Source organism: Podarcis bocagei (genome assembly GCF_964188305.1).
Source record: "Podarcis bocagei genome assembly, chromosome: W".
In the NCBI taxonomy this organism is placed as follows: domain Eukaryota; kingdom Metazoa; phylum Chordata; class Lepidosauria; order Squamata; family Lacertidae; genus Podarcis; species Podarcis bocagei.
The window spans coordinates 62,805,088-62,949,266 of NC_138131.1; positions in this window are offsets into that span (position 1 = coordinate 62,805,088).

The window sequence follows — 144,179 nt, forward strand, 5'->3', positions numbered from 1 at the left end:
GACCTAAGCAAAAGGGTGTTTTGGGTGCCATCTACATAAAAAAAAGATGATAAAGCTCTGATTGGGTTTATTTCATAGAATCATAGAGTTGGAAGAGACCACAAGGTCCATCGAGTCCAACCCCCTGCCAAGCATATTTCAAATTGGTGTTTTGTGGGTTAGAAAGCACGTTCACTCAAAAATCGCAGAGTGACATTTTTGTTATCAGCCCAAATCAAGCATAGGTGTTTTGTTTCCATTTCAATAGAAGGAGGACAAATAAGCTTGGATTGTTCTTTCGGTGGTCATTCACCCTGATCCTAACCCTAACCCTAACCCTAACCAAAATAAAAAAATTCCTTCCAGTAGCACCTTAAAGACCAACTAAGTTAGTTCTTGGTATGAGCTTTCGTGTGCATGCACACTTCTTCAGATACACGAAAGCTCATACCAAGAACTAACTTAGTTGGTCTTTAAGGTGCTACTGGAAGGAATTTTTTTATTTTGACTATGGCAGACCAACACGGCTACCTATCTACTACCCTAACCCTAACCCTAACCCTAACCCTAACCCTAACCCTAACCCTAACCCTAACGCTAACGCTAACCCTAACCCCAACCCTAACCCCAACCCCAACCCTAAACCTAACCCTAACCAAAGTTTAATAAGCCTAAACAAAGCCAAACAGGTTGTTTTGTGTTACAGCTACATAGAAAGAAAAATCTTGGTTTTCACTTATTTCAAATCGTTTTCTTTGGTGTTAATGCACATTGACCCAGAAATCGCAAAGTGTGTGTAATGAAACCAAAATAACACAACACTGTTGTCAGGGGCTCAGGAACAGAGGTACAGTGGAGAGAGGAAATGGAGAGCGAAGGGGAAGAATCTGAGGGCAGCGTAGGGGAGTATGACAGCGACCCGAGAGATTTCATGAGCCTCTCCAGCGAATCAGAAGATTCCCAGAAGGAGGCACCGATGGTCAGGGCAAGGGGGGGTCCCAGGGGGAACACACCAGAAACAAGGGGCCAGCGGGGACTCCCAAAGCAGCAGCGGGAGATCAGGACCAGCTTCCCAACCAGAGCGTAGTGGGGGGGAAGAGTCTCAGGTGTCAGGACCAGCGTCTCCTCCAGCAGGGAGAGAAGATGAGTCAGGGCTGACCACGCCTCTATCGGAGAGTGGGGGAATGGAGGGGAGGTCAGGTCCAGCTAGCCTCCCAGAAGGGGGAAGCAGTGACAGGAGCAGTGTAACGGTCAGGAGGAAGGTTGCCGGCTGGGCGCGAGCGCCAAGTTCGAATGTACAGGCGCGGGGGACAGCAGAAAACCCGGATTGGGAGGCAGGTCCTAAAGCCCGCCGGAGACAGGGGGAAGACTCAGGGGACTCAGCGTCAGATGAGTCTAGGAAGGGCGAGACCCCAGCTGACAGGCGGAGCCAGAGGAGGAAAGAGCAAAGGACGAGGTGGAGCAAGGCTAGAGTCTTAAACTGGTGTCTGGGGGGAGGAGATTCAGACGGAGCTTCGACGGTCTAGAGTTTCAGACGTAGAGCTGCGCGCTACGGTTGTGAAGGTGAAACTGAACTTCAATAAAGACTTTTGTATATAACAACGAACTGGCGTTGGTCCTTTGTGAGCTGGGACCTCGGGCAGCTCTGAAAACCGTCTTTTTGTTTCAATATGCGTTGAAAGAAGACGAATAAGCTTTGATTGGGCTTATTACAATTTGCATGGTGTTTTTTGGGTGTGCACCGGAATCACCACCGACCTAAGCCAAAGGGTGTTTTGGGTGCCATCTACATAAAAAAAAAGATGATAAAGCTCTGATTGGTTTTATTTCAAATTGGTGTTTTGGGGATTAGAAAGCACGTTCACTCAAAAATAGCAGAGTGACATTTTTGTTATCAGCCCAAATCAAGCATAAGTGTTTCGGTTCTATGTCAATAGAAGGAGGACGAATAAACTTGGATTGTTCTTTCGTGGTCATTCACCCGAACCCTAACCCTAACCCTAACCCTAACCCTAACCTTAACCTTAACCTTAACCTTAACCTTAACCTTAACCTTAACCTTAACCTTAACCTTAACCTCAACCTCAACCTCAACCTCAACCTCAACCTCAACCTCAACCTTAACCTTAACCTTAACCTTAACCTTAACCTTAACCTTGTTGGGAAACTGCCAGGGAGATAACGTCCATCATGGCCCCCAAGCCGGAGTTCTGGACGACCATCGGCCTCCCGTAGTCACGCAGATCCAACAGTTAGGGGCACAAAGCCTTAGAAATTCCTAGCCACATTCCAGGGCTTGGTGCACCCTCTTTCAGCAGAAAGCACAGTCAAAAGCTTGCACCGCAGAAGAGCAGAAGAGCATATTTACAGACTTTATTAGCGTTTAACAGAACAAAAGAAAACGTGACCGTTCTGTGTCAGCATCTCTGGCCGACTGGCAAAAACGAAAGGAAACAACAGCAGACATAAACATCCTGTGACTAGGACATGCGCAGACTCTGTGACTTACAAAGCCTGCTCCCTTTTAAGGTGGAACGGAAATATCCTAACATCCTCCCCCTTTCCGTGTAACCTGTAGTACCTGTGGTTCAACCCAATTGCAACCTTTGTACATAAACCTTAAGTTGTTCTCTGTTAACAACCTTCGACAACAGATCAGCAGGAATTTCATTTCCTGGCATGTAGGACACCAGAATCAGTCCTTTCTGAATACACTCTCTTGCACGATGTAGCTTAATCTGCAAGTACTTGGTTCTTTGCTTGCAACTCTCGGAGTTCAGCAAAGCCAAACAAGATCTATTGTCTTGATACACTTGTACAGGACATTTCACAGACACCCTGATGTCCTTAAACAGTTGCATCAACCATTCACAATCCATGAGTGAAAATGACAGAGCATTGAGTTCTGCTTCACAGGAACTTAGGCTCACTGTTGTCTGCTTCTTGCACAACCAGTCAAACAGGCAGTGGTTGTACATGTAGCATACTCCAGAAGTGTTTGTACCATCTGTGGTGTCACTTCCAAAACTTGCATCAGCGAAGATTTCAAGACCTCCAGTCTTCTGACTGGTGAACCTCAGCCTGTAGTGCATAGTCCCTTTCAAATAGCGGGCTATGCGCTTCAGAGCTTTCCAATCCTGAACCGTAGGATTGTTGGCATGTCTGCTAAGCAGATTACAGCTTACAGCTATGTCAGGTCTTGAACATCTGGCAATGAAATTCAGCTTGCCTAGAATGCATCTGTATAGCGTTGTGTCAGAAAACGCTTCAGCAGTACTGTCTACCTGGTAACCTGTCACCATCGGTGTGTCTGCTGGGTTTGCATCAACCAAATTCAACCTGGTTAACACATCAGCAATTTTCTGTGTTTGGTGTACCAGAAAATTACCTGCTTGGTCCTTCTCCACCTGCAGAGAAAGATAGTTGGATACCTCACCAAGATCCTTCATGTCAAAGTGCTCCTTCAGCTGAGCTAGGGTGCTTTGGTAAAAAGCCTGATTCTTCCAAAACATCAGAAGATCATCAACAAAACATAAACAATACAGTTTGTTTTGCCCCTCCTCCTTGACAAACACAAATGGATCAGCTTTGCCCTGGTGAAAACCTAGAGAAAGCAATGTCTCAGTGAGTTTTGTGTTCCAACACCTGGCACTCTGCTTGAGACCATATAAGGATTTCCGCAGTTTACAGACCATTCCCTTCTGTATCTGCATCCCATCAGGTGGAAGCATGAACAGCTCCTCCCCCAAAATCCCGTACAAAAAAGCTGTATTAATGTCGTGGTGGGTAACATGCAGTTTCTCCTCCGCAGCGACCTTGAGCATCAGCCGAATGCTCTCATATTTGACTGTGGGTGAGTAGGTCTCGTGGTAATCCTGTCCTGGTACCTGTGAAAAACCTCTGGCAACCAATCTGGCTTTGTGTCTGACTACCTTGCCATTCTGGTCTGTCTTGGCCTTGAAGACCCATTTGCTGCCAACCAGTCTCATTCCTGGGACTACCGGTACCAGTTCCCAAGTTTGGTTCCTGTTCAAGGAATCAACTTCAGCCTTCATGGCATTAAGCCAAGGCTCAGCATCTTTAGAGGTTAACTCCTGAACCTCTTTGAAGCTTGAAGGTTCCCATACCTTCTCTGAGCTACTAAGAACAGCAGTTGCTGTCTTAGCAAACTCATCAGCATACCTCTTTGGAGGTCTGCCCTTGGTCGCGCTTTCAGATCTGCGTACTAGACGCAAGTCTTCTGGACTCATCTCCTCCTTCTTAGGAGAAAAATGACCAATGGTGAACAGTGGTTCTTCCAGTTCATTGTCAGACGCATCAGATGGTCTGACTGAGGCCTGTGCGCTCTTGTAGTCTGCTGTGTCATCACTGTCACTGACACCAGCAGCAGCAGCAGCGCCGCCCACTGAACTGGAATCCGAACTCTGATCATCATCATCCTCATCCTCATCCTCATCATCATCAGCAGCAGCTTCAGCTTTAGCTGCTTGCTTGACATCACTTTCATCCTCCTCTGGGTAACTCTGGAAAATTCCCACATTTTCCCCCCACTTAGGATTGTACTCAACACTCCTTGTGAACTTAATGGACTGAGAGTTAGTCATCCATACCCTGTATGCACCTTTTTCGTACCCCATGAACAAACCATGTGCCCCACGCTTCCCAAGCTTGTTGGTTTGTTGTGTGCGTACCCACATGTCAGAACCAAATATTTTCATGTGTTTGGTGTTGGGTTTCTTGCCAAACATCTTCTCATAGGGGGTACAACCAATGGGTGATGACAATCTGCGATTAAAAGAATAAACAAAATTCCCCAAAGCCTCCCCCCAAAACTTGTCAGGGAGATTGGCATCATGCAACAAGGTTTTGATTCCTTGCAGCAATGTTTGATTTGCTCTCTCCGCAAGCCCATTCATCCATGGCGATCTGGGCGTTGACATGTCATGCTGGATTCCCTTCTCAGTCAGGAAAGCTTCAAACTGCTGAGAAGTAAACTCCCCGCCCCGATCAGTAAACAAACAAGAAATACGTTTATCGTGCACATTTTCCAACCAAGCACAGAATTCCTTAAACTTCGGAAACGCTTGTGATTTCTGTTCGAGCAAATACACATGAATGTACCTGGAAAAAGAATCAATTAGAATCATGAAGTACCTTGCTCCTCCTAAAGAGGGCGCAAGTGGCCCAACCAGGTCCGCATGCACTAGCTGGTAGGGTTTGGAAGCCTGCCTGCTAGACTCCTTGCCTTTTGGAGCAACCTTCACCTTGTTCTCTGCACTTGATACACATTTCATGTGAAATTTACAGGGTTTGATGTTCAAACCCTCAACCACCTCTGGCATCTTGGCCAGTGCCTTCCAAGAGAGGTGACAAAACCTTCGATGCGCATCATGAATGCAACCTGCATGAAGAACTTTGTTAGTTTGTGCAACACAACAAGAATCAGCATTAGATACAACAACAGTGTCGTCATAAGTTATATGGAACAAACCATCCATAAACTTTGCATGCAAATAGTCCTCTTTGCCTTTACTGATGACACAGACGCTCCTCTTGAAGGAAATCTGAAAACCACGCCCAGTAAGCTGTGGGACGCTCAACAAGTTGCTTGCAGCTCCTGGAACAAAAAGTACATTACTGATGGTAGTGTGCAGACTTGCAAGTTTCACAGTCCCTTCTCCTGCAATTTGCAACGTCCTTCCATCAGCCAGGTGGATCTCACCTTCCTGAGGCTTGAAGGAGATAAAGAGATGCCGATCCTTCGAGATGTGGCGGGTACAGCCTGAATCAACAACAAAGCTGCCTTTGACTGTTGGAGCAGTCTTTACAGCAAGCAAACCCTTGTTTTGTACCGGTGTGGGCTTTTGCAGCTTGCCCCCCTGCTGCTCCTGGCCAGCTGACGTGCCTTTAGCCTTTGGTGAAGCTGTGCCAGCAAGCAAAACCTTGCTTTCCACTGGCGTGGGCTTTTGCAGCTTGCCCCCCTGCTTCTGGTCAGCAGACGTGCCTTTAGCCTTTGGTGAAGCTGTGCCAGCAAGCAAAACCTTGCTTTCCACTGGCGTGGGCTTTTCACCCTCCCTCTGCTCCTGGCCATCTGCAGACGTCTGACTTTGTTTACCTTTGCCTTTCCGGCCTCTGCAAAGGCGATGACCTTGGTTCTCACGAGAACCAGAGCTCTCAGCTGCCGACTCCTTGGCTCCCCCTGGAGGCTGGTATGCTGCCTGGGATGACGTAACGGCCAGCTCCCCCTGCAGCTTGCAACCGGTGCCCTCAGCATCCCTGCATTCACTCGCATTCTGGGAAACAGCTAGGACCTCCGATGCAGTCAAACTCTGGGCTGGGATTATTGGGTTGTGAGCTTTTTTCAAAGCATTCCACATTCCACATGCAGTGGTGTTGCCAGCCAGCGTCTTAATTTCCTCAAGAGATACGGATAGGACTATTACGTCTATCGCTTTCGAATCATGCGATTTCCATCTCTCTGTCAGAGGAACCGGAGGGGGCTCAGAAACGACATGCCACACCCCAAACTGACGCAGCAAACTCTCACACCATTTTGCCCAGGTTTCATAATTCTGCCCATCCAACTTAGGGCATTCAGCATTTGCCTTTGGGCACTGAGTGGCCTCTGAAGCTTCAAAAGCGTGGAAAAACTCCATTCCAGCTTTTACAATTAGCCGTGAGTCTATTTTAACTCGAGAGACTCCTTATCTTGGCAGCCATTAATCACGAAGCCTTTTTGGCTCAGCTCCCAGGCCAATTAATCTGCCGGAGATCAAAGACTCCTTGCGAGGTAAACAGAAAAACCAAAAGCCTCCCTCATTTCTTTCGCTTTTCCCACCGTACCTCTTAAACGCAGTCTGTTGCAGCTTTACTCTCCTGTAGGTGCCATGAATCTGGGCCCGAAACCTTGTTGTTGGGAAACTGCCAGGGAGATAACGTCCATCATGGCCCCCAAGCCGGAGTTCTGGACGACCATCGGCCTCCCGTAGTCACGCAGATCCAACAGTTAGGGGCACAAAGCCTTAGAAATTCCTAGCCACATTCCAGGGCTTGGTGCACCCTCTTTCAGCAGAAAGCACAGTCAAAAGCTTGCACCGCAGAAGAGCAGAAGAGCATATTTACAGACTTTATTAGCGTTTAACAAAACAAAAGAAAACGTGACCGTTCTGTGTCAGCATCTCTGGCCGACTGGCAAAAACGAAAGGAAACAACAGCAGACATAAACATCCTGTGACTAGGACATGCGCAGACTCTGTGACTTACAAAGCCTGCTCCCTTTTAAGGTGGAACGGAAATATCCTAACAAACCTTAACCTTAACCTTAACCCTAACCCTAACCCTAACCCTAACCCTAACCCTAACCCTAACCCTAACCCTAACCGTAAGTGTCAGAGCTGCCCGAGGTCCCAGCTCACAAAGGACCAACGCCGGTTCGTTGTTATATACAAAAGTCTTTATTGAAGTTCAGTTTTGCTTTCACAACCGCAGCGCACAGCTCTACGTCTGAAACTCTAGACCACTGAAGCTCCGTCTGAATCTCAGCAGTTGAAGAAGGAGCAAAAAAGGTTTTCTTGTGTGTGTGTGTGTTTCTTTGTGGCTGATTAGCTGTTCTCCCTGTGCAAAGGTCAGAGGGGACAGGGTTTCTGTTGAGGCAGGGGATTAGCTGTGGGAGGAGCTTATCAGACCTAGCAGGGCAGCAGTTGAAGAAGGAGCAAAAAAGGTTTTCTTGTGTGTGTGTGTGTGTGTGTGTGTGTGTGTGTGTGTTTCTTTGTGGCTGATTAGCTTTTAGATTTAGGGGAGCTAGTCTCAAACGTTTGTTGGGGGAGACCTAGGTTGTTTTTTTTCTTGTGGGGGGAGTTATTTGTCCTGTGTTCACGCTTTTTATGATGGAGGACCGCTGTAGCCACCCCCAACGACACGTTCTCAGGATGGAGGGGGAGGGAACAGCTGCAGTCGCCTGCAGTTCCTGCACAATGTTTGCCATCTTGCCAAAGGTTGCAGGCAGCTTTACCTGCAGCAATTGCATGTTGATTGCCCTCTTAAAAGACAAAGTCCAGCAACTGGAGGAACGTGTAGCTACGCTCCAAAGAATTAGAGAGCTGGAGCTCTTCTTGGAAGCAACAGAGCACACCGTCTCCACCAAGGAGGAGACAGGGGACTCCCCTGAGAAGGAGGCTAGTTCACCAACACAGGAGCCAGATATATGGAGAAACGTGACTCAAAGAAGTAGGAGGCCCAGGGTTCGCTCTGATTGTTTAGAAATACACAATCGCTTTGAGGTCCTCTCCCCTAGCATGGAAGACGAAGAGCAGACTCCATTTGAGGATCTCTCCCTCATTACAGTCGATCAGGTATATGAAGACGAGCAGCAAAGTCAGTCCTCAGGGAATGTGCAGGCGACCTTGGAACGGACAGCTCACGGAAGAACCCCGACCAAACCCAAGAGGAGGCGTGTAGTGGTGATAGGGGATTCCCTACTGAGGGGAACAGAAGCAGTGATCTGTGGGCCTGACAAGATGTCACGGGAACTGTGCTGTCTCCCCGGGGCTAAGATCCAAGATGTAACTGAACGACTGCAAGGAATCATAAAACCCACTGACAAATACCCCTTCCTCTTGGTTCATGTGGGAACCAATGACACTGCAAGCAATAGCCTCCAGAAGATCAAAAGAGACTACGAGGCTCTCGGCAGGAAATTGAAGCAACTAAATGCTCAAATTGTCATTTCATCTGTCCTCCCAGTTAAAAGACGTGGCCCAGGGAGAGAGGGAAAAATAGTGGAAGTGAACAGCTGGCTTCGTAAATGGTGTAAACAGGAACGGTTTGGATTCTTAGATCACAGACTGCAGTTTCTTGAAGATGGACTTCTGGCAAGCGATGGGCTGCACCTCACAACGGTTGGGAGAAATGTTTTTGCCAAAAATCTCAGAAACCTCATCAGGAGGGCTTTAAACTGACTAATGTGGGGGAGGGAGACAGTGCTCCTGAAGGTAGAAGTCTATCAATTGATAAAGATGATCATCCAAATGTCATAGACCAAATGGAGCAAACAGCACGCAGACCTAGTGGTGGGAGGAAAAAATCCTTAAATAAGAGACACGGGGGAATGATTAATGGGCTTCAATGTCTGTACACTAATGCGCAAAGCATGGGAAATAAACAAGATGAGCTTGAGCTCTTGGTACAGCAAACTACATATGACATAATAGGCATCACTGAAACCTGGTGGGATAAGTCCCACGATTGGAATGTAATAATGGGGGGATACAATCTATTTCAGAGAAACAGACTAGACAAGAAAGGAGGAGGAGTGGCGTTATATGTCAGGGATGTGTATACCTGTGAAGAGATCCAAGATTTAGAACCTCAAAGCCAAAGTGAGAGCATTTGGGTCAAAATTAAGGGAGAGAAGAATAACAGGGACCTCATTGTGGGAGTTTACTATAGATCCCCAAGCCAAACGGAGGACATAGATGATGCCTTCCTGGAACAGATGGCCAAGCATGCAAAAGGAAGGGAGATAGTAGTAATGGGGGACTTCAATTACCCGGATATTTGTTGGATGTCAAACTCAGCCAAGAGCATAAGGTCAACAGATTCCTCACTGGCCTTGCAGACAACTTCATTGTCCAGAAAGTGGGAGAAGCAACAAGAGGAACAGCCATTTTAGATCTGGTCCTAACCAATGTTGATGACCTGGTTAGTGGGGTAGAAGTGGAAGGATCATTAGGCGCGAGTGATCATGCTCTTCTGAAGTTTACTATACAGCGGAAAGGAGCAGCCAAGCATACTAGGACTCAATTTCTTGACTTTAAGAAAGCCGACTTCATAAAACTTAGGGAAGTGCTGGGTGAGATCCCATGGACAGTAATACTAAAAGGAAAGGGAGTTCATGATGGCTGGGAGTTTGTTAAGAGGGAGATAGTAAAAGCACAACGTCAGGCAATACCAATGAGACGGAAACATGGAAGGTGCCTAAAGAAGCCAGGGTGGCTATCTAAAGAACTTTTAACTGAGTTAAGATTAAAAAAGGATGTGTACAAAAAATGGAAAAGGGGGGAAACCACCAAAGAGGAATTCAAACAAATAGCCAGCACGTGTAGACACAAAGTCAGAAAAGCTAAATCACAGAATGAACTCAAGCTGGCTAGAGAGGTTAAAAGCAACAAAAAAGGCTTTTATGGGTATGTTCGTAGCAAAAGGAAGAACAAAGAAACAGTGGGGTCACTCAGAGGAGAAGATGGTGAAATGCAAACAGGGGACACAGAAAGGGCTGAACTCCTCAATGCCTTCTTTGCCTCAGTCTTCTCCGATAAAGAAAACAATGCCCGACCTGAAGAATTTGGAGCAAATGATTCAGCAAAGGAAACACAGCCCAGAATAACTAAGGAGATAGTACAAGAATACTTGGCTAGTTTAGATGTATTCAAGTCTCCAGGGCCAGATGAACTGCATCCAAGAGTATTAAAAGAACTGGCAGATGTGATCTCAGAACCACTGGCAGTCATCTTTGAGAATTCCTGGAGAACAGGCGAAGTCCCGGCAGACTGGAGGGGGGCAAATGTTGTCCCTATTTTCAAAAAGGGGGAAAGAGAGGACCCAAATAATTACCGCCCAGTCAGTCTGACATCAATACCAGGGAAGATTCTGGAGCAGATCATTAAGCAAACAGTCTGTGAGCACCTAGAAAGGAATGCTGTGATCACCAATAGTCAGCATGGATTTCTGAAAAATAAGTCATGTCAGACTAACCTGATCTCGTTTTTTGACAGAATTACAAGCCTGGTAGATGAAGGGAACGCAGTGGATGTAGCCTACCTTGATTTCAGCAAGGCATTTGACAAGGTGCCCCATGATATTCTTGTAAAGAAGCTGGTAAAATGCGGTCTTGACTGTGCTACCACTCAGTGGATTTGTAACTGGCTGACTGACCGAACCCAAAAAGTGCTCATCAATGGTTCCTCTTCATCCTGGAGAAGAGTGACTAGTGGGGTGCCACAGGGTTCTGTCTTGGGCCTGGTCTTATTCAACATCTTTATCAACGACTTGGATGATGGACTCAAGGGCATCCTGATCAAATTTGCAGATGACACCAAACTGGGAGGGGTGGCTAACACCCCAGAGGACAGGATCACACTTCAAAACGACCTTGGCAGATTAGAGAACTGGGCCAAAACAAACAAGATGAATTTTAACAGGGAGAAATGTAAAGTATTGCACTTGGGCAAAAAAAATGAGAGGCACAAATACAAGATGGGTGACGCCTGGCTTGAGAGCAGTACATGTGAAAAGGATCTAGGAGTCTTGGTTGACCACAAACTTGACATGAGCCAACAGTGTAACGCGGCAGCTAAAAAAGCCAATGCAGTTCTGGGCTGCATCAATAGGAGTATAGCATCTAGATCAAGGGAAGTAATAGTGCCACTGTATTCTGCTCTGGTCAGACCTCACCTGGAGTACTGTGTCCAGTTCTGGGCACCACAATTCAAGAAGGACACTGACAAACTGGAACGTGTCCAGAGGAGGGCAACCAAAATGGTCAAAGGCCTGGAAACGATGCCTTATGAGGAACGGCTAAGGGAGCTGGGCATGTTTAGCCTGGAGAAGAGGAGGTTAAGGGGTGATATGATAGCCATGTTCAAATATATAAAAGGATGTCACATAGAGGAGGGAGAAAGGTTGTTTTCTGCTGCTCCAGAGAAGCGGACACGGAGCAATGGATCCAAACTACAAGAAAGAAGATTCCACCTAAACATTAGGAAGAACTTCCTGACAGTAAGAGCTGTTCGACAGTGGAATTTGCTGCCAAGGAGTGTGGTGGAGTCTCCTACTTTGGAGGTCTTTAAGCAGAGGCTTGACAACCATATGTCAGGAGTGCTCTGATGGTGTTTCCTGCTTGGCAGGGGGTTGGACTTGATGGCCCTTGTGGTCTCTTCCAACTCTATGATTCTATGATTCTATGATTTATTCGTCCTCCTTCTATTGAAATGGAAACAAAACACCTATGCTTGATTTGGGCTGATAACAAAAATGTCACTCTGCGATTTTTGAGTGAACGTGCTTTCTAACCCCCAAAACACCAATTTGAAATAAACCCCCAAAACACCAATTTGAAATAAACCCAATCAGAGCTGTTTGGCTTTTTTTTACCTTATTGATAAAGCTCTGATTGGGCTAATTTCAAATCCAAGATTCTTCTTTCTATGTAGCTGGAACCCAAAACAACCTGTTTGGCTTTGTTTAGGATTATTACACTTCTCTTTGCTAGGGTTGGGGTTATGCTTAGGGTTAGGGTTACTGTTTTTGTTAGGGTTAGGGTTAAGGTTAAGGTTAAGGTTAGGGTTCGGGTACTGGTTCGGTTTCGGGTACGGGTACGGGTTCAGGTTTGGGTTTGGGTTTGGGTGAATTACCACCGAAAAAACAATCCAAGTTTATTCGTTCTCCTTCAATTGAGATAGAACCGAAACACCTATGGTTGATTTCGGCTGATAATAAACATGTCACTCTGCGCTTTTTCAGTGAATGTGCATTCTAACCCCAAAAACACCACAAAAAAAATCACAAAAATACAAAGCTAAAAGAGGATTGGAACAAATTTATGGTTTATTTTGAAGGTAATTTTAAAAACTTACCAAATACAGCAGGTCTGTTTTAAAACTTCCGATGTGCAAATTAAAAATAATATACCAGCGGTAAAAATGAAACTATTGAAAGTATATACCCGAAATCAGTAGGGAAGGAAGTCGTTGTTTTTATGTTCTTTGTTGTAGTTTTTTGTCTCCCCTCTTTTTTACTTTACTTGATTTTTTTTTCTTTTCTCACTTTTTCTTTTTTTCTTTTTAGTATGAATGTATTTGTTTTTTCTGTTGTGTGTATAAAAGGAATTCAATAAAAAGAATTTAAAAAAACAAAAAACAAACTCCCAGCCATCATGAACTCCCTTTCCTTTTAGTATTGCTGTCCATGGGATCTCACCCAGCACTTCCCTAAGTTTTATGAAGTCGGCTTTCTTAAAGTCAAGAAATTGAGTCCTAGTATGCTTGGCTGCTCCTTTCCGCTGTATAGTAAACTTCAGAAGAGCATGATCACTCGCGCCTAATGATCCTTCCACATCTACCCCACTAACCAGGTCATCAACATTGGTTAGGACCAGATCTAAAATGGCTGTTCCTCTTGTTGCTTCTCCCACTTTCTGGACAATGAAGTTGTCTGCAAGGCCAGTGAGGAATCTGTTTGACCTTATGCTCTTGGCTGAGTTTGACGTCCAACAAATATCCGGGTAATTGAAGTCCCCCATTACTACTATCTCCCTTCCTTTTGCATGCTTGGCCATCTGTTCCAGGAAGGCATCATCTATGTCCTCCGTTTGGCTTGGGGATCTATAGTAAACTCCCACAATGAGGTCTCTGTTATTCTTCTCTCCCTTAATTTTGACCCAAATGCTCTCACTTTGGCTTTGAGGATCTAAATCTTGGATCTCTTCACAGGTATACACATCCCTGACATATAACGCCACCCCTCCTCCTTTCTTGTCTGGTCTGTTTCTCTGAAATAGATTGTATCCCCCCATTATTACATTCCAATCGTGGGACTTATCCCACCAGGTTTCAGTGATACCTATTATGTCATATTTAGTTTGCTGTACCAAGAGCTCAAGCTCATCTTGTTTATTTCCCATGCTTTGCGCATTAGTGTACAGACATTGAAGTCCATTAATCATTCCCCCGTGTCTCTTATTTAAGGATTTTTTCCTCCCACCACAAGGTCCGCGTGCTGTTTGCTCCATTTGGTCTATGACATTCGGATGATCATCTTCATTAATTGATAGACTCCTACCTTCAGGAGCACTGTCTCCCTCCCCCACATTAGTCAGTTTAAAGCCCTCCTGATGAGGTTTCTGAGATTTTTGGCAAAAACATTTCTCCCAACCGTTGTGAGGTGCAGCCCATCACTTGCCAGAAGTCCATCCTCAAGAAACTGCAGTCCGTGATCTAAGAATCCAAACCGTTCCTGTTTACACCATTTGCGAAGCCAGCTGTTCACTTCCACTATTTTCCCCTCTCTCCCTGGGCCACGTCGTTCAACAGGGAGGACAGATGAGATGACAATTTGTGCATTTAGTTGCTTCAATTTCCTGCCGAGAGCCTCGTAGTCTCTTTTGATCTTCTGGAGGCTATTGCTTGCAGTGTCATTGGTTCCCACATGAACCAAGAGGAAGGGGTATTTGTCAGTGGGTTTTATGATTCCTTGCAGTCGTTCAGTTACATCTTGAATCTTAGCCCCGGGGAGACAGCACACTTCCCGAGACATCTTGTCAGGCCCACAGATCACTGCTTCTGTTCCCCTCAGTAGGGAATCCCCTATCACCACTACACGCCTCCTCTTGGGGTTGGTCGGGGTTCTTCCGTGAGCTGTCCGTTCCAAGGTCGCCTGCACATTCCCTGAGGACTGACTTTGCTGCTCGTCTTCATATACCTGATCGACTGTAATGAGGGAGAGATCCTCAAATGGAGTCTGCTCTTCGTCTTCCATGCTAGGGGAGAGGACCTCAAAGCGATTGTGTGTTTCTAAACAATTAGAGTGAACCCTGGGCCTCCTACTTCTTTGAGTCACGTTTCTCCATGTATCTGGCTCCTGTGTTTGTGAACTAGCCTCCTTCTCAGGGGAGTCCCCTGTCTCTTCCTTGGTGGGGACGGTGTGCTCTGTTGCTTCCAAGAAGAGCTCCAGCTCTCTAATTCTTTGGAGCATAGCTACACGTTCCTCCAGTTGCTGGACTTTGTCTTTTAAGAGGGCAATCAACATGCAATTGCTGCAGGTAAAGCTGCCTGCAACCGTTGGCAAGATGGCAAACATTGCGCTGGAATCGCAGGCGACTGCAGCTGTTCCCTCCCCTTCCATCTTGAGATCGTGTTGTTGGGGGTGGCTACAGAGGTCCTCCATCATAAAAAGCTTGAAGACAGGACAAATAACTTCCCCCAGGAAAAAAAAACCTAGGTCTCCCCCAACAAACGTTTGAGACTAAATCTAAAAGATTTAAAATCTAAATCTAAAAGATGGGTATAACTGCGCGCGCCGCTAGAAACCCTGCCCCCTCTGACCTTTACACAGGGAAAACAGCTAATCAGCCACAAAGAAACACACACACACAAGAAAACCCTTTTTGCTCCTTCTTCAACTGCTGCCCTGCAAACTCTGATAAGCTCCTCCCACAGCTAATCCCCTGCCTCAACAGAAACCCTGCCCCCTCTGACCTTTACACAGGGAAAACAGCTAATCAGCCACAAAGAAACACACACACACACACACAAGAAAACCCTTTTTGCTCCTTCTTCAACTGCTGCCCTGCAAACTCAGTTCTTCGCGGATTTCGACTTCCGGATAGAATACATCCCGGGAGACAACAACATCATGGCACTATCCAGGAAACCGCAGTATCTCGAGGAAGCGGCACCGGTGGCGGCCAAACACATTTTCGCACCGAAAGCGTGGGCATGCACTTCAGCCACCGTGGACCTGGACGCAGTGCGTCGCGCGCTGCAGACGGATGCCTTCGCACAATCCAAGATGGAGGAGGTGCGAAGCGGCACAGCGAAGGACGACGAGTTCCAGATACGCGACGGACTGCTCACCCTCAAAGGGGCTCTCTACGTGCCTGGGGACAACCTCCGAGATAAAGTCCTGCAGCAGTTACACGACGCGCCCAGTGCTGGGCACTTCGGCAAGGACAAGATGGCGGAATTGGTGGCCAGAGACTTTTGGTGGCCCCAGATGAGGGGAGAAGTCGCGGATTACGTCTCTAGGTGTGACACATGCCAAAGGGCCAAACCAGTGCACAGGAAGCCGGCGGGACTGCTGGAACCGCTACAGACGCCGCTCGAACCGTGGGGGAGGGTGGCCCTGGACTTTGTCACAGATCTGCCCAGTTCGCGAGGCAAAACAGCGGTACTCGTGGTCGTAGACCTGTTCACCAAGATGGCGCACTTCATTCCTTGCGCGAAGGTGGCCACAGCGGAACAGACCGCCAAGCTGTTGATAGACCACGTGTTCAAAGTTCACGGCTTACCGCGGTCCATCCTGTCCGACCGGGGTCGCCAATTCGTCTCGAGCTTCTGGCAGAAGCTGCTGGGTATCCTGAACGTCAAGATCAACTTAGCTTCGGCACGACACCCGCAGACCAACGGACAAGCGGAGAGGGTCAACGCCATCATGCAGCAGTACCTGCGATGCTACGCGAATCAACAGCCCTCGACCTGGGTGGACTACCTACCGCTGGCCGAGTTCGCCTACAACAACACGAAGCACGGGTCTACAGGGGTGACACCGTTCTTCGCCAACAATGGGCGGCATCCCAGAACCTTCCCGGGGTTAGAGACGAAGGGGGAGGGGGAGCCACGGGGAGCAGAGCACTTGGCAGCAGAGTTACAGGAGGTCCATGAGCAACTCCGAAGGACCTTGGAACTAGCAAAACACGCCTACAAAGTGCAGGCAGACAGGCACAGGAGAGTCGGGGAAGACATCCAGGTGGGGGACTGGGTCTGGTTAGCGGCCCAGGCAGTGCCGGCCAGAACGTTAGCTAAGAAGAAGCTCAAACACAAGCAGCTAGGGCCTTAGCAAGTCGAGGCACAAATCAACCCAGTGGCCTTCCGGTTGACACTCCCGGAGGGTTCCAGAATGCACCCAGTATTTCATAGGTCAGTCCTCACACCCTACAAGGAACCCCACAGGTTTCAGGCGCCAGGGACCGCACCTCGCCCACTTAGAAAGTCGCCAACGGGGGAGGGGTCACCGAGGGCGGCGCCACTCAACGAGGTCACGGAGATTTTAGACTCGAGATGGGGGGAAGAGGGAGTTGAATATCTCCTCGCCAGGGAAGGTACCCCGGCCAGCGCCAACAGGTGGGTGCTGGACTATGCCTTGGAGGAGCACTACCTCAAAGACGAGTTCCATGCACTCTTCCCGCACAGACCTATGCCGGCAGATTATTTCGACGACTGGCTTTTCACACCCACACTTTCAGCCAGCACGTTCCAGGGGTTCTCATCCACTGAGGAAACGGCGCAAGACACAAGCTCCCCGGAGGGATCACTCTCGGGGTCTGCCATGGATCGCTCTTATTGGTGGGACACTCAACCGGAGGTGGGGTGGAGCAGGGAACTGCTAAGGGGGCCCTGGCACACAGCATCACCCAAGGTAACAGGGGGAGAGACGGACATGGACGTGTTGGGGGAGGACCTTGGGTTCGAACACGAATGCAGAGAGATGGAAGCAGAGGAGATCGACGTCAACGAGCCCATTACGGGCTGGCTGGATCCAACTGGTCAGCCGCACGCCAGGGGGAAGGAACTGTATCCCGCACTCACCCCCACAGCACTGGAGCACCCGGAACCCGCCCCAGAAGAGGGGGAGGGGGGAAGGGGGGCTTCGAGGGGGGGATGGATGTCAGGGGCTCAGGAGCAGAGGTACAGGGGAGAGAGGAGATGGAGAGCGAAGGGGAAGGATCTGAGGGCAGCGTAGGGGAGTACGGCAGTGACCTGAGAGATTCCATGAGCTTCTCCAGCGTATCAGAAGATTCCCAGAAGGAGGCGCCGATGGTCAGGGCAAGGGGGGTCCCAGGGGAGACACACCAGAAACAAGGGGCCAGCGGGGACTCCCAAAGCAGCAGCTGGAGATCAGGACCAGCTTCCCCACCAGAGCATAGTGGGGGGGAAGAGTCCCAGGTGTCAGGGGCAGCGTCTCCTCCAGCAGGGAGAGAAGAAGAGTCGGGACTGACCACGCCTCCGTCAGAGAGTGGGGGAACGGAGGGGAGGTCAGGCCCAGCTGGCCTCCCCGAAGGGGGAAGCAGTGACAGGAGCAGTGTAACGGTCAGGAGGAGGGTTGCCGGATGGGCTCGCGCGCCAAGTTCGAATGTACAGGCGCGCGGGACAGCAGAAAACCCGGATGGGGAACAAGGTCCTAAAGCCCGTCGGAGGCAGGGGGAAGACTCAGGGGACTCAGCGTCAGAAGAGTCTAGGAAGGGCGAGACCCCAGCTGACAGGCGGACCCAGAGGAGGAAAGAGCAAAGGAAGAGGTGGAGCAAGGCTAGGGTCTTAAACTGGTGTCTGGGGGGAGGAGACTCAGACGGAGCTTCAGTGGTCTAGAGTTTCAGACGTAGAGCTGCGCGCTGCTGATGTGAAAGACAAACTGAACTTCAATAAAGACTTTTGTATATAACAACGGACTGGCGTTGGTCCTTTGTGAGCTGGGACCTTGGGCAGCTCTGACAATATGTGTTTTGGTTCCATCTCAATAGAAAGAGGACGAATAAGCTTGGATTGTTCTTTCTGTGGTCATTCACCCCGACCCTAACCCTAACCCTAACCCTAACCCTAACCCTAACCCTAACCCTAACCCTAACCCTAACCTTAACCCTGTCCCTAGCAAAGCGAAGTGTAATAAGCCTAAATAAAGCCAAGCAGGTTGTTTTGTGTTCCAGCTACATAGAAAGAAGAATATTGGAATTTATCTAGAATGTATAACTTGTTGTTGAAATGGAGTACACAGGATGAAACAGTTAAATCGGCTATGATTAAGTGGGCACAGGACGTTGGGCATAACATCATGTCAGCTGACTGGGAATGGTTATGGAACACCGGTATTAAATTTACGGCATGTAATGCCTTAAAGGAAAACATTATGAAAATGGTTTATAGGTGGTACATGACTCCAGTCAAGCTGGCAAAAATTTATCATTTGCCCGATAACAAATGTTGGAAATGTAAAGAGACTGAAGGTACCTTCTACCACCTTTGGTGGACATGCCCGAAGATTAAGGCCTTCTGGGAAATGATCTATAATGAAATGAAAAAGGTACTTAAATGTACTTTCCCTAAAAAACCAGAGGCCTTTCTCTTGGGCATTGTCGGCCAATTGGTGTCAAAGAAGGATAGAACTTTCTTTATGTATGCGACAACAGCAGCAAGAATACTCATCGCAAAGTATTGGAAGACACAAGATTTACCCACTCTGGAAGAATGGCAGATGAAAGTGATGGACTATATGACATTGGCCGAGATGACAGGCAGAATCCGTGACCAACGAAAAGAGACGGTGGAAGAAGAATGGTTTAAATTTAAAAGCTATCTTAAGGACTATTATAAACTTAATGAACATTAAAGTGTTGTGGTTTTCAGAAACAAAGGGATACAGTGATACAAGGTCGGAATATAGAGAGGATCAAAGATGACAGAGGTTGGAAAGTAATAATTGGGAGTTGCTACAAAACTGTGGACATTGGGATGCAGAAAGGGGGGGTATGGGGAAGTCCAAGAAAAGAAGTTTATGAAAATATGTTATGAAATTATACGTGTATGTTTGTTTTTTTAAGTGTTTGTTTGTTTTTAAAAATTTTGTAAAATCAATAAAAATTTTATTAAAAAAAAAAAAAGAAGAAGAATATTGGACTTCACTTATTTCAAGTCGTGTTCTTTGGTGTTAATGCACATTGACCCAGAAATCGCAAAGTGTGTGTAATGAAACCAAAATAACACAACACCGTCTTTTTGCTTCCATATGCGTAGAAAGAAGACGAATAAGCTTTGATTGGTCTTATTTCAATTCGAATGGGTTAACCCCAACCCCAATCCTAACCCTAACCCTAACCCTAACCCAAACCCAAACCCAAACCCTTTTTTTTCTTTTTTCAAACATAATTTTTATTAATTTACACCAAAACAAAACAAAAATAAAATTCTGCCTCTTATTATCACAAATTACTTGCACCGGAATTTCCCCCGACCTAAGCAAAAAGGGGTTTTGTTTTCCACCTACATAAAAAGAAGATGATAAAGCCCTGGGACACGACCAGGTGCCCAATTTCCCCATTACTTTTTATATCAGTCCTGGAGGTTTTGCTAAATATGATTAGGGATGACCAGCAGGTTAAAGGTGTACAGGTCGGAGCAAAACATTATAGGTTAAGGGCCTTTGCAGATGATTTGGTACTTACTTTACAAGAGCCAGATACTAGTACAAAGAGGGTGTTGGAGATAATTCAAGAATTTGGTCAGGTGGCCGGATTCAAACTGAACAAACAAAAGACTAAAGTTTTAGAGAAAAATTAAACAGGTATGGAGAGGGAGAAATTCCAGAATGAAACAGGTTTGACAGTGGTTAAGAAGGTGAAATACCTAGGGGTTCATCTGACATCTAAAAATCTGAATTTGTATAAAGACAATTATGAAAAATGTTGGTCAGAAATCAAAAAAGATCTAGAAATATGGTCAAATTTGAAACTGTCAATGTTAGGCCGAATTGCAGTTATTAAGATGAATGTATTGCCTAGAATGTTATTTTTGTTTCAAACTTTGCAGGTTCTTGACAAGATGGACTGTTTCAAGAGGTGGCAGAAAGACATTTCGAAATTTGTCTGGCAGGGCAAAAAGCCCAGAATAAAATTTAAAATATTGACAGATGTAAAAGAAAGAGGGGGATTTGCCCTGCCGGACTTAAAATTGTACTGTGAAGCAGCAGCGTTTTGCTGGCTGAAAGAGTGGATGCTCCTCGAGAATACAGATATCTTGGATTTAGAAGGTTTCAATAATGCATTTGGTTGGCATGCATACTTATTGTGATGGGATGATGAGCTGCTTGTGCGTAAAAATCGTAGTCCCTCAGAGTTTGTTCAAGTCCACAAACCTCTGTCTGTGATGGAGCCCCTCAGACATGGCTGCTCTAGTCACTTGCAGATTCCGACAGTGGTTGCTTTCGGAATCGCTTCCAGCATAAAAGCTCCTTAACGGAAACACGTCTTCTGGACTCGCGGCGTGACAGTTTCCGGCGAGGAGTGGGTCTCCCTATGGGAGGTTCAGAAACCTCCCCACTGTTCTCGCTGGATGTGTCCCTGAGCCCTCCCTCTTGCTCGCTTTCCCTCAGAGACCCACCTCTCCCCCTGCTGGTCCCTGCTTCAGCTGCTGGGTCTCTCCCAGCCTCCGTGAGCCCTTCCACCACCTGTCCCTCCGATGGCAGTTCCCTGACATCCACCTCCCCTCCAGGACCCCCTTCACCCCCTCCAGTTCCCTCTCCTCTGGGCGGTGAGGAGGTAAAACCCCTAAAAGAGTCCTCTTCATCTTCAGACGTCTCGAACATTTCCCTCCATCGGTCGCCGTTCCGGGTCGCTGAATCCTCCTCCTCCTCGGAATCTGTGAACCCCTCCAACTCCTCTTCCTCATCTGTGGTAGCAAAGTATTCCCTCCGGAACCTCGCTACAGGCTGAGGTTTACGTGGGAACCTCTGATGAAAAGTTTCTATTAAGACCTCGTCATTGACATCCTCTGCCATGACCCAGGTGTTTTCCGACTCCGGTTCCCCTTCCCACATTACCAAATACTCCACTTGATCTCCCCTCCACCTGGAATCGAGGATCTCCGCCACATGGTTGCTGTGTTCCCTTTCCTCCATTGCTGGTCCCCGGGTGAACCTCCCTTCTCTGTCCCCTTTATACGGTGACAGCAACGACCTGTGGAAAACTGGGTGCAGCTTCATGTGGTTCGGTAACCGGAGTCTGAAAGCCACTGGGTTGACCTGTTGCGTGACTTCAAATGGGCCCAATCTTTTGGGTCTTAACTTCTTACAACCCCCTTTGAATGGTAACCCTTGGGTTGACAGCCACACCTGGTCCCCCACCCTAATGGTTTCACCTTCCCTTCTGTTTTTGTCTGCCTGCCTCTTATACTCCTCCTTGGCCCTGTCTAAGTTAAGTTGGAGCTGACGATGGATCGCTTCCATTTCTTCTACGAACTGTTCAGCAGCCGGGACGCTCCATCTCTCCCCTTCCCCCCCTGGGAAAGCCCTGGGATGGCACCCGTAATTAGCCAAAAAGGGGCTCATCCCTGTGGACACGTTCTCCGCATTGTTGTAGGCAAATTCCGCCAACGCCAGCTTCTCCACCCAATCATTCTCTCTGTCATTGACATAACACCTCAGATATTGCTGGAGGATGCCATTGGCTCTTTCCGCCTGCCCGTTGGTTTCAGGATGCCGGGCAGTCGAAAAATTGACCTCTACATGCAGTAAGCTCATGAGCTTCCTCCAGAACCTGGAAGTAAATTGTTTCCCTCGGTCTGAAACCACCCTCAAGGGGGCGCCATGCAACCTAAACACATTTTCTACAAACAATTTAGCTGTTTCTTCTGCCGTGACAGCATGTGAGCAGGCTATAAAGTGGGCCATTTTGGTTAACAGGTCTACCACAACCATGATGGCTGTTTTCCCTCTGGACTTTGGCAGATCAGTCATGAAATCTATTGCCACTGCTTCCCATGGTCTTTCAGGTGTGGGTAGCGGTTCTAATAACCCTGCCGGCGCCCGCCTCTCCCCTTTGGCTCGCTGGCATTGGTCACAACCTCTCACATACTCCCGCACATCTTCCCTGACCTTGGGCCACCAAAATTCCCTGGTAACCAGCCACATGGTTTTGTGTTGCCCAAAATGCCCCGCTGTGGGGCTATCGTGCAGCTGCTTGAGTACCTTCCCCCTCAACTCTCCTTCAGGTATATATAACGCTCCCTTGTAATACAACGCCCCGTTTCTCTCCTCAAAACCTCCGGGTTTATCTCCCTCCCTCCTGAGACCCCTGAGTTTGTCCTGGGCGTATTCATCATTCTCCGTTCCCTCTACCAGTTCTCTTTGCCCCACCAATGCCCACACACACACACAGCGGTCCTCTGGAATGACATGTCTTTCTTCGGGTGCTCCCTCCCCCTCCAAATATTCAGGTTTGCGTGAGAGAGTGTCCGCCCTAATGTTCTCTGGGCCTGGCACGTAACAAATCTCAAAGTTAAATTTGGAGAACTCCTGGGCCCATCTCACTAGCCGTTGGTTGAGCACTCGGGCCGTTCTCCAATACTCTAGGTTCTTGTGGTCAGTGCACACTTGCACCTTATGTTGTGCGCCAATTAGCAGGTGCCTCCATCTCCGGAAAGCCTCATGAATGGCAAGTAGTTCTCGGTCGTACACCATGTAGTTCCTCTCGGATTTGTTCAGCTTTCGCGAAAAAAAAGCACATGGTCTCCACTCTGACTCCTCCTTCCCTGGCTGCAGAAGCACCGCCCCTATAGCTCTGTCTGATGCGTCAGTTTCGACTCTCATCTTTTTTTGTAAATCCACATGCAGAAGTTGTTCTTCAGAGGCGAAGGCCCTTTTTAGTTCCTCAAATGCTCGCTCCGCCTCCTCAGTCCAAACGAATTTCTTCTTACTGCTGAGACAGTCCGTAATGGGCGCCGTCAGGTGAGCAAAGTTTCGGATGAACTTACGATAAAAGTTCCCAAACCCTAGGAACCTCTGCACATCCTTCTTTGTTTTGGGTGTTTTCCATTCCAGCACTGCCTGGACCTTGCCGGGATCCATGGCCAATCCCTTGTCTGACAGGCGGTACCCCAGGAATTTCACCTCCTTGGTATGAAACTGACACTTCTCCAGTTTCACCCACAGCCGGTTGGCTTGCAGCCTGCTCAACACTTCTCTGACGTCTCTCACATGCTGCTCCTCATTCTCAGAATACACCAACACGTCATCTAGGAAGGCCACACAATTCTTGTAAAGCAAAGGCCCCAGTACGTGGTTCATAAACGATTGGAAGCACGCCGAGCCTGCTTGTAGACCGAAGGGCATAACTAAATATTCAAATGCCCCCAAAGGGGTGAACATGGTGGTTTTCCATTCATCCCCTTTCCTTATACGTATCAGGTTGTACGCCCCCCTTAGGTCCAGCTTTGTAAAAATCTCTCCCTTCCGCACCCTGGTCAAAATGTCGTCAATCCTGGGCATAGGGAAGGCCACTGGTTCTGACACTGCGTTTAAAGCCCTGAAGTCACACACAAGCCTCGGCTTGTCCGTGTTTTTTTTATCCACAAAAAACACTGGGCTACCTCCCACCGCTCTGGACTCTCTGATGAAACCTCTCTTCAGGTTCTTGTCAATGAACTCTCTTAGCTCCTGCATCTCTCTGTCTGACATGGCGTACAACTTGCCTACAGGGAGCTGTGCCCCAGGGAGTAAATTGATTTGACAGTCAAAGGGTCTATGCGGGGGTAGTTGGTCAGCTTCCCTTTCGCTGAACACGTCGCTGAGATCTGCGTATTGTCGTGGTACCTTCACTTTCTCCGTTACTTCCGTCCCTGCTAGGGTGGCTTGGGCCCCTGCTGAACCCTTTCCCTCTTTGCAGTGTTCTAAGCAATGTGCTGAACCAAAGGAAACCACTCTCTGATGCCAGCCCACCAGCGGATCATGTAACGCTAGCCAGCTCATCCCCAAAATAATAGGAGCCCCTCCCAAGCTGGCCACATTAAACGCTATCAGTTCTGTGTGCCTTGCCACCTTCGTTATCATTGGGACGGTCTGCAAGCTGACTTCTCCTCCCAACAGCTCCCTGCCATCGATCGTGGTCACCTGCAGGGGGTTGCTTAAAGGGATCGTCTGTATCTGGTGTTCAGCTGCAAACTCTTTGCTCATGAAATTGCAGGAGCTGCCTGAGTCCAACAGCGCCTTTATCTTTAGAGGGTGTCCGTTTTGCAGCTCTAGCGACACTTCTATCACTAGGGCAGGTTTAGGAGGTTCTGGCGTGGGCACTTTCACTGCTCTTTGGCCTGGCTGCTGTGTCCCGACGGTGGCAGCCAGGCATTGGCTTTTACTTGCTCCGGTATTTCCTCCTCTCTCCCCTCAACAGCTCCCACCATCCCTTGCCATTCCTTCCTCTGGGGGCAGACTCTGGCAAAGTGACCTGGCTGTTGGCAGAGATAGCATTTCCGGGCGCCTTTCCCCTCCTTCTTTCCCCCCTCACTGGGCTTTGAAACTGCGAGCGCGCGCGCTGTTCCGATTTCCATCGGCTCTGCCGGCGGGAAAGTTGGCTCTGGAATGTCTGGAATGCGGAACTCCTTCCAACGTTCCCCCTTCCCTTCCCGCCTCTCCAAGGCTCTCGCCTCCTGGCGCGCTCCTATGGTCAGCGCAGATTTGGTCAGCTGATCCATAGAATCCGCCCTAGGACCCCGGGAAAGTTCGTCTTTCACAGCCGAAGCAAGCCCTTCTTCAAATAGCATTTGAATGGGTTCCGCCGATAAGTCCCACCCCAATCTGTGAACCAGCATGGTGAACGCAGTCCAGTACTCACGGACAGATCAGCTCCCCTGTTTGCAAGCCATTAGCTGTCTGCGCACCACTCCCTGCTCAATATCGCTGGAAAACATCAGATCCATGGCACGAAAGAACTTCATTGTGTCCTTTAGGACGTCATTTTTCGTTGCCATCAGGGGTCTAACCCAGTCTCTCGCCCCCTTCTCAAGATGCCCAATCACGAAAGCCACTCGCGATTCCTCATCAGGGAATTCATCAAACTGCACATTGAGGGCATATTGCATCTCTGTCCTAAAGGCATGGTAGTCCTTGGGGTCCCCCCCAAACTTCTGCACCAATCCTGGTACCTTTCTGGTGCACTGGGTGGCTTTCCCCTTTATGTCTGCATCCTGAGCCCTTCTCTCCTCAAGCCTCGCCGTCTGCAGCGCTAGCTGGATCTCCAACGCCCGGTACCTTTCCTCCAGGCTTGGACCCGCTCCAACTCCTGCTTCTCCGGTTCCGGCTGGGTCGCTCATGATGCCTTCTCCTGCACAAACTGCTTACAGAGACTGTCGGAATGCTGTGATGGGATGATGAGCTGCTTGTGCGTAAAAATCGTAGTCCCTCAAAGTTTGTTCAAGTCCACAAACCTCTGTCTATGACGGAGCCCCTCAGACATGGCTGCTCTAGTCACTTGCAGATTCCGACAGTGGTTGCTTTCGGAATCGCTTCCAGCATAAAAGCTCCTTAACGGAAACACGTCTTCTGGACTCGCGGCGTGACAGTTTCCGGCGAGGAGTGGGTCTCCCTATGGGAGGTTCAGAAACCTCCCCACTGTTCTCGCTGGACGTGTCCCTGAGCCCTCCCTCTTGCTCGCTTTCCCTCAGAGACCCACCTCTCCCCCTGCTGGTTCCTGCTTCAGCTGCTGGGTCTCTCCCAGCCTCCGTGAGCCCTTCCACCACCTGTTCCTCCGATAGCAGTTCCCTGACACTTATGGTATGATAAAATTAAAGTGCATAGGGCTTTTAAAAACCATATTGTCAGAAAAGCATTATCTAATGTCTGGATAAGATATAAAGACTTACTGGAAAACAAAACCCCTAGATGGTTGTCACCCTTGGAGGCTAAGGCATTGAAAAAGCTCAATATGGAGGCCGAATGGCCAAAGTATTGGGAAATCTTGGAACAAGACGGAGATAAATTGAAGTTACAGAGTCATGAGAAATTGAAACCCAAAGTACGAGATTGGCTCCATTATTATCAAATAATGGAGGTGTACAAACAAGATAGGAAAATTGGCTTCCAGGTGGAGAAATCAAAATTAGAAACTGAATTGTTAGAACCCAATACTAAGAACTTGTCAAGAATGTATAATTTGCTGCTGAAATGGAATACACAAGATGAAACAGTTAAATCAGCTATGATTAAGTGGGCACAGGACATTGGCCATAATATTATGTTTGCTGACTGGGAATGGTTGTGGAACACTGGGATAAAATTTACGGCATGTAATGCTTTAAAGGAAAATGTCAGAGCTGCTTCAAGATCCTAGCTCACAGAGGATCACGCTAGCCAGCGGTCATTAAGTAAAAGTCTTTATTGAATTACAGTTTCCATTCCCACGCTGCTGTCTGCAACTCTACGTCTACTAGCTAGATCGGCGAGGCTCCGTCTGAGTCTCCGCCCCGTGCGCACCAACTTAATATCCTAGCCTTGCTCCACCTTTTCCTCCTGACTGTCCTCCTCTGGGTCCCTCTACCCCCTGGGGCTTCTTCCTTCCGGGATTCTTCTGACGCTGACCCGGACCCTTCTGCCTCCTTGCGCCGGGCTTTAGGACCTGGTTCCCTTTCGGGGCTGCTCACTGCGCCGCCTTCCTCTGCATTTGAACTTGGCGCGCGCGCCCAACCTTCCACTTTCCTCTTAACCGTTTCTTCGCTCCCCGATGGAGGTGTGGCCACTCCTGACTCCTGCCCTCCCTCCTGTGGTGAGCTGCCAGCGCTTCCCCCCTGGCTCCTTTCCTCTTCCCTGCTTCCTGGCGGTGACGCTGGTCCCGATTCCCAGCTGCTTCCCCCTGAGTCTCCTCTGGCTCTATCTTCCTGGGGTGCCTCCCTAGACTCCCCCCTTGCCCTGGCCACTGGTGCTCCTTTCTGTGAATCCTCTGATTCACTGGAAAGACTGGGAGATCTCGGGTCGTCGTCATCACTCATCCTTTCCTCTGTCTCCTCCCCTTCGCTCTCTGTTTCCTCCCTTGCCCGTGCCTCTGCACCTAAACCCCTGACATCCATCCCCCCCTCGAAGCCCCCCAGTCCCCCCTCCCCTCCTTCCGGTGCTGGAGCTGGGGGCTGCTGTTGCAAAGGGACGAACGTCGGATATCGGTCGCTTCCCGTGGCAGGCCTCCATCGGAACTCTTCCGGGTCTTCCTCTCTGCTCTCGTTGACGACAGTCACCTCCTCTTCCATCTCTGTGCCGCCGTGCTCGAAACCAGGGTCGTCACCGAAAATGTCCATGTCCGTCTCTCCCGCACTTCCTCCAGGCGGCGTTGCGCGGCCGGAACAGTCCAGCCACTTCCTGCGGAACTGCTCCTCCGGCCTATCGTCCCACCAATACGAGGGTTCTGAGACAGATCCCGAGGGTGACCCCTCCGGGGAACGGACGTCTCGTGTTGGTTCCTCGTCCGAGTCGAACCCCCTGAACGTGCTGTCCGAAAGCGTGGGCGTGAAAAGCCAGTCGTCGAAAAAGTCTGCTGGCATAGGTCTATGTGGGAAGAGGGCATGAAACTCGTCCTTGAGCAGAGGTTCGTCTAAAGCGTAGCCCGGCACCCAGCTGTTCGCACTGGCCGGGGTGCCCTCCCTGGCGAGAAAGTATTCTACTCCCTCTTCCCCCCATCTGGAGTCCAAAATCTCCGTGACTTCGTTGATGCGCTCCTCCTGTGCCACTCCCGCGTGCCCCGTTCCTTCTCTGAGTGGACTCGGCGCCGTTCTGGGTTCCTGGAACCTGTGCGGTGCCTTGTAGGGAGTGAGCACCGATCTGTGGAACACCGGATGCATCCTGGAACCCTCCGGAAGCGCCAGCCTGAAAGCCACCGGGTTGACCTGCTCTTCGACTTGGTATGGCCCCAGTTGTTTATGCCCTAGTTTCTTCTTGGCCAACGACCTGGCCGGCACTGCGTGGGCTGCTAACCAGACCCAGTCTCCCACGTGGAGCTCTTCGCCAACCCTTCTGTGTTTGTCCGCTTGTACCTTGTATGCGTGTTTAGCCAGCTCCAGGTGGCGCCGCAGCTGATCGTGGACTTCCTGCAGCTCCGACGCGAACGCATCTGCTGACTGCGGCTCCCCTTCTCCCCTGTATTCCAGTCCCGGGAAGGTTCTAGGGTGCCGCCCGTTGTTGGCGAAGAACGGCGTGACGCCCGTGGATACGTGCTTCGTGTTGTTGTAGGCAAACTCTGCAAGCGGCAGGTAATCCACCCACGTCGCAGGCTGTTGGTTTGCATAACATCTCAGGTACTGCTGCATGATGGCATTGGCTCGCTCCGCTTGCCCGTTGGTCTGCGGGTGTCTCGCCGACGCCAGGTTGATCTTGACGTTCAGGAAGCCCATCAGCTTCTGCCAGAAATTCGAGATGAATTGCCGCCCGCGGTCGGACAGAATAGACCGTGGCAGACCGTGAACCTTGAACACGTGGTCTATGAACAGTTTGGCGGTTTGCTCTGCCGTGGCCACCTTAGCACACGGAATGAAATGCGCCATCTTGGAGAACAGGTCCACAACCACCAACACTGCCGTCTTGCCCCTTGAGCTGGGCAGATCCGTGACAAAGTCCAGAGCCACCCTTTCCCAAGGTTCGACCGGAGTTTGCAGCGGCTCCAACAGTCCAGCCGGCGGTTTGTGCACCGGCTTTGCCCTCTGGCAGGTGTCACACCTCGCCACGTAGTCTGCGACCTCCCCTCTCATTCCAGGCCACCAGAAATCCCTGGCTACTAATTCCACCGTCTTCTCCTTGCCAAAGTGCCCGGCCGTGGGTGCGTCGTGCAGCTGCTGTAGCACCTTGGCTCGAAGTTCGTCACCCGGCACGTAGATGGCCCCTTTACGGATGAGCAATCCATCTCGTAGCTGGAAACCGTCGGCCGCTGCCTTGCCCCCTCGCACCTCTGCCATCTTCGTTTGTGCGAAGGAGTCCCCCTGCAACGCTCGCCGCACCGCCTCTAGGTCCACGGTCGCCGCGGCGCACGCCCACACTGTCGGTGCAAAGATGTGCATGGCGGCCGCTGGTGTTGCGTCCTCCAGATACTGTGGCTTGCGGGAGAGAGCGTCTGCCATGATGTTGGTGTCCCCCGGGACATACTCTATTCGGAAGTCGAAGTCCGCAAAGAACTCAGCCCAACGTATCTGCCTCTGGTTAAGGAACTGTGCCGTGCGCCAGTGTTCCAGATTCTTGTGGTCCGTGCAAACCTGCACCGTGTGCTTGGCGCCGATCAGAAAGTGCCTCCACGCCTTGAACGCTGCATGAATGGCCAGCAACTCCCTGTCCCATATGGTGTAGTTCTGCTCGGACTTGCTGAGCTTCCTGGAGTAAAACGCTCCCGGCCGCCACACGCCCTGCGGGTCCTTCTGCAGCAGGACCGCCCCCACTGCTCTGTCCGAAGCGTCTGTCTCCACCCTCATCGGCCTGCTGGGGTTGACATGAAGCAACTGCTCTTCCGACGCGAAGAGACGCTTGAGGGCCTGAAAGGACTGCTCCGCCTGCTCTGTCCAGATGAACTTCTTTTTCTTGGAGCTAAGGGTGTCAGTGATGGCCGCCGTCTGCATCGCGAAGCCCTTGATAAACTTGCGATAGAAGTTCGCAAAGCCGACAAACCGTTGGACCTCCTTCCGGTTGCGTGGGCTTTTCCAATCCAACACTGCTCGAACCTTGGCGCTGTCCATGGCGAGCCCCTTGTCAGACAGCTTGTAGCCCAGAAAATCCACCTCCGGCACGTCAAATTGGCACTTCTCCAGCTTGGCGTAGAGCCTGTGTTGCTTTAGCCTGCCCAGCACTTCCTTGACGTGCTTGTCATGTTCTTGCTGCGACTCCGAAAAGATCAGGATGTCATCCAAGAAACAGACGCACGTCTTGTAGAGAAGTCCCGCCAACACGTGATGCATAAATGCTTGAAAAACGTGAGCGCCATTTTGCAGTCCAAAAGGCATAACTCTGTATTCGTAGGTACCCAGTGGCGTGAACATGGCTGTCTTCCACTCATCACCCTCCCGCATGCGAATGAGGTTGTACGCCCCCCGCAGGTCCAACTTGGTGAACACCTTTCCCTTCCGTACCTTCGCCAGGAGGTCGTCGATGCGGGGCATGGGGAAGTCCGACGGCTTGGTCACACTGTTCAAAATCCTGTAATCCACTACGAGTCTTTTTTGGGGCGTGTCTCGCTTCTTAACAAAGAATACGGGACTGCCCCCCGCTGCCTTAGACTCCCGGATGAAACCGCGCTCCAAATTATGATCGATGAAGTCTTTGAGTTCCTGCAGTTCGTCCTCAGACATGGAATACAGCTTCCCTTTAGGCAGCGCCGCCCCCGGCAGCAGGTCAATTTTGCAGTCATATGGTCTGTGAGGGGGTAGCCTGTCCGCCTCCTTCTCGCAGAAAACTTCCAGAAATTCTGCGTACTTGTGGGGAATCGCTTGCAGCGTGCCTAGCAGCAGCTGTGACTCCTCTTCCTCTCCTTCCTGCCTGGGTACGATGCAGTGTTCGGCACAAAAGGAAGAGCCGAAGACCAGCTGCCTCTGGAACCAAGCCATCGTTGGGCTGTGCTTGTCCAGCCAACTCATGCCCAATACAATGGGCGTGTCAGACAGTTGAGTGACGTTGAAGCTGATGACTTCCCTGTGATTCCCAAGTCGCATCACCATTGGTGGCGTCTGCTTCACCACTTGCCCCCCTAGCAGCTCCCTGCCATCCACCGTGACAACCTGCAGGGGCAGTGTGGCCGGCAGCAACTGCACAGCGTGCCTGTCGACAAATTCCTGCCCTATAAAGTCCGCGTTGCTGCCGGAGTCGATGGTGATGGGCACGTCCATGGTGATTCCATTGGGCAGCTGGAGAGATGCTGTGAGCCTCACTACTGGTTTGGGCGGGAGGGGGTTCACTGGCTGTAAAATTTCTGGGGACTGCGTCACTAACACGTCTGGCTGGGCCCCAGTGCCTCTTCCTCCAGCCAGACATCGTCGTTTCCCTGCTGTGGTCCTCCCTGCTGCGTTGCTGCAGTCACCATTGCTGAGGCTGCAGTAAGCTTGTGGGGCCTCTGGGGACACTCTTTCGCCATATGCCCTGGCTGCTCACAGACGTAACACTTCCTGGTCCCTCTAGGAGGCTTCGCCTTCACTGCTGCCGGTGCTAGGGCTCTGGTTGCTGACTGAGCCCTTGCACCTCCAACCTCCATAGGTTCGGCTCCTCCTCCTGGCGGAGGCGTGGATTGCGCCCGCGCTGCTTCTCTGGGAAAGAAGGAGGGGCCCCCGGCTGGTTCGCGCCCTCCACGTCCTTCGTCCTTGCTCCACGGACGTCCTTCCAGCCTCACCCCCACTGCGAGTGCCCTCTGAACGACCTCCTGGGTGGTTCGGGGTCTCTCCCCCCTCGCTATCTCATCTTTAATCGAGTTGTGCAGTCCCTCCCAAAAGAGGTCTCTTACAGGAGCCGAATCTCTGTCCCATTCCAGGGCGCTGACCAAGGCGAAAAAGCGGGCATGATACTGTCTGACGCTGGCCCTCCCTTGTCTCAGCCCATGCACCTCCTTCCGTGCAAGATCAATGTCAATACTTGATAAGAAACACCCATCCATCGCTTTAATAAAGGCATCCGCATTCTGGAGCGCCGGATCGTTATCTCTCCATAAATTGCGCAACCATGCTTTCGCCTCCCCATGCAGATGGGACATGATGAACCCCACTCTCTCCTGTTCATCTCTAAAGTCTTTATGCAACAGTTGCAGTGCGCACAGTACGTCGGCTCTAAAGTTGGGATACTGTTGCAGGTTCCCATCGAAGTGAGAGAGTAGCCCGCCTGTCCGTCTCGCCAACCCAATTCCCTCCTGCCGGGGTGTTTGCTTTGCCAGTACGTCTAACCTGACCTGGAGATCCCTGCAGGCGGCAGCTGCCTCGTCCTCTCTCTTCCTGGATGCGAGAACCTCGGCGTTCAGTTGTGCCACTGCTTTTCTGAGGTCCTCTATCTGCTGCTCAGCCGTCATGTCTCCTGCCGTTCGTGAGCTCGCTAGTGGGCGCCTGTTTCTCTCCCCTCCTCGAGGCTGCAGATGCCCACAATTTAAGAGACGGAGCCTACTGTCAGAGCTGCTTCAAGATCCTAGCTCACAGAGGATCACGCTAGCCAGCGGTCATTAAGTAAAAGTCTTTATTGAATTACAGTTTCCATTCCCACGCTGCTGTCTGCAACTCTACGTCTACTAGCTAGATCGGCGAGGCTCCGTCTGAGTCTCCGCCCCGTGCGCACCAACTTAATATCCTAGCCTTGCTCCACCTTTTCCTCCTGACTGTCCTCCTCTGGGTCCCTCTACCCCCTGGGGCTTCTTCCTTCCGGGATTCTTCTGACGCTGACCCGGACCCTTCTGCCTCCTTGCGCCGGGCTTTAGGACCTGGTTCCCTTTCGGGGCTGCTCACTGCGCCGCCTTCCTCTGCATTTGAACTTGGCGCGCGCGCCCAACCTTCCACTTTCCTCTTAACCGTTTCTTCGCTCCCCGATGGAGGTGTGGCCACTCCTGACTCCTGCCCTCCCTCCTGTGGTGAGCTGCCAGCGCTTCCCCCCTGGCTCCTTTCCTCTTCCCTGCTTCCTGGCGGTGACGCTGGTCCCGATTCCCAGCTGCTTCCCCCTGAGTCTCCTCTGGCTCTATCTTCCTGGGGTGCCTCCCTAGACTCCCCCCTTGCCCTGGCCACTGGTGCTCCTTTCTGTGAATCCTCTGATTCACTGGAAAGACTGGGAGATCTCGGGTTGTCGTCATCACTCATCCTTTCCTCTGTCTCCTCCCCTTCGCTCTCTGTTTCCTCCCTTGCCCGTGCCTCTGCACCTAAACCCCTGACAGAAAATATTATGAAAATGATCTATAGGTGGTACATGACCCCAGTCAAGCTAGCAAAGATTTATCATTTGCCTGATAACAAGTGCTGGAAATGTAAAGAAACTGAAGGTACTTTCTACCACCTTTGGTGGACGTGCCCAAAGATTAAGGCCTTCTGGGAAATGATATATAATGAAATGAAAAAAGTACTTAAATGTACATTTCCTAAGAAACCAGAGGCCTTTCTCTTGGGCATTGTCGGCCAATTGGTGTTAAAGAAAGATAGAATTTTCTTTATGTATGCTACAACAGCAGCAAGAATACTTATCACAAAGTATTGGAAGACACAAGATCTACCCACCTTGGAAGAATGGCAGATGAAAGTGATGGACTACATGACATTGGCTGAGATGACCGGCAGAATCCGTGATCGGAGGAAAGAGACGGCGGAAGAGGATTGGAAGAAACTATTATAAAATTGATGAATGCTAAAATGTTGAGGTGTTGAGAAAGAAAAAGGGATTACAGTGACATAAGAATAAGTTGAAGAAAAGACTATGAGGACATATATTTGATAAAATTATTTAGAAGCTGCTGAAATAATCTTGGAAATTGGGATGCAGAAAGGGGAGGTATGGGGGAGTCTGAGAAATGAGGGTAATGAAAAAAAGGTTATGAAATTATACATGTTTGTTTGTCTTTTTATTTGTTTGTATTGTTTAAAAAATGCTGTAAAACCAATAAAAAATTTATTAAAAAAAACCAGAAATCGCAAAGTGTGTGTAATGAGACCAAAATAACACAACACCGTCTTTTTGCTTCCATATGTGTAGAAAGAAGACGAATAAGCTTTGATTGGACTTATTTCAATTCGCATGGTGTTTTTTGGGTGTGCACCAGAATCACCTGCAACCAAAGCAAAAAGGTGTTTTGGGTTCCATCAACATAAAAAGAACATGATAAAGCTCTGATTGGGCTTATTTCAAATTGGTGTTTTTGGGGTTAGAATGCACATTCAACCAAAAATCGCAGAGTGACATGTTTGTTATTGAACTGTGTGCTAACCTTGCTTGCCTAATCGCCGCTTGCTTATGCTGCTACCTCCGCTTTTTTTAAAAAAAGAATACTCTGCTTGCATTCAGAATATGTTCCTAACGCCACACCTAAAATGGCCGCCCGTGCCTCCACAAATGTCCCTTCCCAAGATGGCGACCGTGGTCTCTTCCCCTCACCTCAACAACACTACTACCACGCGTGCCCACAAAGATGGCGCCGGTTCTCTGCCCTTAACAAAGCCCTTAACAGAAATGGAAGCCTCAGCTTCAAAACCCACCTTAGTGGAGGCGGGCGGATGCCAAAGCAACCCAGCAAACCAATCCCGTGAGAAAAGGCAAGCGAGCGGAGTTGGAAAGCAGAAACGCGAGCAAAATGCAATGTGAACCCGGGGGGCTGAAAACAGTGGGGGGGGGGTTAGAAGGAGACGCGGACCTAGCGCTAAGAGGGAGAAAAGCAGGAGAACAGCTAAGAGAGGCAGTCAGCCGGTAAACCTAAGAAAGCAACAAACAACCACACACGCAAACAAAACAGAAAACTGAAGGGGGAAAACCAGGAAACCCGAGAGCACAGCAGGGAAGACAAGAAAACAAACCACCGGCAAGTACTCCCGCGATCCAGCAAGAAGGGAGGAGCGGAAGGTGGCTGGGCGCTCCGCTCCGTGTACTTTACCCCTCCTGCTCTCCGGCTTCAACAAGACGCTCCCTGCGTTGCCTGATCGTCGGTGTTCCAGCGGCTGCACTGATCCTCCTACGACTCCCAAACTACGACTCCCAAACTACGACTCCCAAACTAAGGCAAGTGAAAAAACCGCTCAGCTGGAAAGGGGCAAAGAGGGCGGTCCCCGGGCGTGCCTAGCCTTAAATAGGCTAGGCCACGCCTCCCCGGTCCGCCGATTGGCGGGCCGGGTCGCCGACACGCCCGGGGATTCCTTAATCTCGCGGGGGCAAAGGCCAGCCCCCGCGTGGGATGTGGGAGGGATTTCTGCCCGCAACCCCCTCTCCTCCCAGGTCGGAAATGGCTTTGTTATCAGCCCAAATCAAGCATAGGTGTTTTGGTTCCATCTCAATAGAAAGAGGACGAATAAACTTGGATTGTTCTTTCGGTGGTCATTCACGCTAACCCTAACCCTAACTCAAAGCCTAATCCTAACCCTAACCCTAACCCTAACCCTAACCCTAACCCTAACCCTAACCCTAACCCTAACCCTAACCCCAACCCCAACCCCAACCCCAACCCCAACCCCAACCCCAACCCTAACCCTAACCCTAACCCCAACCCTAAAAAAATAATTTGGTGTTCATAACCCTGACCCTAACCCTAACCCTAACCCAAACCCAAACCCAAACCTTAACCCTAACCCTAACCCTAACCCTAACCCTAACCCTAACCCTATGCCTAAGCCTAATCCTAATCCTAAACCTAAACCTAAACCTAAGCCTAAGCCTAAGCCTAAGGCTAAGCCTAAGCCTAAGCCTAAGCCTAAGCCTAAGCCTAAGCCTAAGCCTAAGCCTAAACCTAAGCCTAAGCCTAAGCCTAAGCCTAAGCCTAAGCCTAAACCTAAACCTAAACCTAAACCTAAGCCTAAACCTAAACCTAAGCCTAAGCCTAAGCCTAAGCCTAAACCTAAACCTAAGCCTAACCGTAACCCTAACCCTAACCCTAACCCTAACCCTAACCCTAACCCCAATCCTAACCCTAACCCTAACCCTAACCCTAACCCTAACCCTAACCCTCACCCTCACACTAACCCTAACCCTAACCCTTATCCTAACCCTAACCCTAACCCTAACCCTAACCCTAACCGTAACCCTAACCCTCACCTTAACCTTAATCTTAACCCTAACCCTAGCACAGCGAAATGTAATTAAGCCTAAACAAAGCCAAACAGGTTGTTTTGTGTTCCAGCTACATAGAAAGAAGAATATTGGATTTCGCTTATTTCAAGTCGTGTTCTTTGGTGTTAATGTACACTGACTCAGAAATCGCAAAGTGTGTGTAATGAAACGAAAATAGCGCAACACCGTCTTTTTGCATCCATATGCGTAGAGAGAAGCCGAATACGCTTTGATTGGTCTTATTTCAATTCGAATGGGTTAACCCCAACCCCAATCCTAACCCGAAACCCTAACCCTAACCCTAACCCTAACCCAAACCCAAACCCCAACCCCAACCCCAACCCCAACCCCAACCCTTTTTTTTCTTTTTTCAAACATAATTTTTATTAATTTACACCAAAACAAAACAAAAATAAAATTCTGCCTCCTATTATCACAAATTACTTTCTTTAGGACTTCCTTCAGCTTCTCCACAAATCATCCGTAGTCATTTTTTATTTTTTTTAATAAAATATTTTATTCAATTTTCAAACATAGAATAGAGAATCACATAGCAAACATACCAACAAACAATATAGAAAAGAGAAGAAAAGAAAGGGGAAAAAAAGAAAAACACAACTATTCATAATATTTTTATATAACTAACTGGACTTCCTCGCATCTCCCTACCCTGCATTCTCTATAATAAAAATACCAGCAAATTATTACCTTGTTTCAATTCTTATTTTATACCTCTCAAATATTATACTTCTAATCTTAAAGTAATTTTTGACAATTAGTTGAAACTTAAGTTAAACATAATATTATTTTAAGTTTCGACCTTTTCTTGCATATCACTTAATTTTCTAAATCTTTCAGATGAGTTGCTGGAGCCATGCTTTTCTGAATCATGCAATTTCTTAACATTCATACAATTTATATTGTTTTTGTAAATAGTCTTTAAACTTTTTCCAATCCTCTTCCATTGTTTCTTCTCCCAAATCTCGGATTCTGCCAGTCATTTCGGCCTGTTCCATATAGTCCATCAGTTGCGTCTGCCACTCTTCCAGTGTGGGCAAATCTTGTGTCTTCCAATATTTTGCAATAAGTATTCTTGCTGCTGTAGTTGCATACATAAAAAAAATTCTGTCCTTCTTTAACACTTTCTGGCCGACAATGCCCAAGAGGAAGGCCTCTGGTTTCTTAGTGAAGGTATACTTAAATACCTTTTTTAACTCATTGTAGATCATTTCCCAGAAGGCCTTCACTTTCGGGCAAGTCCACCAGAGGTGAAAGAATGTCCCTTCAGCCTCCTTGCATTTCCAACATTTATTATCAGACAAATGATATATCTTAGCAAGCTTGACTGGGGTCATGTACCACCTATATATCATTTTCCTTCAGGGCATTACATGTCGTGAATTTCATACCGGTGGTCCATAACCTTTCCCAGTCTTCAAACATAATGTTGTACCCAATATCCTGAGCCCATTTTATCATGGCTGATTTAACTGTCTCGTCCTGAGTGTTCCATTTAAGCAGCAAGTTATACATTCTTGAAAGTACCTTGGTCTTTGGTTCTAACAATTCTGTTTCTAATTTCGATTTTTCCACCTGGAATCCTATTTTTTTGTCCAAATTAAAGACCTCTTGAATTTGAGCGTAATGTAACCAATCTCGCACCTTATTCTTCAGTTTCTCCAAACTCTGCAACCTCCAGTTGTCTCCGATTTTTTCCATTATTTCCCAATATTTCGGCCAACCGGCCTCCATATTGAGTCTTTTCCGGGCCTTAGCCTCCATTGGTGATAACCATCTTGGGGTCTTATTTTCTAATAAGTCTTTGTACTTTGTCCAGACAATAAATATTGCTTTCCTGACAATATGGTTTTTGAATCCTTTGTGAACCTTTACCTTGTCGTACCACAAATATGCATGCCATCCAAAAGCATTATTGAACCCTTCCAGATCTAGGACATCAGTGTTATCTAAATGTAACCAATCCTTCATCCAGCAGAAAGCTGCAGCTTCATAATATAACCTTAGGTCCGGCAGGGCAAATCCCCCTCTTTCCTTTGCATCAGTTAGAATTTTAAATTTTATTCTGGGCTTTTTGCCCTGCCAGACAAACTTAGAAATGTCTTTCTGCCACTTTCCAAAACATTCCACTCTGTCCACAATCTGTAGGGTTTGAAACAAAAATAACATCTTTGGCAATACATTCATCTTTATAGCTGCAATTCGACCCAACAAGGAAAGTTTCAATCTTGACCAAATTTCTAAGTCCTTTTTAATTTCTGACCAACATTTTTCATAGTTATCTTTAAATAAGTTCAGATTTTTCGCAGTCAAGTTAACCCCTAGGTATTTCACTTTTTAAACCACATTTAAGTCTGTCTCTTTCTGAAACCTTTCTGATTCCAAAGGTGTCAAATTTTTCTCCAAAACCTTAGTTTTTTGCTTGTTCAATTTGAATCCCGCCACCCGACCAAACTCATGAATCAATTCCAAAACTCTTTTCGTACTAGATTCCGGCTCCTGTAATGTTAAAACCAGGTCATCTGCAAAAGCTTTAAGTTTATACTGTTTCACTCCGACCTGTATTCCTTCCACCAACCGCTCCTCCCTAATCATGTTCAAAAGCACCTCCAGGACTGAGATGAATAACAAAGGGGATATAGGGCAACCTTGTCGTGTTCCTTTTTCAATTTTAAACTCTTCTGTCACCACATTATTAACTATCAATTTAGCTTTTTGTTCTGAATAGATTGCCTCTATCCCATTTTCGAACCCCCGTCCCACTCCCATCCCTTTAAGATTTTTCTTCATAAACTTCCAAGATATATTGTCGAAGGCCTTCTCCGCATCTATAAAAATTAACACTGCTTTAGCATTCATATTTGTTTGCAAAAGCTCCAAAATGTCAATAATGTCCCTAGTATTGTCAGATAAATGTCTACCTGGGAGAAAGCCTGCCTGGTCCTTATGAATTACTTCATTCAAGACTTTTTTAAATCTACCTGCCAAAATATCTGCAAAAATTTTGTAATCCACATTTAGGAGTGAGATGGGACGGTAGTTCTTGAGTTGAGTCTTTTCAGTTTCCAGTTTGGGAATCAATGTGATGTATGCTTCTTTCCACGATTCCGGTGCCTTCTTCCCCTCCATAATCTGATTACAAACCTCCATTAATGGTTGTATCAAATAGTCTTTCAATGTCTTGTAGTACTTGGAGGTAAGTCCATCAGGCCCTGGAGATTTGCCTAATTGCATGTTCTGAATGGCACCTTCAATTTCTTGTTGTGTTATTTTGTAATTCAGGATTGTTCTCTTGTCCTGGGGTAATTTTGGTAGTCCATTAATTTTTAAGAATCGGTCTATCTCAGTCTCTTTTTGCGGCCCTTGCGTGTAAAGTTGTTGATGTTGGTTTCTGCTCTCTTCACTGTGCAGCGAAGTGCTTGTCACAAGACAATGTTTACATTCCACAGTCAGAGTACTGTTGGGTTTTCCCACGGGAATGGGAGACTGGATGTGACGTACACTGGTTTCCTGTTTTTCACTGTTCTCTCGGTGTTCTTTTGTTCCGAGGAGAAGGACGGTTGCTTCTCTGCTCCCGCAGAGGCAAGATGCATGTTTGTAATTTCTCAACATTGAACTGTAAATAAAGCAAGTTAAGCATGTGGCACGTACTGCTCATCATTCCGCTGTGTAAAGGACTCTGCAAATACAACATTTTTGGTTCCGGGCCCAGAAAGACGCAATCAAACTGAAGAATGGAGACTCCAGAAGCCGAGTCGGAATGCCGGCAGAGGGACAGAGAAACGGATCGGCGTTATCTGCTCTGCGCGTCAAGTTTGATTGATGAGAAGGTATGTGCTCATGCTCCGGGCAGCCTGCCAGCTCCTAGGTTATGGTTTTATGGCTGGACTTTGAACTTTTAAAGCCGTTTTGCCGCGATACAGGCAAAGGCTCTAAGGCACAAGCTCACAGGCTTGGGAGGCTTGAAAACCAAAAGTACCTTTACAAGCGCTTTTGGAAGCAGCTGTACACAGACACAGCTTGTTTAAAGCAGCAATGATGGCTAATGCAAAGCTGGCTGATGCTTTTGGGATTCCTAAGCTCAATAAGAAAAACTATACGGACTGGGTACTCTATGCAGAGGCAATTCTGCGGAAAGAAGGTCTGTTTAATGTTATTACCGACAACCCCCCAGCTCCAATTACAGCTGAATGGGCTACTAAGGATTCCAAAGCAAGGGGAACACTTACATTGATAGTATCCCCAGAAGAGCTCTGTCTGTTGCGTGGAAAGACCACAGCCAGAGAAATTTGGGACACTTTAAGAGAGGCTCACTTGAGGACAGAAGCTGGTTCCTCAATGTACTACTATGCCAAGCTGCATGGTATGGCTCTTGCTGAAGGTGGAGATGTGCGTACACACCTGATGGAGATGCAAAATCTGAGACATGAGCTGCAACAGAGAGGACTCACCTTTCCAGAGGCTGTGTATTCCTTCATGATAATACATTCTTTGGGTCCACGTTGGGAGTCCGTTGCCACTCAGATTGCTGTTCAGCCAACTGCTCAGCTCACAGTAGCCTATGTTACTGCCGTGATCCAGAATGAAGCTGATCGCCGGGGTGCTAGCTGCATGGGAAAGGGGGAGTCTTCACAGATGTCATCCCTGAGTGCAGTGGAACCACCAGAGGGCGCCAAAGCTTTGAAGGCAGTGAAATGCTACTTGTGTGGATGTCTAGGCCATATGAAGAGGGAATGCAGATATCCCAGGGCCAAGACAGAGCAGCGCAGCGGAAGTTCATCGCGTGGAAAAGGCCAAAGCAAAGGCAAAGGTCCGGTCTCCAGGACAACGCAGCACAAGGCAATGGTCTCACGCTTCACTCCAAACGTCGCAAAGGTCCAGAAGACGTCTAGATCTTTCTTCGTTGTTGATTCAGCAGCTACCCACCACATGTGCAACGATAAGCGACTGTTCGTGTCTTTTACACCGCAGGAAGGTGCGATTCACCAGGCGGATGACCACACGATCCCCAGTCAAGGCTACGGAACTGTTGTTCTTCACAGTTTGGACTTATCGATACAAGATGTGCTTTACGTACCAGATGCAACACACAATCTACTCAGTGTTATGCAGCTGAATGAACGGAACATTGACGTTTCCTTCAAGAACAAGAAATGCACCATCACAAAGAAAGACGATTATGTATTGCATGCTGAATGCGTTGATCATTTGTTTGTTTTGTATTATGATGATGTTGTGCAGAATGAGACTTGTTGCATTGCAGGTTCTAACAAAAGTTTGCATGCAGGATGTATTCACGATTTTCACAGGAAATTTGGTCATTTGCATTTTGAGGCAGTATCTAAAATGCCTGCCTTGGTTGAAGGTATGACTATTAAACCCTGCAAGTACCACATGAAGTGCAAGGCATGCGCAGCAAACAAAGTGAAAATGGCTGCGAAAGGTAAGGTGTCTAGTAGGCAAGCTACAGAACCATACCAGGTTGTTCATGCTGATTTAGTTGGTCCACTATCACCCTCTTTGGGTGGAAATAGGTACTTCATGGTTCTCATTGATGCATTTTCCAGGTATATTTATGTGTACCATCTCAAGCAGAAATCAGAGGCTTTTCCAAGGTTCAAGGAATTCTGTGCTTGGTTGGAAAATGTGCATGGTAAGAAGATAAAGACTCTTTTCACTGATCGCGGGGGAGAATTCACTTCTCAGCAGTTTGAAGCTTTTCTGACTGAGAAAGGAATTCAACACGATTTGTCCAGTCCTCGCTCGCCATGGCAGAATGGACTTTGCGAAAGGGCAAATCAGACATTGCTTCAAGGGTTAAAAACCTTGCTGCATGATGCCAATCTTCCAGAGAGTTATTGGGCCAAATCTCTCTCGTGTTTTGTTTACAGTTACAATCACAGGTTATCTTCAGCGATTGGTTGTACCCCCTAGGAGAAGATGTTTGGCAAGAAACCATACATCAAACACATGAAAATTTTTGGTTCGGACATGTGGGTTCACTCGCCACAAAGCTCCAAGTTAGGCAAGCGTGGATTGCATGGTATCTTTCTAGGTTATCAGAAAGGTTCTTACAGAATAATGATGACTGACTCCAAGAGTGCTCTGATGGTGTTTCCTGCTTGGCAGGGGGTTGGACTCGATGGCCCTTGTGGTCTCTTCCAACTCTATGATTCTATGATTCTATGACAATTAAGCTCACAAGTAGTGTTGAGTACAATGCCAAGTGGGGGGGAGAATGTGGGAATTTTCCAATGTTATCCTGATGACAGTGATGAAACTGAGGATAAGCAACAGCAAAAGCAGCCGCAACAACCCACACCCACAGATAAAAGTTCTGATTCTGAGTCTGAAACTGAATCGGATAATTCAGAGGATTTCAAGAGTGCGAAAGCCTCTATGCGACCCTCTGAAAGCTCTGATCAAGAATTGGAAGAACCATTGTTCACAATAGGCCACTTTTCTCCTAAGAAGGAAGAGGAAAGTGTTGAAGACCAAAGGCTGATTCGCAGGTCACAAAGAGCCACAAAAGGCAGACCTCCAAAGAGATTTGCTGATGAATTTGCTAAGACAGCAGTAGCAGCTGTTAAAAGCTCCAAGAAGGTATTTGAACCTTCAAGTTTCCAAGAAATCCAGGATTTGGATTCTAAGGAAGCTGAGCCATGGTTAAATGCCATGAAGGCTGAGCTTGATTCCTTAGAAAGGAACAAAACATGGGAGCTAGTTCCAGTAGTTCCAGGAATGAAACTGCTTGGAAGCAAATGGGTCTTCAAAACGAAGACAGATCAAAATGGCAAGATAGTCAGACACAAAGCCAGATTGGTAGCCAGAGGTTTTGCACAGGAACCAGGTGAAGACTATCACGAGACCTACTCACCCACTGTGAGGTATGAGAGCATTAGGCTTATGCTCAAGCTAGCTGCAGAGGAGAATCTACACATTAGTCACCACGATGTGAATACAGCATTTTTGTACGGCTCTCTAGGTGAATCACTTTATATGCTTCCACCTGATGGCGTACAGGTAAAACAGGGATTTGTTTGTGCTCTAAAGAAGTCCCTTTATGGTCTCAAACAAAGTGCACGGTGTTGGCACACAAAACTCACTGAAGCATTGTTTTCTCTAGGTTTTCAACAAGGGAAAGCTGATCCATGTGTATTTGTCAAAGAGGAGGGGCAAAAGAAGCGGTATTGTTTGTTTTATGTTGATGATATTTTATTCTTTTGGAAAGATGTCACAATGTACAATAACGCCCTAGCTCAAATGAAAGAGCACTTTGACATGAAAGATCTTGGTGAGGTAAACAACTACCTATCTCTGGAAATAGAGAGAGATCAAAGTGGTAACATTCTAGTACACCAGTCACGGAAAATTGCTGATGTGTTAGACAAACTGAACCTGATGGATGCTAACCCTGTAGACACACCGATGACAACAGGTTATCAGGTAGAAGACACTGAAGAAGCATTTTCTGACACTACACTGTACAGAAGTGTGCTAGGCAAGCTAAACTTCATTGCCAGATAGAATCATAGAATCATAGAATCATAGAGTTGGAAGAGACCACAAGGGCCATCGAGTCCAACCCCCTGCCAAGCAGGAAACACCATCAGAGCACTCCTGACATATGGTTGTCAAGCCTCTGCTTAAAGACCTCCAAAGTAGGAGACTCCACCACACTCCTTGGCAGCAAATTCCACTGTCAAACAGCTCTTACTGTCAGGAAGTTCTTCCTAATGTTTAGGTGGAATCTTCTTTCTTGTAGTTTGGATCCATTGCTCCGTGTCCGCTTCTCTGGAGCAGCAGAAAACAACCTTTCTCCCTCCTCTATGTGACATCCTTTTATATATTTGAACATGGCTATCATATCACCCCTTAACCTCCTCTTCTCCAGGCTAAACATGCCCAGCTCCCTTAGCCGTTCCTCATAAGGCATCGTTTCCAGGCCTTTGACCATTTTGGTTGCCCTCCTCTGGACACGTTCCAGTTTGTCAGTGTCCTTCTTGAACTGTGGTGCCCAGAACTGGACACAGTACTCCAGGTGAGGTCTGACCAGAGCAGAATACAGTGGCCCTATTACTTCCCTTGATCTAGATGCTATACTCCTATTGATGCAGCCCAGAATTGCATTGGCTTTTTTAGCTGCCGCGTTACACTGTTGGCTCATGTCAAGTTTGTGGTCAACCAAGACTCCTAGATCCTTTTCACATGTACTGCTCTCAAGCCAGGCGTCACCCATCTTGTATTTGTGCCTCTCATTTTTTTTGCCCAAGTGCAATACTTTACATTTCTCCCTGTTAAAATTCATCTTGTTTGTTTTTGCCCAGTTCTCTAATCTGTCAAGGTCGTTTTGAAGTGTGATCCTGTCCTCTGGGGTGTTAGCCACCCCTCCCAGTTTGGTGTCATCTGCAAATTTGATCAGGATGCCCTTGATGTTCAAGACCTGACATTGCTGTTAGCTGTAATTTGCTAAGCAGACAAGTTAACAATCCCACTGTTAAGGATTGGAAAGCTCTGAAACGCTTAGCACGCTATTTGAAAGGCACTATGCATTACAGACTGAGATTTAATAATCAGAAGTCTGGTGGTCTTGAGATTTTTGCAGATGCAAGTTTTGGAAGTGACACTACAGACAGGAAAAGTATGTCTGGAGTTTGCTACATGTACAATCAGGGTCTATTTGATTGGTCATGCAAGAAGCAAACAACAATTAGCTTAAGTACTTGTGAAGCTGAATTGAATGCACTGTCTTATTCACTTAAGGATTGTGAATGGTTGTTACAATTGTACAAAGACATGAAAATTCCTGTCAAATGTCCAATCCAGGTTTACCAGGACAACAAAGCATGTTTGGCTTTGCTGAATTTGGAAGGTTGTAAGCAAAGCACGAAGCACTTGCAATTGAAGTTGCATCATGCTAGGGAACATATTCAGAAGGGACTCGTAACGGTGTCCTATATGCCAGGTAATGAAATTCCTGCTGATGTATTGTCCAAGATTGCATCAAGGGATCAACACTGTACCTATGTACAGAAGTTGGGTTTGTACTGATATTGTACGAACACGCTGCCCAGTGATGTTCACAGAAAGGGGGAGGATGTTGGTTTCTGCTCTCTTCACTGTGCAGCAAAGTGCTTGTCACAAGACAATGTTTACATTCCACAGTCAGAGTACTGTTGGGTTTTCCCACGGGAATGGGAGACTGGATGTGACGTACACTGGTTTCCTGTTTTTCACTGTTCTCTCGGTGTTCTTTTGTTCCGAGGAGAAGGACGGTTGCTTCTCTGCTCCTGCAGAGGCAAGATGAATGTTTGTAATTTCTCAACATTGAACTGTAAATAAAGCAAGTTAAGCATGTGGCACGTACTGCTCATCATTCCGCTGAGTACAGGACTCTGCAAATACAACAGTTTAAAGTATCTCTGGAAGCATTTTCTAATTTCCTCAGGGTTCTGGATGTTTCTCCCTTCATTCTCTAAGTTTGTAACCGTATTCAGTTTTTGTCTCTTTTTCAACTGCCATGCTAGCAGTTTCCCACATTTATTTGCTGATTCAAATGACCTTTGTTTCATTAATTTAATTTTCCACTCAACTTCTTGATTTATCAATTTAGCATATTGTGCTTGGTGGAATTTGATTTCTCTCAGAACCTCCTGTGATTTTGGTTTTGATCTTAATTTTTTCTCAGCATCTCTTATCTTCTCCAAGATCTTATCCTTTTTCCCATTCCAAAGTCTTTTCTTTATCGTATTCTGTTGTATCAGAAACCCCCTCATAACAGCTTTGCTTGCATCCCAGATTACTCTTTTTTCCACTGTAGTATTCAAATTTATTTCAAAATAGTCTTTTAGAGTCTTGTGGGCCTTCTTCACAATCTCCTGATCTCTTAACAAGGTGTCATTCATTTTCCATCTGAAGGAACCGATTGGAATTAGTCTCATTTCCATTTTCATAGCGTTATGGTCGGAGCAGGTTTTTGGGCAGATTTCCACTTTTCTAGTCTTAGGTGCCAGTCCTCTAGTTATCCATATTTGGTCAATTCTTGTCCATGTCAGATGTGCTTCAGAAAAGAATGTTCCTTCTTTTCCTAGGGGGTTCTTTGTCCTCCAGATGTCAATCAAGTCCAAATTGTCAGTTAGCTCAAAAAAAGTTTTAGGTAGTCTGCCGTCTTTTGTCAAATTTTGATTTTGTGACTTATCCATGTTTGTAGAGACCACCCCATTCATATCTCCCATCATAATGATGTTGGTATAGTCCAGATAGTCCAGCATTGTCTCATGCAGCTTCCTATAAAATTCTGATTTCCCCTCATTCGGTGCATAGATTCCTAATATTAAATTTTTTTCTCCTTGAGTCTGTATCTCGATTGCCAAGATTCTTCCTTGCTCATCTTTAAATAAGAATTTTGGTGACAGGCTCTCCTTTGCATAAATCACCACTCCTCTTTTCTTGACTCTGTCCGATGAAATAAATTCTTGGCCTAGTCTTTTATTAATTAGCACTTTTCTATGGAGCCTAGTCACATGCGTTTCCTGCAAGCAAATAATGTCCAACTGTTCTTTTTTCAATACATGAAATATTCTTCTTCTTTTTTCCGGGGAATTCCCACCATTAATATTCCAGCTAAGGAGCTGCAGAGACATCCTGGATCAGTCTGCTATTCCTTTGGTGGTGGCGTCTCTTTCTTTTGATCCTCTGGTCCCAAAGGTGCAGGAGCAGGTACAGGTACAGGTGGAGGTGGTGGCCAAGACCCAGGTCCTGCTATTCCTTTCTGAAGGTCCTCTCCGTGGTCGTTCAAAAACTTGTCTTGATCTTCTGCTGTTTCAATTTTTATTTTCTTTCCTTTAAAGCTAAAGGATAGTCCTTGAGGAAATTCCCACCTAAAGGGAATTGAATTACCTTTCAGTAATCTTGTTAATTCTGTATATATAGATCTAAGGTCCAAGAGTTGCTTCGGAATATCCTTGTAAATTTCTGCTCTAATGCCTTGAATAACCAGTGATTTTTCAAAATGAAGGCTTAATATTTTATCTCTCTCTTGCTTGGATCTCAAAATAATCAAACAGTCTCTGGATCTATCTTTCTTCACCAATCTTCCCAGTCTGAAAGCACTTACGATTTTAAAGTCCTTGTCTTCTCCAATAGCCCAAAACTTAGCTTCCTCAGCTAATTTACGGTTTTCTGCAGTTACTTCCTGTAAATTCCCAATTGCTTGTGTATGTTGAGCAACTTGTTCAGTCAATTTACTGATACTGGCTGTAGCATGATCAATTTTGGCTGAATGCTCGTCTGCTTTCTTATTTAAACTTTCCAATTGTTCTAAAATTGTTCTAAAACAGCTGCAGATCCTCCTGTAGCCATATCTTCTAATGATGTCTGCTCGGTTTCTCCTTCATGTATCTCTAAAACAGCTGGGACAGATGATCTGCGTGGCTGAGAAGTCAAAGTTGTTTGCACTAAATGTTTAGCTTTCGCTTTAGCCAATCTTGTTTTGCCCGTACCACTCATTCCAGTCCTGTCTACGTGCCAAGGTCAAGCTGTGTAAAGTCCCATGGGAATCACAATTCCAGAGAGTAAACAACAAAGCAGTAGAGAATAAAAACAAAAAGCAGGTCTCAGACAGCTGTAAGTCCAAAATCCTCTAGGGGGAGTGTAACGATGCCTCAGAAAAGAAAATAGAGTTGTTCCGCCATTAAAATCCAAACAGTTTTAAACCGCAATGAAAGGATCCTTCAGCTCCCTTTTAGCATGCAGAGCTTTCCCAAAATTGAAACAAAGTCTCTAAAGAGGTGCGAGAAGCAGTTTTCCCATTTGTATCCAGACTATAACGCTCCAATGTAACACTTTCAGTAGTTAAACAGTCTCAGCAGTTTGACAGTTCTTTTTTAAACTGGCAGCCCGTGAATTTGGGCTTCTCCGTCATTTATAAATCCACAAAAGGGGGAGGAAAGTCCAGTCCAAAGCCAACAAAAGTAGAACAAAAGTTAACTCTCTTAATCTCTTAGAAACCAGTTCAAATGTTGCACAAAAGTCCAAACTTCTAAAGTCACTTTAAAAAGATTCCAGCTTGTCAAATTCTTTGCTTTAATTCTTTAAGCACTGCAGGGAGACGGACTTCCTGGTTGCGTCTCCTGCTTTCACCAAATTTAGTCACTTTAGTCCCGAAATTCTTAAATTCCCCTTACTCACGGGTTTGTAGTTTTGAATCAAATGTTCCAGGAAAAAAGGTCGGCGCTCATCGGCAGCAGCTGCACGGCTTCACTTCTGCAGAAAGAGCGATGAACTCACAGCACCGCGCCAGCCCTTCCACGTTCCGGAGCCCCTTACGGGGTTCCTTCTTCGTTTTGGGGGGCGCTTCTGGTGCCCGCCGAGTCCCACGGCCACAGGCTCACTCTACCTGTGGTTTTTCTTTATGGGTCTCCGCTTCGCCGTAGCGGACGACCCTTTTCCGCGGAGCTCCCCTTCACAGCGCAAAGGGGACCGCCATTACCGTTTTGCGCCGCCTCCAGAAGTCCATCCGTAGTCATTTTTTAAATTACGCATTTCATAATTTATATTGACATTATTTGACTCCTTACTTCCATTTCTCTTTAGACAATACTCCTACATTTTTCACAGTGCTCTTTTAAACCCCACTAGCATTATCTGTCCTTCACTTATATTTTCCAGATGTTCCACAAATTTCCCCCAGTCCTCAATGAACCTCTGGTCTCTTAAGTATCTAATTTTTCCCGTCAATCTATCCAACTCCGCGTAATCTAACAGTTTCATTCTCCATTCCTCAACTGTCGGTATTTTCTGTTGTTTCCAGTTTTGGGCCAGGAGGACTCTTGTTGCAGTCGTTGCATATTGAAACAATTTACAATCGTTACTCTTTATCTCCCTTCCTAATATTCCTAACAGGAAGGCCTCGGGTTTTTTTTTTCAAATGTATACCTTAAAATTTTCTTCATTTCATTATATACACTTTCCCAAAAACCTTTTACCTTTTTGCATTCCCACCACATGTGGTAGAAAGACCCCTCTTTTTCCCTGCATTTCCAGCATTTATTACAAGTTTTTTACATTTTTGCCAATTTTGCAGGGGTTATATACCATCGGTAAAACATCTTCATTATATTCTCCTTCAGCGTCATACAAGCCGTAAATTTTAGGTTTTTTTCCAAAATTTTTCCCACTCTCCAAAATGTATATTATGTCCGATGTCCCTGGCCCAATGTATCATGACCGACTTTACTTCCTCATCTATCAGATTCCACTCTAGCAGCAAATTGTACATTTTGGATAAAGTTTTATAATCGCTATTTATTATTTCAATCTGGAATTTGGAGTCTTTATCAGCATATCCTCTGTCTTTAATATCTTTCCTGAACATTTCATTTATTTGAAAACAATGTAGCCAATCAAACACATTTTCTTTAACCTGTTCGTACGGTTTCATTTTCCATTTCCCCCCTTCTTTGAATAACAATTGATCGTAAGTAATCCAGTTGCCTCTCATATTGTTCTTCTTGACGCTCATAACTTCTAGTGGGGATAGCCAGTGTGGAACTTTAGGTTCTAATAAATATCTATTCCTTTCCCACACTTCAATCAGGGGACCTCTAAAGATGTGGCTTTCGAAACCCTTATGGATTTTCTTCTTCTCATGCCATAAGTACGCATGCCACCCAAACCTGTTCTCGAATCCCTCCAGGTCTAACAGTTCCTTCTTTTCCAATTTTATCCATGCTTTCAACCAGCAAAGGCACGAAGCCTCATAATATAGTTTCAAATCTGGCAGGGCAAAACCTCCTCTTTCTTTTGCGTCTGTTAAAAGCTTAAACTGAATTCTCGGCCTTTTGCCCTGCCAGATATATTTTGAGATTTCTCTTTGCCATTCTTTGAATATCTTAGTTCCCTTAATTACAGGGATAGTCTGAAATAAAAACAACATTTTTGGGAGCACATTCATCTTAATTGTAGATATCCTACCCCAAAATGACAGTTTCAACTTTCCCCACACCTCGAGGTCCTTTCTTATTCCTTTCCATGCCGGCTCGTAGTTATTCTTGAATAAATCTATATTTTTCGGGGTTATCCATATTCCTAAATATTTCACCTTTTTGACCACCTCTATCTCTGTTTGTTGTTGCACTTCTTCAATTACACTTAAGTCTGTATTCTTTGTCATTATTCTTGGACTTTGTTGGTCAGCCGCGATCCCCGCTAATTGATTTGTGATCCTCAATTAGCGATTTATGGCCGCCCGGCACACTTCCGCTCCGCAGCTCTCAGTCACGCCTCAGCAGAGTTTAACACAGCGGTGTAAAACTGTCAAGTATCTTGGCTCAGCTTCCAGACAAACACACACAGAGTACAGGTTTGTCTATTTACAGTTGTTTATTCCAACAAATCTCCGGAAAAACCAGGACTGCTTGCAGCCATTATAAGACTGCTCCTTCCCCCTCACAGCATAGAGTGAGAATGGCAAACTCCTCCCAATCTCCTCCCAGCTTCGAAAACTGACATCAGAATGGTGTGGCATCATGGGAACAACTTAACCTGTTAAGTTCCAGACCCAACACCCCCCTTTGCCGCACATTCTGACAAGACCCTTTTGAGTTCAACACCTTCCCCTTTGCCTTGTGCCCCTTCCCGGCATCTTTCCCAGGCACCTGTTGAACCCCTTCAACACTCCCAGAATCACACTGTGCGAATCTTGCCCACGCACTTGTTGCCTGGTATCTTTCAGGTGGAATGCCCTTTGTTGTGCGACTAGACCTTCTGGGCATAAACTCAGATGTTACCTCTGACTCACTGCCACCAGGAACTGTGTCCTCAGCATCACGGGATTCCCCCTCTGATTTAAAGCGTTTACGAATCCTCTCCATTACACTCACAGGAGAACTGGGCTCGCTTTTGGGTGTTCTCCTAACATCTTGCGGAGAAACTACCGATACCTCCTCCTGTTCCTGACTTTGGTCAGTGACCTGATCGTCATCATCAGACTCAGCCTCTCCTTCCTCCCCCTCAGAATTTTCCTGTTCTGAATCAGAAAGACATTCTGAGAGCACATCACGCATGACAGCAGTTTGTGACTTTTTATCCTGCTCATAGAACTCAGCGTGTGTACTGATCAGTAACTTACTCTGATCACCTGATGGAAATGCGAACCTCCATGCACGTGCTTCTGGCTCATACCCGCAGAATATCATTTTCCGGAACTTGGATCCATCTGGCCCCTGCAAAGCAGCAGGTACTGACACAGATGCACGTGACCCAAACATACGCAAAAAATGAATCTGGGGTTTCCTGCCATGCAACAACCCAAACGGTGTGTCACCTACCATTGAATTGTAGGTACGATTCCAGGTGAAGCTCACATACCTGATTGCCTCCAGCCAAAACCTTGGAGGTAACCCAGAATCTTTCAGCAACACCTGTGCAGCCTGGACCAGAGCCTCACATCGGAGCTCTGACACTCCTCTCTGATTGGGTGAAGTCACTGTGTGACGTATCCCTTTCTTGCGAAAGAACTTCTGCAAAGCAGAACCTGTTGACTGGGCTCCTCTGTCACTTGTGACAGCTTGCACTCTGGTGGAAAACCTTTGTTCCACCTCCTCAATCCAACTTTTGATCAGCTGTGCTGCATCATCCTTGGATTTGAGACCGTGAGTCCAGGTGTTCTGCGTAAAATCTTCCTGCATTGTCAGCAGATACCTGGCCCCTCCCAGACTTGGTTCCTTTACAGGACCCCACAAATCCACGTGGACCAGTTCAAAAGGTTTTGTTGTTACCCTCTCTACTTTTGGATAACTGCATCCTTTTACCTTTGCCAGTTTGCAAGTTTTACAATTCACAGCATATCCACATTCTGAGATCTTACAACCTTTGGAAACCTCCGGCAGCACCTGTAGTTCTTCTAGAGAACCATGAGCTGTTCGTGCATGCCAAGCATGGACACATGAATCATGATTGGGAATTGTAGCACGCAGTGCTTGTGCTTTCTCAACCTTCCCATCACCCTCCAGAGACGTTTTAAGAATGAAGAGATCATTCTGCCCCTTTTTAACCTTGGCAAGCATCCTCCCTCCTTTGGAGATTGTGCAGACATCATCCTGAAAACAAACCTTAAATCCCTTTTTCAGTAAATAAGGCACAGATAAAAGACAGTGGTGCATCCCAGGAACAGTACAACACTCCAACGTCTCCTGTAAAATAGAAAAATGCACATTTACAGCATTAGTCACATTTCTTTTCTGTCCATTTGCAAAGAGAACAGTCTTCCCAGCCGGAATTGCCTTGCAATTCCACCTCTCGACAGCAGGTGTCTCTGGAATCAAATTGCAATTAGCTGCAGAGTCAATAACAAAACTAAGCTCTGAGCTTGTCCCACCGCCTTGCTCAAACAAAGCAAGACTGGCCGTGAGTTGATACGTCTCTTCCTGGCACCTGGCACGTCCACCAGCCTCAGTCCCACGCCTGGTTGTTTTTCCAGACCGGTTGCCATGGAAACCCGACTGGTTCCCATGAGAAGTGTCCTTGAAACCTTCCTGTGCAGCTGCCCTCGCTCTGCTCCGGTGGGGGCAATCTCGACGCAGATGTCCCGCTGCAATACACACGTAGCAACGACGAGTGGAAAAACACTGCCCGGGGCTCTTTTCAGCTGGCTTGGCCCTCCTTCTTCCGGAAAAGCACTTCTTGCCAGATCCGCCCCCCCTGAACGCCACTCCAGCAGGCACAGTGGAAAACTTTTCAAACTTGCCTTTGGAATTTGCCGCCCCCCGACTTGCTCACTAGCACTCCTTGAGGCTAAATCATCAGGAACAGGGGCTCCAGCCATCTCTAGGCTTCCAGCTTCCATCTGCCCTTGGCCCTCTGCTGAGTCTTCACACAGACGTTTCAGCACTCGCCAAGCCTCACACGCAGATTCAATGCTTTCCAGGTGATGTTGCAAATTAGCATGAACACCTGCTCTCAACATGCAGATCTCAGCTCTCATAGCTTTCTCCCTCTGCATTTTCTCCTCCAGAGAAACAGATCGCGACTTTCCTGCATCTCTGTCATCTCTGTCCACCAGCAGTTCCACTGGCTCTCTCTGGGAAATGTCCCAAACTTCCGTGGCCAAAAACCACGCTCTCACCCTTCTTGCCCAGGTATCCCACGCTTGGGCGGTGAGTTCCTCAAGCTGTTCAAACGGAGCTTGAAACACCTCCTGGCCATCTGCCATGTTCTCCCGTTCTCCCAAGGGGCTCCAAGCTGTACTTACAAAATCACCAGCTCCTCTGGCTTCTGTCCCTGGAGAAACGATGCCTTGCTGCTCTCAGCTCTCAGCAACACAGGCAAATCTCTGCGTCTTTCAGCTTGCTTGCTTGCTTGCCTCCGCCTCCTGCCGTGCTTCTCTGCTCGACACCGCAGATTTCAAAGCTCCCGGCAGCCTCCCGTGACAGTTTTACGATCGGTGATTAAGGTTAAACATAACCTCTTGGACTTTGTTGGTCAGCCGCGATCCCCGCTAATTGATTTGTGATCCTCAATTAGCGATTTATGGCCGCCCGGCACACTTCCGCTCCGCAGCTCTCAGTCACGCCTCAGCAGAGTTTAACACAGCGGTGTAAAACTGTCAAGTATCTTGGCTCAGCTTCCAGACAAACACACACAGAGTACAGGTTTGTCTATTTACAGTTGTTTATTCCAACAAATCTCCGGAAAAACCAGGACTGCTTGCAGCCATTATAAGACTGCTCCTTTCCCCTCACAGCATAGAGTGAGAATGGCAAACTCCTCCCAATCTCCTCCCAGCTTCGAAAACTGACGTCAGAATGGTGTGGCATCATGGGAACAACTTAACCTGTTAAGTTCCAGACCCAACAATTATTTTAGTCTTTTTCTTATTTAATTTGAAGCCTGCCACTTTACCAAATTGTTCGAATTCTTCCAGTACCTCATTTATTGAACTCGTCGGGTCTTCTATCGTTATTACCAAATCATCTGCGAACGCTTTGACTTTATATTCATTTTGGCCAATTGTTATTCCTTTTATCTTCTTATTTTGTCTTATTGAATTCAGGAGGACTTCCAACACCGTTATAAACAACAATGGGGAAAGTGGGCATCCCTGTCTTGTTCCTTTTGCTATCTTTATTTCTTCTGATACCACATTGTTTATAATCAGTTTTGCTTTTTGTTCTGTGTAAATTGCCTTTACTCCGTTGAAAAATTCTTTACCAACCTCCATATATTCCAGATGCTTTAACATAAAGTCCCAAATTATATTGTCGAATGCCTTCTCTGCATCCACGAACATCATTATAGCTTGCTTCTCACTCCTGGCAGACAGATATTCTACTATATTATGTTTCTTATATTATCTTTCATTTACCTGCCAGGTAAGAAGCCCGCTTGATCCCCGTGGATGCTTTCTAACAATATGTTTTTCATTCTTTTCGCCAGAATTCCTGCAAAAAATTTATAATCTATATTTAATAGTGAGATCGGCCTATAATTTTTAACTTGCAATAAATCTGAGTCCTGTTTCGGAATTAATGTAATAAATGCATCTTTCCATGTTTCTGGTATTTCTCTTTCTTTTAAGATGTTATTCATTACTTCTTTCAATGGTGTCATCAATGCGAATTTCATTTCTTTGTAGTAGTTAGCGGTGAATCCGTCTGGACCTGGAGCTTTCCCCCTTTTTAATTCTTTTATTACTTCTTTTATTTCTTCTATCTCTATTGGGGTATTCAGTTGTTCTTTTTTATCTATCGGAATCGTCTGCATCTTTTTTTCTTTCAGAAATCTTTCTATTTTCCTCAAGTTGTTTTTCTCTCTGTTTTTATATAATCCTCTGTAATAATCCAAGAAACCCTTCCTTATTTCCTTAGGGTTAGTTATCTCTTCTCCATCCACTACAATTTTATTTATTGTGTTTTGTTCCTTTCTTTTTTTGATTTGCCATGCCAGCAATTTTCCTGATTTGTTTGCAAATTCAAAACTTCTTTGTCTTAGTTTTTTAATATTCCATTCCACTTCTCTGTTTATTATCATTGCAAACTGGGATTGCAAAGCTTTAATGTTTTCTTTTATTCTCTTATTAGGTTTTTTAACTAATTTTTGCTCATTGTCCATTATCTGCTTCAAAATATCTTTTTTCCCTTTTTCTCTACCCTTATTTTTAATGACATTCTGCTGGATGAAAAAACCTCTCATCACTGCCTTGCTTGCATCCCAAACCACTTTTATTTTTGTACCTTTATTCAAATTATCCATAAACTATTCCGTCAACCTTTTTTGTGCTTTTTCAACAATTTCTTGGTCGTCTAAAAGGTAGTCTTTCATTCTCCACCTAAAAGTTCTTTCTTCCAAACCTTTTAGTTTCATTTTTATTGGGTTGTGATCAGAGATCATTTTGGCTTGGATTTCTACCCGAAGAGTTCTTGGCGTTAATTCATTCGAAATCCAAATCTGATCTATTCTGGACATTGACTGGTTCGGCTCAGAGTAATAAGTGAACTGTTTTTCCAGTGGGTGTCTAAGTCTCCAGATATCTATCAAATTACAATTTTTAACCAATGAAAAAAAAGTTCTAGGTAACTTCCCTTCCTTACTTCTTCCATCTCTGAGTCTATCCATTTCCAATGACACCACTGCATTCATATCTCCCAATATTATAATTTTCTGATCTACATATTCAGATAGTTTTTCTTCCAGAATTTTGTAAAACTCAGACTTATTACCATTTGGTGCATAGATCCCGACTATAATTAGATTTTCTCCCTGCCATTTGATTTGGACCGCTATTATCCTTCCTTCTTCATCTTTAAAAATTTGTTGAGCTTCAATTTGGTTTTTGACATAGATGACCACTCCTCTTTTTTATCTTTATCTGAGGATATAAACTCATTTCCTAATCTTTTATTAATCAATATTCTTTTGTGTCTTCTTGCTACGTGTGTCTCTTGTAGGCAAATAATGTCCAGGTTTTCTTTTTTTAAGATTTGTTCAATTTTATTCCTTTTTTTCCTCATTCATCTCATTAATGTTCCAGTTCCAAATTTTTAACGCCATGGTGATTTAAATTTAAATAGATTTGTTTCTCCTTTTATAATTTAGCTGTTTCTTCTTCCTCCTGTTCCTCTTCTTCTCCTGATGTCTTTCTTGTTTCTTCCCCTGAGTCTGCGCCTCCTGCTGCCTCTTCTCCTTTATCTTCTTCTTTTTCTGATCTCAGTTCTTTATATTTTCTCAGGAATTTTCCAGTTTCTTCTAGGCTTATCAGTCTATGCCTCTTGCTTCTGTAAATGAATGAAATACCTTCCGGGAACTCCCATTTGAATTCTATGTTATTTTTCTTCAGCGTCTGCACCAATGCTTTATACGGCTCTCTGCGTCTCAGTAATCTAATTGGTATGTCTTTAAAGATTATTATGTAGTTCCCATTAATGCTCAGTCTTTTTTCTCTATTTTTTTGCAGAATCATATTTCTCATTTCCCTTTCTTTAAATGTGATCAAGCAGTCTCCTACAAATTTTTTTACTCTAGTTGTTTTTACACGTAGTCTAAATGCAGATTGTACCTGTCAGGGCTGCCACCCAGTCCCAGCTCACATAGGACCACGTTAGCCAGCGTTCACGTTAAAAGAGTCTTTATTAGATTACAGGTTCCATTTCCAAACTGCAATGTGCAGCCCTACTTCTTCTAGGTCAGACCGGCGAAGACCCGTCTGAGTCTCCGCCTCTAGCACACCAGTTTAATACCCTAGCCCTGCTCCACCTCCTGCGCCTTTCCTTCCGTCTCTGGGTCCTTCTGCCCCCCGGGGTCTCTTCTTTCCTACTCTCTTCTGACGCGGACCCCCCTGACCCTTCCGCCTCCTTGCGGCGGGCTTTGGGACCTGGCTCACTCTCTGGGCTGCTTACTGTGCCAGCTTCCGCTACATTTGAACTTGGCGCGCGCGCCCAACTCCCTACCTTCCTCTTGATCGTTTCGTCGCTCCCCGAGGTGGGCGTGACTACTCCTGACTCATGCCCTCCCTCCTTCTGAAAGCTCCGGAAACCGATATCTGGTCCCCTTTCTCCCCGCTGCTCCCGGCTGGGCACGTGGGTCCCAATCTCCAACTGCTGCTCTCTGATCCCTCTCTGGACCCTTCTTCCTGGGGTGTCCCCCTGCTTTCCCCCCTTGCTCTGACCGCTGGCGCTCCCTTCTGGGAATCCTCGGACTCACTTTACAGGCTCGGTGATCTCGGGTCGTCATCCCCACTCATCTTTCCTTCGTATTCCTCCCCCTCGCTCTCTGTCTCCTCCCTTCTCTGCGTCTCTGCTCCTGAACCCCTGACATCCATCCCCCCCTCGAAGCCCCCCCTTCCCCCCTCCCCGCTTTCAAGGGTGGTTGCTGGGTGCTCCATCATCACGGGAGTGAATGCCGGATACAGTTCGCTCCTCGTCGCTGGCCGCCAACTGAAGACCTCCGAGTCTTCCTCCTCGCATTCGTCAACGGTGAGCTGCTCCGCCTCCATTTCAGTGCCGCCGTGCTCGAAACCAAGATCCTCCCCGCACACGTCCATGTCAGTCTCTGCGTCGGTCGCTTGACCTGGCATCTCCAGCCACCTCCGGCGCCACTGCTCCTCTGGCCGATCGTCCCACCAATACGAGGTGTCGGACGCCGAACCCTCCGGTGACCCCTCTGGGGAACGTGTGCCCTGTGCGGGCTCCCCGTCCGAGTCGAATCCATGGAACGTGCTGGAGGAAAGTGTGGGCGTGAACAACCAGTCGTCGAAGAAGCCTGCTGGCATGGGTCTGTGTGGGAAAAGGGCATGAAACTCGTCCTTGAGCAGGGGTTCCTCCAAAGCGTAGTCTGGCACCCAGCTATTAGCACTGGCCCGGGTGCCCTCTCTGGCTAGGAGGTATTCTACTCCGTCTTCCCCCCATCTGGAGTCCAAAATCTCCGTGACTTCGTTGATGGGGTCCTGCTGCGGCAATCTCCCCGCCTCCGTCCGCTCCTGAGACGGACTCGGTGCCGTTCCTGGTTCCTGGAACCTGTGAGGTGCCCTGTAGGGAGTGAGCACCGACCTGTGGAACACCGGATGCATCCTGGAACCCTCCGGTAGCACCAGCCTGAAAGCAACTGGGTTGATCTGCGCTTCGACTTGGTATGGACCGAGTTGCTTGTGCCCCAACTTCCTCTTGGCTAACGATCTGGTCGGCACTGCGTGGGCTGCCAACCAGACCCAGTCTCCCACTCGGATCTCTTCGCCAACCCGCCTGTGCTTGTCAGCTTGCACCTTGTATGCATGCTTCGCTAGCTCCAGCTGCCGTCGAAGTTGATCGTGGACCTCCTGCAACTCAGACGCGAAAGCGTCCGCCGTCTGGGGTTCCCCTTCCCCCACTCTGTCCAGTCCCGGGAAGGTTCTGGGATTCCTCCCATTGTTGGCGAAGAACGGCGTCACCCCCGTGGACACGTGCTTCGTGTTGTTGTAGGCGAACTCGGCGAGCGGCAGGTAATCCACCCACGTCGCAGGCTGTTGATTGGCATAGCATCTCAGGTACTGCTGCATGATGGCATTGACCCTCTCCGCTTGCCCGTTGGTCTGCGGGTGTCTCGCTGATGTCAGGTTGATCTTGACGTTCAGGAAGCCCATCAGCTTCTGCCAGAAATTCGAGATGAACTGGCGGCCGCGGTCAGACAGTATAGACCGCGGCAGCCCGTGCACTTTGAACACGTGATCTATGAACAGTTTGGCTGTTTGTTCTGCCGTGGCCACCTTCGCACACGGTATGAAATGTGCCATCTTGGTGAACAAGTCCACCACCACTAGTACAGCTGTCTTGCCCCTCGAGCTGGGTAGATCCGTGACAAAGTCCAGGGCCACCCTCTCCCACGGTTCAAACGGCGTTTGCAGCGGTTCCAGTAGTCCCGCCGGCGGTTTGTGCACTGGTTTGGCCCTCTGGCAGGTGTCGCACCTCGCGACGTAGTCCGCGACTTCCCCTCTCAGTCTGGGCCACCAAAAGTCCCTTGCGACTAATTCCACCGTTTTTTCTGTGCCAAAGTGCCCGGCCGTGGGTGCGTCGTGCAACTGCTGCAGTACCTTGGCGCGAAGTTCGTCTCCCGGCACGTAGATGGCCCCTTTACGTAAGAGCAAGCCGTCTCGTATCTGGAACTCGTCGCTCTTCGCCGTGCCCTTGTGCACCTCGGCCATCTTCGCCTGCGCGAATGAGTCGTCCTGCAACGCCCGCCGCACCGCATCCAGGTCTACTGTGGCTGAAGCGCACGCCCACGCTGTTGGCGCGAAGATGTGCATGGCTGCCGCTGGCGTAACCTCTTCGAGGTATTGCGGTTTTCGGGACAGTGCATCCGCCATGATGTTGGTGTCGCCTGGGACGTACTCTATTCGGAAATCGAAGTCAGCAAAGAACTCCGCCCAACGTATCTGCCTCTGGTTCAGGAACTTCGCCGTGCGCCAGTGCTCCAGATTCTTGTGGTCCGTGCAGACCTGCACCGTGTGCTTGGCGCCGATCAGGAAGTGCCTCCACGCCTTGAAAGCTGCATGAATGGCAAGCAACTCCCTGTCCCAGATGGTGTAGTTCTGCTCCGACTTGCTGAGCTTTCTGGAGTAGAACGCTCCCGGCCTCCAGACCCCCTGTGGGTCCCTCTGCAGCAGGACCGCTCCCACTGCTCTATCGGACGCGTCTGTCTCTACCCGCATCGGTCTGCTGGGGTCGATATGCAGCAGTTGCTCCTCCGACGCGAAGAGACGCTTGAGTGCCTGAAAGGACTGCTCCGCCTGCTCCGTCCAGATGAATTTCTTTTTCTTGGAGCTTAGCGTGTCCGTAATAGCCGCCGTCTGCATCGCGAACCCCTTGATAAACTTGCGATAGAAGTTGGCGAAGCCCACAAACCGCTGGACCTCCTTCCGGTTGCGCGGGCTCTTCCAATCCAACACCGCGCGAACCTTGGCGCTGTCCATGGCTAGCCCCTTGTCCGACAACTTGTAGCCCAAGAAATCCACCTCATTCGTGTCGAACTGGCACTTCTCCAGTTTGGCGTACAGTCTATGCTGCTGCAGCCTCTGCAGCACCTCCCGAACGTCTTGGTCATGTGCTTGCTGCGATTCGGAGAATATCAGGATGTCATCCAGAAAGCAGACGCACTTCTTGTAGAGGAGTCCCGCCAACACATGATGCATGAAAGCTTGAAAACAGTGAGAACCGTTTTGCAATCCAAACGGCATCACTCTGTATTCGTAGGTGCCCAGAGGCGTGAACATGGCTGTCTTCCACTCATCGCCCTCCCTCATGCGGATGAGATTGTACGCCCCTCGCAGGTCCAACTTGGTGAACACGCGTCCCTTGCGCACCGTCGCCAGTAGGTCGTCAATCCTGGGCATGGGGAAATCAGAGGGCTTGGTCATCTTGTTCAAGAGGCGAAAATCCACCACAAGTCTTTTTTGGGGCGTGTCCTTCTTCTTCACGAAGAAAACAGGACTGCCCCCTACTGCCTTGGACTCCCGGATGAAACCGCGCTCCAAATTGTGATCTATGAACTGTTTGAGTTCCTGTAGTTCGTCCTCAGACATGGAATACAGCTTCCCTTTCGGTAGCGTCGCCCCTGGTAGGAGGTCAATCTTGCAGTCATATTGCCTGTGCGGTGGTAGCTTGTCTGCCTCCTTCTCGCAGAAGACTTCCAGAAAGTCTGCGTATTTGTGGGGGACTGCTTGCAACGTTCCCAACTGCAGCTGTGATTCCTCCTCCTCTCCCTCCTGTCTGGGCAGGATGCAGTGTTCTGCGCAGTAAGAGGAGCCGAAGATCAGCTGTCGCTGGTACCAAGCCAGTGTCGGACTGTGCCTGTCCAGCCAACTCATGCCCAACACAATGGGTGTGTCCGACAGTCGGGTGACATTAAAACTGATGACTTCCCTGTGGTTACCAAGTCGCATCACCATTGGCGGCGTCTGCTTCACCACCTGCCCCCCCAGCAACTCTCTGCCATCCACTGTGACGACTTGCAGGGGCAGAGTGGCAGGCAGTAGCTGTATAGCGTGCTGCTCCACAAAATCCTGCGCTATAAAGTCTGCGTTGCTTCCCGAATCCACAGAAAGCGGCACTTCGATAGTGACGCCATCGGGTAGCTGGAGAGATGCGGTGAGCTGCACTACTGGTTTGGGTGGGAGGGGGTCCGTTGGTTGCAAGATCGCTGGGGACTGCTTCACTGATGCGTCTGGCTGGGCCCCAGTGCCTCTGTCTCCAGCCAGACATCGTCGTTTCCCTGCTGGGGTTCGCTGTGCTGCGTGGCCGCTTTCACCGTTGCGGAGCCTGCAGTGTGCCTGGAGCTCCTCTGGGGACACTCTTTCGCCAAGTGTTGTGAGCTGTCGCATATATAACACTTCCGGTTCCCTCTAGGAGGTTTAGTCTTGACTGCTGCCGGTGCAGGGGCTCTGGTAGCTGACTGAGCCCTGGCGCCTCCCACCTCCATAGGTTCCACTCCCCCTCCTGGCGGAGGTGTGGATTGCGCACGCGCAGCTTCCCTGGGAACGAAAGAGAAACTTCTCGCTGCTTCGCGCCCTCCACGTCCTTCGTCTCTGCACCATGGACGTTCTTCCAGCCTCACCCCCACAGTCAGCGCCCTTTGGACCACCTCCTGCGTGCTCCGGGGCCTCTCCCCCCTCGCAATTTCGTCTTTAACAGCACTGCTCAGACCCTCCCAGAACAGGTCTCTGACTGGGGGCGAATCCCGGTCCCATTCCAAGGCACTGACCAGCGCAAAAAAGCGGGCGTGATACTGCCTTACGCTCGCCTTCCCTTGTCTCAGTCCATGAATCTCCCGTCGGGCAAGATCCACGTCAATGGTAGATAAAAAGCACGCATCCATCGCTTTGATAAAGGCATCTGCACTCTGAAGCGCCGGATCTTTATCCCTCCACAAATTGCGTAGCCACGCTTTAGCATCCCCATGCAAATGGGATAGTATAAACCCCACTTTCTCTTCCTCATCTCTAAAGTCTTTTGCCAGCAGTTGCAGTGCGCACATTACGTCTGCTCGAAAATTGGGGTACTGTTGTAAATTCCCATCGAAGTGAGCCACAAGCCCCCCTGCTCTCCGTGCCAACCCAACCCCCTCCGGTCTGGGTCCTGGTTGCCCTTGCTTAACCAATGCTTCAAACCTGGCGTGGAGATCTCTGTAGGCGGCCGCCGCATCCTCCTCCCTTTTCTTGGATGCCTGTACCTCTGCGTTCAATTGTGTCACTGCCTGTTGCAGCGCTGAAATTTTCTCTGCTTCCGTCATCTCTGCCAACCGTTGTGAGCTTGCTCCCAAACACCAATTTCCTCCTCTCGCTGCTTCTGCCTCCGCTGCGAGGTATCAGGTGTCCGAAGCTATTATGAGACGGGTCTTACTGTCAGGGCTGCCACCCAGTCCCAGCTCACATAGGACCACGTTAGCCAGCGTTCACGTTAAAAGAGTCTTTATTAGATTACAGGTTCCATTTCCAAACTGCAATGTGCAGCCCTACTTCTTCTAGGTCAGACCGGCGAAGACCCGTCTGAGTCTCCGCCTCTAGCACACCAGTTTAATACCCTAGCCTTGCTCCACCTCCTGCGCCTTTCCTTCCGTCTCTGGGTCCTTCTGCCCCCCGGGGTCTCTTCTTTCCTACTCTCTTCTGACGCGGACCCCCCTGACCCTTCCGCCTCCTTGCGGCGGGCTTTGGGACCTGGCTCACTCTCTGGGCTGCTTACTGCGCCAGCTTCCGCTACATTTGAACTTGGCGCGCGCGCCCAACTCCCTACCTTCCTCTTGATCGTTTCGTCGCTCCCCGAGGTGGGCGTGACTACTCCTGACTCATGCCCTCCCTCCTTCTGAAAGCCTCCGGAACCCGATATCTGGTCCCCTTTCTCCCCGCTGCTCCCGGCTGGGCACGTGGGTCCCGATCTCCAACTGCTGCTCTCTGATCCCTCTCTGGACCCTTCTTCCTGGGGTGTCCCCCTGCTTTCCCCCCTTGCTCTGACCGCTGGCGCTCCCTTCTGGGAATCCTCGGACTCACTGGACAGGCTCGGTGATCTCGGGTCGTCATCCCCACTCATCTTTCCTTCGTATTCCTCCCCCTCGCTCTCTGTCTCCTCCCTTCTCTGCGTCTCTGCTCCTGAACCCCTGACAGTACCGATCTTGCCATTTCTTCTACTGGTAATTTCATCCATTGAGCTAATTCTGTTATCAATTTCTCTTTAATGTTTTCACCTTGTGATTCTGGGACTGCTCTAAGTCTCAAATTAACTTCCCTCTGCCTTAGTTCATTCATGGCTATTACGTCCTTCATTTCTTCTTGCGCTTTACTCAGTTCCATCATCTCCACTTTAATCCTATCTTCTTCACGTTTCACATCTTTCATTTCTAATCTCGTCTTTTTCAATCCCTCTTCCACGGATTGTGTTCTTCTAAATACTTCCTTTATTTGCCCTTTCAGTTCATTAACTGTTTCGTCCATTTTTTTATCCATTTTCCCAATCTTATTATCTACTTGTTCTAATTTTACTTCTAATTTTTTTCACTTTGTTTAATTTCCGCAAACATTCTTAATATATCTGCTTTGAAGTCTATTTCTTGCTTGGATCCTTTTCTTTCTGTTGGTGTCCCCCCCTCCATCCTCTTTGTTGGATTCGACATTATATCTTATTTAACCCAAAACCCTCTATTACGTACCAAAATATTTTTATATCTCAATTTCTAAATTATAATTTGTAACCCCTCAACCAAAATGCCAAGTACGTTTACAAAATTTTACACAATCCCCAAATAATACCAATATAACCCCAAAATATATTCCAGCAACCAAGCAGGGTCTGTTCCTGTTCCTCTTCTTGCCTCCACTCAGGCTAATCCACTTAGTTACCCAGTCTGCTTCTTCCTTTTGGCTTTAGTTATCAATTTTCAGTTTGATTTTCAATTTTATAGTCTCTTCAGATTCCTAACTTCAAATATTAGCACTTTAATCCTAATAATAAAAAAGTAATCAAAAAGGAAAGGGAATATATATTATCGAACCCAAAGAGGGGGAGAAGGACTATATTATAACATCCAAAGTCTGTCTGTCTTGGTATCCGAGAGCACCCTTTAATTAAAGTCCGTAAAATTGGAAGAAGAAGAAAAAACAAATTGCAATATTTTATTCTATCCGCTAGGTGTCCTCCGTTGTTATGGCATAATTCGGAAGTGAAGAAAAGGGAATTGAGGAAATGAATCAGTACTTTAGTGTCTTTTAAATATTACTATATTCCAATTCCAGTAATAACATAAGCAGGATTAACAAACAAAAAACAAAAATAAGTTAATTCAACCAAAGCCACCAAAATGCGTTGTTGATTACTACGCTTCAAGTTCTTTAATGGCGTCGGAACCTTCTCTTCCTTTTCACTGTCCTTTGTTCTTTAAAAGTGAAAGTGGAGAACAGTTCCTTCTTCTCTCCCCCCCCCTCAGTTCATCGAGTACTTCCAGTTTTCAAAGCGATACTTTCTGTTCCCTATTTTAGTTCTAACCAGTTCTTGATATTAAGTATCCTCTTTCCACAGGATACTTTTGATGTAAAAATCATGCAGGGAAACAAACAATAGAATCATAGAATCATAGAATCATAGAGTTGGAAGAGACCACAAGGGCAATCAAGTCCAACCCCCTGCCAAGCAGGAAACACCATCAGAGCACTCCTGACATATGGTTGTCAAGCCTCTGCTTAAAGACCTCCAAAGTAGGAGACTCCACCACACTAGACCGCCGAAGCTCCGTCTGAGTCCCCTCCCCCCAGACACCAGTTTAAGACCCTAGCCTTGCTCCACCTCTTCCTTTGCTCTTTCATCCTCTGGCTCCGCCTGTCAGCTGGGGTCCCACTCTTCCGAGACTCATCTGACGCTGAGTCCCCTGAGTCTTCCCCCTGCCTCCGGCGGGCTTTAGGACCTGGTTCCCAATCCGGGTTTTCTGCTGTCCCACGTGCCTCTACATTTGAACTTGGCGCGCGCGCCCAGCCGGCAACCTTCCTCCTGACCGTTTCACTGCTCCTGTCACTGCTTCCCCCTTCGGGGAGGCTAGCTGGACCTGACCTCCCCTCCGTTCCCCCACTCTCCGATGGAGGTGTGGTCAGCCCAGACTCATCTTCTCCTCCTGCTGGAGGAGACGCTGGCCCTGACACATGGGACTCTTCCCCCCCACTCTGCTCTGGTGGGGAAGCTGGTCCTGATTTCCAGCTGCTGCTTTGGGAGTCCCCGCTGGCCCCTTGTTTCTGGTGTGTCTCCCCTGGGACCCCCCTTGCCCTGACCATCGGCGCCTCCTTCTGGGAATCTTCTGATTCGCTGGAGAAGCTCATGGAATCTCTTGGGTCACTGTCGTACTCCCCTACGCTGCCCTCAGATTCTTCCCCTTCGCTCTCCATTTCCTCTCTCCCCTGTACCTCTGCTCCTGAGCCCCTGACAGGTGTTAATGCACATTGACCTAGAAATCGCAAAGTGTGTGTAATGAAACCAAAATAACACAATACCGTCTTTCGCTTCCATATGCGTAGAAAGAAGACGCATAAGCTTTGATTGGTATTATTTCAATTTGCATGGTGTTTTTTGGGTGTGCACCAGAATCACCCCCAACGAAAGCAAAAAAAATTTTTGGGTTCCATCTTCATAAAAAGAAGATGATAAAGCTCTGATTGGGTTATTTCAAATTGGTGGTTTTTTGGTTAGAATGCACATTCACCCAAAAATTGCAGTGACATCAGCCTAAATCAAGCTAGGTGTTTTGGTTCCACCTCAATAGAAAGAGGACAAATAAGCTTGGATTCACCCTGACCCTAACCCTAACCCTAACCCTAACCCTAACCCTAACCCTAACCCTAACCTTAACCCTAACCCTAGCAAAGCGATGTGTAATAAGCCTAAACAAAGCCAAACAGGTTGTTTTGTGTTCCAGCTACATAGAAAGAAGAATCTTGGATTTCACTTACTTCAAGTCGTGTTCTTTGGTGTTAATGCACATTGACCCAGAAATCGCGAAGTGTGTGTAATGAAACGAAAATAACGCAACACCGTTTTTCCGCTTCCATATGTGTAGAAAGAAGCCGAATAAGCTTTCATTGAATCATAGAATCATAGAGTTGGAAGAGACCACAAGGGCCATCGAGTCCAACCCCCTGCCAAGCAGGAAACACCATCAGAGCACTCCTGACATATGGTTGTCAAGCCTCTGCTTAAAGACCTCCAAAGAAGGAGACTCCACCACACTCCTTGGCAGCAAATTCCACTGTCGAACAGCTCTTACTGTCAGGAAGTTCTTCCTAATGTTTAGGTGGAATCTTCTTTCTTGAAGTTTGGATCCATTGCTCCGTGTCCGCTTCTCTGGAGCAGCAGAAAACAACCTTTCTCCCTCCTCTATGTGACATCCTTTTATATATTTGAACATGGCTATCATATCACCCCTTAACCTCCTCTTCTCCAGGCTAAACATGCCCAGCTCACTTAGCAGTTCCTCATAAGGCATCGTTTCCAGGACTTTGACCATTTTGGTTGCCCTCCTCTGGAAACGTTCCAGTTTGTGAGTGTCCTTCTTGAATTGTGGTGCCCAGAACTGGACACAGTACTCCAGGTGAGGTCTGACCAGAGCAGAATACAGTGGCACTATTACTTCCCTTGATCTAGATGCTATACTCCTATTGATGCAGCCCAGAATTGCATTGGCTTTTTTAGCTGCCGCGTCACACTGTTGGCTCATGTCAAGTTTGTTGTCAACTCGGAGGACAGATGAGATGACAATTTGTGCATTTAGTTGCTTCAATTTCCTGCCGAGAGCCTCGTAGTCTCTTTCGATCTTCTGGAAGCTATTGCTTGCAGTGTCATTGGTTCCCACATGAACCAAGAGGAAGGGGTATTTGTCAGTGGGTTTTATGATTCCTTGCAGTCGTTCAGTTACATCTTGGATCTTAGCCCCGGGGAGACAGCACAGTTCCCGTGACATCTTGTCAGGCCCACAGATCACTGCTTCTGTTCCCTCAGTAGGGAACCCCCTATCACCACTACACGCCTCCTCTTGGGTTTGGTCGGGGTTCTTCCGTGAGCTGTCCGTTCCAAGGTCGCCTGCACATTCCCTGAGGACTGACTTTGCTTCTCATCTTCATATACCTGATCGACTGTAATGAGGGAGAGATCCTCAAATGGAGTCTGCTCTTCGTCTTCCATGCTAGGGGAGAGTACCTCAAAGCGATTGTGTATTTCTAAACAATCAGAGCGAACCCTGGGCCTCCTTCTTCTTTGAGTCATATTTCTCCATATATCTGGCTCCTGTGTTGGTGAACTAGCCTCCTTCTCAGGGGAGTCCCCTGTCTCCTCCTTGGTGGAGACGGTGTGCTCTGTTGCTTCCAAGAAGAGCTCCAGCTCTCTAATTCTTTGGAGCGTAGCTACACGTTCCTCCAGTTGCTGGACTTTGTCTTTTAAGAGGGCAATCAACATGCAATTGCTGCAGGTAAAGCTGCCTGCAACCTTTGGCAAGATGGCAAACATTGTGCAGGAACTGCAGGCGACTGCAGCTGTTCCCTCCCCCTCCATCTTGAGAATGTGTCGTTGGGGGTGGCTACAGCGGTCCTCCATCATAAAAAGCGTGAAGACAGGACAAATAACAACTAATCAGCCACAAAGAAACACACACAAACAAGAAAACGCTTTTTGCTCCTTCAACTGCTGCCCTGCTAGCTCTGATAAGCTCCTCCCACAGCTAATCACCTGCCTCAACAGAAACCCTGCCCCCTCTGACCTTTGCACAGGGAGAACAGTTAATCAGCCACAAAGAAAGACACACACACAAGAAAACCCTTTTTACTCCTTCTTCAACTGCTGCCCTGCTAGGTCTGATAAGCTCCTCCCACAGCTAATCACCTGCCTCAACAGAAACCCTGCCCCCTCTGACCTTTGCACAGGGAGAACAGCTAATCAGCCACAAAGAAACACACACACACAAACACGAAAACCCTTTTTGCTCCTTCTTCAACTGCAGCCCTGCTAGCTCTGATAAGCTCCTCCCACAGCTAATCACCTGCCTCAACAGAAACCCTGCCCCCTGTGACCTTCGCAAAGCTAGAACAGCTAGTCAGCCACAAAGAAACACACATACACACACAAACACACACACGAAAACCCTTTTTGCTCCTTCTTCAACTGCTGCCCTGCTAGCTCTGATAAGCTCCTCCCACAGCTAATCCCCTGCCTCAACAGAAACCCTGCCCCCTCTGACCTTTGCACAGGGAGAACAGCTAATCAGCCACATAGAAACACACATACACAAGTAAACCCTTTTTGCTCCTTCTTTAACTGCTGCCCTGCTAGCTCTGATAAGCTCCATCCACAGCTAATCACCTGCCTCAACAGAAACCCTGCCCCCTCTGATCTTTGCACTTGGAGAACAGCTAGTCAGCCACAAAGAAACACACACACACAAGAAAACGTTTTTTGCTCCTTCTTCAACTGCTGCCCTGCAAGCTCTGATAAGCTCCATCCACAGCTAATCACCTGCCTCAACAGAAACCCTGCCCCCTCTGACCTTTGCACAGGTAGAACAGCTAGTCAGCCACAAAGAAACACACACACACACAAGAAAACCCTTTTTGCTCCTTCGTCAACTGCTGCCCTGCTAGATCTGATAAGCTCCTCCCACAGCTAATCACCTGCCTCAACAGAAACCCTGCCCCCTCTGACCTTTGCACAGGGAGAACAGCTAATCAGCCACAAAGAAACACACAGACACAAGAAAACCCTTTTTGCTCTTTCTTCAACTGCTGCACTGCTAGCTCTAATAAGCTCCTCCCAGAGCTAATCACCTGCCTCAACAGAAAACCCTTCCCCCTCTGACCTTTGCACTGGGAGAACAGCCACAAAGAAACACACACACACACACACACACACACACACACACACACACACACGAAAACCCTTTTTGCTCCTTCTTCAACTGCTGCCCTGCTAGCTCTGATAAGCTCCTCCCACAGCTAATCACCTGCGTCAACAAAAACCCTGCCCCCTCTGACCTTTGCACAGGGAGAACAGCTAGTCAGCCACAAAGAAACACACACACACACACACGAAAACCCTTTTTGCTCCTTCTTCAACTGCTGCCCTGCTAGCTCTGATAAGCTCCTCCCACAGCTAATCACCTGCCTCAACAGAAACCCTGCCCCCTCTGACCTTTGCACAGGGAGAACAGCTAATCAGTCACAAAGAAACACACACACACACACACACACACACACACAAGAAAACCCTTTTTGCTCCTTCTTCAACTGCTGCCCTGCTAGCTCTGATAAGCTCCTCCCACAGCTAATCACCTGCCTCAACAGAAACCCTGCCCCCTCTGACCTTTGCACTGGGAGAACAGCCACAAAGAAACACACACACACACACACGAAAACCCTTTTTGCTCCTTCGTCAACTGCTGCCCTGCTAGATCTGAAAAGCTCATACCACAGCTAATCACCTGCCTCAACAGAAACCCTGCCCCCTCTGACCTTTGCACAGGGAGAACAGCTAATCAGTCACAAAGAAACACACACACACACACACACACACACACAAGAAAACCCTTTTTGCTCCTTCTTCAACTGCTGCCCTGCTAGCTCTGATAAGCTCCTCCCACAGCTAATCACCTGCCTCAACAGAAACCCTGCCCCCTCTGACCTTTGCACTGGGAGAACAGCCACAAAGAAACACACACACACACACACGAAAACCCTTTTTGCTCCTTCGTCAACTGCTGCCCTGCTAGATCTGAAAAGCTCATACCACAGCTAATCACCTGCCTCAACAGAAACCCTGCCCCCTCTGACCTTCGCACAGGGAGAACAGCTAATCAGCCACAAAGAAACACACACACACACACACACACACACAAGAAAACCCTTTTTGCTCCTTCTTCAACTACTGCCCTGCTAGCTCTGATAAGCTACTCTCCCACAGCTAAATCACCTGCCTCAACAGAAACCCTGCCCCCTCTGACCTTTGCACAGGGAAAACAGCTAGTCAGCCACAAAGAAACACACAGAAACAAGAAAACCCCTTCTGCTCCTTCTTCAACTGCTGCACTGCTAGCTCTGATAAGCTCCTCCCAGAGCTAATCACCTGCCTCAACATAAACACTGCCCCCTCTGAACTTTGCACAGGGAGAACAGCTAGTCAGCCACAAAGAAACACACACACACAAGAAAACCCTTTTTGCTCCTTCTTCAACTGCTTCCCTGCTAGGTCTGATAAGCTCCTCCCACAGCTAATCACCTGCCTCAACAGAAACCCTGCCCCCTCTGACCTTTGCACAGGGAGAACAGCTAGTCAGCCACAAAGAAACACACACACACAAGAAAACCCTTTTTGCTCCTTCTTCAACTGCTGCACTGCTAGCTCTGATAAGCTCCTCCCAGAGCTAATCACCTGCCTCAACAGAAACCCTGCCCCCTCTGACGTTTGCACTGGGAGAACAGCAACAAAGAAACACACACACACACACACACACAAGAAAACCCTTTCTGCTCCTTCTTCAACTGCTGCCCTGCTAGCTCTGATAAGCTCCTCCCAGAGCTAATCACCTGCCTCAACAAAAACCCTGCCCCCTCAGACGTTTGCACAGGGAGAACAGCCACAAAGAAACACACACACACACACAAGAAAACCCTTTTTGCTCCTTCTTCAACTGCTGTCCTGCTAGCTCTGATAAGCTCCTCCCACAGCTAAATCACCTGCGTCAACAAAAACCCTGCCCCCTCTGACCTTTGCACAGGGAGAACAGCTAGTCAGCCACAAAGGAACACACTCACACAAGAAAACCGTTTTTGCAAATTATTTCAAATTGGTGTTTTTGTTGCACATTCACTCAAAAATTGCAGAGTGACATTTTTGTTATCACCCCAAATCAAAGGTGTTTTGTTTCCATCGCAATAGAAGGAGGACAAATAAGCTTGGATTGTTCTTTCGGTGGTAATTCACTTTTACTCTAACCCTACCCCTACCCCTAACTCTAACCCTAACCCCAACGCTGACCCTAACTGTAACCCTAAACCTAACCCTGACCCTAACCCTAACCCTGACCCTGACCCTGACCCGAACCCGAACCCGAACCCGAACCCGAACCCGAACCCGAACCCTAACTATAACCATAACCCGAACCCAAACCCGAACCTTTGATTGGTCTTATTTCAATTCGCATCGTGTTTTTTGGGTGTTTTTTCGGAATCACCCCCGACCAAAGCAAAAAGGTCCTCTGCCATCTACATAAAAAGATGATAAAGCTCTGATTGGGCTTATTTCAAATTGGGTTTTTTGGGGTTAGAATGCACAATCACCCAAAAATCGCAGTGACATGATTTTTATCAGCCCAAATCAAGCATACGTTGTTTGGTTCCATCTCAATAGGCAGAGGACGAATAAGCTTGGATTGTTCTTTCTTTGGTCATTCACCCCGACCCTAACCCTAACCCTAACGCTAACCCCAACCCCAACCCCAACCCCAACCCTACCCCTAACCCTAACCCCAACCCTAACTGTAACCCTAACCCTAACACAAGCAAAGTGTAGTGTAATAAGCCTAAACAAAGGCAAAGAGGTTGTTTTGTGTTCCTGCTACATAGAAAGAAGAATCTTGGATATCGCAACCAAAATGGTCAAAGGCCTGGAAACGATGCCTTATGAGGAACGGCTAAGGGAGCTGGGCATGTTTAGCCTGGAGAAAAGGAGGTTAAGGGGTGATATGATAGCCATGTTCAAATATATAAAAGGATGTCACATAGAGGAGGGAGAAAGGTTGTTTTCTGCTGCTCCAGAGAAGCGGACACGGAGCAATGGATCCAAACTACAAGAAAGAAGATTCTACCTAAACATTAGGAAGAACTTCCTGACAGTAACAGCTGTTCGACAGTGGAATTTGCTGCCAAGGAGTGTGGTGGAGTCTCCTTCTTTGGAGGTCTTTAAGCAGAGGCTTGACAACCATATGTCAGGAGTGCTCTGATGGTGTTTCCTGCTTGGCAGGGGGTTGGACTCGATGGCCCTTGTGGTCTCTTCCAACTCTATGATTCTATGATTCTATGATTCTATGATCGCTTATTTCAAGTCGTGTTCTTTGGTGTTCATGCACATTGACCCAGAAATCGCAAAGTGTGTGTAATGAAACGAAAATAACACAAGACCGTCTTTTCGCTTCCATATGCGTAGAAAGAAGCCGAATAATCTTTGATTGGTCTTATTTCAATTCACATGGTGTTTTTTGGGAATCACCCCCAACCAAAGCAAAAAGGTGTTTTGGGTTCCATCTACATAAAAAGAAGATGATAAAGCTCTGATTGGGCTTATTTCAAATTGGTGTTTTTGGGTCTAGAATGCACATTCATTCAAAAATCGCAGAGTGACATTTTCCTTATCAGCCCAAATCAAGGATAGGTGTTTTGGTTCCATCTCAATAGAAAGAGGACGAATAAACTTGGATTTTTCTTTCGATGGTCATTCACCCTGACCCTAACCCTAATCCTAGCAAAGCGAAGTGTAATAAGCCTAAACAAAGCCAAACAGGTTGTTTTGTGTTCCAGCTAAATAGAAAGAAGAATCTTGGATTTCGCTTATTTCAAGTCGTGTTCTTTGGTGTTAATGCACATTGACCCAGAAATCGCAAAGTGTGTGTAATGAGACCAACATAACACAACACCGTCTTTTCGCTTCCATATGCGTAGAAAGAAGCCGAATAAGCTTTGATTGGTCTTATTTCAATTCGCATGGTGTTTTTTGGGTGTGCACTGGAATCACCCCCAACCAAAGCAAAAAGGTGTTTTGGGTGCTGTCAGGGGTACAGGGACAGAGGCACAGGGAAGGCAGGAAATGGAGAGCGATGGAGAGGAATCCCAGGAGAGCGAGGAAGAGGATAGCAATGACGCAGGGGATTCCATGAGTCTCTCCAGCGAATCAGAGAACAGGTTGGCGTTGGTCTTTTGTGAGCTGAGACCTGAGGCAGCCCTGACAGTAAGTCCCCTCCCAAAAGTACTCAAATTTTTTTTTTTTGCGAAGCTCACGAAGTTTGGCGGCCATGAGTATGGAGGAGCAGATAGCTGATCTACGCAACGCAGTCTCCCAGCTTACCACTGCGGTAGTGGTCTCCCAGAAGAAGGGGGAAGAGGCGGAAAAGCGATGCCAGGATCTGCAAGCCAGGTGGGATCATGCATGCCAAGTGGGATTCCCGGGGTCCAGATCTGCAGGCGTAGGACTGGGCAGAAGGGGAGGCAACTTGGTAGCCCACTTTGATGGGAACCTGAAGCAGTACCCCAGTTTTTGAGCAGACGTCGAATATGCGTTGCATTTGCTTCGCGACGACTTTAAAGATGAGGAGGAGAAGGTGGGGTTCATTGTGTCCCACTTGCATGGGGAAGCGAGGGCTTGGCTGCGCAATCTGTGGCGCGAAGATTGTCCTGCTCGAAGGGACTCAGATGAATTTATCAAAGCCATGGACGCTTGCTTCCAATCTACCGTGGATGTGGATATAGCACGCAAGGAGCTGCATGGTTTAAGGCAAGGCAAGGCTACAGTACGTCAGTATCATGCTAGGTTTTTTGCCTTGCTGAATGTACTGAAATGGGAGAAAGATTCCCTGGCAGTAAGAGACTTGTTTTGGGAGGGGTTGTCTGGCCCTGTAAAAGATGAATTGGCAAGGGGGGTCAGACCTCAAACCCTAGCAGAACTTGTGCAGCGGGCGCTCGCCATTGGAGTGCGCCACGAAGAACGCCCTTGGCGCAATGAGGAGGGTCGCCAGCTTCACACACCCTCTAGAGCGCCTCCTTTCCTTCCCAGGGATCTAGGACGTACGCGTCCCTCACCTCAGCTGCAGGCAGGGGAGGAACCAATGGAACTTGGTGGTGCACAGGCTCAGTCAGCTGCCGGAGCCCCAGCGTCCGGAGCAGTCAAGACGAAGCCTCCTAGAGGGAACAGGAAGTGTTACATCTGTGACAGTGCGATGCACATGGCCAAAGAGTGTCCCCAGAGGCTCCAAAAGCACACTGCAGCCTTAGCAACAGTAACTGCAGCAGCACTACCTGAAGAGCAATTTCAGGGAAACGACAATGCCTGGCTGGAAGCAGAAATGCTGGGGCACAGCCAGGCGAGTCAGTAGGACAGTCCCCAGCACTTTTGCAGCATACAAACCCCCTGCCACCCAAGCCAGTGGTGCAGCTCACTGCAACTCTCCAGCTACCTAATGGACGCACCCTGGAAGTCCCCATTACAATTGACAGTGGGAGCAACGCAGACTTCGTGGGGGTGCACTTCGTCAAGCAGCATCGCATAGAGCTCCTACCAGCCACGCTGCCATTGAACGTCGTCACAGTGGATGGCAGGAAGCTGCTGGGTGGGCAGGTGGTACAACAGACGCCACCCATGGTAATGCAGATTGGCAATCACCGAGAAGTCATCAGTTTCAACGTCACCCGCCTGTCAGACACACCTATAGTGTTAGGCATGAGTTGGCTGGATAGGCACAGCCCAACCATGGCGTGGTACCAGCGGCAGCTCACTTTCGGCTCGTCCTATTGCGCGCAGCATTGCATCCAGACCGGTCAGGAGGAGGAGGGCCAAGAGGAGGGGCAGCAGCTAAGTCTCAGCATGGCGCAAGCAGTACCCCTCAAGTACAAGGGGTTTTTGGAGGTCTTCTGCGAAAAGGAGGCTGACCAGTTGCCACCCCACCGGCCCTACGATTGCGCAATTGACCTCTTGCCAGGGACAACGCTGCCGCCTGTGAAGCTGTATTCCATGTCCGAGGATGAGCTGCAGGAGCTCAGGGAGTTCATAGATCACAACCTGCAGCGGGGATTCATCCGAGAATCAAAGGCTGTAGGGGGCAGTCCTGTGTTTTTCGTGAAGAAGAAGGACACGCCCCAAAAGAGGCTGATCGTAGACTTTAGATTCATAAACTCGAAGACAAAGCCCGCGGCCTTTCCCATGCCCAAGATTGACGACCTGCTCACGACGGTGCGGAAAGGGAAGATCTTCACCAAGTTGGATCTCCGCGGAGCTTACAATCTCATACGCGTGCGAGAGGGTGATGAGTGGAAGACGGCCATGTTCACGCCGTTGGGCACCTACGAATACAGAGTTATGCCGTTTGGTCTCCAGAATGGCTCCCACTATTTCCAAGCTTTTATGCACCACGTGCTAGCGGGACTCCTCTACAAGAAGTGCGTATGTTTCCTCGACGAAATTCTGATCTTCTCGGAATCGCCGGAGGCTCACGAGAGCGACGTTAAGGAGGTCCTGCAGAGGCTACGGGAGCACAGGCTTTACGCCAAGCTGGAGAAGTGCCAATTCGACGTGACGGAGGTGGATTTTCTGGGCTATAGGCTGTCCGACAGGGGACTAGCCATGGACAGCGCCAAGGTCCGCGCGGTGTTGGACTGGAAAAGCCCGCGAAATCGGAAGGAGGTCCAGAGGTTCGTCGGCTTCGCCAACTTTTACCGCAAGTTCATCAGGGGTTTCACCAGGGAGACGGCAGCTATCACGGACACTCTCAGCTCCAAGAAGAAGAAGTTCACCTGGACGGACCAGGCGGAGCAGTCCTTCAGGAGACTTAAGAGTCTCTTCGCGTCCGAAGAACAGCTGCTACACGTGAATCCCGGCAGGCCCATGAGGGTTGAGACTGATGCATCTGACAGAGCGGTGGGGGCCGTCCTTTTACAGGAAGACCCGCAGGGGAACTGGAGGCCCTGCGCTTTCTACTCCCGGAAGCTCAGCAAGTCGGAACAGAACTACACCATCTGGGACAGGGAGTTGCTGGCCATCCACGCGGCTTTCAAGGCGTGGAGGCACTTCCTCATTGGAGCCAAGCACACCGTGCAGGTCCGCACGAACTACAAGAACCTAGAGTACTGGCGCACGGCGAAGCTACAGAGCCAGAGGCACATACGCTGGGCAGAGTTCTTTGCGGACTTCGATTTCAGGATTGAGTACATCCCAGGCGACAACAATGTCATAGCAGATGCGCTCTCCAGGAAACCGCAGTATCTCGAGGAAGCGGCACCTGTGGGAGCCAAGCACATTTTTGCACCGCAGGCGTGGGCGTGCGCTTCAGCCACCGTGGACCTGGAGGCGGTGCGTTGCGCGCTGCAGACGGATCCGTTCGCACAGTCCAAGATGGAAGAGGTGCGGAGAGGCACAGCGAGGGACGACGAGTTCCAGATACGCGACGGCCTGCTAACCCGTAAAGGTGCTCTCTACATTCCGGGAGACGATCTCCGCGCGAAGGTTCTGCAGCAGTTGCACGACGCACCCAGCGCTGGCCACTTCGGCAAGTAAAAGACGGCGGAATTAGTGGCCAGAGACTTTTGGTGGCCCCAGATGCGAGGGGAGGTCGCGGACTACGTCGCCAGGTGTGACACTTGCCAAAGGTCCAAGCCAGTGCACCAGAAACCAGCGGGACTGCTGGAACCATTGGAGACGCCACTGCAACCGTGGGAGAGGGTGGCGCTGGACTTTGTCACTGATCTGCCCAGTTCGCGAGGCAAGACGGCGGTGCTTGTGGTTGTAGACCTGTTCACCAAGATGGTGCATTTCATTCCTTGCGCGAAGGTGGCGACTGCGGAGCAGACCGCCAAACTGTTCATAGACCACGTGTTCAGGGTGCACGGCTTGCTGCGATCCATCCTGTCCGACCGCGGTCGCCAGTTCGTTTCCAGTTTTTGGCAGAAGCTCCTGGGTATCCTGAACGTCAAGATCAACTTAGCGTCGGCGAGACACCCGCAGACCAACGGCCAAGCGGAAAGGGTCAACGCCATCATGCAGCAGTACCTGCGCTGTTACGCCAATCAGAAGCCTGCGACTTGGGTGGACTACTTGCCGATGGCCGAGTTTGCCTACAACAACACGAAGCACGCGTCCACGGGGGTGACGCCGTTCTTCGCCAACAATGGGCGGCATCCCAGAACCTTTCCGGGAGTGGAGACGACGGTGCAGGGAGCGACGCAGGGAGCGGAGCATTTGGCCGCAGAATTGCAGGAGGTCCACGAGGAGCTCCGACGGCACTTAGAGCTGGCTAAACACGCCTACAAGGTGCAGGCAGACAGGCACAGGAGGGCAGGGGAAGACATACAGGTGGGGGACTGGGTATGGTTGGCAGCCCAGGCGGCGCCTACCAAGTCGTTAGCCAAGAAGAAGCTAGGACACAGACAGCTGGGGCCATACCAAGTTGAGGCCAAGATCAACCCCGTAGCTTATCGGTTGACCCTCCCAGAAGGTTCCCGAATGCACCCGGTCTTTCATAGGTCGGTGCTTACGCCCTACAAAGCCCCACACAGGTTTCAGGAGCCAGGGACGGCACCGGACCCACGCAGGGAGTCCCCAAGGGGGGGGGAAGTCACCGAAGGCCGAGACACTCAACGAGGTCACAGAAATTCTGGACTCTAGATGGGGGGAGGAGGGAGTAGAATACCTCCTCGCCAGAGAGGGTACCCCGGCCAGTGCCAACAGTTGGGTGCCGGGCTATGCTCTGGAAGAACCCCTTCTTAAGGACGAGTTCCATGCACTCTTCCCACACAGGCCCATGCCAGCGGAATTTTTCGACGACTGGCTTTTTACGCCTACACTTTCAGGCAGCACCTTCCGGGGGTTCTCCTCAGCAGAGGAGACCACGCCAGAATCGAGTCCTCCAAGGGGATCGTGCTCGGGGGTGGACACGGATCGCTCTTACTGGTGGGACGACCAACCAGAGGATGAGTGGCGCAGGAGATTGCTGAGGGGGCCCTGGCAGACAGCAACGTCCAAAGAGACAGGGGGAGGACATGGACGTGTTAGGAGAGGACCTTGGTTTTGAGCACACAAGCAATGAGCTGGAAGCAGAGACGATTGACGTCGACGAACTGTATCCAAGATCTACCCCAGCGACTGAGGAGCTTCCAGAACCTGCACCCGAGCAGCGGGAGGGGGGAAGGGGGGGCTTCGAGGGGGGGATGGATGTCAGGGGTACAGGGACAGAGGCACAGGGAAGGCAGGAAATGGAGAGCGATGGAGAGGAATCCCAGGAGAGAGAGGAAGAGGATAGCAATGACGCAGGGGATTCCATGAGTCTCTCCAGCGAATCAGAGGATTCCCAGAAAGGGGCGCCTGTGGTAAGGGCAAGGGGAGCCCCGGGGGGAAAGTGTCAGGAGCGGTGGGCCAGCAGGGGACCCCAAAGCGGCAGCTGGGAATCAGGGCCAGCCTCCCCACCAGAGTGCAGCGAGGGAGGGGGAGGGTCCAGTGTGTCAGAGGGAGCAGCTCCGGCGACAGAGAAAGGGGAGGGATCAGAGCAAGCCGTTCTCCCGGAAGGGGAGGAAAGCAGTGAGGGGAGTAGCATAACTGTCAAAAGGAAGGTCAGAAGTTGGGCGCGCGCGCCAAGTTCAAATGAGGAGGCGCGCGGGAGAACAGGGAGCCCGGAGGAGGAGGGGCCAGGACCCAAAGCCCGCAGGAGGGGGCAGGAGCAGTCTGGAGACTCTGCTTCAGGAGAAAGCAGGAGGGGAGGAACCTCGACGGGCAGAAAGACCCTGCGGAAAAGGAAAGAGAGAAAGAGGTGGGGCAGCGTTAGCTTATTAAACTGGTGTAGGGGTGGGACCGATTCAGAGGGGACTTCTAATGTCTAGGAGAAAGAGACGCGGGGCTGCACGCCTCGGTTGTGGAACCAATAATGAACTGCAATAAACACCCTTGTATATAAGAAGAGGTTGGCGTTGGTCTTTTGTGAGCTGAGACCTGAGGCAGCCCTGACAGGTGCCATCTACATAAAAAGAAGATGATAAAGCTCTGATTGGGCTTATTTCAAATTGGTGTTTTTGGGGTTAGAATGCACGTTCACTCAATAATCGCAGAGTGACATGATTTTTATCAGTCCAAATCAAACATAGGTGTTTTGGTTCCATCTCAATAGAAGGAGGACAAATAAGCTTGGATTGTTCTTTCGGTAGTCATTCACCCTGACCCTAACCCTAACTCTAACCCTAACCCCAACCCTAACCCTAACCCTAACCCTAACCCTAACCCTAACCCTAACCCTAACCCTAACCCTAACCCTAACCCTAATAATAATAATAATTTATTATTTGTACCCCGCCCATCTGGCTGGGTTTCCCCAGCCACTCTGGGCGGCTTCCATAGAAACCAAAAAAACACTAAAATATCATACATTAAAAACTTCCCTGAACAGGGCTGCCTTAAGATGTCTTCTGAATGTCAGGTAGTTGTTTATCGTTTTGACATCTGATGGGAGGGCGTTCCACAGGGCGGGCGCCACTACCGAAAAGGCCCTCTGCCTGGTTCCCTGTAGCTTTGCTTCTCGCAATGAGGGAACCGCCAGAAGGCCCTCGGCGCTGGACCTCAGCGTCCGGGCAGAACGATGGGGGTGGAGACGCTCCTTCAGGTATACTGGGCCGAGGCCGTTTAGGGCTTTAAAGGTCAACACCAGCACTTTGAATTGTGCTCGGAAACGTACTGGGAGCCAATGTAGGTCTTTCAAGACCGGTGTTATGTGGTCTCGGCGGCTGCCCCCAGTCACCAGTCTAGCTGCCGCATTCTGGATTAGTTGTAGTTTCCGAGTCACCTTCAAAGGTAGCCCCACGTAGAGCGCATTGCAGTAGTCCAAGCGGGAGATAACCAGAGCATGCACCACTCTGGTGAGACAGTCCACGGGCAGGTAGGGTCTCAGCCTGCGTACCAGGTGGAGTTGGTAGACAGCTGCCCTGGATACAGAATTGACCTGCGCCTCCATGGACAGCTGTGAGTCCAAAATGACTCCCAGGCTACGCACCTGGTCCTTCAGGGGCACAGTTACCCCATTCAGGACCAGGGAGTCCTCCACACCAGCCCGCCCCCTGTCCCCCAAGAACAGTACTTCTGTCTTGTCAGGATTCAACCTCAATCCATTAGCCGCCATCCATCCTCCAACCGCCTCCAGGCACTCACACAGGACCTTCACCGCCTTCACTGGTTCTGATTTGAAAGAGAGGTAGAGCTGGGTATCATCTGCATATTGATGGACACCCAGTCCAAACCCCCTGATGATCTCTCCCAGCGGCTTCATATAGATGTTAAAAAGCATGGGGGAGAGGACGGAACCCTGAGGCACCCCACAAGTGAGGGCCCAAGGGTCTGAACACTCATCCCCCACCACCACTTTCTGAACACGGCCCAGGAGGAAGGAGCGAAACCACTGTATAACAGTGCCCCCAGCTCCCAACCCCTCTAGACGGTCCAGAAGGATGTTATGGCCGATTGTATCAAAGGCCGCTGAGAGATCCAGCAGAACTAGGAAACAACTCTCACCTTTGTCCCTAGCTCGCCGGAGATCATCAACCAGTGCGACCAAGGCAGTTTCAGTCCCATGATGAGGCCTGAACCCCGATTGGAAGGGATCCAAATGGTCCGCATCCTCCAGGCGTGCCTGGAGTTGTTCAGCAACCACACGCTCAATCACCTTGCCCAAGAATGGAAGATTTGAGACTGGGCGATAGTTGGCCATACTGGCCGGGTCTAAAGATGGTTTTTTAAGAAGCGGTTTAATGACCGCCTCTTTCAGCAGATCTGGGAATGTTCCCTCACAGAGGGAAGCATTCACCACCCCGCAGAGCCCATCGCCCAGCCCTTCCCGGCTTGCTTTTATTAGCCAGGATGGGCAAGGATCAAGGAGACAGGTGGTTGGTTTCACGAGTCCAAGCAGCCTGTCCACATCCTCGGGGGTAACGGATTGAAATTGATTCCATGCAACTTGACCAGACAGAGCTCCAGCACTCTCCCGCCCCAGCCCTGCTCCCACGGTGGTGTCTAGCTCCTTCCGAATATGAGTGATTTTATCTGCAAAAAACTTTGCAAAATCGTTGCAGGAGATCTTGGGGTCTTTACAAGGCCCCGGTGGTAAAGGTGGTTCCGTTAAATTGCGGACCACCTGAAAGAGTCTCCTGCTACTATTTTCTGCAGATGCAATAGAGGCGGTGAAGAAAGTCTTCTTCGCCGTCGCTATCGCCACTTGGTAGGCTCGACGATGAGCTCTAACCTGTGTCCGGTCAGATTCGGAGTGAGTTTTCTGCCACCGACGCTCTAGCCACCTCAGCGATTGTTTCATCGCCCTCAGCTCCGGGGAAAACCACGGGGCTGTCCGGGCTTTTCTTTGGTGTTTATGCACATTGACCCAGAAATCGCAAAGTGTGTGTAATGAAACCAAAATAACACAACACCGTCTTTTTGTTTTGTTTTTTTAAATAAATATTTATTAGGATTTTACAAATTATAACAAACATATCAATACACACAAACACAAACAAAAATAAAATAATAAAAAGAACAAGTATGATTTCAATACCTTATTTTCATAAAACTTCTTTCACCGACCTCCTCATACCTCCCCTTTCTGCATTCCCATTTCAAAAATTTAGTTCAGCAAATCCTCACCCTTAATTTTATCTAATTATCATCCTTACTTTCCTTTCACTTTATCTTTACAGCTGTACTCCATTTGATTTTAAAAACCATATCATTCTAAAATTCATAAATTTTACAGTATTTCTTAAGATAATTCTTAAATTTCTTCCAATCTTCTTCCGCCATCTCTTTTCCCTGGTCTCGGATTCTGCCAGTCATTTCTGCTAGTCACATATAGAATCATAGAATCATAGAATCATAGAGTTGGAAGAGACCACAAGGGCCATCGAGTCCAACCCCCTGCCAAGCAGGAAACACCATCAGAGCACTCCTGACATATGGTTGTCAAGCCTCTGCTTAAAGACCTCCAAAGTAGGAGACTCCACCACACTCCTTGGCAGCAAATTCCACTGTCGAACAGCTCTTACTGTCAGGAAGTTCTTCCTAATGTTTAGGTGGCATCTTCTTTCTTGTAGTTTGGATCCATTGCTCCGTGTCCGCTTCTCTGGAGCAGCAGAAAACAACCTTTCTCCCTCCTCTATGTGACATCCTTTTCTATATTTGAACATGGCTATCATATCACCCCTTAACCTCCTCTTCTCCAGGCTAAACATGCCCAGCTCCCTTAGCCGTTCCTCATAAGGCATTGTTTCCAGGCCTTTGACCATTTTGGTTGCCCTCCTCTGGACACGTTCCAATTTGTCAGTGTCCTTCTTGAATTGTGGTGCCCAGAACTGGACACAGTACTCCAGGTGTGGTCTGACCAGAGCAGAATACAGTGGCACTATTACTTCCCTTGATCTAGATGCTATACTCCTATTGATGCATCCCAGAATTACATTGGCTTTTTTAGCTGCCGCGTCACACTGTTGGCTCATGTCAAGTTTTTTGGTCAACCAAGACTCCTAGATCCTTTTCACATGTACTGCTCTCAAGCCAGGTGTCACCCATCTTGTATTTGTGCCTCTCATTTTTTTTGCCCAAGTGCAATACTTTACATTTCTCCCTGTTAAAATTCATCTTGTTTGTTTTTGCCCAGTTCTCTAATTTGTCAAGGTCGTTTTGAAGTGTGATCCTGTCCTCTGGGGTGTTAGCCACCCCACCCAGTTTGGTGTCATCAGCAAATTTGATCAGGATGCCCTTGAGTCCATCATCCAAGTCGTTGGGTAGATCCTGTGTCTTCCATTACTTTGTTATGAGTATTCTTGCCGCTGTTGTAGCATACATAAAAAATGTTCTGTCTTTCTTTTGCACCGATTGGCCGACAATGCCCAAGAGAAAGGCCTCTGGTTTCTTAGGAAAGGTATATTTAAATACCCTTTTCATTTCATTATAAATCATTTCCCAGAAAGCCTTAATCCTTGGGCACGTCCACCAAAGGTGAAAGAAAAGTACCTTCAATTTCTTTACATTTCCAACATTTATTGTCAGACAAGTGGCAAATTTTTGCAAGCTTGACCGGGGTCATGTACCACCTATAGATCATTTTCATAATATTTTCCTTTAAGGCATTACATGCCATAAATTTCATACCGGTGTTCCACAACTGTTCCCAGTCAGCAAACATAATGTTATGACCAATATCTTGTGCCCACTTTATCATAACTGATTTCACTGTTTCATCTTGTGTATTCCATTTCAACAGCAAGTTATACATTCTTGACAAATTCTTAGTATTGGGTTCTATCAGTTCTGTTTCTAATTTTGATTTTTCCACCTGAAAGCCAATTTTCCTGTCCAACTTGAAAACCTCCATTATTTGATAATAATGGAGCCAATCTCGCACTTTGTCCTTTAACTTTTCAAAACTCTGCAATTTCATTTTATCCCCCTCCTGTTCCAAAATTTCCCAATATTTCAGCCATTTGGCCTCCATATTGAGTTTTCTCACAGCTTTAGCTTCCATTGGCGACAACCACCTTGGGGTTTTATTTTCCAACAAGTCTTTATATCTAATGCAGACATTATATAGTGCTTTCCTGAGAATATGATTTTTAAAAGCTTTATGGGCCTTAACCTTATCATACCATAAATATGCATGCCACCCAAAAACATTGTTGAAGCCTTCTAAATCCAAAATGTCTGTGTTCTCAAGAAGCAGCCAGTCTTTCAACCAGCAGAAAGCTGCTGATTCATAGTAAAGTTTAAAGTCTGGCAGGGCAAATCCCCCTCTTTCTTTGGTGTCAGTTAAAATCTTAAATTTTATTCTGGGTTTCTTGCCCTGCCACACAAATTTCGAAATATCTTTCTGCCACTTCTTGAAGCAATCCATCTTGTCCACAATTTGCAATGTTTGAAACAAAAACAGCATTCTAGGCAATACATTCATTTTGTTTTTTTAAAAATAATATTTCATTGCTTTTTTCCAGATATAAATGTAAAGTCAAATACATGATAGAATCCACAAAAAAGAAAAGAAAGAAGAAAAAAGAAAGAAAAACAATAGAACAGAAAAAATCATTTTTCCAAAACATCTTTTCATAACCATCTGGACTTCCCCACGTCTCCCTCTCCCTGCATTCTTTACAATAAAGATATCAGCAAATTGTTACCTTGTTTCATGCGTTTTTTGTACTTTCAAATAGTTATACTTTAAGTTTAAAATACTTGTTGTCAAATTGCCTTTATCCTAAAATAGACATAAAGATTAGTTTAAACTTTAGTTCCTTCCTAATTTATAACTTAATTTCCCAGATCATCAAATTTTAATTGCTGAAGCTAGACTTTCCCAGCCACGCAAACCCGTAACATTCATATAGCTTATGTTGTTTTTGTAGGTAGTCTTTAAATTTTTTCCAGTCCTCCTCCATTTTTTCTTCACCCAAGTCTCGGATTCTGCCAGTCATTTCAGCCAGTTCCATATAGTCCATCAATTGCATCTGCCACTCTTCCAGCGTGGGTAGATCTTGTGTCTTCCAATGTTTAGCGATAAGAATTCTTGCTGCTGTAGTTGCGTACATGAAAAAAGTTCTATCCTTCTTTAACACTTTCTGGCCGACAATGCCCAGAAGGAAGGCCTCTGGTTTCTTGGGGAAGGTATACTTAAATACCTTTTTTAACTCATTGTAGATCATTTCCCAGAAGGCCTTCACTTTCGGGCAAGTCCACCAGAGGTGAAAGAATGTCCCTTCAGCCTCCTTGCATTTCCAACATTTATTATCAGACAAATGATATATCTTAGCAAGCTTGACTGGGGTCATGTACCACCTGTATATCATTTTCATAATGTTTTCTTTCAAGGCATTACATGCCGTAAATTTCATACCGGTGGTCCATAACCTTTCCCAGTCTTCAAACATGATGTTGTACCCAATGTCTTGAGCCCATTTTATCATGGCTGATTTGACTATCTCATCCTGAGTGTTCCATTTAAGCAGCAAGTTATACATTCTTGATAGAATTTTAGTCTTTGGTTCTGTCAGGGAACTGCCATCGGAGGAAAGGGAGGTGGAAGGGCTCACAGAGGCTGAAAGGGAGTCAGCAGCTAAAGCAGGGACCAGCAGGGGGAGAGAGGGTACTCTGGAGGAGGGTCTCATGAATGCGGAGAGAGACGCAGCAGCCAAAGCAGGAACTAGCAGGGAAGAGGGAGGGATGAGGGACACGTCCAGCGAGAACAGCGGGGAGGTGTCAGAAGCTCCCATAGGGAGACCCATGCTTCGCCGGAAGCTGCCACGTCGTGAGTCCAGAAGACGCGTTTCCGTTAAGGAGCTTCTATGCTGGAAGCGCTTCCGCAGACAGCCACTGTCGGAATCTACGAGTGACTAGAGCAGACATGTTTGAGGAGCTCTGTCACACACAGAGGTTTGTGGAGTTGCACAAACTCTGAGGGAGCACGATTTTACGCACAAGCAGCTAATCATCCCATCACAGCATTCCGACAGTCTTTGTAAGCTGCCTGTGCAGGAGAAGGCATCATGAGCGACCCAGCCGGAGCCGGAGAGGCAGGAGTTGGAGCGGGTCCAAGCTTGGAAGATAGGTACCGAGCGTTGGAAATCCAATTGGCGCTGCAGACGGCTAGGCTTGAGGAGAGAAGGGCTCAGGATGCAGACAAGAAGGGGAGAGCCACCCAGTTCAACAGAAAGGTACCAGGATTGGTGCAGAAATTTGGGGGGACCCCAAGGACTATCATGCCTTTAGAACAGAGATGCAATATGCCCTCAATGTGCAGTTTGATGAATTCCCTGACGAGGAATCGCGAGTTGCTTTCGTGATTGGGCATCTTGAGAGGGGGGCGAGAGACTGGGTTAGGCCCCTGATGGCAACGCACAATGACGTCCTAAAGGACACCAGGAAGTTCTTTCGTGCAATGGATCTCATGTTTTCCAGCGATATTGAGGAGGGATTGGTGCGCAGACAGCTAATGGCTTGCAAGCAGGGAAGCCGATCTGTCCGTGAGTACTGGACTGAGTTCACTATGCTGGTTCACAGATTGGGTTGGGACTTATCGGCGGCGCCCATTCAAATGCTATTTGAAGAAGGCTTGGCTTCGGCCGTGAAAGACGAACTGTCCCGGGGTCCTAGGGCGGATTCTATGGATCAGCTGACTAAATCTGCGCTGACTATAGGAGCGCGCCAGGAGGCGAGAGCTTTGGAGAGGCGGGAAGGGAAAGGGGAACGCTGGAAGGAGTTCCGCATTCCTGAGATTCCAGAGACAACTTTCCCGCCGGCAGAGCCGATGGAAATCGGAACAGCGCGCGCGCGCGCAGTTTCAAAGCCCAGTGAGGGGGCTAAGAAGGAGGGAAAGGGCGCCTGGAAATGCTATCTCTGCCAACAGCCAGGCCACTTTGCCAGAGTCTGCCCCCAGAGGAAGGAATGGCAAGGGATGGTGGGAGCTGTTGAGGGAGGAGAGCAGGGAGAAACGGAGCAGGTAAAAGCCAACGCCTGGTTGCCACCGTCGGGGCACAGCAGCCAGGCCAAAGAGCAGTAAAAGTGCCCACGCCAGAACCTCCTAAACCTGCCCTAGTGATTGAAGTGTCGCTAGAGCTGCAAAATGGACACCCCCTAAAAATAAAGGCGCTGTTGGACTCAGGCAGCTCCTGCAATTTTATGAGCAAGGAGTTTGCTGCTGAACACCAGATACAGACGATCCCTTTAAGCAACCCCCTGCAGGTGACCACGATCGATGGCAGGGAGTTGTTGGGAGGAGGAGTCAGCTTGCAGACCATCCCCATGATAATGAGGGTGGCAAGGCACACAGAACTGATAGCGTTTAATGTGGCCACCTTGGGAGGCGCTCCCATTATTTTGGGAATGAGCTGGCTAGCGCTACATGATCCGCTGGTGGGCTGGCATCAGAGAGTGGTTTCCTTTGGTTCAGCACATTGCTTAGAACACTGCAAAGGGGAAAAGGGTTCAGCAGGGGCCCAATCCACCCTAGCAGGAACTGAAGTAATGGAGAAGGTGAAGGTACCACCACAGTATGCAGATCTCAGCGACGTGTTCAGCGAGAAGGAAGCCGACCAACTACCCCCGCATAGGCCCTTTGACTGTCAGATCAATTTACTCCCTGGAGCACAGCTTCCTGTAGGCAAGTTGTATGCCATGTCAGACAGAGAAATGCAGGAGCTGCGAGCGTTCATTGACAAGAACCTGAAGAGAGGCTTCATCAGAGAGTCCAAAGCAGCGGGGGGTAGCCCAGTGTTTTTTGTGGATAAAAAGCACACGGACAAGCCGAGACTTGTATGTGATTTCAGGCGGTTAAATGCAGTGACAGAACCAGTGGCTTTCCCTATGCCCAGGATTGATGATATTTTGACCAGGGTGCGGAAGGGAAAGATTTTTACAAAGCTGGATCTAAGGGGGGCGTACAACCTGATACGTATAAGGAAAGGGGATGAATGGAAAACCACCATGTTCACCCCTTTGGGGGCATTTGAATATCTCGTTATGCCTTTTGGATTACAAGCAGGCTCAGCGTGCTTTCAATCGTTTATGAACCACGTACTGGGGCCTTTGCTCTACAAGAATTGCGTGGCCTTCCTAGATGATGTGTTGGTGTATTCGGAGAATGAGGAGCAACATGTGAGAGACGTCAGAGAAGTGTTGAGCAGGCTGCAAGCCAACAGGCTGTGGGTGAAACTGGAGAAGTGTCAGTTTCATACCAAGGAGGTGGAATTCCTGGGGTACCGCCTGTCAGACAAGGGATTGGCCATGGATCCCGGCAAGGTCCAGGCAGTGCTGGAATGGAAAACACCCAAAACCAAGAAGGATGTGCAGAGGTTCCTAGGGTTTGGAAACTTTTATCGTAAGTTCATCCGAAACTTTGCCCACCTGACGGCGCCCATTACGGACTGTCTCAGCAGTAAAAAGAAGTTTGTTTGGACTGCGGAGGCGGAGCGAGCGTTTGAGGAACTGAAAAGGGCCTTCGCCTCTGAAGGACAACTTCTGCATGTGGATTTACAAAAAAAGCTGAGGGTCGAAACAGACGCATCTGACAGAGCCATAGGGGCGGTGCTTCTTCTTCTGCAGCCAGGGAAGGAGGAGTCAGAGTGGCGACCGTGTGCCTTCTTTTCGCGAAAGCTGAACAAATCCGAGAGGAACTACACGGTGTACGACCGGGAACTTCTTGCTATTCATGAGGCTTTCCGGAGATGGAGGCACCTGCTAATTGGTGCACAACATAAGGTGCAAGTGTGCACGGACCATAAGAATCTAGAGTATTGGAGAACTGCGCGAGTGCTCAACCAACGGCAGTTGAGATGGGCCCAGGAGTTTTCCAAATTTAACTTTGAGATTTGTTACGTGCCAGGCCCAGAGAACGTTAGGGCGGACGCTCTCTCACGCAAACCTGAATATTCGGAGGGGGAGGGAGCACCCGAAGAGACCCATGTCATTCCAGAGGACCGCTGGGTGTGTGGGGCGGCATTGGTGGGGCAAAGGGAACTGGTAGAGGGAACGGTGCATGATGAATACGCCCAGGACAAACTCAGGGGTCTCAGGAGGGAGGGAGACAAACCCGGGGGTTTTGAGGAGAGAAACGGGGCGTTGTACTACAAGGGAGCGTTATATATACCTGAAGGTGAATTGAGGGAGAAGGTACTCAAGCAACTGCACGATAGCCCCACAGCAGGGCATTTTGGGCAACACAAAACCATGTGGCTGGTTACCAGGGAATTCTGGTGGCCCAAGGTCAGGGAAGATGTGCGGGAGTATGTGAGAGGGTGTGACCAATGCCAACGAGCCAAGGGGGGGGAGGCGGGCACCGGCAGGGTTATTAGAACCACTACCCACACCTGAAAGACCATGGGAAACAGTGGCAATAGATTTCATGACTGATCTGCCAAGGTCCAGAGGGAAAACAGCCATCATGGTTGTGGTAGACCTGTTAACCAAAATGGCCCACTTTATAGCCTGCTCACATGCGGTCACGGCAGAAGAAACCGCTAAATTGTTTGTAGAAAATGTGTTTAGGTTGCATGGCGCCCCCTTGAGGGTGGTTTCAGACCGAGGGAAACAATTTACTTCCAGGTTCTGGAGGAAGCTCATGAGCTTACTGCATGTAGAGGTTAATTTCTCAACTGCCCGGCATCCGGAAACCAACGGGCAGGCGGAAAGAGCTAATGGCGTCCTCCAGCAATATTTGAGGTGTTATGTGAATGACAGAGAGAATGATTGGGTGGAGAAGCTGGCGTTGGCAGAATTTGCCTACAACAATGCAGAGAACGTGTCCACGGGGATGAGCCCCTTTTTGGCTAATCACGGGTGCCATCCCCGAGCCTTCCCAGGGGGGGAAGGGGAGAACTGGAGCGTTCCAGCTGCAGAACAGTTCGTTGAAGAAATGGAAGCGATCCATCGCCAGCTCCAACTTAACTTAAACAGGGCTAAGGAGGAATATAAGAGGCAGGCAGACAAAAACAGAAGAGAAGGTGAAAGCATTAGGGTGGGGGACCAGGTGTGGCTGTCAACCCAAGGGTTACCATTCAAAGGGGGTTGTAAGAAGTTAAGACCCAAAAGGCTGGGCCCATTTGAAGTCACGCAGCAGGTCAACCCAGTGGTTTTCAGACTCCGGATACCGAACCACATGAAGCTGCACCCAGTTTTCCACAGGTCGTTGCTGTCACCGTATAAAGGGGACAGAGAAGGGAGGGTCAATAGGGGACCAGCAATGGAGGAGAAGGAACACAGCTACCATGTAGCGGAGATTCTCGATTCCAGGTGGAAGGGAGATCAAGTAGAGTATTTGGTAATGTGGGAAGGGGAGCCGGAGTCGGAAAACACCTGGGTCATGGCAGAGGATGTAGATGACAAGGTTTTAATAGAAACTTTTCATCAGAGATTCCCACGTAAACCTCAGCCAGTGGCGAGGTTCCGGAGGGAATACTTTGCCACCACCGACGAAGAAGAAGAGTTGGAGGGGTTCCCTGATTCCGAGGAGGAGGAGGATTCAGCGAGCCGGAACGAAGACCGATGGAGGGAAATGTTCGAGACGTCTGAAGATGAAGAGGATTCTTTTCGGGGTTTTATCTCCTCACCGCCCAGAGGAGAGAGTATGGGCGGGGGGGAAGGGGGCCCTGGAGGGGAGGTGGATGTCAGGGAACTGCCATCGGAGGAAAGGGAGGTGGAAGGGCTCACAGAGGCTGAAAGGGAGTCAGCAGCTAAAGCAGGGACCAGCAGGGGGAGAGAGGGTACTCTGGAGGAGGGTCTCATGAATGCGGAGAGAGACGCAGCAGCCAAAGCAGGAACTAGCAGGGAAGAGGGAGGGATGAGGGACACGTCCAGCGAGAACAGCGGGGAGGTGTCAGAAGCTCCCATAGGGAGACCCATGCTTCGCCGGAAGCTGCCACGTCGTGAGTCCAGAAGACGCGTTTCCGTTAAGGAGCTTCTATGCTGGAAGCGCTTCCGCAGACAGCCACTGTCGGAATCTACGAGTGACTAGAGCAGACATGTTTGAGGAGCTCTGTCACACACAGAGGTTTGTGGAGTTGCACAAACTCTGAGGGAGCACGATTTTACGCACAAGCAGCTAATCATCCCATCACAGGTTCCAATAGTTCTGTTTCTAACTTTGATTTCTCCACCTGGAAACCTGTTTTTTTATCCATTTTAAAGACCTCTTGAATTTGAGCATAGTGCAACCAGTCTTGCACCTTGTTTTTTAATTTGTCAAAGCTCTGCAATCTCCAATTATCTCTGGTTTTTTCTATTATCTCCCAGTATTTTGGCCAACCAACCTCCATATTGAGTCTTTTTCGGGCCTTAGCCTCCATTGGTGATAGCCACCTCGGGGTCTTGTTTTCTAACAAGTCCTTATATTTAGTCCAGACTATAAATAAAGCTTTTCTGACAATATGGTTTTTGAACATTTTGCGAATTTTTACCTTGTTGTACCACAAGTATGCATGCCATCCAAAAGCATTATTAAACCCTTCCAGATCTAGGACATCAGTGTTTTCTAACAAGAACCAATCTTTCATCCAGCAGAAAGATGCAGCTTCGTAATATAACCTTAAGTCTGGCAGGGCAAACCCCCCTCTTTCTTTTGCATCAGTTAATATTTTAAACTTTATCCTGGGCCTTTTGCCCTGCCAGACAAACTTCGAAATATCTTTCTGCCACTTTCCAAAACATTCCACTCTGTCCACGATCTGTAGGGTTTGAAACAAAAACAACATCTTTGGCAATACATTCATCTTAACAGCAGCAATTCGTCCCAACAAGGAAAGTTTAAGTCTTGACCAGATTTCAAAATCCTTTTTGATTTCTGACCAACATTTTTCATAATTATCTTTGAATAAATTCAAGTTTTTAGCAGACAAATTAATCCCTAGTGTCAGAGCTGCTTCAAGATCCTAGCTCACAGAGGATCACGCTAGCCAGCGGTCATTAAGTAAAAGTCTTTATTGAATTACAGTTTCCATTCTCACGCTGCTGTCTGCAACTCTACGTCTACTAGCTAGATCGGCGAGGCTCCGTCTGAGTCTCCGCCCCGTGCGCACCAACTTAATATCCTAGCCTTGCTCCACCTTTTCCTCCTGACTGTCCTCCTCTGGGTCCCTCTACCCCCCGGGGCTTCTTCCTTCCGGGATTCTTCTGACGCTGACCCAGACCCTTCTGCCTCCTTGCGCCGGGCTTTAGGACCCGGTTCCCTTTCGGGGCTGCTCACTGCGCCGCCTTCCTCTGCATTTGAACTTGGCGCGCGCGCCCAACCTTCCACTTTCCTCTTAACCGTTTCTTCGCTCCCCGATGGAGGTGTGGCCACTCCTGACTCCTGCCCTCCCTCCTGTGGTGAGCTGCCAGCGCTTCCCTCCTGGCTCCTTTCCTCTTCCCTGCTTCCTGGCGGTGACGCTGGTCCCGATTTCCAGCTGCTCCCCCCTGAGTCTCCTCTGGCTCTATCTTCCTGGGGTGCCTCCCTAGACTCCCCCCTTGCCCTGGCCACTGGTGCTCCTTTCTGTGAATCCTCTGATTCACTGGAAAGACTGGGAGATCTCGGGTCGTCGTCATCACTCATCCTTTCCTCTGTCTCCTCCCCTTCGCTCTCTGTTTCCTCCCTTGCCCGTGCCTCTGCACCTAAACCCCTGACATCCATCCCCCCCTCGAAGCCCCCCAGTCCCCCCTCCCCTCCTTCCGGTGCTGGAGCTGGGGGCTGCTGTTGCAAAGGGACGAACGTCGGATATCGGTCGCTTCCCGTGGCAGGCCTCCAGCGGAACTCTTCCAGGTCTTCCTCTCTGCTCTCGTTGACGACAGTCACCTCCTCTTCCATCTCTGTGCCGCCGTGCTCGAAACCAGGGTCGTCCCCGAAAATGTCCATGTCCGTCTCTCCCGCACTTCCTCCAGGCGGCGTTGCTCGGCCGGAACAGTCCAGCCACTTCCTGCGGAACTGCTCCTCCGGCCTATCGTCCCACCAATACGAGGGTTCTGAGACAGATCCCGAGGGTGACCCCTCCGGGGAACGGACGTCTCGTGTTGGTTCCTCGTCCGAGTCGAACCCCCTGAACGTGCTGTCCGAAAGCGTGGGCGTGAAAAGCCAGTCGTCGAAAAAGTCTGCTGGCATAGGTCTATGTGGGAAGAGGGCATGAAACTCGTCTTTGAGCAGAGGTTCGTCTAAAGCGTAGCCCGGCACCCAGCTGTTCGCACTGGCCGGGGTGCCCTCCCTGGCGAGAAAGTATTCTACTCCCTCTTCCCCCCATCTGGAGTCCAAAATCTCCGTGACTTCGTTGATGCGCTCCTCCTGTGCCACTCCCGCGAGCCCCGTTCCTTCTCTGAGCGGACTCGGCGCCGTTCCGGGTTCCTGGAACCTGTGCGGTGCCTTGTAGGGAGTGAGCACCGATCTGTGGAACACCGGATGCATTCTGGAACCCTCCGGAAGCGCCAGCCTGAAAGCCACCGGGTTGACCTGCTCTTCGACTTGGTAGGGTCCCAGTTGTTTATGCCCTAGTTTCTTCTTGGCCAACGACCTGGCCGGCACTGCGTGGGCTGCTAACCAGACCCAGTCTCCCACGTGGAGCTCTTCGCCAACCCTTCTGTGTTTGTCCGCTTGTACCTTGTATGCGTGTTTAGCCAGCTCCAGGTGGCGCCGCAGCTGATCGTGGACTTCCTGCAGCTCCGACGCGAACGCATCTGCTGACTGCGGCTCCCCTTCTCCGCTGCATTCCAGTCCCGGAAAGGTTCTAGGGTGCCGCCCGTTGTTGGCGAAGAACGGCGTGACGCCCGTGGATACGTGCTTCGTGTTGTTGTAGGCAAACTCTGCAAGCGGCAGGTAATCCACCCACGTCGCAGGCTGTTGGTTTGCATAACATCTCAGGTACTGCTGCATGATGGCATTGGCTCGCTCCGCTTGCCCGTTGGTCTGCGGGTGTCTCGCCGACGCCAGATTGATCTTGACGTTTAGGAAGCCCATCAGTTTCTGCCAGAAGTTCGAGATGAACTGCCGCCCGCGGTCGGACAGAATAGACCGTGGCAGACCGTGAACCTTGAACACGTGGTCTATGAACAGTTTGGCGGTTTGCTCCGCCGTGGCCACCTTAGCACATGGAATGAAATGCGCCATCTTGGAGAACAGGTCCACCACCACCAACACTGCCGTCTTGCCCCTTGAGCTGGGCAGATCCGTGACAAAGTCCAGAGCCACCCTTTCCCAAGGTTCGACCGGAGTTTGCAGCGGCTCCAACAGTCCAGCTGGCGGTTTGTGCACCGGCTTTGCCCTCTGGCAGGTGTCACACCTCGCTACGTAGTCTGCGACCTCCCCTCTCATTCCAGGCCACCAGAAATCCCTGGCTACTAATTCCACCGTCTTCTCCTTGCCAAAGTGCCCGGCCGTGGGTGCGTCGTGCAGCTGCTGTAGCACCTTGGCTCGAAGTTCGTCACCCGGCACGTAGATGGCCCCTTTACGGATGAGCAAGCCATCTCGTAGCTGGAAACCGTCGGCCGCTGCCTTGCCCCCTCGCACCTCTGCCATCTTCGTTTGTGCGAAGGAGTCCCCCTGCAACGCTCGCCGCACCGCCTCTAGGTCCACGGTCGCCGCGGCGCACGCCCACACTGTCGGTGCAAAGATGTGCATGGCGGCCGCTGGTGTTGCGTCCTCCAGATACTGTGGCTTGCGGGAGAGAGCGTCTGCCATGATGTTGGTGTCCCCCGGGACATACTCTATTCGGAAGTCGAAGTCCGCAAAGAACTCAGCCCAACGTATCTGCCTCTGGTTCAGGAACTGTGCCGTGCGCCAGTGTTCCAGATTCTTGTGGTCCGTGCAAACCTGCACCGTGTGCTTGGCGCCGATCAGAAAGTGCCTCCACGCCTTGAACGCTGCATGAATGGCCAGCAACTCCCTGTCCCATATGGTGTAGTTCTGCTCGGACTTGCTGAGCTTCCTGGAGTAAAACGCTCCCGGCCGCCACACGCCCTGCGGGTCCTTCTGCAGCAGGACCGCCCCCACTGCTCTGTCCGAAGCGTCTGTCTCCACCCTCATCGGCATGCTGGGGTTGACATGAAGCAGCTGCTCTTCCGACGCGAAGAGACGCTTGAGGGCCTGAAAGGACTGCTCCGCCTGCTCTGTCCAGATGAACTTCTTCTTCTTGGAGCTAAGGGTGTCAGTGATGGCCGCCGTCTGCATCGCGAAGCCCTTGATAAACTTGCGATAGAAGTTCGCAAAGCCGACAAACCGTTGGACCTCCTTCCGGTTGCGTGGGCTCTTCCAATCCAACACCGCTCGAACCTTGGTGCTGTCCATGGCGAGCCCCTTGGCAGACAGCTTGTAGCCCAGAAAATCCACCTCCGGCACGTCAAATTGGCACTTCTCCAGCTTGGCGTAGAGCCTGTGTTGCTTTAGCCTGCCCAGCACTTCCTTGACGTGCTTGTCATGTTCTTGCTGCGACTCCGAAAAGATCAGGATGTCATCCAAGAAACAGACGCACGTCTTGTAGAGAAGTCCCGCCAACACGTGATGCATAAATGCTTGAAAAACGTGAGCGCCATTTTGCAGTCCAAAAGGCATAACTCTGTATTCGTAGGTACCCAGTGGCGTGAACATGGCTGTCTTCCACTCATCACCTTCCCGCATGCGAATGAGGTTGTACGCCCCCCGCAGGTCCAACTTGGTGAACACCTTTCCCTTCCGTACCTTCGCCAGGAGGTCGTCGATGCGGGGCATGGGGAAGTCCGACGGCTTGGTCACACTGTTCAAAATCCTGTAATCCACTACGAGTCTTTTTTGGGGCGTGTCTCGCTTCCTAACAAAGAATACAGGACTGCCCCCCACTGCCTTAGACTCCCGGATGAAACCGCGCTCCAAATTATGATCGATGAAGTCTTTGAGTTCCTGCAGTTCGTCCTCAGACATGGAATACAGCTTCCCTTTAGGCAGCGCCGCCCCCGGCAGCAGGTCAATTTTGCAGTCATATGGTCTGTGAGGGGGTAGCCTGTCCGCCTCCTTCTCGCAGAAAACTTCCAGAAATTCTGCGTACTTGTGGGGAATCGCTTGCAGCGTGCCTAGCAGCAGCTGTGATTCCTCTTCCTCTCCTTCCTGCCTGGGTACGATGCAGTGTTCAGCACAAAAGGAAGAGCCGAAGACCAGCTGCCTCTGGAACCAAGCCATCGTTGGGCTGTGCTTGTCCAGCCAACTCATACCCAATACAATGGGCGTGTCAGACAGTTGAGTGACGTTGAAGCTGATGACTTCCCTGTGATTCCCAAGTCGCATCACCATTGGTGGCGTCTGCTTCACCACTTGCCCCCCTAGCAGCTCCCTGCCATCCACCGTGACAACCTGCAGGGGCAGTGTGGCCGGCAGCAACTGCACAGCGTGCCTGTCGACAAATTCCTGCCCTATAAAGTCCGCGTTGCTGCCGGAGTCGATGGTGATTGGCACGTCCATGGTGATTCCATTGGGCAGTTGGAGAGATGCTGTGAGCCTCACTACTGGTTTGGGCGGGAGGGGGTTCACTGGCTGTAAAACTTCTGGGGACTGCGTCACTAACACGTCTGGCTGGGCCCCAGTGCCTCTTCCTCCAGCCAGACATCGTCGTTTCCCTGCTGTGGTCCTCCCTGCTGCGTTGCTGCAGTCACCATTGCTGAGGCTGCAGTAAGCTTGTGGGGCCTCTGGGGACACTCTTTCGCCATATGCCCTGGCTGCTCACAGACGTAACACTTCCTGGTCCCTCTAGGAGGCTTCGCCTTCACTGCTGCCGGTGCTAGGGCTCTGGTTGCTGACTGAGCCCTTGCACCTCCAACCTCCATAGGTTCGGCTCCTCCTCCTGGCGGAGGCGTGGATTGCGCTCGCGCTGCTTCTCTGGGAAAGAAGGAGGGGCCCCCGGCTGGTTCGCGCCCTCCACGTCCTTCGTCCTTGCTCCACGGACGTCCTTCCAGCCTCACCCCCACAGCCAGTGCCCTCTGAACGACCTCCTGGGTGGTTCGGGGTCTCTCCCCCCTCGCTATCTCATCTTTAATCGAGTTGTGCAGTCCCTCCCAAAAGAGGTCTCTTACAGGAGCCGAATCTCTGTCCCATTCCAGGGCGCTGACCAAGGCGAAAAAGCGTGCATGATACTGTCTGACGCTGGCCCTCCCTTGTCTCAGCCCATGCACCTCCTTCCGTGCAAGATCAATGTCAATACTTGATAAGAAACACCCATCCATCGCTTTAATAAAGGCATCCGCATTCTGGAGCGCCGGATCGTTATCTCTCCATAAATTGCGCAACCATGCTTTCGCCTCCCCATGCAGATGGGACATGATGAACCCCACTCTCTCCTGTTCATCTCTAAAATCTTTATGCAACAGTTGCAGTGCGCACAGTACGTCGGCTCTAAAGTTGGGATACTGTTGCAGGTTCCCATCGAAGTGAGAGAGCAGCCCGCCTGTCCGTCTCGCCAACCCAATTCCCTCCTGCCGGGGTGGTTGCTTTGCCAGTACGTCTAACCTGACCTGGAGATCCCTGCAGGCGGCAGCTGCCTCGTCCTCTCTCTTCCTGGATGCGAGAACCTCGGCGTTCAGTTGTGCCACTGCTTTTCTGAGGTCCTCTATCTGCTGCTCAGCCGTCATGTCTCCTGCCGTTCGTGAGCTCGCTAGTGGGCGCCTGTTTCTCTCCCCTCCTCGAGGCTGCAGATGCCCACAATGTGGAGACGGAGCCTACTGTCAGAGCTGCTTCAAGATCCTAGCTCACAGAGGATCACGCTAGCCAGCGGTCATTAAGTAAAAGTCTTTATTGAATTACAGTTTCCATTCTCACGCTGCTGTCTGCAACTCTACGTCTACTAGCTAGATCGGCGAGGCTCCGTCTGAGTCTCCGCCCCGTGCGCACCAACTTAATATCCTAGCCTTGCTCCACCTTTTCCTCCTGACTGTCCTCCTCTGGGTCCCTCTACCCCCCGGGGCTTCTTCCTTCCGGGATTCTTCTGACGCTGACCCAGACCCTTCTGCCTCCTTGCGCCGGGCTTTAGGACCCGGTTCCCTTTCGGGGCTGCTCACTGCGCCGCCTTCCTCTGCATTTGAACTTGGCGCGCGCGCCCAACCTTCCACTTTCCTCTTAACCGTTTCTTCGCTCCCCGATGGAGGTGTGGCCACTCCTGACTCCTGCCCTCCCTCCTGTGGTGAGCTGCCAGCGCTTCCCTCCTGGCTCCTTTCCTCTTCCCTGCTTCCTGGCGGTGACGCTGGTCCCGATTTCCAGCTGCTCCCCCCTGAGTCTCCTCTGGCTCTATCTTCCTGGGGTGCCTCCCTAGACTCCCCCCTTGCCCTGGCCACTGGTGCTCCTTTCTGTGAATCCTCTGATTCACTGGAAAGACTGGGAGATCTCGGGTCGTCGTCATCACTCATCCTTTCCTCTGTCTCCTCCCCTTCGCTCTCTGTTTCCTCCCTTGCCCGTGCCTCTGCACCTAAACCCCTGACACCTAGGTATTTCACTTTTTTAACCACATTTAACTCTGTCTCCTTCTGAAACCCATCTATTTCTGAAGGTGTCAAATTTTCCCCCAAAACCTTGGTTTTTTGCTTATTCAACTTAAATCCTGCCACCCGACCAAACTCATAAATCAGTTCTAGAGCTCTTTTTGTACTAGGTTCTGGCTCCTGTAGTGTTAACACCAAATCATCTGCAAAAGCTTTCAGTTTATATTGTTTCACTCCGACCTGTATTCCATGCACCAACCGGTCCTTCCTAAGCAAATTCAAAAGCACCTCCAGGACTGAAATAAATAACAGAGGGGAGAGAGGGCACCCCTGTCGTGTCCCTTTTTCAATTTTGAACTCCTCCGTCACCACATTGTTCACTATCAATTTGGCCTTTTGCTCTGAATAAATTGCTTCTATACTGTTTTGAAACGCCTGTCCCACTCCCATCCCTTCCAAGTTTTTCTTCATGAACTTCCAAGAAATGTTGTCGAAGGCTTTCTCTGCATCTATGAAGATTAAAACTGCTTTCGTGTTGATATTGGTCTGCAATAATTCCAAAATGTCAATAATATTCCTAGTGTTATCAGACAAATGTCTACCAGGGAGGAAGCCAGCCTGGTCCTTATGAATTACTTCATTTAACACTTTTTTAAGTCTATTTGTGGTTCGAGGACCCGACCCCCGTGTGGTGAAATAAAGACACAAGGACACGTGATATATGGTTAATGGGCAAGAAAAGGCCACAACTTTATTGGTTACAGCAATGGAAAAGGTATTGGCTTAGGCATTGGACGATGGGTTATTCAACCAGTAGGTGGAGCCTGTCGATGCTGATCCGACTCTAGGCTCACCCCTGTTGTCACCGAGGGTCGTGCCAAGGCCTCCCGCCAAGCAGGCATCGGACGGATACACGACCCCCAGATTCCTTTAACGGAATACCCCTAAAAAATTGAAGGCATAGGCGATGGCCACACCTAGCACTTCGACACACCACAACACATTATTCCAATGCCTAACCTACCCACCAATACCGCAAAAAGTTGTGATGATTGCTACGAGGTAGGCGAAAAAACCAAATAGCCTAGTGCCAAGTGGAAAAACTCCTACCAGGCCCCCCAAGCAACCGGGGCGACCAACCTAAGGTCCATAGCAAGGCCAAAAAACCTAAGCCCTGACTAATAGGGAGTGGAGGGTGGGTGACTTCCCGAAGAGGCGACGACGGAGAATGAGGCCGGGGAAAGGCTGTCGCTGCAGCAAAAGCTGCTGAACACGCCCCCTCAGTGGCACCTGGTTGGGTGGCCCTCCGAGGGGGCGTGAGCGCCAGCCAGGTGAGCTGGAGGCAGGGGGCTACGCCCCCTGCTAGGCGGGGCTCAGGCTCCCGACCACAACCCCTCCCCTCTCTTTCAGGGAGGAGAGTCTTTGTGGTTCGAGGACCCGACCCCCGTGTGGTGAAATAAAGACACAAGGACACGTGATATATGGTTAATGGGCAAGAAAAGGCCACAACTTTATTGGTTACAGCAATGGAAAAGGTATTGGCTTAGGCATTGGACGATGGGTTATTCAACCAGTAGGTGGAGCCTGTCGATGCTGATCCGACTCTAGGCTCACCCCTGTTGTCACCGAGGGTCGTGCGAAGGCCTCCCGCCAAGCAGGCATCGGACGGATACACGACCCCCAGATTCCTTTAACGGAATACCCCTAAAAAATTGAAGGCATAGGCGATGGCCACACCTAGCACTTCGACACACCACAACACATTATTCCAATGCCTAACCGCCACCCGAGCCAAAGGCTCGCCGCCAATACCCTCACTGCTGCAACCAATCCCAGATGCTTTTGCTGACACTAGCTAGCCAAATGTCGCTCCCCAAGTCCGATAAGTGGACACCATCATTCCGGTATAGCGCTTGGTCGCTAATACGAATACGATCATGCCGGATGACACGGCCAGACATAAAGCGCACCCAACGGGCTACCGCCCGATTTACGAGTTTCCTGGTATAGCGCTTGGTCGCTAATACGAATACGATCATGCCGGATGACACGGCCAGACATAAAGCACACCCAACGGGCTACCGCCCGATTTACGAGTTTCCTGGTTCTTTCAATGGCCAAACAATTTTGCGCTCCGCGCCACTCGAGTCTTTTCAGGAAGGAGGACCAGAACACCATCGTTCTGGGGCACAAGGCTGCCAAAGTATTCAAGTCTCTTTTAATGCTCCCCAATAAGTCCACACTCTTTCTGCTGGTTAGGTCATTCTCTCCCAACTGTATCACGATGGCGTCGGGAGGGCCACAATTGGCTACTTTCTCCCGGAGCAAGGGCATCAGCTCCTCCCATCGCATGCCTCTTCTCGCAAACCAGGAAACTCGGACATCATTTGGGAGGCCAAGGTTAAGTGCCAGGCCGCAACTTGCTGCACGTACGCGGGCCCAATGAACAATACTGTGGCCGCAGATCCACACATTTCTTCTGAGCAACACTAGGAGTAAAGACAGAAAGACGGCAGGTGAGTGGGGCCCAGCGACTGGAGGCGTACTAGCGAATGTAAGACTTATAAGCATTTGATCTCCAACGGCCCATTTCTTTGATCCTATCCGCCGGTAGCCCTAAGTGCACAGCCGTGGTTGCGGCACCAATCCTAAAAGAGTGAGCAGCGTACTCCTGGGCAGATAGCCCACAGGCCTCAATCGCCTTGCGCAGCACCCTGGTGAATTGGTATCTCGACATGGGCGACCCATCCTCGTGAATCAAAAACGGACCTGGGCCAGGTGGCCTAAGGTCGAGATACCGCCTAGTGTCCTTTACCGGACATGGGCCCTGCTGTGTTGACGCTGAGAGTTTGACCAGGACACCCTTGCCAGCCTGATCGGTCTTGGACTGTCGTATGAGCACTGACACAGAAGAGCTAGACAGCTGCACATCCTCGCACTGGAGTCCGCGGTTTGAACCCCGTGCACTAACTTCAAACACAACCTCCCCAACCCTTAGTGCGCCGAAAAAGGCGATAGAATATGCCGCAGAAAAAAGGCGTGCTTCGAACCTGGACCAGCAAATCAACCTGAGTTTTTTGCGAATTTGGGACAACAACCCGTAGGAAATCGGCTTACGGCCTTCGTCCCTGGGAGGCTGTAACCTGCTCCAACCCTCGATAGCCCTACGTATCATGAAGTCGCTACACGGGTCATGAGCAAATGTAGCTTTTGAAAAGAAACTGATAGCTGCTACATGAATCTTTAAAGTTTTTGGGGCACGTCCCAAGTCGTCGAGATGCGAAAGATACTGTAAAACGTCGTCTGTGGTGGGAGGCACATTATATGAGAGCCCGGATAACCTAAACCTGAAACCCATGAAATCACTCCAGGCCTTCTTGTATGACCTGAGCGTAGAAGGTGCTACGGACGCTAATACTCCCTGTATCACTTTGCGTCTCCAACGTTCCACAGGTACTCCGGAAAGGGTTCGGGCAACTGTTGTGCTCCAGGTGCAAGCGACCGGAAGCGAGGAATCTGGAATCGAGACAAGGCATCGGCTATATCATTATTGGCTCCAGGTACAAATTTGGCTGAAAATATTATATTGTACTCAAGGCAACGGAGGACGAAGGCCCGCAAAAGGGAGGAAACCCTCTCAGACCGAGATGACTGCCTGGCAAGAATGTTCACCACCGCCAGGTTGTCGGTCCTGAAGCACACACGGTGGTCCCGGAACTCCTCCGTCCAAATGTGAACGGCCACCACTATAGGAAAGAACTCAAGAAAGGTGAGATCCCGTGTGATGGCCTGGCCTAACCAAGCCATCGGCCAACGCTGAGCACACCAACGCCCCTTGAAGTACAGGCCGAAGCCTATGGATCCGGCCGTGTCCGATTGTACCTGGAAGTCTGAGGACAGATTTAAAACGTCCTGCCATAGAGATACCCCATTGTAATTTTCTAGGAAGGCCAGGAAGTCACTGCATGGATCGGAGAACGTGACCGTAGCAAAGAAGCTAATGGCGGCTACATGTATTTTTAATGTTTTAGGTGTGCGCCCTAGTTCATCAAGGTGTGAAAGGTATTGCAAAAACGTCATTGGTGGTGGGAGGTGCGCTAGCAGAAAGCCCCGAAGATCCAAACCTGAAGCCCAAGAAATCGCACCAGGCCTTCTTGTAAGACCTGAGGGTGGAGGGTGCGACAGACGCTAATACTCCCTTAATCATCAGCGTCCCCTAAAGAATAAACTGAAGCCCAAGGACCCAGCGGCATCAGTGAACCTGGCAATTTGAGGACAGGTTGAGGATTTCCTGCCATAAGGAGACTACATTGAAGCGTTGCAGAAACGTGATCCAAATCTCAAGGTCTGTCTTAACTGATTTTGGGAGTCTTACCCTGTGGTGCGGTTTGTTTGTTTGTTTTTGTTATTTTATTTTATTTTTAAGGTTAGATATGCACATAGGCCCCAAGCCTCATTTTGTATCATGACTTTTAAACTTCTGATTTGTTTCTGAGTCACTTGGTGCTCTCTGTGCTGAATCTGAAGGGGGCTGACACACAGACTAGTTGAATGTGGATGTCCATTCTGCACTGTATCATAGTATAGTACAGTGATTATAGAATATCTGCTTGAGTATATGTTTTCATCATGTGTAAAACTCATAATGAATAAACAAATAGTTCTATATTGTGATCAAGTAACTCCTAGAACAAAATTGTAAGTTTTTGCTTCAGAAAACCAGTTGCTTCTATCCAACATCCTGTTGCCAATGTAGCTAAAATTTTAGCACTTTTGATTGTTAGCTGATAACACGGTTGTTAGTATGACAAGAGATTGGTGGGATGCTCTCCTACAGATTTCCCAAAACTGTTGTACTACAGACACAGCCAGGACATTCCAGAACACTTCTATCTGGTACTGTAAATGTCAGGTTTGAGTTTCACTCAAGCTAGAAAAAACTGCTACATATGCAACATGTTCTAGAAGATTGCCAAAGGTGAGCTCTTGGCCAAAGCGTTATCCACTTCAGTGAAGTGTTATTTCTCACCAAACTAGCAATTTGTTTACTAACTATACATGTTCCCTAATATAGTTAAAGCATTGAAATTATGTGATTTCGCCTGTTGGGCTTAAAGGCTTACTAGATTATAGGACTAAGGACTAAATCATTATTGTACTTCTTTGCAATTTTGCCCACAGCTGCCCTGCTAATTGGGAGAACAGGAAATGGATCTGGAACACTTCAAAGCAGTATCATTGCTCCCATGTGTCTTCCTGTTTGAGCTGTCATTTTGTTAAAGCTGTGGTCTTGCTCTTGTAGTTGATCTGGGAGAAAAAGGCAGGTTACCCAGGGGAAAAAATAAATAAATAAATAAATAAATAAATAAATAAATAAATAAATAATTCCTGTATGAGGTGTTATGGAATGATACATTTTGTAGCTGCCCGTTGGGTGAGGCGAGCGTCCTTCCCCTTACTGACTTCTGATTAGGAGAGTCCTTCGCGGTTAAGGAGCCACTACTGGGATTCTGCAACCCTCTGAGAAACCCTTCCAAAGATAGGATGCTGCACTTCCGTCCGGATGGATAGACAAGAGGTTGAGGAGAGGAGAAAGCTGAATTGAAGAAAATGCTAGACCCAGAAGGACTTTATCGATGGTTCCCTGCTGTGGGGGCTCGTCTGGAACTAGAGTGGTGGAAGCCCTGACCTCCCCAAAAGGGCCGCTTCCCTTTGTAACACGCTGTGGCTGGGTGAGCCCCCACACATCTCTCACACTCATGCGGGTACTTACAAGACTGCCTTTGGCATTGCCCTTTATTGAATTACCAGCACACCTTACGTTTTAAATCCTTTCTAAGGCCCAGCTTTCCAGTGCGATACACCTCTGATGGCTTCTTCTCGACATACGGGCTAACTGCCAGATGCTAATAGCGGCGGCCTCCCCAGAAAGGGCGTAAGCCATTCTGACTCATCATCACTGGCTGATGAGGTGCCTGATTCTGGAAGCTGGACCCTGGGCTGCTTATTCTGCAAAGAACTAGAAGAACTGGAAGCAACCGGGTTATTGATACGGGCCGGCAGTCTCCATGCAGGCGCCCTGGTGCAGTTCTCAAAGTCGGCGAGCAAGCCTGAGACCTAGTTTGCACAGCCGCCGTTCCTGTCTGAGGGCTTGGGCCTGCACCTGGGTAGTTTAAAGGCTGGCCACTGGTTTGCAAAACAAGGAAGTAAGAAACGCAAGGCAAATTGAACTAAAGAATAGCTAAGAGAAAGCGCTATTCATAGTCAACAATGAATGATCTGAAGGCATTAAGGAACTGCGAAATGGGTTTGGGTTTATTATTATGACGGTTGACAACTGCAGTGTGTGCTGGTACTGCACCCGTGCCTGCTCTGTGCACTAGAAAAATGTGCCTACTATTTATTTTGTCACTTCTTATTATTATTATTATTATTATTATTATTATTATTATTATTATTATTATTTTATTTAATTTTTATTCATTTATTTATATTTTAATATTAATTATTATTATTATTTTATTTATTATTTATAATTATAATTATTTATTTATTGTTATTATTAATTATTTATATTTTGAATTTATTTTATTTTATTACTTTATTTTATTATTGTTGTTATTTTTTAATTAGTATTAATATCATCACTCGATTAATAACTTAACTGTAATTAAATGCTAGTATACAATTATTGTGCATCAATAAAGTTCAGAGCACTGTTGAGGGATTAATTATTAATCGATAGTATCTCAATTAATAGCCAATGGATTTATAGCTATGAGTAGGAATTACTATTATCAGTTGCTCTGCGTAACTGCTGACAAAATGAACAAGCTATACGTCACTTAACTGCACTGCAGCAGCGCTCAACTACATATTAGCACCTGGCTCCAAGGAACAATACCATACACAGAGCAACCCCAACTGCAGTCAGCCAGAATTAGAAGATAGTTGCCTATAATAAGAATTGCCCCTTTTAAATGATAGGCAAATCTAGGCACAAAGCATTGCCAAGTAATCAAACAGAATTGAAAATAACTGCTTACAAGGAGATGCTCAGAAGCTGCAGCCAAATTAAGAGAAAAGGAAATCAATGAGATTCCAGGCCCACACCAGCGGACCTCAGAAAAGGAGGGGTGGGGTTGCTCTTAATATCCCACTGCTGGGGAAACTTCTTTGAAACAAAGGAAACTTTGCCAAACAAAGAAATATAAATCTTTGCCCACAAGGTCGGCTCAATATCAGTTGATTGAAATAAGGGTACTTAAACAGACAAAAGACTGCAATTGGTCAAACTGCTGGATAGTTAAACTGACAATGCAACTAGAGCTGCTGAAAGAGCAGAGAGTTGAAAAACCTGTCTGGCAACTGTGATGACTCTGGCAAGAAGCAAAGGGAACTCCCAAGACCCCGATGTATCTCCTGAAAGGGTGGGGGGGGGAGGGAGGGAGGATGGGTGGAGGGAGGAGGAAAGCGTGGGGGGGGGAGTTGGGAGGGGTGAGGGGTGGGGGGAGTAAAATGAACATGCTGGGCAAGGAAGTTTTTGAAGAAAAGGAAAATAGCTGTCCTTTACAGTGAGCCAAAAAGAAATGGAAATATAAACCGTGGGTTAACCTGGACTTTTCAGTAAGGTACTATAAGCCGAAAACTTTTGTTGTTGTTGTTGTTGTGTAAAAGTGGTTTTCTTTAGGGAGCCTGTACTGGCAAGTGAAGCCAGTGACAAGAACCAGGCAAAGGCACACCCTCAAAGGTTTTAAACGTATAGACATGGAGTGCTGAGGAATGGTTCCCTGATCAGAAAACCCTGAGTTGTCTACCCCAAGCCCTGCCCTATTTCTTCCCCCAAACATCAAGCGAAGGGGGGGTGACTTAGAGAAACCAAGAGGGGTGAGGTTTAAGCGCACAGTCTATTCCAAGCCCCGGCAGCCTTTAAAATTTTTCAGGGGGCTCCCGCTTCAAGTGCTACCAATGGAAGGGATGGCAGGGTAAATTAAACCCACACTAGAAGAGTAATAAATAAATAAACGGCAGGCACAATAAACAGCAAGCACAAACACACGCTGCAAGCACACACACACACACACAACTTAAAATTAGAGAGGAAGAGGAAAGGGAACCCTGAGGATCATCTAGTCCAACCCAAGCAATGCAGAAATATTCAGCTGTCCCAAACAGGGATCGAACTTGCAACCTAGGCATTGTCAGTGCCATGCTCTAACCAACTGAGCTATCCAGGCTCTCAAGGACAATGGAGAGGGAAAACGCGCCAGCACACTGGCCAACAAATTAAAATGTAAGGCAAACCCACTCAGTCACCCAGACCAGCCATGCAATTGGACAGGTAAGGGCAATAGAGGGGAAAACGTACAAGCACCCTGGCCAAAAATTAAATAAAAACGCACTGCCACCAAGGCAGAGGCAGGGTAAGGAAAGCGAGGATACGAGGAAGAAAGAAAGACGGAGCCACACTCACACTCAGACCTCGCTGGGGGCATGTGCTGGGCAAGGGAACAAGCTGCAGCTTAAGAAAGGTTAATTCGCACTCAGGCTGCACAAACAAATCAGGCACCAGGAGTGGGGGGGAAATAGAAGGTTAAATGTAGGTTTTTACCCGGAAAAGAAGACACAGCAAGGCAAACCTGGCTGCCTGGGTTTTTAAAGTTAAAAGGCAAGCCAGGAACCAGGCAGCCTCCACACACACAGACCCCTCCCCCGACTCCAAACCTCATGGCTCTTCCCTGTGATAACTGAGATGACTCCTAGCTGATGACTCGCTGAGGGACTTCCCGAAGAGGCGACGACGGAGAATGAGGCCGGGGAAAGGCTGTCGCTGCAGCAAAAGCTGCTGAACACGCCCCCTCAGTGGCACCTGGTTGGGTGGCCCTCCGAGGGGGCGTGAGCGCCAGCCAGGTGAGCTGGAGGCAGGGGGCTACGCCCCCTGCTAGGCGGGGCTCAGGCTCCCGACCACAACCCCTCCCCTCTCTTTCAGGGAGGAGAGTCTTTGCCAAAATATCAGCAAAAATTTTATAATCCACATTAAGGAGTGAGATGGGACGGTAATTCTTAAGTTGGGTCTTTTCAGATTCCAATTTAGGTATCAATGTGATGAATGCTTCTTTCCACGATTCTGGTGCCCTTTTCCCCTCCATGATCTGATTACATACCTCCATTAATGGTTGAATCAAGAAGTCTTTTAATGTCTTATAATACTTGGAGGTAAGTCCGTCTGGGCCTGGAGATTTCCCTAATTGCATATTCTGAATGGCACTCTCGATTTCCTGTTGTGTTATTCTATAATTCAGGGTTGTTCTCTTCTCTTGAGATAATTTTTGTAATCCATTATTTTTTAGAAATTGGTCTATCTCAGTCTCTTCCTGTGGCCCTTGCGTGAACAGTTTTTTGAAATATCTCTGGAAACACTTTCTAATTTCTTCTGGTTTCTGAATATTTCTCCCTTCAACCTCCAGATTGGTGACAAAGTTCAATTTTTGTCTCTTTTTCAGCTGCCATGCTAGCAGCTTTCCACATTTATTCGCCGATTCAAAAGATCTTTGTTTCATTTGTTTGATTTTCCATTCCACTTCTTGGTTTATCAATTTCGCATATTGTGCTTGGTGGAATTTAATCTCTCTTAAAATTTCTTTTGATTTTGGTTTTAGTCTCAACTTTTTCTCTCCGTCTCTTATCTTCTCTAATATCTTATCCTTTTTTCCACTCCAGAGTTTTTTCTTAATCGTATTCTGTTGTATCAGAAACCCTCTCATCACAGCTTTGCTTGCGTCCCAGATTGTTCTCTTTTCAACCGAAGTGTTTAAATTTATTTCAAAATAATCTTTCAAGGTTTTTTGGGCCTTCTTCATGATCTCCTGATCTCTTAACAGAGTGTCATTCATTTTCCATCTGAAGGAACCGGCTGGAGTAAGTCTCAATTCCATTTTCAAGGCGTTATGGTCGGAGCAGGTTTTTGGGCAGATTTCCACTTTTTTAGTCTTAGGTGCCAGCCCTCTAGTTGTCCATATTTGGTCGATTCTTGACCATGATAGGTGGGCCTCAGAGAAGAATGTTCCTTCTTTCCCTAGGGGGTTCTTTGTCCTCCAAATGTCAATCAAGTCCATACTGTCAGTTAGTTCAAAAAAAGTTTTAGGTAGTCTGCCATCTTTAGTCAAATTTTGGTTTTGTGACTTGTCCATATAAGTAGAGACCACTCCATTCATGTCTCCCATCATGATGATGTTATTATAGTCCAAATAATCCAGCATTGTCTCGTGCAGCTTCTTGTAAAATTCCGATTTCCCCTCATTTGGTGCGTAGATTCCTACTATCAAGAATTTTTCTCCTTGTGATTGTATCTCTATTGCCATGATTCTTCCTTGCTCATCTTTAAACAGAAATTTCGGCGACAGGTTCTCCTTTGCATAAATCACTACGCCTCTTTTCTTAACTTTATCTGAAGAAATAAATTCGTGACCTAATCTTTTGTTAATTAGCACTTTTCTGTGGAGCCTAGTCACATGTGTTTCCTGCAAGCAAATAATGTCCAATTGTTCTTTTTTCAAAATATGAAATATCTTTCTTCTTTTCTCCGGGGAATTTGCGCCATGAATGTTCCAACTAAGCAGCTGTAGAGACATCCTGAATCAGTTTGTAAGTCCTAATAGGGAGTCGACTTCCTTTTCGTCCAGACCTGCAGGTGGCCCTGGTGTTGATTCAGGCGAAGGTGGTGGCCAGACTCCTGCCACTCCTTTCCGAAGGTCCTCCCCGTAGTCGTGTAGAAACTTCTCTTGGTCCTCTGCTGATCTGATTTTTACTTTTTTCCCTTTGAAGTTAAAGGATATTCCTTGGGGAAACTCCCACCTGTAGGGAATTGTGTTGTTTCTCAACAGTCCTGCTAGGTCTTTATATGTAGTTCTTAAATCCAAAAGTTGTTTCGGAACATCTCTGTAGATTTCTGCTTTCTTGCCTTGAATCACCAGTGGATTTTTGAAATGTAGGCCTAGTATATTATCTCTTTCTTGCCTAGATCTTAAAATGATCAGGCAGTCTCTAGATCTATCCTTCCTCACCACTCTTCCCAGTCTGAAAGCGGTGACGATTTTAAAGTCCTTATCTTCCGCTATACCCCAGAACTTTGAAAATTCTGCTGTCAAAAAGCCAATCAAATCTTCTTTTTCAAGTTCTGGAATTGATCTCAATCTAAAATTGTTCTCCCGATTTTTCAATTCCACCATGGACAGATAGGCCTGTTGTTCGTTGATTTGCCTGCTCAGTGGCCTTACTTCCTTTCTTACTTCCTCAATTTTCTTATTGGCTTGTTCTGCTTTTTGATTCGCTTCTTCAGCCAGTTTGCGATTCTCTGCTGTTGTTGTTTGAATATTCCCAATTGCTTGTGTATTTTGGGAAACTTGCTCAGTCAATTTGTTGATAGTGGCTGTCACTTGATCAAATTTTTCCGCCTGTTCATCCGCTTTCCTGTTTAAAGCTGCCAATTGTTCCAAAATTTCTTTAGAGACTGGGTCAAGCCCTCCTGAAGCCATATCCCCTAGGTCTGGCTGCTTGATTTCTCCTTCTTGCAAGCCTAGGACAGTTGGGACAGATGATCTACGTGTCTGCGCAGTCAAAGTTGTTTGCAACAGTTCAGATTGTTTTGGTTTTGATTTGGCAGCCCTTGTTCTCCCTGTGCCACTCATTCCACAGCTGTCTATGTATCAAGGTCAAATTGTAAATCCCATGGGAAAAACAGTCCAGAATAAAAACATCCAGGCAGAAGATGAACAAAAAAATAAGCAGTTCTCAGAGACTAAATAATCCACAGTCCTCTAGGGGGAGCTCCCCTGTAGTCAAAAAAAAAAAAAAAGGAAAAACTTTCCACCATTAAATTCCCAATGGACCAACAAAGAAGAAAAAAATAGGAAGTACCTTCAACATTCCTTTAAACTTGCAGAGCTTTGCCCGAGTTGAAAAGAAAGTCTCAATAATGGTGCATGCAACAGTTCCCTATTTGTATCCCACAGTAAGGCTCAAATGTAGCACGTTGAAACTTTAGATACAGTTTCCGCAAATTGACAGATCTTTATATCCAGGCAGTCCGCAGACTATTTTTTCTCAAAATTTTGTAATCCACCAAGAGAAGGCGCAATCCCAGTCCAAGTCCAGTTCATTTACACAAAAGTAATCCTCTTTACTTATAAGTAGCGAAGTCAGAATTTGCACAGTATAAGCGGATTCCCTTTAAAGTCCCTCTTTCAGCGCTTCCCGCTTGTCGAGGTCTTTGCTTTGAACTTAAGCAGAATCGGAAGACGGACTTCCCTTTTGACGTCTCCCGTTTTCAGCCGAATTCAATAATTCAGTTCCCCAATCTTGTGGTTCTTACTCACGAGTATGTTGTTTAGAGTCGGATATTCATAGAAGAAAGGTCAGCGCTCATCAGCAGCAGCCGCGCGGCTTCACTTCTGCGGAAAGAGCGATGAACTCACAGCACCGCTCCCCCTTTCACGTTCCGGAGCCCCTTACGGGGTTCCTTCTTCGTTTCCAGGGTCGCTCCTGGTGCCCGCCGAGTCCCACGACCACAAGCTCACTCTGCCTGTGGGTTTTCTTAACGGGTCTCCGCTCTGCCGCAGCCATTGCCGTTTCGCGCCGCCTCCGGAATACATTCATTTTGATCACAGCAATACGGCCTAACAGTGAAATCTTCAAATTTGACCATATCTCTAGATCCTTTTTTACTTCCGTCCAGCATTTCTCATAATTGTCTTTAAACAAGTTCACATTTTTAGCTGACATATTAATCCCCAAGTATTTCACCTTCGTAACCACGGTTAACCCCGTTTCATTCTGGAACCTCTCCCTTTCTGTAGCTGTTAAGTTTTTCTCTAATACCTTAGTCTTTAATTTATTCAATTTGAATCCTGCAACTTGACCAAACTCTTGAATTAATTCTAAAACTCTTTTAGTACTAGTGTCTGGCTCTTGTAATGTAAGTACCAAGTCATCTGCAAATGTTCTATGTTTGTACTGTTTAACTCCGACCTGTACCCCTTTAACTAGCTGGTCCCTTCTAATCATGTTCAGCAAAACCTCCAGGACCGATATAAAAAGCAAAGGGGAAATTGGGCACCCCTGTCATGTCCCTTTTTCTATTCTAAAGTCTTCCGTAACCACATTATTTACAATTAGCTTAGCCTTTTGTTCAGAGTATATTGCACCCATACCATTCTCAAATCCTTGGCCTACCCCCATCCCATGTAGATTCTTCTTCATAAAACTCCAAGAAATGTTGTCAAAGGCTTTCTCCGCATCCACAAATATCAGTACTGCTTTAGTGTTTATATTCACTTCTAGTTTTTCCAAAATATCTATTATATTCCTCACATTGTCTGACAAATGTCTTCCTGGGAGAAAGCCTGCTTGGTCCTTGTGAATCTCTTCCATCAATACTTTCTTCAACCTTTTAGCCAAAATGTCAGCAAAAATTTTGTAATCCACATTAAGTAACGATATAGGGCGGTAGTTCTTAAGCTGAGTCTTTTCAGTCTCTGTTTTCGGTATGAGTGTAATATAAGCTTCTTTCCACGATACTGGTGCCCTTTTCCCCTCTAAAATTTCATTGCAGACTTCCTTCAAAGGTTGTAATAGCCACTCCTTCAAGGCCTTGTGTAATGGGAATTGGGGTTACTTGTGCGTAAACTGCAAACTGCTCCAAGCTGGTCGTATAGCTAAACCTTTCCCTGGTTTGACAGCCCTTACAACGCGACTGTCTTAGTCGCTGGCAGAATCCGTGAGTGGGCGTCTCCTAAACTTCCTCCAACATAGAAATTCTTTGACTCCAAGTCTCCTCCTAGATTCTCTGCGCGGAAGCCTTCTGCGCAGCGTGGGCGTGCCAAGCGGAGGTCCCGCAAATGTGGAGCTGGTGTGGATAGCGCGAAGAGGGATGCGCTGGAGCGAATTCAAGCCAGCCGTGATGGCGAGAGCTGCCTCGGAGGGCCCACCTGATGCCCTGGTTATCCAGTTGGGGGAAAACGACCTGGCGTACCGCAAAGCTATTGACTTGAGATGGAACATTTTTGACGATTTTGCTGATCTGATGGCGGTTTACCCAAACATTACTAACTTGTGGTCCTCGTTGCTTGAGAGGAGGACATGGAGGGATTGTGTGAGCCCGGTTGGAATCAATAAAGCAAGAAAGGTCCTGGAGCGGGCTGTGGAACGTAGAGTGGTGGCTCTGGGCGGGTGCGTCATAGGACACCCAGGCATCCAGTACAGCAACGAAGGTGTGGGGTTCATTGGCAGGGGTTCATTGTTATGCAAATGAATGGGGGGGAAGGAAGCGCCATCACCTTCCCCCAAGGAAAGGGTAGTCCGGTAGAGGACTCCGGGGGGCGTTGCCTTGTCCGAAACCTAGGGAGGTAAGGGCCTCTGGCACGCCCCCGAGCGGTGACACCCGTGGGATCCTAGTTGGCGTACTTCAACAGGACTCCCACGGCTTGTGGATAACCCTTCCCGGTCTCCATGCCGGGTAGTCGATAGGAGCCAATGCCTAAGGCCAATACCTTTCAATTCTGTAATCAATACAGTTGTGGCCTTTTTATGCCCATTAACCTTATATAATGTGTCCAGTGTCTTCATTTCACATGGGGGAGGGGACTTGCCACGCAAAGCCATTTCCGACCTTGGGAGGAGAGGGGGTTGCGGGTTACCCCTCCCACACACGCGGGGGCTGGCCTTTTGCCCCCGCGAGATCCAGGGAATCCCCGGGCGTGCCTGCGACCTGGCCCGTCAATCGACGGGCTGGGGAGGCGTGGCCTAGCATACTTAAGGCCAGGTACGCCCAGGGACCGCCCTCTTTCCCCTTGCCAGCTGAGCGGTTTTCCGTTCCTTGGACGGCGACGTGGGAAACCCCGGGAAGGAGCTATCCCCTTCCTCAGAAGATTCAAACACCGCTCCCCATCTGCTGCTGTCTCTTTCCGCTGCCCAATCTCCCCAGTTGGATTCCTCTCCCTCGGATACCCCTCCTTCCTCCTCTTCGGAGGCTGGCCACCCCTCAAACTCTTCTTCATCATCCGTGGTGCCAAATTGCTCTTCCCAGAACCTTCCTAGGGGTTTGGGCTTCTTTGGGAACCTGCTATGAAACTCCTCCTGCAGATACTCATCCCTGATCTCTTCTGCAGGAACCCAAGTGTTTTCCGACTCTGGTTCCCCTTCCCAAGCCACCAAATATTCCACCCTTCTCCCTCTCCACCTTGAATCGAGAATTTCCGCTGCGTGACCACTAAATTCCCTTTCCTCCACCAGTGGATGCATGGGGATTTCTCTTTCTCGCCCCTGAAATTCCCTCCCTTCCCGGTACGGTGAGAGCAAGGACCTGTGGAACACCGGGTGTAGTTTCATGTTGGTGGGCAATTTGAGTCTAAAGGTCACAGGATTCACCTGTTGGGTTACCTCGAAGGGTCCCAGTCGCCTTGGCCATAATTTCTTACACCCCCCTTTGAACGGTAACCCTTGGGTTGACAACCACACCTGGTCCCCAACCCTTATTGTCTCCCCTTCTCTGCGGTGCTTGTCTGCCTGCCTCTTGTACACTTCCTTAGCCCTCTCCAGGTTAACCTTAAGTTGTTGATGTAAAGCTTCCATTTCTTCCACAAATTGTTTGGCCGCCGGCACACTCCCCCTCCCCTCCCCCTCCCCTGGGAAGGCCCTGGGGTGACACCCGTAATTGGCCATGAAGGGACTCATCCCCGTGGACACGTGTTCAGCGTTATTGTATGCAAATTCGGCCACCGCTAGTTTTTCCACCCAATCGTTCTCCCTTTCGTTGACGTAGCAGCGTAGGTACTGTTGAAGTACGCTATTGACTGTTTCTGCTTGTCCGTTGGTCTCCGGGTGTCTGGCCATCGAGAAGCTCACTTCGACGTCCAGAACCTGGAAGTAAATTGCCTGCCTCTGTCGGACAAAACCCTCAAGGGGGCGCCATGCAACCTGAAAACGTGATCTATAAACAGCCTAGCTGTCTCCTCCGCTGTCACTGCATGCGAGCAAGCAATAAAATGGCACATATTGGTCATCAAGTCCATATGGGAGTCGGAACTTAAGAGGTTAAGTTGTTCCCATGATGCCTCAACATTCTGACGTCAGCTTTGGAAGCTGGGAGGAGTTTTCTGACTGTTCCTCTCGGTCTTTGAGAGAGAAAGACGCAGTTTGTCATGGCTGCGAGAAGTCCTGGAGTTTTCTGAGAAAGGATGCAATAAAGAGCTGTAAATGGACAATCTGGTGCTCTGTGTATTTGTTGGAAGCTACGTGACAGTTTGCCGCTGTGTTTTACTCTGCTAGGCGTGACGGAACGAAGCAGATTGCGCCGCTAAGTGGGAAGCGTGCCGGACCGCTGTAAAGAGCTAATTGGACCGTAAATCAATTAGCAGGTCACGCACTAATAAATCAACAGTCCACTACCACCATGACTGCTGTTTTCCCCCTGGACTTGGGTAAATCGGTCATAAAATCCATGGATACCACTTCCCAGGGCCTTCCAGGGGTGGGTAAGGGCTCCAGTAACCCCACAGGTGCTGCCTTCTCCCCTTTAGCCCTCTGGCAGTGCTCGCACCCCCGTACGTATTTCCGCACATCTTCCCTCACTCTTGGCCACCAGAACTGCCTGGTGACAAGCAACATGGTTTTGTGTTGACCAAAATGTCCCGCCGTGGGGTTATCATGTAGTTGTTTGAGTACTCTTCTCCTCGGGTCCCCTTCTAGTATGTACAATGCTCCCTTATAGTACAGACCCCCCTCCTTTTCCTCAAAACCCCCCTGATTTTCTTCTGCGTCTCGTATCTCCCTGATTTTAGTTTGTGCGTACTCGTCATTCCTCGTCAACCCGGCTAGTTCTTGTCTCCCTACCAACACTCCCACACACACCCATCGGTCCTCGGGTATCACATGTCGTACTTCCGGCACCCCCTCTCCTTCCAAGTACTCTGGTTTACGGGAAAGGGCATCTGCCCTGACGTTTTCCTTTCCCGGCACATACTGAATTTCAAAGAAGAACTTGGAAAACTCCTGTGCCCATCGCACCTGTCTTTGGTTGAGAACTCGTGCAGTCCTCCAATATTCCAGGTTCTTATGGTCCGTGCACACCTGGATCTTGTGCTGCGCGCCTATTAGAAAATGTCTCCAACGTCGAAAGGCTTCATGAATTGCAAGCAGTTCCCGGTCATACACTGTGTAGTTCTGTTCGGACTTGTTCAGCTTCCTTGAAAAAAAGGCACACGGCTTCCACTCTGATCGATTTCCCGGCTGGAGCAACACAGCTCCCACCGCTCTGTCTGACGCGTCTGTTTCCAATCTCATAGGCTTCTGCAGATCCACGTGTAAGAGTTGCTCTTCCGAAGCGAATGCCCTCTTTAGCTTTTCAAAAGACTGCTGAGCCGCTTCTGTCCATTCAAACTTCTTCTTGCTGCTGAGACAATCAGTTATGGGTGCCGTTAAGTGGGCAAAGTTCTTGATAAACTTTCTATAGAAGTTTCCAAACCCCAGGAACCTCTGCACGTCCTTCCGGGTCTTGGGAGTCTTCCATTCTAGTACCGCCTGCACCTTGCCTGGGTCCATGGCTAAGCCTTTGTCCGACAACCTGTAGCCCAGGAACTCAACCTCTCGGGCGTGGAATTGGCATTTCTCCAGTTTGACCCACAGCTGGTGCTCCTGCAGCCTCTTCAGCACTTCCCTGACATCCTTAACATGCTGCTCCTCGTTCTCCGAGTAGATTAGCACATCATCTAGGAAGGCCACGCAATTCTTGTACAGCAGGGACCCCAACACGTGGTGCATGAAAGCTTGAAAGCAGGTCGAACCGGATTGTAATCCGAAGGGCATAACTAGGTACTCAAAGGCCCCCAGAGGGGTGAACATCGTGGTTTTCCATTCGTCCCCCTCTCTCATCCTTATCAAATTGTACGCCCCCCGAAGGTCCAGCTTGGTAAAGACCTTCCCTTTCCTTACCCTGGCCAAAATGTCATCAATTCTGGGCATAGGGAAGGTCACTGGTTCTGATACCCGGTTCACCGCGCGGTAATCTACGACCAATCTGGGCTCTTTGGAGTCTCTTTTGTCTACAAAGAACACTGGACTGCCCCCCACCGCCCTTGATTCTCGTATGAAACCCCTCTTCAGGTTCTTGTCAATGAACTTCCGCAACTCCTGCATCTCCCTGTCCGACATGGCGTACAGCTTACCCACTGGTAACTGAGCCCCTGAGAGTAGGTTGATCTGACAGTCAAAGGGCCTGTGAGGGGGCAGTCTATCCACCTCTTTCTCACTGAAGACTTCTTCCAGGTCTGCATACTGAGGTGGTACTCTCCCCTTTTCTCCCACCGCCATCCCTGCCACCCTGGCTACTGCCATCCTCGGGGTTTCCCCTTCGTGGCAGTGCTCTACGCAGTGAGCTGACCCAAAGGTGACTGTCCGCTGGTGCCACCCCACTACTGGATTGTGCAGTGCCAGCCAGCTCATTCCCAGTATGATTGGTGGCCCGGCTAATGTGGCAACGTGAAAGGCAATTGTCTCAGTGTGTCTGGAGACCCTCATTTTCATGGGAGGGGTCTGGTGGGTCACTCCCCCCCCAAGAGTTCTCTCCCATCAATGGCCGTTACTTGCAAGGGGTGTTCTAGAGGCACCACGTGGAGCTGGTGTTCTAGTGCAAAATCCCTGCTAAAGAAGTTGCAAGAGCTGCCTTCACCTTAATAGGGTGTCCGTTAGGGAGTTCTAACACCACCTCTATGGCTATGGCTGCCCGGGGGGGGGTCTGGTTTGGGCACATTCACTGGTTGCTCGCCTGGCTGCTGTGCCCGCTCTCCTGCAGCCAAGCATTGCCGTTTCCCTGCTCCTGCTCACCACCAGCTGCCCCCACCATTCCTTGGCACGCCTTTCTCTGAGGGCAGACTCTGGCAAAATGTCCCGGCTGTTGGCAGAGAAAACACTTCTTGGTCATTTTCCCCTCCTTCTTGCGAACCTCGCCGGAGGTTTGATAGTAATGGAGCCAGTCTCGTACTTTAGACTTTAATCTCTCATAACTCTGTAATTTCATTTTATCTCCCCCTTGTTCCAAAATTTCCCAATATTTTGGCCATTTGGCCTCCATATTAAGTTTTTTCACGGCTTTAGCCTCCATTGGCGACAGCCACCTTGGGGTTTTATTTTCCAACAAATCTTTATATCTGATCCAGACATTATATAATGCTTTCCTAACAATGTGATTTTTAAAAGCTTTATGCGCTTTAACCTTATCATACCATAAATATGCATGCCATCCAAATACATTATTAAAACCTTCCAAGTCCAAAATATCTGTATTCTCGAGGAGCAGCCACTCTTTCATCCAGCAAAAAGCTGCTGATTCATAGTACAGTTTTAAGTCCGGCAGGGCAAATCCCCCTCTTTCCTTTACATCCGTTAAAATTTTAAACTTTATTCTGGGTTTTTTGCCCTGCCAGACAAATTTAGAAATGTCTTTCTGGCACCTCTTGAAACAGTCCATCTTGTCAAGAATTTGCAATGCTTGAAATAAAAACAACATTCTAGGCAATACATTCATCTTAATAACTGCAATTCGGCCTAACAAGGAAAGCTTTAAATTTGACCATATTTCTAGATCCTTCTTAACTTCTGTCCAGCATTTCTCATAATTATCTTTAAACAAATTCACATTCTTAGATGTCATATTAATCCCCAAGTATTTCACCTTCTTAACCACTGTCAACCCTGTTTCATTCTGGAACCTCTCCCTTTCCATAGCTGTTAAGTTTTTCTCCAAAACTTTAGTTTTTTGTTTATTCAACTTGAATCCTGCAACTTGACCAAATTCTTGAATTAGTTCTAAAACCCTTTTCGTACTAGTGTCTGGCTCTTGTAAAGTAAGTACCAAGTCATCTGCAAAGGTCCTTAACTTATACTGTTTGGCTCCAACCTGAACCCCTTTAACCAGCTGATCACTTCTAATCATGTTTAGCAAAACCTCCAGGACTGATATAAAAAGTAGTGGGGAAATTGGGCACCCCTGTCGTGTCCCTTTTTCTATTTTAAATTCTTCCGTTACCACATTATTTACAATTAATTTAGCCTTCTGTTCAGAATATATTGCACCCATACCATTCTCAAATCCTTGCCCTACCCCCATCCCATGTAGATTCTTCTTCATAAAACTCCAAGAAATATTATCAAAGGCTTTCTCCGCGTCCACAAATATCAGAACTGCTTTAGTATTTATGTTCACCTCTAATAATTCCAAAATGTCTATTATGTTCCTCACATTATCTGACAAGTGTCTTCTTGGGAGAAAGCCTGCTTGGTCCTTGTGAATCTCTTCCACCAATACTTTTTTCAATCTTTTTGCCAAAATGTCTGCAAAAATTTTGTAATCCACATTAAGTATTGATATAGGGCGGTAATTCTTAAGCTGAGTCTTTTCAGTCTCTGTTTTCGGTATGAGTGTGATATACGCTTCTTTCCATGATTCTGGTGCCTTTTTCCCCTCCAAAATTTCGTTGCAGACTTCCTTCAAAGGTTGTAACAACTACTCCTTCAAGGCTTTGTAGTATCTGGAAGTCAACCCATCTGGTCCTGGAGATTTGCCCAGTTGCATGTTTTGAATGGCACCTTCTATCTCTTGTTCAGTTATTTTCTGATTCAGGTCTATTTTACTTTGATGAGAGATTTTTTGTAGACCAAATTTCTTAAGAAACTCATCTATATCTCTTTCATTCTGCGGCCCTTGTGAGTATAATTTTTTGAAATAACTCTGGAAACAGTTTCTAATCTCATTTGGCTTATAAATGTTCTTTCCTTCCACCTCTAGGCTTGTAACCGTGTTTAGTTTTTGCCTTTTCTTCAATTCCCAAGCCAGAAGTTTACCACACTTATCCGCAGATTCAAATGTCTTTTGTCTCATTTGCTTAATCTTCCATTCTATTTCTTGGTTCATCAATTCCATGTATTGTGTCTGATGTAACTTAATTTCTCTCAAAATCTCCTGGGACTTTGGTTTAGATCTCAATTTCTTTTCTCCTTCTTTAATCTTTTCCTTCTTATCCTTCTTCTCATTTTGGTTTCTCTTCTTTATAGAGTTTTGTTGTATTAAAAATCATCGCATAACAGCTTTACTTGCGTCCCAGATTACTCATTTTTCCACATCCGTTTTTAAATTTATTTCAAAATAGTCTCTCAAAGTTTTTTGAGCCTTTTTGTAGACCTCTTCATCTCTAAATAAGGTGTCATTCATCCTCCATCTAAAGGAACCAGCTGTTGTTAACTTCATCTCCATCTTTACGGCATTGTGGTCGGAGCAGGTTTTTGGGCAGATTTCCACTTTCTTGATCTTTGGAGCCATCCCACTAGTAACCCATATTTGGTCAATTCTAGTCCATGTCATCATAGCTTCAGAAAAGAAAGTTCCCTCTCTCTCAAGAGGGTTCTTTGTTCTCCAAATGTCAATCAAGTCCATATTTTCAGTCATTTCAAAAAAAGTCTTTGGTAGTCTCCCATCCTTGGAAACTACCTGTCTTTGTGATTTGTCCATATTTGTAGATACTACTCCATTCATGTCTCCCAACAAGATTAAATTGTAATCCAAATAGTCCAGTAAAATCTCATGCAGCTTCTTAAAGAATTCCGACTTCCCTTCATTTGGTGCATAGATCCCTAATATCAAGAATTTTTCACCTTGAACTTGAATTTCAATTGCCAAAAATCTTCCATGTTCATCTTTAAACATCAATTTCGGGGGGAAATTTTCCTTTGCATAGATTACCACTCCTCTTTTCTTAACTTTATCAGATGAAATAAATTCTTATCCTAATCTTTTGTTGATAAGTAGTTTTCTATGCAGTCTTGTCACATGAGTTTCTTGTAAACAAATCAAGTCCAATTGTTCTTTTTTCAATATATGAAAAACATTTCGTCTTTTTCGGGGAAGGTTAAGACCATTACAATTCCAACTTAGAAGTTGCAGAGCCATCCTGTTGCTATTTACTTTTTCCTCCCACTGCTCCAAGTAGTTGTTCACCTTCCATCGGTGATTTCAATCCAAATGTTAAGTTCAAAATGTCTGTTGCTTCCTTTACTGCTTGGGTTGGTTCCACTTCGACCGTCCCTTTCACAAGATCTTCTTCGTTGTCTCGTAAGAATTGCTCTTTGTCTTGGACAGATCTTATTCTGGTTTTCCTTCCTTTGTATTTAAAGGATAGGCCTTGAGGGAATTCCCACCTAAAGGGTATTTCGTTCTTTCTCAATAAATCAACCAGCTCTTTATAATGGGCTCTTACATCCAAAATATGTTTTGGTATATCTTTGAAAATCTCCACGAAAGCATTTTCAATTTCCAGAGTTCTTTGAAAATGCAGATTCAACATTTTATCTCTTTCTTCTTTTGATCTTAAAGTTATCAAGCAGTCCCTTGGCTTCTTTCTGCCTTGTCTTCTGCCCAATCTAAACGCAGACACTATCTTAATTTCTACCTTCTCCAACTCCTGTTGCCAAAAGTCCGAGAATTCTTTAGAAAGGAAGTCCACCAGGTCGTCTTTTTCGCTTTCAGGCACTGCTCTCAATCTCAGATTTCTCTCCTTCCTTTGTATCTCGAGCATAGACAAAGCCAGTTCATGGTCTTCTAACTTTTTACAGACTGGTATTATCCTTTCCTGAGTGGCATCTGCAGAAACCTTAGCTTCTTCTGCAATCTTTCGAGTAGTGGCAGAGTCCTCTAGAAGTTTATTAATAGTCTCTGTATTTGAAGACACCCTCTTGCTGAGTTCATTCACACTTTGCGTGTTCAGATCAAGTTTTGCTGAGAGCTCTGCCAATTGTCTACTATTATCCGCACCTTGTTTTGTCAGAGATTCCAAAGATTCATTTATTTTATAGAATGCACATTCACTCAAAAATCGCAGAGTGACATGTTTGTTATCAGCCGAAATGAACCATAGGTGTTTCGGTTCTATCTCAATAGAAGGAGAACAAATAAACTTGGATTGTTCTTTCGGTGGTAATTCACCCTAACCCTAACCCTAACCCTAACCCTAACCCTAACAGTAACTCTAACCCTAACCATAACCCCAACCCTAGCAAAGAGAAATGTAATAAGCCTAAACAAAGCCAAACAGCTTGTTTTGGGTTCCAGCTACATAGAAAGAAGAATCTTGGATTTCGCTTATTACAAGTCGTGTTCTTCGGTGTTAATGCACTTTTTTAAAAAAATGATATTTATTAATTTTTCACAGACAAGAAACAATAAAAACAAAATCCAACATTTAAACGTTTAAACATTTAAACTACAAAAACAAGACAAATAAAAAATACACTGTAGAAAAACAGTTGATAGAAGAAGGATAGAAAAAAATTAAAAATGGAGAATAAAAAGAAGAGGAAAAAACCACCAAACGGCTAAAAATGTATTGATATTTTCAAATCTTATGTTTTCTTCACTAATTTCTTGACCTCCTCACACCTCCCATTTTGTATTCCAGTTCAAATATTAAATTCAGCAAATCCTTACCCTCTAGCATTTTATCCTTACTCCATATATTAACCTATTATTATAAATATCCATTTCCAATTATCATTCCCTATTTACATTTTCACAAGCATCTCTTAACCAGTACCACTTATTTTCAATCAAACGTCCTTTCAACATTCCTTAATTTTACAGTGCTTCTGCAGGTAATCTTTAAACTTCTTCCAATCTTCCTCCACCGACTCTTCTCCCTGGTCACGGATTCTGCTGGTCATCTCTGCCAATTCCATGTAGTCCATGACCTTCATCTGCCAGTCTTCCAGTGTGGGTAGCTCCTGTGTCTTCCAATATTTTGCGATGAGTAATCTTGCTGCTGCTGTTGCGTACATAAAGAAAGTTCTATCCTTCTTTAACACCAATTGGCCGACAATGCCCAGGAGAAAGGCCTCTGGTTTCTTCAGTAAGGTATATTTAAATACCTTTTTCAATTCATTATATATCATTTCCCAGAAAGCCATTTCCGACTTGAGAGGAGAGGGGGTTGCGGGCAGAAATCCTCCCACATCCTCACGCGGGGCTAGCCTTTGCCCCCGCGAGAGTAGGGAATCCCCGGGCGTGTCGACGACCCGGCCCGCCAATCAGCGGGCCGGGGAGGCGTGGTCTAGCCTATTTAAGGCTAGGCACGCCCGGGGACCGCCCTCTTTGCCCCTTCCAGCTGAGCGGGTTTTCTCTGTGAGGTTTTCGTCGCTGTTTTGGAGCCGTTGCGAGCCGCACCTTCTGCCACGTGCTTGGCTTCACACTTACAGAGCTAAATCACTAAGGAGACCACAGTCTCCACTAGAGCTGAAATCACTTTTGCTGGGGTGTTTTGACGGCAGAAAGAAGGTTGGGAGGCACCAGCGGCTCCTTGGGAACTTTCCAATTTGCTTGCCTGCACGTGGAGGACACTTACCTTGTTAGTTTGGAGGACCAGGCAGCGGCTGCAACACCAACGATCAGGCAATGCAGGGAGTGTATTGTTTGAAGGCGGAGAGCAGGAGGGGTAAAGTACACGGAGCGCAGCCACCTTCCGCTCCCCCCTTCTCGCTGGATCGCGGGGGTACTCGCCAGCGGTTTGTTTTCTTGTCTTCCTTGCTGTGCTCTCGGGTTTCCTGGTTTTCCCCCTTCAGTTTGCTATTTTGTTTGTGCGTTTGGTTGTTTGTTACTTTCTTGGCTTTAACGGCTGGCTGCCTCACTTAGCTGTTCTCCTGCTTTTCTCCCTCTTAGCGCCAGGTCCGCGCCCCCCGTTTTAACCCCCGCCTCCACTAAGTGTGGGTTTTGAAGCAGAGGCTTCCATTTTTGTTAAGGGCTTGTTAAGGGCAGAGAACAGGCGCCATCTTTGTGGGCACACGTGGTGGTAGTGCGAGCGGCCATCTTTGTTGAGGTAAGGGGAAGAGATCACGGCTGCCATCTTGGGAAGGGACACTTGTGGAGGCACGGGCGGCCATTTTAGGTGTGGCGTTAGGAACATATTCTGAATGCAAGCAGAGTATTCTTTGAAAAAAAAAGCGGAGGTAGCAGCTTTGCAAGCGGCAATTGGGCAAGCAAGGTTTGCACACAGTTCAATCAGACCCTTTACGTACGCGGTTTCATAGTTTTACTGATTAGGAACTTTCCTTTTCAGGGTATAGTTGTGCATTGATTTAGGCAGTAAGTCTGAAGGTATCGGGGGTTAATTCTTGGATTGCTTGGTTTTCATTCGGCTGGGGGACAAAAGTGCTGTGTGCTTTAGTATTTGTAAGTGGCTTCCATGCTGTTGGTGCTAAAGTGCTGAGTGCTGGGAATAATTAAGTGGTTTTTTTATGCTGTTGGGGCATAGTGCCTGGTATAGTGTTAAGTGGCTTCTATGCTGTTGGTGCTAAAGTGCTGAGTGCTGTAAATAATTAAGTGGCTTTTATGCTGTTGGGGCACAGTGCCTGGTATAGTGGAGATTATTTGGCAGTGGTTAGTTAAGCCCTCTCCTTCATTCAGGAAGTTGAACTAATAGCCTCTATAAATATAAACGTCCTCACTCACTGGGATTTGGGTTTTGCTTGAACCTATTGGTTAGGAAAATTTAATTTGAGCTTACTGGTTAGGATATACAATTCAATATATAGTTAAATGCTAATAATAGCAGTATTTGATTTATAAAAAAAAAATTAATTCTTTTACTTAATAGAGCTAGTGGGTCTTACTAGCTTTTATTGAATTAAGTCACAGCTGCACCGGCGTAGGTATTATTAGAATAGGTCCTGCCAACGTCTAGTGGTTCTGAACTAGCTTTTACTGGTTTAAGTTACAGCTGCACCAGCGTAGGTATTTCTTGGAATTAGTTCTGCTAACGTCTAAAGAGTTAAGTAGCGGCTAAGCCAGTGTTGAGATTATCGAACTTTGTTGCAGCTTGCATTTCTATTTTAAGTTGAACCTTAGCCAGTGCCGATAGTACTGAACTTGGCAGCCAGTACCACAGGTAAAGGAACAGCTGGGTCAGTGTTGATAATTCTGAACTAGGGCAACCAGCCCTTCCAGATTCAACGTTGTGCCAAGTCATTGTAAACAATACTGAACTGGGTGCAGCTTTAGGTGGTGTTGCCAACAGCTGGGCATTGGCCGGTGGTGGTTTGTAAGTTTGCTTAGGATATACAGAACTAGGGGGGAGTTCACAGTCAATTCTGAGCTGAGCACAATTTAGGTCATCTTAGTGAGCACTGACTAGCGGGGAACACAGTCATCCTAGGGGGGGACAGCACTGTATTATCGAACGAATAGTCTTAGTACCTACCCTTGCTACGTCAGGAGAGCAAATGGCTTCCGGTGGGGACCAGCAACCATCCACCTCAGGTAATCAAGCCGCACCCGCCGCAGGCATTGGTGGTGCCCAGGTGCCGGCCATGCCATACGATCCCCAAGCTTTTGCCCAATGTTTCATGGCAGCTTTCGAAACTTTTTACAAACAGTGCAGGTCCAGAGGGACTTTGTCTCTGCCGGTCCCTGAACCATCACAGGTCGTGATACCGGATACTCCTCCCAGCTGTCAAGGGCAGCAGGGCAGCTCAGCGGGGGGTGGAGTTAGCACCCCGTCGGTCACGGCTACCGTCAGCCGCCCTAATACCCGTGCCCAGGCAGCCATCGCTAGAAAAGCCAACCAAAGCAGTGGTAAAGGAAAGGCGCCTGCAAAAAGTACCGGGAAGGGGAGGGCGACAGCCACGGGTACCAGTGGCAGCGCTGTCTCACACGTTGTAGATATCCCTAGTGTGTTTCAGGAGCAGCAGACCCAGCACAGCTCTACCGAGGACAGTGCGGGCTCCGCCTTGGAGGAGGAGCACGCGCAGCCCCAAGTTGTCCAGGCAGCCGCCAGCATGAACCCAGCCAACGTCGAGGTGCAAGGAGGGAAAAGAAAGTCCAAGAAGAAACATACCTCTTCGAAGAAGAAAATAAGTAAGCAGTCCGAGACGGAGGACGACTCAGGTACGTCATCCTCGGATTCGGATAGCGAGGGCCCCTTGGATGGTTACTGGGGTTTGGGTGAGGCGAATCATGGGATTCCACTTTGGGCACATGAAAGGAGGGCCAATTCCCATCGTAGAACCTTTAATGGCGTGCTAGAATGGAAGGATGGGGCATTGGTGGAAGATGTAAAAGTCGCTACTAATCAACCCACTGATTATATTTTGGGGAACCATTTGTCACAGAAGAAGAGGAATAAGATCCTCAATGGTGACTATGTTGACATGTTTACCCTTTTTCCCCCGACTAAGATAACGGGTAAAGGTGAGAAGAGGCGCTCCTATGGTAGGCGGAGGTATAGGACGCCTAGGGCAGAGCGCACCTTCGAGAACTGGCTGGATGGATACCAGGAATTTATGGGAGTCGTTTGTGTGGCTTATCCGCGGCGTTCCATGGATTTTGTTGCGTACCTGGCTCACGTGAGGAGGGCCCACGCGCTCGCGGGGCAAAATGCCGCTCTAACGTACAATGAGAATTTCCGTAGAAACGCTTCTCTCCTGCCTTCCACGCGATGGGATCTGACAGATCCTAATTTCTGGGGCGAGGACGTCAACCCGTACATCGGAAAGAAAGGCCAAGACTCAGCCAAGGCGGGTAAGACAGAGGCTAGTCGGCACCGCCATTGCTGGGAATACAACAGGGGAGTATGCTCGCGGCCTTCCTGTAAGTATCTGCATGAATGTGAGCGGTGCTGGGGCAACCACCCTGCCTCTGCATGCTTCAAGAACAAGCAGCAGCCCTTTCGTGGGGCCCGGGGGTTCTCCCACGGTAATAACAGGGGTGCCCCCAGATCCTCCCAACAAGGGCCAGGTGGCCGCCAGTAACTTGCATCTTGGCTTAGCCTTCTCCCCCATCCGCCTTCAGCCCCTCAAAACCCTGTTGGATCAATATCCCGATCGAAAAGCTGCGCAGTACCTGTGGGAGGGGTTCTCCATGGGTTTCAGGATCCCTGTATCTTTCCCCCCTAACACCAGGGACCCACAAAATCAGAAATCAGTCAGGGAGAGGCCAGAGGAAGTAAAGAAAAAGATAGAGAAGGAAATCAGTGCATGTAGGGTGGCAGGTCCTTTTGTTGAGCCTCCAGTGGAAGGTCTTCATCTATCCCCGTTGGGCATTGTACCAAAAAAGACCCCAGGGGAATTCCGCATGATCCACAACCTCTCATACCCAAGGGGAGGGTCGGTTAATGACGCGATCCCCCAGGAGCTTTGCACAGTAAAATACGCCTCCTTCGACCAAGCAGTAAAAATGATCCGCAAGTTCGGGCGTGGGGCACTTCTTGCCAAATGTGAAATTGAGTCGGCGTTTTGCCTTCTTCCCGTGCATCCGGCTGACTTCCGTTGGCTGGGGTTTAGATTCGAGGGGGCGTATTTCATTGACAAAGCAATGCCTATGGGCTGCTCCATGGCATGCTCAGCTTTTGAGTCGTTCAGTACATTTCTCGACTGGGCCTTACGCTTTAGGAGAGGGTCGTCGGGCATATCGTATTACCGCGATGATTTTATTTTGGTGGCCGATAGCAGGCAGCGGTGCTCCACCCTCCTGGAGGCCTTCACCGCCTTAGCAGGCGAGCTAGGGGTGCCATTAGCCGCAGAAAAAACTGAGGGGCCTTCCACTTCTTTGGTTTACCTAGGCATTGAATTAGATACTATAGCCCAAACGTCCAGACTGCCTCGGGAAAAACTGTGTGCCCTTAAAGAGACAATACTACAGCTTTTGCCGCTGAAGAAGGTGACTTTAAGGCAAATTCAATCTCTGCTAGGTCACTTAAATTTCGCTTGTAGGGTAGTGGCCCCGGGTCACCCTTTCTGTGGCCGGCTGGCAAGACTGTCGGCAGGTCTCAGGGCACCACAGCATAGGGTTCGCCTCTCAAAAGAAGTCAAGGCAGATTTGGAAGTCTGGTTGCAATTCCTTGAAAATTATAATGGGATATCCCTGTGGCAGGACTCCTTGACGCTTGATGCCAACTTCCAGGTTCAGTCAGATACTGCGGGGTCCCTAGGTTTCGGAGTATATTTCAGGGGCCAGTGGTGTGCAGAAAGGTGGCCAAAAGACTGGCAGGGCCAGCCTATCTCCCGGGACCTCACATTTTTTGAATTTTTCCCCATCTTGGTGGCAGTGCACCTCTGGACAGACCAGTTTCGCAATCATAGGGTCTGCTTCAACACAGATAACCAGGCAGTGGTAGTGGTTCTTGCCAGGCAGGCCACCCGCTCCCCTAGGGTGGGAAACTTGTTGCGGTGCCTCGTCCTCCTGTGTCTAGAGAACAATATATATTTCTCGGCCAAATTCGTGCCCGGCATTAATAATGACATCGCGGATGCTCTGTCTCGCTTTCAGATGGAGCGCTTCCACTTATTAGCGCCGGATGCGGAACAGTCATCGATGCCTTTCCCGGAGCATCTCTGGAGTCTTGGGAGGAAGAAGTGTTGAAGGGAGTATTCGGTGCAGTCGCCCCTTCCACAATGAGATCCTACAAGAAAGCGTGGGACGACTTCCTAGTGTTCCGCAATAAGTTTCCCAAGTCAAAACGCAACCCGGTTCCCTCAGCGAGGGAAGTCCTCCATTATTTAGCTCACTTGAGGGAGCTGGGCAGGGCCCCAGGACTCTCAATATTCAGTCTGCAGGGGATTTAATATTTTGGCAAAACATTTTTCGACACTGACCCATGCGCCAAATTTATAGTGCGTAAGGCTTTAGATGGGTGGCGCCGGCAGCAACCACCTGGTTCTGACCCAAATACACAAAAAATTATGTGCCATATGCTGGTCAAAATATGAGGCTCGCCTGTTCTCGGCTGCCTACTCCATAGCCTTCTTCGGGGCCCTTCGCATAGGGGAGGTGGTTTGCGATGGAGGGGCCGTCCAAGCCCGGAGGGGTATCCTCTTTGGTGATCTGACCCTGTCAACAAACGAGCTTATAGTCCAAGTTAGGAGCTCCAAGACCGACCAGCAGGGGAGGGGGGCCCTTCTAAGGTTGCCGGCGGTGCAAGGCCGTGGCCCATGCCTGGTTAGGGATACGAGGCGTTTTCTTTACCTAAGGCCTGGTAGCCCAGGCCCCCTCTTAATTCATGCCGACGGCTCACCTTTGGCCAGGCATCAGTTTACACGGGTGATGCGAAGGGCTTTGGCCGCATGTGGGCTACCCGCGGGTGAATTTGCGGCTCACTCTTTTCGGATCGGCGCTGCAACCACGGCGGCGCATCTTGGTCTCTCCGCAGAGAGGATAAAGGATCTGGGCCACTGGAAGTCGAATGCATTCAGAGCTTATGTAAGGGGGACTTTATGACTACTAGGTGCACGCCTGACCTCGCTTTCCCTGTTTATTTCATTTTCAGATTGCCGAGGGGTACGCATCTGGCTGGTAGGCCATAGTATTGTGCATTGGGCAAGGCTGCGTGCAATGAGTACCGGGCTGGGAAAAAACTTGAACTTGCCGGCGGGTGTCCAGTTGACCTGGATGGCGAGAAGAGGCATGCGTTGGTGTGAATTCATGCCAGTTGTGATGGCGAGAGCTGCCTCTGAGGGCCCCCCGGATGCCCTGGTTATCCAATTGGGGGAGAATGACCTAGCGTACCGCAAAGCTACTGACTTGAGATGGAACATTTTTGACGACTTGGCAGAATTGATGGCGGTTTACCCAAACGTGACTATTTTGTGGTCCTCGTTGCTTGAGAGGAGGACATGGAGGGATTGTGTGAGCCCGGTTGGAATCAATAAGGCAAGAAAGGTCTTGCAGCGGGCCGTGGAGCGTAGAGTGGCGGCTCTGGGCGGGTGTGTCATCGGCCACCCCGGCATCCAGTACAGCAACGAGGCCCTCTACAGATGTGATGGCGTGCATCTATCTGGCGTTGTAAACGATATCTGGTTGGGGGACATCTTAGCTGGCATTAGGAGTTGGTTGCAGGCTTGAAGGTATTGGCGGCGAGCTTCGCTCGAGTGGCGGTTAGGCATTGGCAGGTGTCAGGGGCTCAGGAACAGAGGTACAGGGGAGAGAGGAAATGGAGAGCGAAGGGGAAGAATCTGAGGGCAGCGTAGGGGAGTATGACAGCGACCCGAGAGATTCCATGAGCTTCTCCAGCGAATCAGAAGATTCCCAGAAGGAGGCGCCGATGGTCAGGGCAAGGGGGGTCCCAGGGGGAACACACCAGAAACAAGGGGCCAGCGGGGACTCCCAAAGCAGCAGCGGGAGATCAGGATCAGCTTCCCCACTAGAGCGTAGTGAGGGGGAAGAGTCCCAGGTGTCAGGACCAACGTCTCCTCCAGCTGGGAGAGAAGATGAGTCAGGGCTGACCACGCCTCTATCGGAGAGTGGGGGAACGGAGGGGAGGTCGGGTCCAGCTAGCCTCCCAGAAGGGGGAAGCAGTGACAGGAGCAGTGTAACGGTCAGGAGGAAGGTTGCCGGCTGGGCGCGCGCGCCAAGTTCGAATGTACAGGCGCGGGGGACAGCAGAAAACCCGGATTGGGAACCAGGTCCTAAAGCCCGCCGGAGGCAGGGGGAAGACTCAGGGGACTCAGCGTCAGATGAGTCTAGGAAGGGCGAGACCCCAGCTGACAGGCGGAGCCAGAGGAGGAAAGAGCAAAGGAAGAGGTGGAGCAAGGCTAGAGTCTGGGGGGAGGAGATTCAGACGGAGCTTCGATGGTCTAGAGTTTCAGACGTAGAGCTGCATGCTACGGTTGTGAAGGTGAAACTGAACTTCAAGACTTTTGTATATAACAACGAACTGGCGTTGGTCCTTTGTGAGCTGGGACCTCAGGCAGCTCTGACAGCTATGATTAAATGGGCACAGGACGTTGGTCATAACATTATGTTCGCTGACTGGGAACAGTTGTGGACCACAGGGATTAAATTCACGGCATGTTAATTCACGTTGGTGATTTCTTGAGTGGATGTGGTGCGGTCCCTGGCGCCTGAAACCTGTGGGGTTCTTTGTAGGGTGTGAGCACTGACCTATGAAATACCGGGTGCATTCTGGAGCCCTCCGGGAGTGTTAACCGGAAGGCCACTGGGTTGATTTGTGCCTCGACTTGGTAAGGCCCTAGCTGCTTGTGTCTGAGCTTCTTCTTAGCTAACGTTCTGGCCGGCACTGCCTGGGCCGCTAACCAGACCCAGTCCCCCACCTGGATGTCTTCCCCGACTCTCCTGTGCCTGTCTGCCTGCATTTTGTAGGCGTGTTTTGCTAGTTCCAAGTGCCTTCGGAGTTGGTCGTGGACCTCCTGCAACTCTGCTGCCAAGTGCTCTGCACGCCGTGGCTCCCCCTCCCCCTTCGTCTCTAACCCCGGGAAGGTTCTGGGATGCCGCCCATTGTTGGCGAAGAACGGTGTCACCCCTGTAGACCCGTGCTTCGTGTTGTTGTAGGCAAACTCGGCCAGCAGTAGGTAGTCCACCCAGGTCAAGGGCTGTTGATTAGTGTAGCATCGCAGGTACTGCTGCATGATGACGTTGACCCTCTCCGCTTGTCTGTTGGTCTGCGGGTGTCGTGCCGACGCTAAGTTGATCTTGACGTTCAGGATGCCCAGCAGCTTCTGCCAGAAGCTCGAGATGAATTGGCGACCCCGGTCGGACAGGATGGACCGTGGTAAGCCGTGAACTTTGAACACGTGGTCTATGAACAGCTTGGCAGTCTGTTCCGCCGTGGCCACCTTCGCGCAAGGAATGAAGTGCGCCATCTTGGTGAACAGGTCTACGACCACGAGTACCGCTGTTTTGCCTCGCGAGCTGGGCAGATCCGTGACAATGTCCAAGCCAATTTCTCCCACGGTTTGAGCGGCGTCTGTAGCGGTTCCAGCAGTCCCGCCGGCTTCCTGTGCACTCGTTTGGCCCTTTGGCATGTGTCACACCTAGAGACGTAATCCGCGACTTCTCCTCTCCTCTGGGGCCACCAAATGTCTCTGGCCACTAATTCCGCCGTCTTGTCCTTGCCGAAGTGCCCAGCACTGGGCGCGTCGTGTAACTGCTGCAGGACTTTCGCGCGGAGGTCGTCTCCCGGCCCGTAGAGAGCCCCTTTGCAGGTGAGCAGTCCGTCACATATCTGGAACTTGTCGTCCTTCGCTGTGCCTCTTCGCACCTCCTCCATCTTGGATTGTGCGAACGCATCCGTCTGCAGCGCGCGACGCACTGCGTCCAGGTCCACGGTGACTGAAGCGCATGCCCACACTTTCGGTGCGAAAATGTGTTTGGCCGCCACCGGTGCCGCTTCCTCGAGATATTGCGGTTTCCTTGATAGTGCATCTGCCATGATGTTGTTGTCTCCCGGGATGTATTCTATCCAGAAGTCGAAATCCGCAAAGAACTCCGCCCAGCGGATGTGTCTCTGGTTCAGGAACCGTGCCGTGCGCCAGTACTCCAGGTTCTTATGGTCCGTGCGGACCTGCACAGTGTGTCTGGCTCCGATGAGGAAGTGCTGCCACTCCTTGAAGGCTCCATGAATGGCCAGCAACTCCCTGTCCCAGATGGTGTAGTTCTGTTCCGACTTGCTGAGTTTCCTGGAGTAGAATGCGCAGGGCCTCCAGTTCCCTTGAGGATCTCGCTGCAACAGGACCGCCCCACCACTCTGTCCGATGCGTCCGTCTCAAGCCTCATTGGTTTGCTGGGGTTTACGTGTAGCAGCTGTTCTTTGGACGCAAAGAGACGCTTGAGTCTCCGAAAAGACTGTTCTGCCTGGTCCGTCTAGGTGAACTTCTTCTTCATGGAGCTGAGGGTGTCCGTGATGGCCGCCGTCTTCTTCGCGAACCCCTGATGAACTTGCGATAAAAGTTGGCGAAGCCGACGAACTTCTGGACCTCCTTCCGATTGCGCGGGCTCTTCCAGTCCAACACTGAGCGGACCTTGGTGCTGTCCATGGCGAGTCCCTTGTCGGACAGCTTGTAGCCCAGGAAATCCACCTCCGTCACGTCGAACTGGCACTTCTCCAGTTTGGCGTAAAGTCTGTGCTCCCGCAGTCTCTGCAGGACCTCCTTGACGTCCCCCTCGTGAACCTCCTGCGATTCCGAGAAGATCAGGATGTCGTCTAGGAAGCATACGCACTTTTTGTAGAGGAGGCCCGCTAACACGTGGTGCATGAAGGCTTGGAAACAATGTGAGCCATTTTGCAGACCAAATGGCATAACACGATATTCATAGGTGCCTAAAGGCGTAAACATGGCCGTCTTCCACTCATCGCCCTCCCGCATGCGTATAAGGTTGTACGCCCCTCGTAGATCCAACTTGGTGAAGATTCGTCCCTTCCTCACCGTCGCGAGCAGGTCGTCGATCTTGGGCATGGGGAATGCTGTGGGCTTTGTCCTGGAATTGATAATTCTGTAATCAACTACCAATCTGCGTTGGGGCGTGTCCTTCTTCTTCACGAAAAACACGGGACTGCCCCCCACTGCTTTGGATTCTTGGATGAATCCCCGCTTCAAGTTGTGATCTATGAACTCCCTGAGTTCTTGCAGTTCGTCTTCAGACATGGAATGCAGTTTTCCAGTCGGCAGCGTCGCCCCCGGTAGGAGGTCAATCGCGCAGTTGTAGGGCCGGTGGGGAGGCAGCTTGTCCGCTTCCTTCTCACAGAAGACCTCCAAAAACGCCTTGTACTTGTTGGGTACCGCCTGCACCATGCCTAGGTGTAGCTGTGGTTCATCCCCTTGTCCCTCCTCTTCCTGGCTGGTTCGGATGCAGTGTTCTGCGCAGTAGGAGGAGCAGAAGGTTAATTGCCGCTGGTACCATGCTAATGCCGGGCTGTGTCTATCCAGCCAACTCATGCCCAACACTATGGGCGTGTCCGACAGGTGGGTGACATTGAAGCTGATGACTTCGCGGTGATTTCCAATTTGCATTACCATAGGCGGTGTTTGCTGCACCACCTGTCCACCCAGCAGCTTCCTGCCATCGACCGTGGCGACGTTTAGGGGCATCGTGGCTGGTAGGAGCGCTATGCGATGTAGCCTGATGAAGTCCACTCCTATAAAGTCTGCATTACTACCAGAGTCAATGGTAATAGGGACTTCCAGGGTGATTCCATTTGGCAGCTGGAGTGATGCGGTGAGTTGCACCACTGGTTTGGGTGGGAGGGGGTCTGTGGGCTGCAAAATCTCTGGAGACTGCTTCACTGACTCGCCTGGCTGGGCCCCAGTGCCTCTGCCTCCAACCAGGCTTCGTCGTTTCCCTGCAGCTGTTCCCCCTGCTGAACTGCTCCCCTTACTGTTGCTGAGGCTGCAGTGTGCTTCTGGATCCTCTGGGGACACTCTTTGGCCATGTGCTGTGCACTGTCGCAGATATAACACTTCCTGCTCCCTCTAGGAGCCTTCGTCTTGACTGCTCCTGGTGTTTGGGCTCTGGTCACTGTCTGAGCCCTGGCACCACCTATCTCCATCGGCTCTTCTCCCCCCCCCCCAGTGGAGGCGTGGATTGCGCGTGCCCTGTCTCCCTGGGTAGGAAGGGAGTTGTTCTGGCTAGTGTGCGCGCCCTACGCCTGTCATCCCTGCTCCACGGGCGTTCCTCCAGGCATACCCCTACCGCCAGTGCTCTCTGGACGACTTCCGTGGTACTGTTGGGTTTGTCCCCCCTCGCCAGCTCATCTTTCACGGCTCCATTTAGCCCCTCCCAGAACAAATCCCTCTGAGCCCTGGCACCACCTATCTCCATCGGCTCTTCTCCCCCCCCCAGTGGAGGCGTGGATTGCGTGCGCCCTGTCTCTCTGGGAAGGAAGGGAGTTGTTCTGGCTGGTGCGCGTCCCTCATCCCTGCTCCAAGGGCGTTCTTCCAGGCGCACCCCTATCGCCAGCGCCCTCTGGATGACTTCTGTGGTATTGGTAGGTCTCTCCCCCCTCGCCAGCTCATCTTTCACGGCTCCATTTAGCCCCTCCCAGAACAAATCCCTCACGGCAGCTGAGTCCTTCTCCCAGCCCAGCACATTTACTAACGCAAAAAAGAGGGAGTGATATTGTCTCACCGTGGCTTTGCCCTGCTTCAGCCCGTGCATTTCCCTCCTGGCCACATCCACATCTACCGTTGATTTAAAACAAGCGTCCATAGCTTTGATAAATGCGTTTGAATCCTGGAGGGCGGGATCATTTTCGCGCCATAAATTGCGCAGCCACGATTTAGCTTCCCCATGCAGATGAGTGATTATGAACCCTACTTTTTCCTCCTCATCTCTAAAGTCTTTCTGAAGCAAATTGAGCGTGAAAACTATGTCTGCTCTGAAGTTAGGATACTGCTGCAGGTCCCCGTCGAAGTGGGCTACGATGCTGCCCCCCCTCTTCCCGAGGCCAACTCCCTCCGGCTTGGGTCCTGGCAGCCCCTCTTTGCCCAAACGTTCCCACCTGGTTCGCAGTTCCCGGCAGAGCGCTTCTGCTTCTTCCTCTCTTTTTTTGGATGCTGCTACTTCTTCGTACAGCTTCGTGACTGCTTCTTGCAGTTCTGTCACTTTCTCCTCTGTAGTCATCCTTGCCTATCTTCGTGAGCTTGCAAAAAAAAAATTTTTTTGAGACGGAGCTTACTGTCAGAGCTGCCCGAGGTCCCACCTCACAAAGGACCAACGCCACTTCGTTGTTATATACAAAAGTCTTTATTGAAGTTCAGTTTCACCTTCACAACCGTAGCGCGCAGCTCTACGTCTGAAACTCTAGACCGTTGAAGCTCCGTCTGAATCTCCTCCCCCCAGACACCAGTTTAAGACTCTAGCCTTGCTCCACCTCTTCCTTTACTCTTTCCTCCTCTGGCTCCGCCTGTCAGCTGGGGTCTCGCCCTTCCTAGACTCATCTGACGCTGAGTTCCCTGAGTCTTCCCCCTGCCTCCGGCGGGCTTTAGGACCTGGTTCCCAATCCGGGTTTTCTGCTGTCCCCCACGCCTGTACATTCGAACTTGGCGCGCGCGCCCAGCCGGCAACCTTCCTCCTGACCGTTACACTGCTCCTGTCACTGCTTCCCCCTTCTGGGAGGCTAGCTGGACCTGACCTCCCCTCCATTCCCCCACTCTCCGATAGAGGCGTGGTCAGCCCTGACTCATCTTCTCTCCCTGCTGGAGGAGACGCTGGTCCTGACACCTGGGACTCTTCCCCCCCCACTATGCTCTGGTGGGGAAGCTGATCCTGCTCTCCTGCTGCTGCTTTGGGAGTCCCCGCTGGCCCCTTGTTTCTGGTGTGTTCCCCCTGGGACCCCCCCTTGCCCTGACCATCGGCGCCTCCTTCTGGGAATCTTCTGATTCGCTGGAGAAGCTCATGGAATCTCTCGGGTCGCTGTCATACTCCCCTACACTGCCCTGAGATTCTTCCCCTTCGCTCTCCATTTCCTCTCTCCCCTGTGCCTCTGTTCCTGAGCCCCAGACAATAGCAGATTTGACTGTTTCATCCTGAGTATTCCACTTTAACAGCAAGTTATACATTCTTGAAAGTATCTTGATATAGGGATCTAACCCTTCTGTTTCCAACTTTGATTTTTCCACCTGGAATTCAATTTTTTTTGTCTAGATTGTATACCTCTCTTATTTGAAAATAATGAAGCCAATCTTGCACTCTATCTTTTAATTTCTCAAAGCTCTGCAATTTCAATTTGTCTCCTTCTCGCTCTAAAATCTCCCAATATTTTGGCCACTTGGCCTACATATTGAGGTTTTTTTTGAGCTTTTGCCTCCATTGGTGACAACCACCTTGGGGTTTTGTTTTCAAGTAAGTCTTTGTAACGTGTCCAGACATTAAACGGTGCTTTCCTGACAATATGGTTCTTAAAAGCCTTATGTGCTTTAACTTTGTCATACCATAGGTATGCATGCCACCCAAAAACATTATTGAAACCTTCTAAGTCCAAAATGTCTGTGTTCTCAAGAAGCAGCCAGTCCTTCAACCAGCAGAAAGCTGCCGATTCATAATAGAGTTTAAGGTCTGGCAGGGCAAATCCCCCTCTTTCTTTTGCATCGGTTAATATTTTAAATTTTATTCTGGGTTTCTTGCCCTGCCAGACAAATTTAGAAATGTCTCTCTGCCACTTCTTGAAACAGTCCATTTTGTCCAAAATTTGTAACGATTGAAACAAAAACAACATTCTTGGCAATACATTCATCTTGATAGCCGCAATTCGTCCCAGCAAGGAAAGCTTCAAGTTTGACCATATTTCTAAATCCTTTTTAACATCTGACCAACATTTTTCATAATTGTCCTTAAATAAGTTCCCATTTTTAGCAGTCATATTAATCCCCAAATATTTCACCTTCTTAACCAATGTTAAACCTGTCTCATTCTGAAACCTCTCTCTTTCAGTCATTGTTAAGTTTTTCTCAAGCACTTTAGTTTTTGACTTATTCAACTTAAATCCTGCCACATGACCAAACTCCTGGATCAGTTCTAATACTCTTCTAACACTAGATTCTGGCTCCTGTAGTGTCAATACCAGGTCATCTGCAAAGGCTTTCAATTTGTATTGTTTGGCTCTGACCGTTATGCCTTTAATCAAATGGTCCCTTCTTATCATATTTAACAAAACCTCCAGGACGGAAATAAAGAGTAATGGGGAAATGGGGCAACCTTGCCGTGTCCCTTTCTCTATCTTAAATTCCTCTGTCACCACATTGTTGACTATTAATTTTGCCTTTTGTTCTGAATAAATTGCACTTATACCATTTTCAAACCCCTGACCGACCCCCATCCCTTGAAGGTTTTCCCTCATAAAACTCCAAGAAATATTATCAAAGGCTTTCTCGACATCCACAAAAATTAATACTGCTTTAGTATTAATATCCTCTTGCAGCTTTTCCAAAACATTAATTATATTCCTCGCATTGTCAGACAAATGTCTGCCCGGCAGAAAACCAGCTTGGTCTTTATGTATCACTTCCTTTAAAACTTTTTTTAGCCTCCTTGCCAAAATATCAGCAAAAATTTTGTAATCCACATTTAACAGGGATATGGGTCGGTAGTTCTTAAGTTGTGTCTTTTCAGACTCTGTTTTTGGTATGAGTGTAATATATGCTTTTTTCCACGACTCTGGCGCCTTTCCCCCCTCCATAATTTCATTGCAAACCTCCTTTAGTGGTTGGATTATCCAATCCTTCAAAGTTCTATAGTATTTTGAGGTTAAGCCATCCGGCCCTGGAGATTTTCCCAGCTGCATGTTCTGAATGGCACCTTCCACCTCCTGGTCTGTGATTTTATAGTTCAAGATTGTCTTATTTTCCTGTGAGATTTTTTGTAATCCGTTTGCTTTCAAAAACTGGTCTATATCAAAGTCTTTCTGAGGCCCTTGTGTATATAGTTGTTTAAAATACCTCTGGAAACATTTTCTGATTTCCACTGGGTTCTCAATATTTTTCCCCTCCACTTCCAGGTTGGTAATAGTACTGAGTTTTTGTCTTTTCTTCATCTGCCAAGCTAGCAGTTTCCCACATTTATTTGCTGATTCAAAAGTCTTTTGCCTCATTTGTTTAATTTCCCACTCAATTTCCTGGTTCATCATCTTCATATATTGCACTTGGGATAAATTTATTTCTCTCAAAATCTCTTGTGAATTGGGTTTCGATCTCAGTCTTTTCTCGCCCTCTTTTATTTTATCCAAAAAAAATTCTATTTCACATTCTGGGCTCTCTTCTTTAATGTGTTCTGTTGGATCAGAAATCCCCTCATAACTGCTTTACTTGCATCCCAAATTATTCTTTTTTTCCACAGTGGTATTCAAATTTATTTCAAAGTAATCTCTCAAAGTTTTTTGGGCCTTCTTAATCACTTCTTGATCTCTAAACAAGGTGTCATTCATCCTCCATCTGAAGAAACCAGTTAATGTTAATCTCATCTCCATTTTCATGGCATTGTGGTCGGAGCACGTCTTTGGGCAGATCTCTACCTTCCTGATCTTGGGTGCCAGTCCTCTAGTTATCCAGATTTGGTCAATTCTTGTCCATGTCTTTTGGGCTTCAGAAAAGAAGGTTCCTTCTCTCCCCAGGGGATTCCTGTTCCTCCAAATGTCAATCAAGTCCATATTATCAGTCAATTCAAAAAAGGTCTTTGGTAGTCTACCATCTTTAGTAACTACCTGTCTCTGCGACTTATCCATATTTGTAGATACCACCCCGTTCATATCTCCCATCAAGACGATATTGTTGTCCATATAATCCAGTAAAGTCTCATGCAACTTCTTATAAAATGTAGATTTCCCCTCATTTGGTGCATATACACCTACTATCAGAAATTTTTCTCCTTGTGATTGAATTTCAATTGCAATATATCTTCCTTGCTCATCTTTAAAAACGAATTTCGGTGACAGGCTCTCTTTTGCATAAATGACCACTCCTCGCTTTTTTACTTTGTCCGATGAAATAAATTCTTGGCCCAGTCTCTTATTAATCAATATTCTCCTATGCAGCCTTGTCACATGTGTTTCCTGTAGACAAATTAGATCCAATTGTTCATTCTTAAGTATGTGAAAAACTTTTTTTCCTTTTCTCCGGGGAATTAAATCCGTGAATGTTCCAGCTTAGTAGCTGTAGAGACATGATGTATCTAGGTTTACTGTCCTCTGACAGCTCCCAGTACGTCTTCTTCTGGCGGTGGTATCACTTTCTTTGTCTTGTCCACTCCCAAAGGTAGTGATACTATGTCTAATAATCCTGGTGGTAAGGCAGCCAGCAAACCTTCTACTCCTTTTTGCAGGTCTTCTTCGTGGTCTCTCAGAATTTTTTCCTTCTCCTCCAATGATCTTATTTTAAACTTCTTACCTTTAAAGCTGAAAGATAGGCCTTGAGGGAATTCCCACCTGAAAATGATTCTGTTCCCTCTCAGTAAAGTCACCAGGTCCCCGTAGTTAGACCTGAGGTCCAAGAGATGTTTCGGAATGTCCTTGAAGATTTCCACTTTTGACTCCTGTATTATCAGAGTATTTTGGTAGTGTAGATTTAGTATTTTGTCTCGCTCCTCTTTAGATCGAAGGGTGATCAGACAGTCTCTCACCCTGCCCTTCCTCCCTCCTCTTCCAAGTCTGAAAGCCTTTGTTATTTTAAAGTCTTGTTTATCATCCAATTTCCAGAAATCCGCAAATTCCTGTGTCAGGAAATCACACAAACTATCTTTCTCAAGTTCAGGCACCGCTCTGACCCTCAAGTTGGTCTGTTTTTCTCTCAATTCAATCATAGACAGGAGTTCCTGGTGAACCCCAAGACGTACCTGGTGGTCCCCCAACTGTTTGCTTATCGGTATTATCTTTCCTTCTACAGCCTCTACTTTTTCTTTAGCTTCCTGAGCCGTCTTTTGGTTCGATTCTAACTGTTGCGATAATTTTTCGCTAGAACCTGTATTTACATTCACTTTCTGGCTCAAATCCTTAATGCTTATGGTATTTTGGTCAATTTTATTTGTGGCCTCTGCCACTTGTTTGCTCAGTTTATCCAAAGACTCATAAATCTTACTCAAGATAGAGGTGAATCCTTCTTCTGACATCCCTTCTCCTTTTGGTACAGAGGGGCCTGAGGCAGATGCCCTGCGTTGATGCTGTGTTGTAATAGGCTGTTGGTATCTGACTCTGCCTGATCTCGTTGTTTTGTCCTCCGGTTTTGTTGGCTTTTCATCCATGGCACTTTATCTGACAGTCAAGGTCACTCCCACAGCTTTACTGTGAGACTTTCTCAGGCTCAAAGTGGAAAATTCCCCAGCCAATGTTTCTTTTTCAGTAAGCCTCTAGGGGGACACAGTAACAGACAATGGTTTCGCAACAAAATGGCTAAGTTCCCAAATGCCCCCTTCAGCAGGAGAAGTAACAATTTTAGCAGTTCAGAATGTCTATTTGCAGAGTGTTAACCATCCATTATTACATTGTTAATAAAGAGTGCAGTATTCAATGTAACCAGACTATTTCAGTCTAGGCAGTCTGTTCCCAGGGATTGAGAGGTGGTCTTTTGTCTCTCCTTTCTTTCTTATGTTAAAAATTGGCACCAAAAGCACTGTCCCTTATCCCCTCCCTCCCTCTCAGTTCAGGGAAGGGGTTCTCTTAGCTTGACGTTTAATCAGTCTTTCTTCCTAACGCTCCTCACCCGGTAACCGGCTTGGACGTTCTTTGCTTTAATGTTTTTACAGAACGGAAGGTGGACTTCCTCTTTGCACCTCCCCGCTTCGGTTCCGATTCAGATTAGTTTTCTTTAAAATTCCCAATCTTAATACTTGTCCTACTCACGGGTTGTTATTTTGACAGCCGAATTGTCAGAGGAAAAAAGGTCAGCGCTCTCCGGTAACAGCTGCGCAGCTTCACTCCACGGAAGTAGCGATTGACTCCCAGCGCCACGGCACCCCCGTTCCGCTCCGGCGCCCCTCTTGGGGTTCCTTTGCTATTGGGGGAGCCGCTTCTGGCACCTGCTGAGTCCCACGGCCGCAGGCTTCCCCCGCCTGCGTTTTTTTAACGGGTCCCCGCTGCGCCGTAGCGGTAAGACCCCAAGTTCTGCGGAGCTTCTCCCTCCCGATCAGAAGGAGACCGCCATTACCGTTGGCTCCGCCTCCGGAAGTCTGGTGTTAATGCACATTGACCCAGAAATCGCAAAGTGTGTGTAATGAAACCAAAATAACACAACACCGTCTTTTTGCTTCCATATGCGTAGAAAGAAGACGAATAAGCTTTGATTGGTCTTATTTCAATTCGAATGGTGTTTTTTGGGTGTGCACCAGAATCACACCCAACCAAAGCAAAAAGGTGTTTTGAGTTCCATCTACATAAAAAGAAGATGATAAGGCTCTGATTGGGCTTATTTCAAATTGGTGTTTTGGGGGTTAGAATGCACATTCATCCAAAATTTGCAGAATGACATGTTTTTTATCAGCCGAAATCAAGCATAGGTGTTTTGGTTCCATCTCAATAGAAAGAGGACGAATAAGCTTGGATTGTTCTTTCGGTGGTCATTCACCCGAACCCGAACCCAGACCCGAACCCGAACCCGAACCCGAACCTTAACCTTAACCTTAACCTTAACCTTAACCTTAACCTTAACCTTAACCTTAACCTTAACCCTATCCCTATCCCTATCCCTATCCCTATCCCTATCCCTATCCCTATCCCTATCCCTATCCCTAACCCTAACCCTAACCCTAACCCTAAACCAAACCCTAACCCTAACCCTAACCCGCTTGATTTCGGCTGATAAAATACCTGAAGTTCTGCGATTTTGGGGTGAATGTGCATTCCAACCCCAAAAACACCCATTTGAAATTTGGGGTCTTGTTCTCTAATAAGTCTTTATATTTTGTCCAGACATTAAACACTGCCTTTCTGACAATAGGGTTCTTAAAAGCCTTATGGATTTTAACCTTGTCGTACCACAAATATGCATGCCGTCCAAAAGCATTATTAAACCCTTCCAGATCTAGGACATCAGTGTTCTCAAGAAGAAACCATCTTTCAACCAGCAGAGAGCTGCAGATTCATAATATAGCCTCAAATCTGGCAGGGCAAACCCCCCTCTCTCCTTAGCATCAGTTAGTATTTTAATCCCAAAAACACCAATTTGCATTCTAATCCCAAAAACACCAATTTGAAATAAGCCCAATCAGAGCTTTATCATCTTCTTTTTATGTTGATGGAACCCAAAACACCTTTTTGCTTTGGTTTGGGGTGATTCTGGTGCACACCGAAAAAACACCATGCAAATTTAAATAAGTCCCATCAAAGCTTATTCGTCTTCTTTCTACGCACATGGAAGCGAAAAGACAGTATTGTGTTATTTTGGTTTCATTACACACACTTTGCGATTTCTACGTCAATGTACATTAATACCAAAGAAAACGAGTGATATCAAAGATTCTGCTTTCTATGTAGCTGTAACACACAACTACCTGTTTGGCTTTGTTTAGGCTTATTACACTTCGCTTTGCTAGTCTTAGGTTTAGGTTTAGGTTTAGGGTTAGGGTAAGCGTTAGGGTTATGGTTAGGGTTGGTGTTGGTGTTGTGGTTAGGGTTGGGGTTAGGGTTAGGGTTAGGGTTAGGGTGAGGGTGAGGGTGAGGGTTGGAGTTGCAGTTAGGGTTGGGGTTGCGGTTATGGTTAGGGTTAGGGTTAGGGTTAAGGTTAGGGTTAGGGTTAGGGTTAGGGTTAGGGTTAGGGTTAGGGTTAGGGTTAGGGTTAGGGTTAGGGTTACGGTTATCGTTAGGGTTAGGGTTACGGTTACGGTTGGCGTTACGGTTAGGGTTAGGATTGGGGTTAGGGTTAGGGTTAGGGTTAGCGTTAGGATTGGGGTTGGCGTTAGGGTTAGGGTTAGGGTTAGGGTCGGGGTGAATGACCACAGAAAGAACAATTCAAGCTTATTTGTCCTCTTTCTATGGAGGTGGATCCAAAGCACCTATGCCATTCCCTCCTCACAGGCTCTGGACCTGGTGTCTTCCATGGCGACACTAGGGCTCTCCCAGTGTGTTTCGGGCCCCACACATCAAGCAGGCCATATGCTGGATTTGATCTTTGGCGCCGGTATAGATGTGATCATGTCTCCCTCGATGAAGGTGCCATGGTCTGATCACTATGCACTGAAAGTCAGGATTGACTTTCCACCCCCACCCTGCTTAGGTGGCGAGCCGATTTGGGCTCGCCCGCAGAGGCTGATGGACCCTGATAGATTCCGTCAGGCCTTGCGGGACCTTGCTCCCCCTGGCGACTCCTTGACTGAGCTTGTTGAGGGCTGGAATATCCAGCTCCTAGCAGCCATCGATGAGATCGCACCTAGGCGCCCTCTGCGACCCCGCAGAAACCGGGCTCCCTGGTTTACCGAGGAGCTTCGGAAAATGAAGCGGGACCTCAGACGGCTAGAGCAAGTATGGCGGGGTGCCCGTGACGTAGCTTCAAGAACATCTTATAGGGTTTTTATGAAAACCTACGAGATGGCAGTGAAGGCCGCTAAGAAGTCCTACTTCTCGGCCTCCATCGCCTCCGCTAGCTCTCGCCCGGCGCAATTGTTTAGTATAATTAGGTCTTTAACGTCCCTTGAAGGACAGCCAAATTTAAATAACAATTCGACACACAGCTGCGAGGCATTTGCGAGCTTTTTTGCGGAGAAGGTCTTGTTGCTCCGCCATGACCTCCCTGCCAATTTGGGTACAATAAAGGAACTGGAGGCCCCTCGACTGTCCTCGGGTCCAGTATTGGACCACTTTGACCGGATATCCCCAGCCGATGTGGACAGACTCCTCCAAGCTGGAAAGCCCACCACTTGCCCTCTTGACCCATGCCCGTCCTGGCTGATTAGAGCGTGTCCAGACGAGGTACGGGCCCCCCTGGGTGATATCATCAATTTGTCCCTTGGCACTGGGATATTCCCAGGGGAACTGAAGGAGGCAGTGGTGCGTCCGCTCTTAAAGAAAACATCATTAGATCCTTTAGATCTATCCAATTACCGCCCGGTTTCGAATCTTCCATTCCTGGGTAAGGTGATTGAGAGAGCGGTTGCTGAACAGCTTGGTAGGTTTCTGGATGAAACATCTGCTCTCGATCCATTCCAGTCCGGCTTCCGCGCTGGTCATGGGACCGAGACGGCTCTGGTCGCCCTAACAGATGATCTTCGCAGGCAGCTGGATCGAGGCGGGTCGGGGCTGCTGATTCTTCTAGACCTGTCAGCAGCCTTCAACATGGTCGATCACGAACTTCTGGACCACCGCCTTGCCGACGTGGGGGTCCAGGGCACAGTCCTTCAATGGCTGCGCTCATTTCCCTCCGGTCGGGGACAGAGGGTGGCGCTTGGCGGGGAATTGTCATCGCACCACTCCTTGGTGTGTGGAGTGCCTCAGGGTGCGATTCTCTCCCCGATGCTTTTTAACATCTTTATGCGCCCCCTCGCCCAGCTTGTCCGGAGTTTTGCGCTGGGTTGCCATCAGTATGCCGATGATACCCAACTCTATCTGTTGATGGATGGCCATCCTGACTCGGCCCCAGATACACTGACCAGATGTCTGGAAGCTGTGGCTGGATGGTTACGTGGGAGCCGGTTGAAGTTAAATCCTTCGAAGACAGAGGTCCTCTGGCTGGGACGGAGCGATATGGGATTGAGGGGGCAACTCCCATCTCTTGCGGGGGTGCAATTAGTGCCAGCATCGTCCGTTAAGAGTTTGGGTGTAATCTTCGATACCTCCCTCTCTATGGAGGCGCAGATTACAGCTATAACAAATGCGGCTGTCAGGGCTGCCTCAGGTCCCAGCTCACAAAGGACCAACGCCAGTTTCTCTTTATATACAGAAGTCTTTATTGAAGTTCATTTTCGGTTTGACAGCTGCGGCGCGCAGCCCTACGTCTGAAACCCTAGACCGTTGAAGCTCCGTCTGAGTCCGTCCCTCCCCGACACCAGTTTAAGACCCTTGCCTTGCTCCACCTCCTTCTTTGTTCTCTCTTCCGCCGGGTCCTCCTGCCCGCTGTGGTTTCTCCCTTCCTAGACTCTTCCGACGCTGATTCCCCGGATTGTTCTCCCTCCCTCCGGCGGGCTTTAGGACCTGGTTCCCAATCCGGGCTCTCTGCTGTCCTGCGCGCTTGTACATTTGAACTTGG